This window comes from Macrotis lagotis, chromosome 5 (genome assembly GCF_037893015.1).
Source record: "Macrotis lagotis isolate mMagLag1 chromosome 5, bilby.v1.9.chrom.fasta, whole genome shotgun sequence".
Classification (NCBI taxonomy): domain Eukaryota; kingdom Metazoa; phylum Chordata; class Mammalia; order Peramelemorphia; family Peramelidae; genus Macrotis; species Macrotis lagotis.
This window is the reverse complement of record NC_133662.1, coordinates 246,633,358-246,776,300: the sequence shown is the minus strand read 5'-3', so window position 1 is coordinate 246,776,300 and position 142,943 is coordinate 246,633,358. Positions and strand designations below refer to the sequence as shown.

Here is a 142,943-nt window from a genome sequence, read left to right as displayed (position 1 = left end):
TGAAAATCAAATGAGGGAGTTGGAAGAAAAACTGGGAAAAGAAAGGAGAGAGATGCAGGAAAAACATGAAAATGAAGTCAGCAGCTTAGTCAAGGAAATCCAAAAAAATGCTAAAGAAAATAGCATGCTAAAAACCAGCTTAGGTCAAATAGATAAAACAGTTCAAAAAAGTTATTGAGTAGAAGAATGCCTTAAAAAGCAAAATTGGCCAGATGGAAAAAGAGATAATAAAACTCTCTGAGGAGAACAAATCCTTTAGACAAAGAATAGAATTCAGGGAGATCGATGAATTTACCAGAAATCAGGAATCAGTACTTCAAAACCAAAAAAATGAAAAATTAGAAGAAAATGTGAAATATCTCATTGAAAAAACAACTGATATGGAAAACAGACAGGAAAGATAATTTAAAAATTATTGGAATACCTGAAAGTCATGATCAGGAAAAGAGTCTTGACATCATTTTCAAAGAATTATTACAGGAAAATTGCTCTGATATTCTAGAAGCAGAGGGCAAAATAGAAATGGAGAGAATCCACAGATCCCCCCCCGAGAAAGAGATCCCAGAAAACCAACCCCTAGGAAAATTATAGCCAAGTTCCAGAACTTCCAAGTCAAAGAGAAAATATTACAAGCAGCCTGAAGGACAGTTCAAATATCATGGAGCTGCAGTCAGGATCATACAGGACTTAGCAGCAACTACATTGGAAGCTCATAGGGCTTGGAATATAATATACCAGAAGGCAAAAGAGCTTAGAATGAAGCCAAGAATGAACTACCCAGCAAGGCTGAATGTCCTCTTCCAGGGAAAAAGATGGACTTTCAATGAACCAGGGGAATTTCAAATGTTCCTGTTGGAATGATCAGAGCTGAACAGAAGGTTTGATCTTCAAATATAGGACTCAGGTGAAGCATAGAGATTGGAGGAGAGGGGGAAAATATGAGGGACTTAATGAGGATGAACTTCATGTATTCCTGCATAGAAAAATGACACTGATAATACTTATATGAACCTTCTCAGTTAATAGAGCAGGTAGAGGGAGCTTTTATAGTTGAAGCACAGGAGAAAGCTGAATTCGAAGATAAAATATGGTGTAAAAATGGAGTCAATAGAAAAAAAGGGAAATGGAATGGGAGAAAGATAAAGGAGAGAGGGGAATAGGCCAAGATATTTCATATAATAAGATTTTTTTATTACAATGAGCTATTGCAATGATATGAAAGGGGGGAGGCAAGGGGGAATGAGGGAACCTTTGCTCTCATCAGAGGTGGCTAGGAGAGGAAACAGCATACATACTCAATGGACTATAGACATCTGGAATAAGAAGGAGGGGGGAGCAGGGGGAAGGGTTGGGGATGTGAATAAAGGAGGAGAGGATGGACCATGGGGGGAGAGTGGTCAGATATAACACATTTTCTTTCTTACTTCTTGCAAGGGGCTGGGATTGGAAGGCCTATCCAGGACCATAGGGCCAGGTGGATTCTGGGCCTAAGGGGTGGTAGGGGGGCTCAGGGCTTCTTGGCCCCAGGACCAGGGATCTGTCTGCTGTGCCACTCAGGAACCCTACAGCAGAGTCAGAGTGAAAGGAGAGAGAAAATATAGTACATGGTAGTGGAGAAATAAGAAAGGAGGGAGTTGTGATCAGCAATGGCAACGTTGGAAAAATATGGAAGTAACTTTTGCAATGGACTTACCATAAAGAATGCGATCCACCCATGACAGAGTTGTTGGGGTTGGAACAAAGACTGAAGCACACTTTTTTATTATTATTATTTGGGGGAGGGTGCAGGGCAAGTGGGGCTGGGTGGCCTGCCTGGGGCCACATAGCAGGGTGATCTTTGGGTGTCTGAGGCCATATTTGGACCCGGGTGCTCCTGGCTCAAGGGCCAATGCTCTGTCTGCCACCCAGCCACCCCTACTATTATTACTATTTTATTTTATTTTGGGTCTTTTTTTTTCTCCTTTTGGGTTTTTGCAGGGCAGTGGGGATGGGGTGGCTTGCATGTCACACGACTGGGTGATTGTTGGGTCTACAGGGCTGGATGTGGGCTCAGATGCTCGTGGCTCCAGGGCTGGTGCTTCATCCATTGTGCCACCTGGCCATACCTACAATTATTACTATTATTTTTTTTAATTTTAATTTTTTTTCTCTTCCCTTTTCTTTATCGCCCAAGCAAGTCTATATTCATAGGGGAGGGGTATTTTGTTTACTCTTAAACAAGAATATTTTATTAATGTGAAAAAAATTTGTACAAAATGAGAATAAAAATAATCAAATAAAATTTGAACTCAAAAAAAAAAGACATAAAGTGCTTCCTTGGAGAGAGAATAGATCACATAATGATTCCTGCAGGAATGACTGTCTATCTCCAGACTCTTGATATTGCCATAAACAAGACTTTCAAGGACGATTTGTGCATGGAAATCAATGACTACACTGAAAATAGAATGGAGAGAAATCACTGTGAAAACTTTGTGAAGACGAACCTGCAAGTGGTGATGACTTAGGTGAAGAATTCATGGGATAAGATCCCTGATGGCTGTGTTGCCAATGCGCTGCAATCGAGTTACATGGACAAGAAGTGCCCATTGCAGGAGAGCTCTATTGCTGAGTCAATGGTTCTACAGAAAACAGAGCTGAAAGGAATTCTGGCCAGAATTCAGGGTTTGGAGAGTTATGGTGATGTTCCAGGAGAAGATAGCATGGCTGTGTTTTAATAAATGTGGGGTTTTGTATATGAAGAAAGATAGATTGCTGTACATGAAAAAGACATCCCCTGAAAATAAGCCCTAATGCATCTTTTGGAGCATGTAGAGAGCTGGCATTATTTTCAGTGACATATGGTATTATGAAATAGAACCAGGTGGGGCGACTAGGTGGCGCAGTGGACAGAGTACTGGCCTTGGAGTCAGAAGTACCTGAGTTCAAATCCAGCCTCAGACACTTTAATAATTACCTAGCCATGTGGCCTTGGGCAAGCCACTTAACCCCTTTGCCTTAGAAAATCTAAAAAAAAAAAAAAATGGAACCAGGGACATAACCAGGCCATTTGAAAAGATGGCCAGCTGGGCAGCACACATTGATTAAGCTCCTTCTATGTGGCAGCCCTTGTGTTAAGTACTAATAAAGAAAGGCAAAAGACAGTTTGTATTTTCAAGGAGCTTTGACATCTGAGAAGAGAGTTGAGCTATTATTGAGTGATGAGAAAAGGAACAGGGCAGCTAGGTGGCACAATGGATAGAGCACCTGCTCTGGAGTCAGGAGGACCTGAGTTCAAATCTGGCCTCATACACTTAATGATTACCTAGCTGTGTGGCCTTGGGCAAGTCACTTAACCCCATTGCCTAAAATTTAAAAAAAGAGAGAGAGAAAAGGAACAGATCTTGGGAACCCAAGTGGACAATCCTTTCAGCAGAGATACTGTTGTAGCCAAAGGGAGCTATGTGAGAACTTCTCAAAAAGCGAGGGGGTCTTCCAAGGTCTTCAGTGCCAGGAGCTGTGGGATTTAGCCTGTAGCAATGGTGTCAAACTCAAATAGAAATGGAGGTTACTGCTCTAGATCTGAAGAAATCCATACACTACATATTGACTTAGATTTAAAATGTTGTGTTATCTGTGTTTTATTATATTTTTATTTTTTGTAAAAATGGTTCAGGCTAGACGGGGGCCCCATGTTTGACATCTCTCTGTCACACGTAAGCTTAGTTACCATCATACTCTCCCCAAAGGCGCCATCTATTTTTGCAGAAAAGGGGGTGCCAAGTTCACAGGGAGGAGGTTTTGTAGCAACTCTTCTGACCAACTATACTTAAAAAACGATTTTGGAGGGAACAACAAAATAAAATAAATGAAAATACTTTAAACATCTTTTTAAAAAAAAGAGTAATGGGGTGGCTAGGTGGCGCAGTGGATAGAGCACCGGCCCTGGAGTCAGGAGGACCTGAGTTCAAATCCAATCTCAGACACTTAATAATTACCTGGCTGTATGACCTTGGACAAGTCGCTTAACCCCACTGCCATAAATAAACTTTAAAAAAGAATAAAAAGAATCCAGGAACAAGAGATCACAAAAGTTTGAGAAAAAGAACCATCAGGTGAATAGATTTGAATTTCTTCTGCTACTAATGCACAGTGAGTGGTTACCCAAACTGTGAGGGCAACAAAAGAGAGATTCAGGCTATAAATTGAGTCACTGAATGAAATCAGATAAGTTTTTAAAGAACAGGCACCAATCTGATTTTTTTTTTTAGTTTTTGCAAAGCAATGGGGTTAAGCGACTTGCCCAAGGCCACACAGCCAGGTAATTATTAAGTGTATGAGGCAGAACTTGAACTCAGGTCCTCCTGACTCCAGGGCCGTTGCTCTATCCAATGTGCCACCTAGCTGCCCCAGGTACCAATCTGATTTTGCTCAGTCAGTAATAAGGTCCAAAATTTCTATTCCAAAGATTGTCACACTCCAGCAAATGACGTTTCAAATCCCATCTAAAGAAACTTCTTACACTAAGAGAATTATTTTTTCTCTTCCTCATTATGTTATGAGTAGCCCACTATGATGAAACATTTGTTCTGGGTTTGTTGAATGAATGAATGAATGAATCAGACTTCTATATTGTCACTTTAGAGCAGCTAGATGATGAAGTGAAAAGAGTATAGTGCCTGAAGTCAGGAAAACTCACCTTCATGAATTCAAATCTAGTCTCAAGTACTTACTAGCTATATGACCCTGGACAAATCATTTTACCCTGTATCAGCCTCAGTGTCTTCATCTGTCAAATGAACTGGAGAAGGAAATGGCGAAAGAAGTTAATATCTTTGCCAAGAAAACCCGAATGAGGTCATGAAGAATCCGACATGATTGAAATGAATGAACAGCAAATTGTCACTTAAGGTGATTGAAGTGACAATCTGAGAGGAAGCTTGGTACAATGTAAAGTAAATATATGGATGAAAGAGTCCTGGGTTTGAGTCCTGACTGTCAGTAGAAGTCAGCCAAGCTTAGTTTCTCTCTCTCCCTCTCTCTCTTTTTTTTTTAGGTTTTAGGTTTTTTTGCAAGGCAAATGTGGTTAAGTGGCTTGCCCAAAGCCACACAGCTAGGTCATCTTTAAGTGTCTGAGATCAAATTTGAACCCAGGTCCTCCTGACTCCACTGTGCCACCTAGCCGCCCCCCAAGCTTAGTCTCTCTCTCTCTCTCAGGGTCTCAGTTTCCTCAACTGAGAGGGCTGGATGAGCTGGCCTCTGGGAGTCTTCCAGCTCTAAATCTCCAAACCCATGAAATTTTCCAACATGAGTGGGCATTTCTGAAGGAAAACAAGAGAAGCCATGTGTCATTCTAATGGAAATGTGGGTAGCAGAAGCAAATTGGAGCGCTGAATAGCAATTTGTAGTCAGCGTCAGCATTGACATTTCTTGTCTCTCTTCAATCAGAGAAAAATAAATGGTTTTGAATTTTTCTTTAGCCTCAGACAATTGAGGGTGAGCCATTTTCACTGGATTGACTCTCTCTTCCCTCCTCTGCTCCTGGGGAAAAGGCTTTATGAATTTGTCCATAAAGAGATCCTGGGGCTCCCTCTATGGGCAATCAAAGGAATAGTGGCGCAGCAACTCAAGAACCATTTTTGACCAGGATGGCTGAGTTATATTCAGGGCTTCTCCGGCTTTTTTTGCATGTTCTGGTCACTTTTGGAAGACTGGCAGGGGCAGCTAGGTGGTGCCATGGATAGAACACAGACCCTGGAATCAGGGGGACCTGAGTTCAAATACGGCCTTAGACACTTAAACATTGCCTAGCTATGTGACCTTAGGGAAGTCACTTAACCCCATGGCCTAAAATAAAAAAAAAATCTAGATTTATGGGGTAGCTAGGTGGCACAGTGGATAGAGTACAGGCCCCAGAGTCAGGAGGACCTGAGTTCAAATCCGGCCTCAGACACTTCATAATTACCTAGCTGTGTGGCCTTGGGCAAGCCACTTAACCCCATTGCCTTGCAAAAACCTAAAAAAAGAAAAAAAAAAAGACTGGCAGACCCTCTGGACCTGTTTGAAGGAGAAAGTTTTTAAAGGAATTAAATAAAATATTCAGAATTTCAATGCATTGAAATTATTTGTCTGTATGCCTATCTATCCATCCATCCATCCATCCATCCATCCATTCATCCATCCATGATCTATCATCCATCTATGTATCTATCTATCTATCTGTCATCTATCTAACTATCATCTATCTTTTAATAACAAGCTAAAAACTCCTGATCTCATTTTACATATAAGGAAATCAGATCCCAAGACTTGCCCAAGGCTACACAGGTTTATGCAAGACAAAGCCTATTTTTATAAGGTCTCATTGTTTAGTCCCTCTTGGTCAAACAAAACAAAACTCAAAAATGTTAACATTAAGGTTTAGTATTTTTGTTGTTTTTTTTATGAATGGCTGAAATTGGCACAAATTTAAGTCAGATCCAGAATCACATCCCTCAGTTAAAGATCTATAATGCTGGGCAGCTAAGTGGCAAAGAGGGGATAGAGTACCACACCTGGAGTCAGAGGGACCTGAGTTCAAATGTGACCTCAGATACTTAATTATTGCCTAGCTGTGTAACCTTGGGCAAGTCACTTAACCCCATTGCCTTGCAAAAACAACAAAAAAGATCTATAAACATTCTAGATGTAACTGGATGTAACCCTGCATCCTCCAAGATCCAACCTTCAGAATCCTTCATATTAGAAAGACTTTGAGTTCCTGAGTATGTTGCTGCTATGAGTCCAATACAGAAGACTAGTAGGTGCTGTTCTTACCAGAAACTTGAACACAGTTTGTGAAAGAGAATACTCTGAAATAAGGGGCCTGTCCAGACCGTGCAGTAACTGTTCAATGGAGCTGTAACGGTATGTGTTCATAGAACCAGCAAGTGAGAACCACCCCACCCCCCGACCAGGTGAGCCTGCCAGCAAGGACTAAAATATGTCCCTCCACTGGGTGTAACCATCTCCTTGATTCTCCTAAAACATTATTCTTTTGGGGTTGGTTCTGACTTGGGTCACTTCTCTGGTAGCTGAAGTCCAATATTAGAATGAAATCAGGAGATTTGCTTTGTCATATCAGAGGAAGGATATTCAATGAAGATATACATCAATGGGTGTCATATTCTCATTAGGAATAGAGGGAAATCAAAACTTTTTTTTTGCAAGGCAGTGGGGTTAAATGGCTTGCCCAAGGCCACACAGCTAGGCAATTATGAAGTGTCTGAGGTCGGATTTGAACTCAGGCACTCCTGATTCCAGGGCCGGTGCTCTATCCACTGGGCCACCTAGCCACCCAAAATCAAAACTTTTAAAAAGAATATTTAAAAATTAAAAATGAAATTTTAAGGATAAGAATTTGGATTAAAAAATATAAGGATCTATGGGGAGGCTAAGTGGTGCAGTGGATAGAGCACCGGTGCTGGAGTCAGGAGTACCTGAGTTCAAATCTGGTCTCAGACACTTAATAATGACCTAGCTGTGTGGCCTTGGGCAAGCCACTTAATCCCATTGCCTTGCAAAAACCTTAAAAAAAATAATATAAGGATCTATACTGAGGACACTAGACATTGACATAGCTAAGCAAAGCTCCCCTGAATCTGAATGACCAGTGGATGTCTGCCAGCCACACCTCAGATCACATCTAGAGCAGATCCTCATGTATATTTTGTATTCCAGCAGCTAAGAAGAGATCTATCTCCACAGCCCAAGTCTTTAGATCTCTGAATCAGTTAAGTCCCAGGGAATGTCTTAATATCTTTTAAGGGGGAAAAAAAGAAACCTAGCTTAATTTGCATGGGAAGAGGATTGGTCTCATGCTTCTGTCACAGGCCAGAAGTAAGAACTTAGAACTCTCCAAACAATCCAAGGCCATTCAAGTTATTACTACTTCTGTGGACCTGAGTGAGTTACATTCCCACTTGGGGCTTCAGTTTCCTCCTCTGAAAAGTGAGGACCCTGGACAAGATGGTGTCTGGGGTCCCTTCCAGATCTTATGATCACAATCAAGATGAGAGCTCTACCCAAAGGAGTCATAGCTGGGGTGAAAGTTTTCATAGAAAACATTAAAATTGACTGGAATTCCAACTTAGTGTCTGCTGGAAACTGTAGCTGGGATATCCAGAAAGCAGCTGGTGACCTCTTCAGAGGAAACCTTCATTGACTCTCTTCCTCATTATGATGATTCTGTTCATTCCCTGCCTGGAGAAAAGAGAATAATCATAATGAGGAAAAGAATCAAAGGAGACAGGATAAAAGGAACTCAGCAAACCTGAGAATATTGCCATGTCCAGTGTCAGCCCTTCTATTCCAGGAAGAGGGTGACTCTTAATTATACAGGAGTTCACAGATTACAAAGGATTGCGCATATCTATATCATCATGTCCTGTGGGTACAGTAGCCCCATGATAGAAATGAGCAGGTATTAACATCCCTATTTCACAGATAAGGAAACTGAGGTCCAGAGAGGTGAAGCAACTTGCCTAAGGGCACACGTGAGGGTCAGACTAAGACTTTAAGACTAAGATTACAAGTCTTCCAAACAAATATGCTAAATAACTTTGAGTTTATGAGAATACCAGAATGTATTCCTAGTGAAAATGCTTTTCCATGGTCAAAGAGGACATTGGGGAGAAAACTGTTTTTTAGTCTTTCCACTTTGAAAAAACTTAAGTCCTCCAAATTCCAACTCTGTCCTACAAGGGTCATGCATCATTTTATTTTATTTTATTTTATTTTGTTTTGTTTTATTTTGATACATATGTAATCATGAAAACGTTTACATATTAGTCATTGTTAAAATGATGAAACAAACAAACAGAAACAGGAAAAAAGAAACAAGGAAACAAGAAAGAAAAAGGTGAAAAAGAGCATGCTTCAGTCTGCATTCAGATACTATCAGTTGTTTTCCTCTGTTGGCAGATAGCGTGCATGATCATTAGTCCTCTGAGATTATTTTAGATCACTGTATTCCTGAGAATAGGTAAATCATTCATAGTCCTTCATCCTACAATATTGCTACATTGCAGCAAAGTTCATGAGTACAATGTTCTCCTTGTTCTGCTCTCTCCACTTTGCAGCAGTTCAGGTAAGTCTTTTCAGGTTTTTCTGAAAGCATCCCACTCCTCATTTCTTAGAGCACAATAGTTTTCCATTACAACCATATACCACGGCTTGTTCAGCCAGTCCCCAAATGATGGGCATCCTCTCAATTTCCAATTCTTTGTGACCAGAAGGAGTTTGCGCATTATTTTAAGAGAAAAAGAAGCAGTCATGTCCTCTTGGACAGATTTCTATGACCAAAGGACTTAGAGATCTTAAGCTAGAAGGGAAGCCATCTAGTCCTGACCTTTCATTTTACAGATAAAACTGATAGCTGTAAGTAAAATCTCAGTATTGGACTGGGGCAGTGGAAAACACTCTGAAATCAGCAGAATGAAGTTCAAATTCCCTTTCCATTATTTACAACCCGTTTGACCTTAGACTATTTAATTGCTATCAGCCTGGGTTTCCTCACCTGTAAGATAAGGTCAGTAATATTGACAATCAAACAAATAGAATTGCATTTTTTTAATCATAGACTTGCAAGAAGGCATAGATGACATGCCTGTCATATTTGTAGAAGATTCTAAGCTGAGAGAGAAAGGAAGTGTGCTGGAGGTCGGGGTCAGGATCCAAAAAAGGTCTCAACAGGCTAGAACATTGGGCCAAATTGAATAGGAAGAAATTTAATAGGGATAAATGTCAAGTCTTATACTTGGGTTCAAAAATCAACTTTAAAAAAACATGACAAGGGAAGCATATCTAGAGAGAGTTTAAATGAGGAAGATCTGGAGGGCTTAGTAGACTGCAAGTTTGACAAAGATCACCATTTTGAGATGGCGGTTCATGAAAGAATTAAGAATAATTATGAAAGTCATCATTTCCAGGAACAATAGGTCTGCCCCATTTTGTCCTTGGAAGGCAATATCTGGAATTTTGAATTCAGTTCCAGGGATCACATTTTAAGAAAGCTGTTGATAAGCTGGAGAGCATCCCAAAGAGGATGGTGAAGGGGATCAGTTCACTCTGTGTAAAGGTCCAGTGAAAGAATTGGGGGATGTTTAACATAGAAGAAAAATATTTTTACCCCATGTGCAGAGAGATGTTGTTGAATATTGGAAGAACTAACTCACATGTAAGAAGGATTAGACCTATTTTTCTTGGCTTTATAGGGCAACACCAAAACCAAAGAAGGAGATGCCAAGTGGTGCCAAGTTTTTCAACCAGCAGATTTAGGCTGGCTGTAAAGAAAAACTAATATTTAGAGTTCCCTAAGGAAGAATGGGAATGCATTGGGAGGTAGAAAGCCCTCCCTCACTGGAGGTCTTCAAGCAAAGGCACGATGACCAGTTGTGGAATATCTTGCCTGAGGATCGGTAAAGGATGAATTAGGCCATGGTTGAAGTCTCTACTAGTTCTGAAAGACTGTGATCCCTTGCAACAAAATCACATCTGAAAAGTGTGTTGTAACTTGTGGGGTGGTGTATAAGTGCTCACTATGGCTACAGGACTGACTCAGACCAACTGGGAAGTGTCAAAGTCTTTATTAAATGAGACCCTCAGGCAGAGAAGCCTGGAAAGATTTGCATGAGCTGATGCTGAGTGAGATGAGCAGAACCAGAACAACATTATACACCCTAACAGCAACATGGGGGTGATGATCAACCTTGATGGACTCGCTCACTCCATCAGTGCAACAATCAGGGACAATTTTAGCATATCTTCGATGGAGAATACCATCTGTGTCCAAAGAAAGAACTGTGGAGTTGGAACAAAGATCAGACTATTACTTTCAATTTAAAAAAAAGTCTTATGTTCTACATAATTTTGTTACCTCTTTTATTTTATTTTTTTCTCAAGGATATTCTTTTTTTTCTCAACATATTCAATTGTGACCAACGTATAGCATGGAAACAATGTAAAGATTATCTGACTGCCTTCTGTGGGGGGTGGGGGGAGGGAAGAGAGGTTGGGGGGAAAATTGTAAAATTCAAAACATTGCAAAAATGATAGGTAGAAACTATTATTGTATATAATTGGAAAACAAATATTTGTGTTAAAAAAAATTAGACCTTCAGGAACTTCCCATTTTGCTCTAGCTTGAGAGGCATGTATGTGACACCATTCTCCAGGCCCTGGACAGAGAGTCCAAATTCACTGTAGCACCTTTTGGCCTTCACAGCCCTGCTTCCCATGCCCTCCCCTCTTCTCCCACCATCTTTGCTAACTCACTTTTGGCCTAGTAGATAACCCTAGACTCAGGAAGAATCTGGGCTCAAATCTTTCATCCCACTCTGACTCTCTGTGTGGCCACCAATAAGTCACTTAACTGTTCTAACCCTCAGTTTCCTCATCTATAAAATGGGATTAATTATTCTGTCGTATCCCCTTCCCCCCCCACAATTCTATGGTGGGCATCAAATGTAGGAAATGATTCTATTTCATGGTCTGAAAGAATCAGAGAATGTTAGACTTTGGAAGAGATCTCAGATATTGCCCAATCCAGCCTTCTTCTCAGGAAAGGAGGCTAAGTTTCTGAGAAGGGTAGTGACTTCCCAGGATCATGCACTAATATGGGACATAACCAGGAGTCAAACTGCAGGTCCTTTGAGAAGCAGCCTGGTACAGGGGAAAGAATACTGGATTTGGAGTCAAAGAGCCTGATTGGCCTTGAGCAAGTCTCTGGGCCTCAGTTTCCATATCTGTAGAATAAGGGGAGGTTGAACTAGATGATTTCCTTCTAGATCTCAATCTATGATCTTGTCACTTTATCTCTATGGGCCTCAGCTTCTTACTTGTAAATTAATTGATCAATTAATAAATATATATTAAGCACAGAGCAAGTGTCGGACATCAGGGAGGATCTGAGGTGCTTAATGGACTGCAGGTTTGACAAAGGTCATTTTTAGATGGCAGCTCATGAAAGGATTAAGAATAATTAGGAAAGTCATCATATGAAGGCCTGCCCTGCTTTGTTCTTAGAAGATAGTATCTGGAATACTGGATTCAGTTCCAGGAATCACATACTGAGAGTGTTAGACATCGGGAATAGGGAAACAAAAACAAAACAAAGCAAAAGAAAATGAACTCCCTACCCTCAAGGAGCTTGCATTCTACTCCAGGAGAGGAGCATTAATTAAAAATGAATCATTGATTATGTTCCAAGCCCTATGGGAGGTTCTGGGGACAGAGAGGCAAAAACTAAACAGCCCTTGCCCTCAAGCAACTCACCTTCTATCAGAGGAAACAACATGTATCCCAAAATAACCATGTGCTAATGAGTAGAATGTAATTGGGTTTGGGAATGGGTGCTACTGTGAAATGAGTAGGGTCATCTAGATGCCCTCTCTCATCCTTTCCAGTTCTGTTCTGAGCCCAGGGCTCTTTCCCTCATGTCATGTTGCTTCCCACATCCAAAGCCCATTTGGCATCTTGGAAGGACCTGCTAGCACCCATACTCAGTCGTGCAGTCTTGGAGAGCCCAGGGTCAAGCACAGACAGACCTTGATGAGGCCTCTGAGCATCATGCCACAACTTGGGGCTTCCGGCATTCCCAGGCCCACCATATATGCCAACAAGGTTACGTGAAATCAGCCACATCCTTGCAGGATTTAGGGCAAGGACGGCTGGAAGCGGCTCAGATTTTCCTGCCGGAGGCCGGAGGTTTTCGCTTCCTTCACTTTTTCTGTGGCTTCATTGTTTCTCTCTGCTCTTCCTGATTCCCTTGACCTTGTATGAATTTGTTGCCATCTCCTAAAAAGGCAAGTCAGCATAACACTGGTGGCAGTGGCAGTGGATCCTGTTCAAGGACTCCAGTGCACAGAGGAGGAGAGGTGGGGGTGGGGGACTCTCTGTTCTGCCAGATTCTGGCCTGGAAAGTCCAGACTAAATATGTCTGACCTTGCATCTTCTCTCGTTCCAAGGTCTCCTTATTTTCTACCTTTTCTAAAGCCTGGAGCTAGTCTTCTCCTCCTCCCCCCTGCTCATTTAATAAATAGGCCTGTTGGCACATCTGGCCCAGGTAGGTCCCCAAGACCTTCTGCTGGGTTGTTTCAGACTGGCAGAGGGGGCCATTTGGAATTGTTGGGCTGGGGGCAAGAACCAGATTTTCCTCAGGGCAGTTAGCATGATGTTCCTTCTCTCTGGAGGACAAAGAGGGAATAATCCCACTATCCTTGATCTAGAATTGATAAGGATATCAGAGGCCATTAAGTCTCATTTTTACAAATGTGGAAACTGAGGCCTAAGTGACTCAAGGTCATAGCATCATAGATTGAGAGCTGGAAAGGACTTGAAGGCAGTCTATCCTAAAAGTCTCATTTTACAGAGAAGGTAACTGAGTCTGGAGGAAGGAAACTTCCATTTGATCATGGCTACTAGGGGAAACAGATGATAGTTTCCTCCCCGCCCCGACTTTAATTATTGTTTTTTGTTGTTAATTTGAACTTGACAAGTATCAAAAACTTTAATTTTTCCGTCTATGAAAAGAAGAAACAGTTTTGTGAAATCACAAATTTCTGTTACTTCTAGAGCCATAGTAGTTTTTTCAAGTTTATAGCAAGTTCAACACATCAGCTTCAAAGCTGTCCTGCCTCCCCCTGGATTCTCTTCCATTTTCTTCTAAGTATATTTTTTTTGGCAAGGCAATGGGGTTAAGTGACTTGCCCAAGGTCACCCAGCTAGGTCATTATTAAGTATCTGAGGCTGGATTAGAACTCAGGTCCTCCTGGCTCCAGGGCTGGTGCTCCATCCACTGTGCCACCTAGCTGCCCTCTAAACATTTTTAAAAATAGGTTTCATTAATGTTGTTTACTTTCTTCTTTTTTTGACACCACTATCACTAGCCTTTCTGTCCCTTCAGCTCTCTTCTCCTCCCATAATCCAAACCCTGTCCTGACAAAAGTACATGTTCAAGCAAAACAATTCACTCAGTAACCATATATAAAACTCTAATGTTTATCACCCCTCTATTAAGACTTGGGAGTGGGACAGCTAGGTGGCCCAGTGGATAGAGCACTGGCCCTGGAGTCAGGAGGACCTGAGTTCAAATCCTGCCTCAGACACTTAATAATGACCTAGCTGTGTGGCCTTGGGCAAGCCACTTAACCCCATGGCCTTGCAAAAAAACCAAAAAACCAAGAGTTGGGAGTAGCTTCCTGTTTTAATAAATTGTTCTTGATAACTAAATTCTAAGCTTTACTGTCTCCATGTTCCTGAAAGACAGCAGTCAGAAGGGTGCAAGGAAAGTATGCTGGCTTAAGAATCAGCAAAGATGAATTCAGATTCCGAAATCCACTCCTCCTATATGTGTTAATTCAGGAAAGTTACCTGGTCCCTAGGGCCTTGGTTTTCTCATCTATCACATGAGGATGTTGGACTAAATGACTTATCAGCTCCCTTACAGCTGACTGTGAAGACCTTCTAAATTTGGTATCCTGGGCCAAAATTCCATTTGCCCTTTCCTAGTTACAGTCTAGCCAAGGGCAGCCTTCCTCCATGCTCTTCAGCCTGGGGATCAGAACCCTGAGTTGAAAATTTTCTCCTTTAAAAAATTGACTTCCTTATATACTGTATTGCAGTCTTTGTAGGGCGACACATACCCTTCCCCTCCTCCTCCTCACCAGCTTGGAAGGCTGGAAGCAGCCAAGTGGGTCAGGGATAACTGCTTTCCCAGGAAGTTCCCTGGGGATCCCTGATCAGGGAAAGCATTTCAGAAATGATGGGGAAGGGACCCCTGGGAAACTTCCTTAGCCATGGGACCTCCTCCCAGAACCCGGGGAGGGGAGGGAAAGAGGATCAAGCTCACATGGAATCTCTTCTCCAGGATGGATGCTGGGATAGTTGATTTCAGGGACTGGTGGTGCTGATAAATAATGTTAGCAATCAATCAATTCACACTTATTCTGCACCAGGCCTGTGGGTCTGGGGGAGCCAGGGAAGACTAGTACTTCTGATGTGAGGGTTTGTGGAACTCTTTGCAAGGGTACTCGTCTTCCTTTAGTGCCCACCTGATTCACCCGATCTATGACTTTGAAGAAACCAGAAGTTACTCATTGGTAAACTGTCTTGGCAGATGGGTTAAACCAAGCTGAGAGTAACCAATGGGGTCTTAAACCCATTAGAGAGTTGGGGGATATCTATGCCAAGCTTGTGAAAACTTCTCTTAACAGAATGGGTGGAATGAAGGGAGTTAAAGCATCTGTGGAGGGCTTAGGGTTTGTTTAGACAGTGAAGATGCCAAGGTCATCCACTGCATCCTGGGCCATTGCCAGCTTTCCTGACTTTTGTCTTGCCACTGGACTTCGATGACTCTGATGGACTCTAAGAGAGAGAAAGAGAGAGACAGAGACAGAGACAGAGACAGAGACAGAGACAGAGAGACAAAGAGAGACAGAGAGAGACAGAGACAGGCAGACAGACACAGAGACAGAGAGAAAGAGAGAGAGAAAGAGAGAGAGACAGAGACAGAGAGAGAGACAGAGACAGGCAGACAGACACAGAGACAGAGAGAGAGACAGAGAGAAAGAGAGAGAGAGAGAGAGAGAGAGAGAGAGAGAGAGAGAGACTGATCAAGCAACTCTGCCTCATTTTAATCCAATCTATTTGTGAATCAAAAGACATCACCAAGTGCTGTAATGTTGGTCCTCTTAGAGAAGAAAAGACAACAGCCACCAGACACCAGCATACAAAGACAAAAGTCAAACAGTCCCTACTCACAGAGAAGGGCATTCACAAGGGGGACCACAATGTGGACATTGTTGCTGTTCAGCCATATCTGACGCTTCATGATCTCAATTTGGGATTTTATTGGCAAACTATTGGAGAAGTTTGCCATTTCCTTCTCCAGTTCATTTGACATAAGAGGAAAATGAGCTGAAAGTGACTTGACCCAGGGTCATGTCACTAGTGTCTGAGGCTGAATTTGAACTCATGAAAATGAGTCTTCCTAATTCCAAGTCTGGTGCCCTATCCACTATGCCACCTAGCTTCTCTCTATGATGCATTTCCAGAGAAGTAAAATCCAATGATCTATGACCAGGCTTTAAGAAGAAATGTGAAGAGAAATCTAAAACTCCAACTTATTTGCAGATGTGACAGTTTTGTGGTAGAACATTACAAAGAATATCAGACCTTTTTGATTATTTTGTTGTTGCTTAGAGTCACAAAGTTCTTTTGTAATGCTTTGTCCTAAGAGCTGGCTGTCTGGAAGGAGGAAAGGGAGGTACCCATTGGAATAACATCTTAGAAAGTTACTGGAGGCTCAGAGAGGACTTATCCATGATTACATAGCTAATAAACATGAGAGGCAGCTTTTGAATACAGGTCTTTTTTTCTTTAGGTTTTTGCAAGTCAATGGGGTTAAGTGACTTGCCCAAGGCCACACAGCTTGGTAATTATTAAATGTCTGAGGTCAGATTTGAACTCAGGTCCTCCTGACTCCAGGGCCGGTGTTCTATCCACTGTGCTACCTAGCTGCCCCAGAATACAGCTCTTTCTTACTTTAAGTTCAGTGCTCTATCTATTCTGGCACACTGTTTTACATCATACATTTGCTGCACACATTAAATAGAAAGCCTCCTCTTTGAATTAGGGCTCAGACTATCCTATGTATGTGTAATCTAAGTCCCCAAACCCATTATTATGGGACTTTCTTCAATGCCCACTGCTGGTGCGAGGGAAAGGGCAGAGTTTTTGAGCAGGGAGAAGGGAGGTCTCTTCAGTCACTTTAGGACTCTTCTGGCTCCCAGCTTCCAGAGAGAAGATAAACAATGCCAACCCTTTTCAAGTTGTTAAAGGAAGAGAAAAAACTGGGGAAAAAATCTGGTAGTCTTCATGTCCTCATCCCCAAATTGCAATCTTGGAGACTTCATGGAAATTTTCCCTTTGGATGAAATGTAAGATACTCTCTCCTCCTCCTCCTCCTTCTCCTCCTCCTCCTCCTTCTCCTCCTCCTCCTCCTTCTTCTTCTTCATCATATTTTTTCTCCTCCTTCTTCTCCTCCTCCCTCTCCCCCCCCCTTCTGTATTGTCTGGTATTGCTGATTTTGCTTGTCCTTCATTCTCAAAATGGATCATGACATCAGGAAAATGATGCTATGAATTGCAAGTGAATTGGATTTAAGTGAAAGAGGGCTATGCCAAGTCACTGGCCTTCCTTTCTCCTCCCAAAACCATCTGGGGATTGCCTGGTACATACTTATTAGGAAGGAAGGCAAACTTTGGCTTATAGTTCTTCCTTGATGGCTAGAGATCAAGAGTTTTGTTTGAAATTTAAATTTACATCCATTAGACTAATAATGTCTAAGGGAGCAGATGCAGGTAATTCCAACCTATTACTTCCCTCTTTGGACCCCAACCCCCTGCCCTTCTTCCTAGCAGGAATGAAAGTTGCCCCTAAAGAAGAGGAAAAGAAGGAGATACTAGAGAGGAATCTATTCTAGTCTCCTGGGAACCAAATTGAGATCCCTCATTACATTTATACAATACAGATTATATTCACATCTTTTTTTTTTTTTTAGTTTTTTTTTGCAAGGCAAATGGGGTTAAGTGGCTTGCCCAAGGCCACACAGCTAGGTAATGACTAAGTGTCTGAGACTGGATTTGAACCCCGGGTACTCCTGACTCCAGGGCCGGTGCTTTATCCACTACACCACCTAGCCGCCCCATATTCACATCTTACTTAATTCAACCCTTCGTTCAAAAAAAAAAAATAATTGTTAAACGTGTGTTGAGCAATTCCTATTTTCCTCTAAGGACATTCCTCGCCTCCATCCCATGGGAAACTTTACTTCCTCTCCCTTTATAATAGTTTCACATTTTGATTACACTTTAAATTTATAAAAAACCCTTTGCTCACCACAGGCCCATGAGATAGGTAGTATAGAAGGAACCTCAGACAGGCCTCTAGTAATGCCAACCGAAGGATACACCTGCAGCAGGACAGGAGGTGGAGCCGCTCACCATCCAAGAATCAAAAACTGTTTGTTTCCAAGGAACCCTAGTTAAAAGTGTATAGCTGGGGAACCTTGTGCTATGCCTAGTTCTGTTAAAATTCTGAAGAATAACCCTGAAAAAATCTATTGTCTTCTGTATCACTGTCAGGTTTTTAACCTAAAGTAACTCTCAGGAGTAACATTCAGTTTTTACAAACTTACTGGATTCTGTTCATCTCTCAGAGATATTTGAAAAAAAATTATTTAATTTCATTTAAAAATTCTGAATGTAACACTCACCAAAAAAATGAGCATTTCCAAACATAAGATAAAAGAGGGAAAAAATGGATTGTGCCTGAAACTATGAATCTCTCTTTTGTACAATTTGCTTTTTCTTTTAAGTATATAATAAATTCACCATGTAACTTTCAAAACTAACCTGCTTGTCTGTGTTTCCTTCTTTTCTCTTCTGTACATTCCTAATATTAGGAAGATCATATGTGGCAATTGATGTTAAATGTTAAAATTTTACTAAGAAATAGAAATGTTTACCCTACCGACTCTATTTTTTTTTATGGGTTTAAGAAAAAATGAGCTTGGTCCTTGGAGATATTCCTAAATTCTGGTCTGTCTAGTGTTAAAACAAAAGTACGGTGACTCTCTGTTCTTCTTCCTCTCTCCCTCCCTCCCTTCTTCCCTCCCTCCTTCTCTCTTTCCCTCCTTCCTTCCTTCCCTTCTTCCTTTTCTTCTCTCTCTCTCCCCTCTCTCACTCTCTCCCCTCTCTCACTCTCTCTCAGCAATTCCAAAGCTTCTCCCTCTCCCCACTGAGAAAGAATAATAAAATTTAGAATGCAAAAATTTTTAAATGAATTTTAAAATACTCTTTACATGCAACTGGGGAAAAATAAAATAAAATTTAATAAAAAAAAAGAATAACAAAGCCAAAACCCTTACTACCAGTATACATGGTCAAGCTAACAAGTTCCCACAGTGTCTGTATTAGAAAAGCTTTCTCTCATTCTCTCACTGAATCTACTGTTTTTCTCTCAAGAAGTGGGTAGTATATGGGGTGGCTAGGTGGTACAGTGGATAGAGCACCAGCTCTGGAGTCAGGAGGACCCGAGTTCAAATCTGGCCTCAGACACTTAATAATTATCTAGCTGTGTAGCCTTGGGCAAGTCACTTAACCCCATTGCCTTGCAAAAAAAAAAAAAGAAGAAGTGAGTAGTATGCAGGGGTATGCTAGTAAATGCTTAACAACTATCTCTGAAAAATATGCAAATGGAACACTTTTAAATAGGTTTTCATCACTTTCTTAAGTCTAGACAATCAACAAAACAATGTCAAACCTCGATCTGTACTATTTGCTGACTGATTTTCAAAGTCTAAATGATCAGGCTGAACATTTAACAGTGAGCCTGTAAGTGGATTTGAGATGTCATGCTTCAACATTGGTCCTCAAGAAATGTGGTTGGCAGGAGGGATGGGAATTCCGGGAAGCCTGGAGGGATTTGCATGAACTGATGCTGAGTGAGATGAGCAGAACCAGAAAAACACTGTACATCCTAACAGCAACATGGGGGTGATGATCAGCCTTGATGGACTTGCTCGTTCCATCAGTACAACAAACAGGGGCAATTTGGGGGTATTTGTGATGGAGAATACCATCTGTATGCAGAGAAAGAATTATGAGGTTTGACCGAGACCAAAGACTATTACCTTCAATTCTGGAGGAAAAAACCATTATCTTATTATGTAATTTTGCTATCTTTTATACTTTATGTTTCTTCCTTAAGGATATGATTTCTTTCTCATCACATTCAACTGAGACCTATATATATATACCATGGAAACAATGTAAAAACTAACACACTGCCCTCTGTGAGGGGTGGGGGGAGGGAAGCAAGAATAGGGGAAAAATTGTAAAACAAAATAAAATCTCTTTAAAAAGCAAAAAGAAAAAAAGAAATATGGTTGGTTATTAAATTTATCAATCCTTAAGAATGACAAGTTTAAGAACTCTCCTTTAAGATAGCTTATAAGTAAATTAATAATGTGATTTTGATAGATTTGATTCTAAATATGACTCAGAACTTGCTTCTTTGACTATTATCTAAGTATTATTCCTTTCTTTCTTTCTTGCAAGGCAATAGGGTTAAGTGGCTTGTCCAAGGCCACACAGCTAGGTCATTAGGAAGTGTCTGAGGTCAGGTTTGAACTCAGGTACTCCTGACTCCAGGGCCGGCGCTCTATCCACTGCGCCACCTAGCCACCCTCCCCTTCTTTATTTAAAGAGACTAAGTCTTGAAAAGGTTAGGCAATTAGTACAGCTCACTCTGAGTCAGTGTTGGAGGTGGGATTCAATTCATTTGTTTCAACTTCAGGATCCAAGATTTTCTTTTCTTCCCAGATGTCATATTAAATCTTCCCAAAGCCTTGGAGATCTTACTGTCCATCCGAAGATGTGCCTCAGTGGCCCATTGACACTATTTATACTGTCTCATCCCCTAACTACTTAGCTTCACTGCACATCTGTAAACAGAAAGAAGTGGGACTTTGCCCCAGGCCCCAAGGAATTTGGAGGACTTCAAATTAGTCTTGGCAGTAGGAAGGATGGCAAGAGTGCTATGACTGAAAAGGTCCCCAGGATGCAAATCTGAGTGACTGAAAAAGATGGTGGCATCCTCATCCATGATAGGAAAACTCAGAAAAGGAGTGGATTTGGAGAGAAAGATAATGTTATAAAGATACAAATAGCAACCAATTCGTGACTCCTATTTTATGACCTATCTTGTACTAGTCTAAATGAAAAGGGGGAAAGAAGGGATATTATTGACCAAGTATCAGAACTTGACCTTTTTGAAGCTTCTGGCCAGAGCCAAAGGTGATCTGAGGATTAGAGAATGAGGTTGGGGTGGGGGAGGAGATTTCCCTAGCTCCTGTAACTGCTGCTGAATTAGATTATGCCTGGTTTATAACTGCTCTGAGGGGCAACTACCTTTGCAAAAGAGGGGAGGTTAGCAGAGGGGAGGGAGGGAACAGAATAGGGAGTAAAGGTAGGTATACTGTATTAGAGATTAGGGACATTGAGATGGAGATGTGGATAGGGCCAAGGACTTCAAATTTGACCTCAGATATTCACTAACTATGTGACTTGGCAAGTCATTTCATCCCATTTGCCTCAGTTTCCTTATCTGTCAAATGAACTGGAGAAAGAAATGGCAAACCACTCCAATATCTTTGCCAAGAAAACCCCAACTGGGTCACAAAGAGTTGGATATAACTAAAATAACTAACAAATGACAACAGAAATTAAGAAATAAAAACATAGTTGTCTACCATAGGGAGAAATGCAACCCACTTGCCTACCCTCAGATTGATTGATCACGTATCCCTTCAGGTCAGACCACCACTTCTTTGGGTTCAATTCTAGCATCTTCTTTGGAGATCACTGACTTAAGCTTCATGAAGACATTTTGTTAGCCTACTTTTAGAAGTAGGACAGTTTAGATTTCTTGGTCAAATAGCCTTCAACCAGCCCACAACTACCCTGTGCTCTGGACATCATCCTATCTTCAGCCCCAGCCCCTGAAATCACAAGAGGTGATTTTTCTCTTCCCCCTTTAGTCCCCGGGGAAGGCCCCCTCCCAGATCCTTTTCCCCAAACTCTTCCTCCAAATCATTCAACAGCCTCTCATACCCTAGCTGGCAGACTCCAGATTTCTGGCCAACATATAAACAGAACCAAGTGGGAAATTCCATACCTAACGGAAATGAATGACATAAAAGAAAAGCTGGAAAAAGCAAAACCATGATTGGAAACATATTGTTGGTGACCTTGCTCCACCCTCTCCATATACCTCTGGAATTCTTTTCCCACAGTCTTGGACAGACTTTAGGGGTTGGAAGGTAGAGAGGAAGGCAACAGCTAGCTTCCTCTTCTGTCATCTTTATCTTTTTCCCAGATGGCCTCCCAAGATGACATGTGGCACCCATTTGGGGTATGTGGAACAGAGGAAAGACAGACTGGGCGAGACCTAGTTTGAAATCCTGGTTCTGGCCCTCATTAGCAGTGTGTGACTGGGAAAGTCAGTTTCTTCATCTGTGAAATGGTAATAATAACCATGGTACCATATCCCAAGGTAATCATGGGTTATTTCCTAGTAAAGAATTTTTAAGAATAGATACATAGTCCCACAAACTATTGATATATAGAATAAATGAATATATATTCATTTATTCATTTGTTTATATTTTATATAACAATTTATTGATGGTGTGACATTAAAAGAATGCTTTCTGGTCCTATGGAATGGAAGTACTACCTCCATTCTCTTTTCCTGAGACCCTCTCTGCTCTGTTAAGTACGTGATACTGACCACTTTTAGTTCTGGGGGATCATGGCCTCTAATAAGGGATAGAGTAGGCTTTCTTTTCTCACTTTTTACTTATTAAACCCCTACCCTGGCATCCCAGGACAAATTATTTAAAACTTATGTTTTAGGGGCAGCTAGGTGGCACAATGGAGAGAGTACCAGCCCTGGAGTCAGGAGTACCTGAGTTCAAATCTGATCTCAGACACTTAATAATTACTTAGCTGTGTGACCTTGGGCAAATCATTTAACTCCATTGCCTTGCAAAAAAAAAAATTTATATTTTTGTCTATACATAGATCTCTCTAAGGAGACTTCCTCTAAGATCCTTCTTGATGATAAAATTCTGAGGGGTTTACAGGTATCATCTTCCCATATAAGAAATTAAACAATTTAATCTTGCTTAGTTCTTTATAAGATTTTTCCCTTGTGTTTTCCTTTTTATGCTTCTCTTAAGTTCTGTGTTTAAATGTCAAATTTTCTATTCATTTCTGTCTTTTAGAAGAATCCTTGCAAGTCTACTATTTCATTAAATATCCATTTTCTCCTCATAGGATTATACTTAGATTTGCTGGGCAGATTATTTTTTGTTGTAATCTTAAATCCTTTGCCTTCTGAATATCATTTTCCAAGTCCTCCTTTATAGTGGTAGCTACTAAAATTCATGTGACTGATTGTGGTTTCACAGTACTGGAATTTTTTATTTCTTGCTGCCTTCAGTATTTTCTTTTTGACTTGAAAACTCTGGATTTAGGCTATAATGTTTCTGAAAATTTTCCTGGATTTCTTTCAGTAAATCAGTGGATTCTTTCAATTTTTCCTTCTTCTTCTGTTCCTAAGATACCTGGGCAGTTTTCCTTTATAATTTCCTTTTATAATTTCAAAAAAATATGATATCCAGGTTCTTTTCTTGTTCATGTGTTTCAGGAAGTTCAATGATTCTTAAATTATTTCTCAACCTATTTTCTACATCAATTATTTTTCTTCTGAGGTATTTTATATTTTTCTTCTTTTCAGTTTTTATATTTTGTTTTATTTCTTGATATCTCATGGAATCATTAGCTTCTGTTTGGTCAATTTTAATATTCAAGGAGTTTTTTTCTTTAGTAAAATTTTGTCTTTTCCAATTTTTTTGTATCTTTTGCTAATTTTTTCCTTTTTTTCCCATTCTTTTCTGTACAATTTTTAATTAGTTTTTTAAATCATTTTTTAGCTTCTTTTTAATTCTTTCTTGAACTTTTCTAAAAATTCTTGTGAACTTGGATTCAATTGGCATCTTTTTTCACCTTAAGATTCTGAATTTCCTTTTCCAGTTGATTGACTTTTTTATATAATCTTCTTGTTTTTCTTAAATTATTCTTATTTTTAATTTTTTTCTCAATCTCTTATTTGATTTTAACATCTTTTCTGAGTTCTTTGAATTTTGGGGGGACGAATGGTTATGATTCCATTTTTTTTCTTTGAGGCTTTGTTCATAGATTTTTAAAGTCATTTTCTTCTATTGTTTGCATCTTAAGCTTCACTGTCATGATAGTGGCTCTTAATGTTTGGCTTCTTCTTTTGTTTGCTCATTCTCCAGCCATCTTCTTGACTTCAGGCTCTATGGTGGTATTAGGTTCCTCTCACTTCTGAGAGGAGGTGGGATGTCTGACCTGAGCTTCTGTCTTTTATTGCTTTATACTACTGTTTTCACAGCTCTAGGGTTCTACAGGTTTTCAATACCTCCAAAGTGGTATGATCTAGGGAGAGGTCTGTTTACTGCCTTCCTGGTTTGATCTCTGCCTTGGGACTATTGGCTTGTGTAATGTCACATTTCAGGAGATTGCTTCTAAACCCAGTTACTGTTAGCTTACTGAAAGGTTCTGCAAGTTCAGAGTGACCAAAATGCAGGGTCCCTTTTAGTCTTAGTGACCTGCCATGCTTGTTTCATTCTAGGCTTTTATGTTGTGATAAAGTTTGAAACTGAGTCACCACTCTGCTCCTGGACTCAGAGCACACAGTTTAGTTTCTAGAATTTGTTCTGGTCTGTACTCAGCTAGCTTCCTAACTTATCCTCTCTGTCCTGGATTTATGACCCTGAAATAGTTGCCAAATGGTACCCTTTCTTACTCTCAGTGCTAGTTCAAGGAATCCCTATCTTCCTCAGTATTTCCTGCCCTGGTACATCTCAGCCCCTTTGTTGACCTTGGGTCCTGGAATACTCTGCTGTGGCCCCCATTCCAGTGTCTTCAGGCCTCTCTCTCTCTCTCTCTCTCTGTCTTCCTAAGATGCACCAGTTTAGAAAAATGACTCACCATGATTTTGTCTTGATTTTTCTATTCAGAAATCATTCATGCCCATTTTTAATTGTGAAAGGGTACAAAGAGCTAAGGCAAAAAAAAATGGGTTCTCTAACTTTACCATGTTGGTTGTAAAAGTATAAAAGAGTAAAAAAAGTGGAGCAGCTAAGTGCTACAGTGGATACTGCATGGTCTCAGACACTTAATACTTAGATGTGTGACCTTGGACAAGTCATTTAACCCATTGTCTTGCAAAAAATTTAAAAAGAGAGAGAGAAACAAGGTATTAAACACAGTATGAATCAACTGCAGCATTTTATTTCCAAACACAAAAGAAATGCCAGATACAAAAAGCACACAGCACGCATTGATAGAATGGTTTAAAAAGAGGATTTCGTAACCTAACATAACTATGTTACTATCTGCTCGGATGCTGATGGTTAAACCTTGTAAGAACATAAAGCAGTTTGCAGGAATACTGACTAGGTATTTTATATTTCATTTTAGCTCTATTTTCTCTCAGAAAATCCATATCTTCTGGCAAATTAGACCAGGGGATTGGTCTCTTCTTGTTGATGGCTATTTACAATGAAGAAACTCATTTTCCTGACAGTAAGCTTTATTCAACAGACCCAGAACCTCTGGCCCTCTTGCCCTTACAAAGGTGTCTCTGAATCTAAACTCATCTACCTCAAATCATCTACTCAATAAGAAAATAAAGCAGAAAAGGCAACCAGGAATTTGGGCTTAAACTCACCTGGTGGAATCCCCTTGTTCCTCTGTATTTTTTTCCTTTCTTGAAGAGGACCAATAATACGAGGAGAGTGATGTCTTAACTTGCAAGTGAATTGGACTTAAGGCAGAGTTGTGCAAAATTATCAGCCTCATGCTCTCTTCCAGATTCATCTGGATCCAGGCTTAAGATTGGTGATGGCCCTCAATATCCCCCTCTGTTCTAGCTTCTGGGTGAAAGTGTTTATTATAATGTTGGAATGAGGAAAGTACCAGTTCATCTCCGATCCCTCTCTAAAGTTTCATTTACATGATGCCTTCTAGATGGTCAAAGGAAGAGAGAACCTGTATTTTTATTGAGCAAATGCCAAACCACTGTTATGGAGTGAAAGACCACTTAAGATTGCCAAAGTGACAAGTCATTCTGGCACTGGGCCACAGAGACAGAAGCAGCCATCAGGGGGAGCAAAGGCTGCCAGACCATTCTAGGAACTTGGTTTGGGGCCTCAGTTTTAAAATGCTTTATTGGTGATCAGTATCTAGGAAAGTTTTGCCTCATTACACTCTTAATTTGTAGCACAAGAAATAAGAGAGGGACTCAGAAGGACTCTTACGGAAGAGTGGTTTCTTCTAGATATAGCCATTGGTTAGGCTGATATGAAAAAATAAAAAGGAAAATGGACTCCAACCTAAACAGGGGTTTTGCTTTGGAAAGAACCAGATCTGAGAAATGAAGACTATACAGTCTGTGTTACATACAGTCTGATCTTACTATATATTTCCTAATTAAATTGTGTAATCATCTTAAATTGGTTTAAATTCACCTTTAATGAATGAGTGAATGGGTGAAATAAACATACTGGGAAAGAAAAGAAAAAGGCAGCCATGAGTTAGAGATTGTGATATAAATTCTTAGATAAGAGCCTAGAATATAACAATAGGCAGAAATCATGGGTGATTGACATGTCTATAATGACCCCAGGGCCCCAATTATTTACAGAACCTTGACTGTTAAACTAATTACATTCAAACTGAGGAATCAATCTAGGCTGCTTCTACTTACATACCTCCTCCTGAGGGAAATGGGCCTAATCTGACCAAATCACAAGGGTAGAATGAGATAATGTATGTAAAACATTTTATAAACCTCAAAACGCCACATAAATATGATTTAGTACCTCCAAAAGAAGCAGTTTTAGAGACTGCTGCCATCTTCACTGTTGAAGGGCAACACTTAAGGGTTTTGCTTCCTGGAAAATGATGTGCCTAAGAGAATGGTGGAGTGGAAGGTGGTGACTTCCCTTGAATGCCTAGGATGCTAATCTCCATTATGTGTTTTATTTTAGGTAACTTGCTGTACATAGTTGGCCCTATCTTTAGAGTACTCACCAAGCAGTAGAGGAATTCTTGGTTATATAAAACATGGCTCCAATCTACTTTATGTGAACTAGGTTAGACTAGAGATTCCTTCTAGCTCATTCATACATTTATTCAAAAAACTTTTGTTAAATGCCTACTACGTGCCAGTGCTAAGCATTGAAGATACAAAAAATATTCTGTGACTTCTCACAGCCATCCCTACTAACAGCATCCCATTCCAGGTCCTCAGCTTGACATGGATAAACTACTGTAATGGCCTCCTAACTGATCTCTACACTTGCATTTTCTTCTCCTCCCATGTATTCTTCACCCAGTGGCTAACTTTGTTGTTGCTGAGTTGTTCCAGCTGTGTCCAATTCTCTATGACCCCATTTGGGTTTGTTTGGTTTTTTTTTTAGCAAAATTACTGGAGTGGTTTATTATTTCCTATTCTAGCTCATTTTATGTAGAGGTAAATTGTGGTAAGTGACTTGCCCAGGGTTGAACAGCTAGTGGCTGAGGTCATATTTGAATTCAGGTCCTTTTGATTCCAGTGCCAACACTCTTTCCACTACACTACCTAGCTGCCCTGACTACTAACCTAATTTTCCAAAAATTCAGCTCCAACTATGTCACTTTCTTGCTTAAAAGTCCTTATGTGGGGGTGGCTAGGTGGTACAATGGATAAAGCACCGGCCTTGGAGTCGGGAGTACCTGAGTTCAAATCCGGCCTCAGACACTTAAAAATTACCTAGCTGTGTGGCCTTGGGCAAGCCACTTAACCCCATTTGCCTTGCAAAAACCTAAAAAAAAAGGAAAAAAAAAGTCCTTATGTAGGCTCCCCATTACCCAGAAATAAAGGTCAAGTTTCTTAGCATGGCTTCAAGATTTTTTTTTGTTTTTAGGTTTTTGCAAGGCAAATGGGGTTAAGTGGCTTGCCCAAGGCCACACAGCTAGGTAATTTTTAAGTGTCTGAGGTTGGATTTGAACTCAGGTCCTCCCGACTCCAGGGCCGGTGCTCTATCCACTGCGCCACCTAGCCGCCCCTCACCACCTAGCCGCCCCAATGCCACCTAGCTGCACCCAAGATCTTCTACAATCTGTCCTCCATCCTACCTTTTAAGACTTATCTCTCGATGCCAAAACATGCTTTGCATTTTTCCATCCCTTTTTTGACAGCTTCATTTATGCTATTCTCCTTGACTCTGTGGAATAGGGAAAAGAACACTGGATGAAGTCCAAGGTCCTGGGTTCAGATCACAGTTCTACCCAAAAAACAACCCTACCTGAATGATCTTGGAAAAGTCATTTGCCCCTTTTTGACCTGGTCTTTACTTTTCTATTTATATTCTTAGCACTTAGCACAATGCTTTGCACATGGTGTTTAATAAATGCCTTTTAATTCATTGATTCATTGATTCATTCATCTTCCTCCTCTTTTTCCCCCTAATGTCTCCTCATCCTATGTGAAGAGAAATAACCTTCTATTGAGTTAGGAAGGTAGTGGGTCACTTCCTTTCCCTGAACTTTAGTGTCTTCATAAATGTAAAATAAGGAGGTTGGACTAGATGGTCTCTGAGTTCTATTCCAGCTCTAAATAGAAAAATGACAACAGCAATGATGATGATGATGAGGAGGAGGACAGCCAGCATTTTTATCATGCCAGCTGTATGTGAAGCATTGTGATCAGTGCTTTAAAATCATTATTTCATTTGATCCATGGGCCCATGTTCTAAGGAGTCTTGGGGTGGGTGGCTTCAAGACAGGAAGTGTGGTATAATCAAGATGGATCAATGGCCCCAGATTCAGAAGTATCAGGCTTAGATTCCTCCTGGATGACCTTGGGTCCATTAGTTATCTTTTTTGCTCTTCAGTTTTCTCATCTGCAAAATGAAAGTGTCGGGCTAGATCCATGTTTTCATTGTTTTTATTATTCTCTTGTCATTTATAGTATTATCATTATTATTAAGCATCTTCCTCGATGCTTCAAATGGGGATGATAACACTTGGCCTCCCAACATCATTATGGTGTTCAAATGAATGAACATGTGTAAAGTGCTTTGCAAATTTTGTTTTTATTGTGATCGGTGAGTCATTTTTCAGTGGTGTCCAACTCTCAGTGACTCCACTGGGGTTTTCTTGCTTTGCCATTTCCTTCTCTAATTCATTTTATGGATGAGGAAAACTGAAGTAAACAGGGTGGAGTGACTTGCTCAGGGTTACCTAATTACTAAGTGTCTGGGATTGAATTTGAACTCCGATCCTCCCGACTGGCAGTACATGCACTATGATGCCACCTAACTGCCAATATAAACCTTAGAGTGTTAGATAAATGATTGCCACTATTATTATATATTATATTCTATATTTTATTATTATATTATATTCTATACATAATTCTATATTATATATATTATATATATTATATATTCACACACACACACACACACACACATATATATATATATATATATATATATATATAATCATAGAACTGCAAGGGACCTTGGATATCACCTAGTGCAACTTCCTCCTTTTACAGAGAAGGGAACTGAAGCCTAGGGAAAGGATGCCCAGGATCCCCCAGGTGAGTTTTAAGCCCAAGTCCTCTGGCTCCAGAGCCACTTTTCTTTCCCCATTACATCACACTTCAAATGCTGTGACATCCAGCCCAGAATTCCTTAAAACCTAGGATTCTGGACCAGTTAAAATGCTGTTGTGTAGAGTTTCCCTGGGCCCTTGAAGGCTCTCAGAGCACAACATTTGACAGGTCCTAGACCAAATTGGAAAGTGCCTGTGTTTGCAGGGGTAAAGGAGGGTGGAAAGTGATAGTAATTGACTGGTTTGATTGTGTCCAAACCGAGTTAAATTCAAAGAGATTGGTTATTGAGGAGTTGGCCAAGATGATGAATTGATTCAGTTATAGTGATTCATGTTTGTCAAATTGGGATTATGGGGTGGCTAGGTGGCATAGTGGATAGAGCGCTGGTCCTGAAGTCAGGAGTCCCTGAGTTCAAATCCGGCCTCAGACATTTAATAATTACCTAGCTGGGTGGCCTTGGGCAAGCCACTTAACTACATTGCTCTGCAAGGAAAAAAACTGGGATTATGATTGGAATTTTTGCAAAGAGATCTACACTGATGAAATCAAGAGCCTTAGAAGTCTGGAAAGCATGCTACTCTCATCTTCCTAGAATTATAATGAGTTTGGGGATAACAATAATGATAACTATAATAATAATTATTATTATATTATAAACATTATATTGTAAATATAATAATAATAATAATAGTTATTATTGCTGTTATCCCCAGACTCATCTTAGAACAAGAGAGGCTCCCTTCCCCTTTCCCATCTGTCCAGCTGGTATGGTGGACAAGGTGCTGTCTCTGAAGATAAGAAGACCTGGGTTCAAATCCTCCCTCTAATACTTCCTAGCTGTGTGACCCTGTGTAAGACACTTAAATTCTCTGAATCTCAATTTTCTCAACTGTAAAATGAAAATGTTGGACCACATGCCCTGGGAGTTTCTTTCCAATAATATATTATGACCTAGGCAGTAGTATTCCACGCAAGGATTATTTATCTGTCTTTACGTGTGTTCAGCAATCTGCTTAGAAAATCAACTCCTCTAAGTTGCTTGTAACTCCTTAAGGGCAGGAGCAATCTGATCTTTGTCTTTGTTTCCCCAGAACTTAGCATGGTCCTACACAGCTGCTGCTTTTTGCTGGACTCTTGTTAAATACCAACTGGTTTTAATTGATTTGTTCTGTGTCGGTTTTCTTATTCCTGGGTCTATTTGCACTCTAAGCTTAGGGACATAAGCAAGAGGGAATTCTTCCCTAGGGGAAGGAAGGATGAATTCTTTTGTTCACATACAGTTGTTTGAGCCAAGGCTTCTTTTTTTTTTTTTTAGGTTGTTTTGCAAGGCAAATGGAGTTAAGTGATTTGCCCAAGGCCACCCAGCTAGGTAATTATTAAGTGTCTAAGATCGATTTGAACTCAGGTCCTCCTGACTCCAGGGCTGGTTCTCTATCCACTGTGTCACCTAGCTGCCCCTGAGCCAAGACTTCTTCACCTTTCTTTGTATCATGGGGCCCTTTGGTAGTCTGATGAAGGCTAAGGACTCCTTCTCAGAAGAATGTTTTTAAATGCACCCAGTTAAATACAGAATTACAGAGAGAACCAATTCTACTGAAATGTAGTTATCAAATTATATGTTAATATTGTGTATTAGTACATATTTACTAGATTTTATATTTTGTTTATTATATCATCTTATTGTGTATTATCTATTTATTTAATATCTTTTATATTCAATTTTAACTTTATATTTGATTACCTAAACACACACATATGCATACCCACATATAGCAGGCTCATAGATCCCAGATTAAGAATCCCTCTTGCATAGGATGAACCATGGTGGGACCCCCAGTTCCTGTAAGCAAAGAAGATCCATCCATTGTAACCTGTCCAAGCTCTAGGTTGACATTGAATCTGACCCACTCTGAGCTATCTTCCTGCCCCTAACCCCTCAGAGATCCACTCCCCCCACCACAAGGTATCAGGGAGCTGAGATTCTTGCCTCCAGTTTCCACTTCCTGGCTTCTATGTGACTTTGACTTTGCTCTTCGCCAGTCCCCTTTCCCTTCCTGGCAACCTCCCAAACTCCCCAGGACAGGGCAACTCTCCAATAGAAGCTGCCTAGTCATTTCTCATTATAGATTCATAGATACAGAGGGGGAAGACCTCAAGGGTCATTTGGTCTAACCACTTATTCTCCTCATTTTATAGATGAGGAAACGGATGCCCAAAGAGGTAGAAGTGACCTATCCAGGATAATCCTGGTAGTAGGCAGTAGAACCTGAGTTCAGGTTCAGATTCTGTGACCCCCAGTTCAGAGGCCTTTCCACTGCTCCCCCCATGACCCTAAGTGGGTTGGCGTAGGTACCCCAGTTGGGGTAGCCTTGCTGCTCCCCTTGTGATCTAGATAAGAAATAGAGGAAAACAGTGATAAATCCATCAGCCCTTCTCCCTCACACTTCATAGTCTTGGCCACTTGTTCTGTGACCTTCTGAGTCTTTGTTCTATGGGTCAGACAGATGACTTGTTCTTGACATTTTCAGGTCTTCAAATATGTATGGCATTGCCCTGTTTGAGACTGAGAGTCATCCTGGGAAGTGGCTGGGATTCTTGCAGATGAAGAAACTGAGATTCAGAAGTTAAAATGTCTTACGTGTGGTCCCACTGCAAATAGATGTCAGTAGAGGAATTGAATATAGATCACTCTTGTATCTCAATCTAGCTCTCTTTCCACCATATTAGAGGTTCTTAATCTGAGGTCTACAAAACTTTATTTTTTAATTTTTGATAACTGTATTGCTATATTACTGAATTCCTTTAAAATCTGAGTATTTTATTTTATGCACTTATAAATATTCTGTGAATGGGTCTGCAAAGGGGATCATGATATAAAAATATAATAAAACTCCTGTTCCTTTTCTTGCTTTTTTGAAAATAAATGTATGCCCTTCATCCTTGATCTCTTATACTCCTACCTTTTAGAAATGACTGAAATCTGACTTTCTTCTGGGGATGACAAATCCATCAATACCCATCCTAATGGTTAGACCTCTCTCTCATATTACCAGACTCATAGGGATCCTTTTCCCCATAGTTGAATTTAGACTCCAATCACTCAGCAACCTCTTTTTTTTGGTTGGTCCATCCCACTCAGTTATGCTGCTGTCTCCCAATTCTTGCCACTATCTATTAAGCTCCTGAATATACCCCTACCATCCTCAGTTTTTATTTTTTTAGGTTTTTGCAAGGCAATGGGGTTAAGTGGCTTGCTCAAGGCCACACAGCTAGGTCATTATTAAGTGTCTGAGGCTGGAATTGAACTCAGGTCCTCCTGACTACAGTGCTGGTACTCTATCCACTGTGCTACCTAAGCTGCCCCCATCCTCATTTTTGATAAAGCAATAAACTTGTCTTAGAATTTCCTTTCTGGGGCGGCTAGGTGGCGCAGCAGATAGAGCACCGGCCCTGAAGTCAGGAGGACCTGAGTTTAAATCCAACCTCAGACACTTAATAATGACCTAGCTGTGTGGCCTTGGGCAAGCCACTTAACCCCATTTCCCTTGCAAAAACCTTAAAAAAAAAAGAGAGAGAATTTCCTTTCCATTCTATCTCCTACATTATCCTTTGGGAAATCATTATGTTGATTGGTGACTCCACTAATAATTTGGACTCTGAATTTCACAACCTTCTTAAATACCAGTACTCATTCATCCCAATTGGAATTGTGTCTAAGTCCTGTAAATAAGTTTTTAGCTACTTTAAAAAATTGATATAATACTTACAAAAATCTTATATATACATATAAGTTGTCCCAAAATCCTTACTATAGTTTTGATCTTTAATAGATTAAAACTTTTGGGATACCTTGTGTATATCCATTTATGTATGTATGTGTGTTTATATATATGAATTGTGTGTGTGCATACATGCATTATATAGCTATACCTACATCTATATCATCTATCTTTATCTCTATCTCTATATCTATCTACATATCTATATCTAATGTGGAGAGCAGCCATTTTGGTTCTGTATAGGGCAAAAGTCACTTGATCCACCCTGCTCCAATAGTCTGCTGAATGAAGTTCTAAGATATTTGCATGGATCCAATGTTAGTTGGCTGAAAGAAATGAAAGGGCTGAAAGGAATTTTCTCACCTCAATTGAAATAGCAAGCATATTTGAGGCAGTAGCATCTAGAAGGAAATGATGTAGCTCAAAAGCTAGACTTTGGCCTAAGGGCATTTTACTGATTGACTGAGTGCTAGCTTTGGGTCTGACTCACCAAAGAACTGAAATATTTGTGATGCCGTGGGTCTGATGCACCAAAAGGGTGGACTACTCCCCTATGGAGAAGACACTGTGTAGTAGCTGTAATCCAACAGAGCCAGAAGATGGCAGCCCAGCAAAGAAAATTTACCCCTCAGGAAATTCCTTCTCCATCTCTTTTTAAAATCTTTCCTAAAAATAGAATTCATTGAATATTCATAGCAGCCTTGTTTGTGGTGGCAAAGAATTGGAAATCAAGTAAATGTCCTTCATTTGGGGAATGGCTTATCAAACTGTGGTATATATGTCATGGAACACTATTGTTCTACTAGAAACCAGGAGGGATGGGAATTCAGGGAAGCCTGGAGGGATTTGCAAGAACTGATGCTGAGTGAGATGAGCAGAACCAGAAAAACACTGTACACCCTAAAAGCAACATGGGGGTGATGATCAACCTTGATGGACTTGCCCACCATCAAGGCAACAATCAGGAACAATTTGAGGGTATTTGTGATGGAGAATACCATCTGTATCTAGAGAAAGAATTGTAGAGTTTGAACAAAGACCAAAGACTATTACCTTTAATTTAGGGGGGGAAAAACTGGTATCTTATGTCTGGTCTTGCTATCTCTTTCTTATACTTTATGTTTCTTCTTTAAGGATATGATTTCTCTCTCATCACGTTCAATTTGGATCAGTGTATACCATGGAAACAATGTAAAGACTGACAAATTGCCTTCTGTGGGGGGTGTGGGGAGGACAGTAAGATTGGGGGGAAAATCGTAAAACTCAAAATAAAATCTTTTAAAAAATAGAGTTCATTGGTAAGGACATGGGTGATGTTTTTAGAAATTAAGGTGTGAAGAAACAAAAGATAGCAATAAAAATAAAAATTTTAAAATAGTTCAGCAGATAACACTAGCAATTCAGAGGACAACAGAAAAAACAGCCCAGTAGATGACATCAGCAACACCGAGAAAGCAACAATCAGGTTCAGAAACAGAAAAAAACATTCCAGCTAGGATGCAGTTTGAAGAGCATTTGTTGTCCTAGCTATGAATGATCATTATGTTTGTTCTCTCTTCCATATGTGTTTCTGGCTACAAATTTCCTTATTATACATATTTCTAATCTCATCAGCATAAGAGTAGTAGAGTATGCTCCTTTATATTTGGGTCAAGCAATTTCCTTGCTTCTTAGTCATTTCCCCCTATTTTTATTGGATGCCTTTTGATTTAAACCAATGTGTCTTTTAACTTAGTGTGATAAAATAGAAATATCAGTGAGCCTCAAGATTTGTGGATTGAGATGCCCCATTACTCTTTAAATATTATGGGACTGAGGGCAGCTAGGTGGCACAGTGGATAGAGTACCAGCTCTGGAGTTAGGAGGACCTGAGTTCAAATGCAACCTCAGACACTTAATGCTTACTTAGCTCTGTGACCTTGGGCAAGTCACTTAACCCCACTGCTTTTCAAAAGCAAAAAAACCAAACAATTTACAACAGGGAAACAATGTAAAGACTGACAAATTGCTTTCTGTGTGTGTGTGTGTGGGGGGGAAGTAAGATTAGAGGAAAAATTGTAAAACTCAAAATAAATAAAATCTTTAATAAAAAAAAAGCAAAAAAAACCCCAAAATAAGTGTCTTGGGACATAAAGAACTCACAGCTGAAGGGGACCCTATAGAAGTGTATAGGATCTACAAAGACTTTCACCTTTCTCCCTCCAGTCCATAGATAGCCTTCATCTGCATTCTCTGTTCATAGGGACATTTTGTAAATACCTTACTTAAATCTCTAACATTCTGGAATACTGTAGTGATATAAAGAATGATGAAGAGGATAGTTTCTGAAAATAAAACACCATAAATGCCAATGTGTTTATAATAGCATTTTTTTCTCTTTATTTTTTCAGTTACATGCAAAAGTAGTTTCCAACATTTGTCCATTTGCAAGTTTATGGGTTCCACATTTTTCTTCCACTCTCCCTCCCCTCCCCAGGCCCCATGGCAGCAAAGGATCTGGGAAAAGTTGTCTATATACAATTGTTCAACATATTTCCATATTAGACATGTTGTGAAGGAGGAATTAGAGCTCGCGTAGGGAGAGGGAACCACGAGAAAAAAGACATAAAAGAATTTTTAAAAATTAATACATGTTTTGGTTAGGTAGTCAGACTCGTAGGCGGTTTTTCTTCTGGATGTGGATGCCATTTTCCATACCAGGTCCTCCGGGTGTCTTTGGTCACTGTAACGGCATTTTTAGGGTAATAAAGAACTAGAAATAAAGTAGGAGCCCGTGGGGAGGGGGTGATATAGCAAGGTCATGACATAATGGAAAGCAAAATCACTAGAAATGTTGCCGTGCTGTTAGAAGTCACCAATGTGCTCGCTTCGGAAAAGCCTGGGAAGGGTTAGAGGCGCGACTTAGCGGTGTGACCTTGGACAAGTCACTTCACCGCCCTGCCAGGAGGAGAAGAGGCGTGAGAAGGGGCGGCCCCGGCCGGAGCCGTGCGTGCGGGGCGCGGCGGCCCCTGGCCCGGCTCCTCTGGGGGGACGCGCCCCCGGGGCTCTTCCCCAGGCCCCGGGGGGCCCGGCCCGGCCCGGCCGAGGAGGAGCCGGGGAGGGGCGGGCACCGGGGCGCCGCGGCGCTGCAGGGGCGGAGCTGGGAGGGACCGTCGGGGCCCCGAGCGGGCGGATCCCAGCGGGGGTCAAGGCCAAGGCCCCGAGGCCGGAGGGGCTGCCGCCCCGGTGCCATGGTTACGGCAGGCCCCGCCTCCGCGCCCCCCGGCGCCGTGGAGCCCCGGACGTCCTCACGCGGAGGGGCGGGAGAAGGAGCCAATCGGAGCCCGGCGGGGAAGGCTGGCAGCCACTCGCGCCCCGCGGGGCTCTCCGCCAATCAGCGGGACGGCCTGCCGGGCGCTGGGCCAATGGGAAGGCCGGGCCGGGCCGGGCGGGCGGGAGCAGGCCCCGGGGCGCCGCCCCGCCCCGCCCCGCCCCCATCACGCCCGGCCGCTCCCGGCGCCAGCCGTCGGCCCTGCCCCGCGCCCCCCCCGGCCCCCCGCGCCCCCCCGGCCCCCCGCGCCCCCCCGGCCCCCCCGCGCCCCCCCGGCCCCCCGCGGCCCCCCGGCCCCCCGCGCCCCCCCGGCCCCCCGCGCCCCCCGCGCCCCCCCGGCCCCCCGGCCCCCCGCGCCCAGCCTGGCCGCCCGCGCCCCGCCGCCCCGAGCCAGAGGGATGGTGGCAGTGACGGGGCGGGAGCCAGCCAGCCGCCGCCCGGACGATGCCATGTCCTGCTCGGACGCCGACGACGACTCCCAGGAGCCGGCCACCCCCACGGCCACGCAGGCCGGCCACGCGCTGCCCCTGCTGCCCCAGGAGGTAACGGGGCGCCGGGTGCTCGGGGGCGGGCGGCGAGGCTCGGGCGCCGCCACTGACGGGCTTGTGCCCGTCGCCCAGGTGCCCGGGGGCCGGGCGGGGGCGCGGGCCCGGTGGGGGTGTGCCCGGGCCCCGGCGCCCACCCGCGCCCTCCACGCCGCCTCTGAGGGGATGAATGGGCGGCTCCCTCTTTTGACTCCTTCTTCCACACCAGAACCGGGGGCCGGGGGGCCGGGGGCCCGGGGCCGGGGGGCGCCCCTGCTCTGGCCGCGGCGCCTGCGCAAAGGGACGCGGCTCCCGGGTGGGGGCGGGGGCCGCGGGCCGGACCCCGGGGTCTCCGTGACCTTGGACAGACCCCGTCCGGCTCCCCGCGCTGTGGGACACGCCGGAGGGCCGCCCCCGGGGGGAGGGCTGGGGGCAGCCTCCGCCAGTGTCTGTTCTCCGTGAGACCCCAAGGAGAATGGGAAGACCCCTGCCCGCTGTCCCAGACGCCCGGTGTCCCACCCACCCGCTCTTCAAGCTCATCCTTAAATTCCGAGCCTCAGTTTCTTCCCCTGTAAGGTGAAGGGAAAGAGACAGGAGTCATTAATCTAGGGACTTTTCAAATGAAACTGCCCTCCCCAAGCCAGATGGCCTAGGCCTGGGAGCTGGCCGAGTGCAGGGATCGAACTCCAGTAGAAATGAGGGTCACCAGCTCCTACAGAAGGATTCCTCAAATACAGTTCTCCTGCGGACTCAGAAAACCTCATAGGAACCGCATTTATGTGTCTGTCCCCTAGTCATTGATGGGAACCCACATATTAGTCAGTTTATGTAAGTTTACAAAGTAACATGAATTTTGTGGTCCTCCTTCAGTCCTTTTTCAGCCCTGTCTAATTCTCTGTGACCCCATTTGGGGGTTTCTGGACAAGGAAACTGGAGCAATTTGCCATTTCCTTTTCCAACTCATTTTACAAAGTTAAGTGACTTGCCGGGGGTCCCACAGCTAGTAAGTGTCTGAGGCTGGATTTGAACTCAGGAAGAGGAGTCTTTCCTAACTCCATGCCTGGTGCTTTGGACACCACTTGGGTTAATATATTTTATAGACAGAAATATTTTAAATTTCATTTTGGTAAATATTTTTTCCAGTTATATCTTAATCTTATCTGGGCTACTGTGGAGAGTGTTATTGCAGTATACTGTCTGTCATTGGTTTGTTTGGTTTTTTTGAGCACTATAAAGTAGAATGACTTACCCAGGGTCACACAGGCAGTATGTCAGCAAGCATTTGTCCAAGACCTACTATGTGCCAGGCAATGGGGATACATAGAAAGACAAAAACAATCCCTACCTCCAAAAGCCCACCTCCAAACTCCTATATATAAACAAGGTAGAACCAGGAGGAGATGATGGAAGGGACTCACACCCAGGGGAATGCAGAAGGTGAGGTTTTTAACCTGGGCCTTGAAAGAAGGCAGGCTGGTTTTCTTTGGTTCTGAGACCCCTTCTCAATAGACCAGACCTCATTGCCTTTCTCTGGACATTAAAAAAGCAGAGGGAGGGGGCAGCTAGGTGGCACAGTGCGGGGTGGCTAGGTGGCACAGTGGATAAAGCACCCGCCCTGGAGTCAGGAGTACCTGGGTTCAAATCCGGTCTCAGACACTTCATAATAACCTAGCTGTGTGGCCTTGGGCAAGCCACTTAACCCCATTTGCCTTGCAAAAAAAAAAAAAACCTAAAAAAAAAGCAGAGGGGGATGATACCAAGCCCATCTGCATCACAGGTTTTAGGGGAGGCTCTGATGAGGTCATGTGTATGAAAGGGTCTGGCACATAACATTAACATACTGCCCACTATGTGCCAAGTATTTTACATGTATTATTTCATTCTCCCTCTTATTTATTGGGAGGGAAATACTATTATTATCATCCCCATTTTACAAATGAAGAAACTGAGGCAAGCAGAAGTTAAAGGAATTGCCCAAGGTCACTCAGATAGTGTCTGAAACTCAATTCAAACACAGGACTTCCTGATTTCAGTCCCAGTGAACTATCCAGATACTGCCTCATTTAATGTTTACTGAATGAAAGCAGAAAGATAGGATACAAGAAGATGGTATAGGACAGGCTCTGGAATCAGAGGACCTGGGTTAAAGTCTTGCCTCATGCCTCAGTTTCCTCCTCTGTTGAATATGGGGATTGGATGAGATGACCTCATAGGTTCCTTGTAACTATAGATCTAGGAATCTTTGAATCCAACACAGGCTGGACATTATTACATCATCTAAGGATCTAAGATGTTATTCATAGGATACTCCCCTCACCCTAACTCCCAGCTCCATCACAGATCTTGACCCCCCCCCTTCTCTGTGAATTAAAGGATGGTCTTCTAGAGTTCCCATAGGAGAAAAAGATATTGTAGCCAACCTAGTGATGTGCCCCTCTGAACTAAGCCAAGCCATTCCCAAGACAACAGACACATTCTCTGGTCCCTGGCCCAGTCTGGGAGCACCTGCTGTAGCTTATGTCTGCAGCTGGCCTGGCCTTAGAGAATCCAGAGTCATCTCCAAGTCCTACTGAAGCATCGAAAGATGAATGATTTTTAACTGAAGGAATTAAAGGGATGAGAGGGCATCATAGATAAGTCAGGAAGACCCATCCCGGACACTTAGAGACCTTGTGATCTTGGGTAAGAAAGTTAACCCCTCAACTCTTTCAAGTAACATCCTGACTATGACCAGAACTTGCAGAGTAGGGATGATCTGCCTCTTTTTTTTTTAATTTTGTTTTTGTGAAGCAGTGGGGCTAAGTGACTTGCCTAAGGTCACAGAGGTAAGCATTATCATCTGAGTCTGGATTTGAATTCAGGTCCCCCCGACTCTAGGGCTGGTACTCTATCCACTGTGTCATCTAGCTACTCCACAATCTGCTTCAATGGAGAAAATGCCTTCCCTGATGAATCATATCTGGCCCAAAATTTTTTTAAAAAAAGAAAGGATGTAGTTTAGAATAGGGCTATCAATTGGTAGACAATTATTAAGCACCTTCTAGTTATTAGGTATGGTGTTAGGGACTGAGGATACAATTACCCATGTGTGACAATCCCTACCCTCAGGGTGCTTACATTCTACTGATTGGCTCAGACAAGTTTCCTCTTCTGTCACACAGAAGGACCTCTAAGGTCTTTTTTTCTGCACTAGACCTCTGATCCTATGACTATTTGGCCACTAAGGCTCTTCAAAGGCCTTTAGGGCCTGTGAATCCATTCCTATCCTAGAGAACTAGCTCTTTTTTTTTAAAGAATTATTTTGGGAGCATGCTGATCCAGTGAAACACATTCGGAAAATTCAAGGGGTGATGACTTGTATGACACATTGGTGTTGTGTGGCATCATTTACCTGCCACCTCCTCATTTTGTTATTGTTTAGTCATTTTTAGTCATGTCTGATTCTTCATGACTCCATTTGGGATTTTCTTGGCAAAAATACTGGACTGGTTTGCCATTTCCTTCTCCAGCTCATTTTACAGATGAGGAAACTGAAGCAAACAGTGAGGTGACTTGCCCAAGGTCACATAGCTAGTAAGTGTCTGAGTCTGGATTTGAACTCAACTCTTTTCAACTCCAGGACTAGTGCTCTGTCTATTGTATCACCTAGCTGCCCCTCCTTATTTTACAAATAGTTATTGTTAAGTCATTTCAGCCATGTCTGACTCTACTACCCAGTTTTGGGTAGAGTATATTAAGTGGGGAAGGGAAGAGAAGAAAAAGTGTTTGCCATTTCCTTCTCCAACTCATTTTACAGATGAGGAAACTGAGGCACATAGTGAAGGGACTTGCCCAAGGTCACATAGCTAGTAAGTGTCCAAGTCAGATTTGAACTCATCTTCTTGACTTCAGGGCTAGTGCTCTAACCTCTGCACCACCTGGCTGCCCTTTCTCATTTTACAGATTGTTGTCATTAGAATGTCTCAGCCATGTCTGACTCTTCACTCCATTTGGCTAGGGTGTGGTAAGTGGGGAAGGGAAGGAAGAAAAGGGAAATGCGGGGAGGTCAGACACCTCAACCAAGGACACCCAGGTTCTCAGTCCTGACTTCCAGGCTGTTTCAGTGCCCCAATGATTGTTCTTCCAGTTCCCTGAGGTGGTCCCACTCAACATCGGAGGGATGTACTTCACCACACGCCTGTCAACATTGCGGCGCTATGAGGACACCATGCTGGCAGCCATGTTCAGCGGACGTCACTATATTCCCACTGATGCTGAAGGACGGTATTTCATCGACCGTGATGGGACTCACTTTGGGTAGGTGTCGTCTGTTGCTTCTCAGTGTGTATATGGTTAGACACAAGGAATCACTTCTTGATGCTCGGTGTAGTCAAATATATCTCCTTAGGAACACAGAACAGTGTGAGGTGTCTTGTGGGTATGCTAAACTGACTGAGTAGAAAATTGCCATGGAGTAGAGAGACTGGCTGGGAAGTTAGGAAGATGTAGCCTCAAGACCTGCCTGGGATATGTCCTAGCTTTGGGACTCTGAACAAGTCACTTTCCCTTTTTGGGCCTCAGTATCTTTACCTGTAAAATGAGAGGATTGGACTAGATCACCTCAGAGTTCCTTTCCAACAATCCTGGGCATGCCTCAAGCTGAAGCAAAACCAACTTTCAGAGGATCCATGTTAAAAAAAAATTCTGGACATCTTTTTAAAAATCTTATATTTGTTGATATTTTCATTTTTATATTACCTTCATTTTTAAATATTTTTCCTCTCCTCATGCCTACTCAATGATCCAGCCCTGTGACAAAGACTGAAAAGGAAAGGCGGGGCAGGGGGGAAGCAGTTCAGTAAATCAACAGACACATCATTCATACATGGCTGTATATCCAAGAGGTCACCCCCTAATTTGTCCACCTCTGCAGAGAGGAGAGAGGGAGGGGCCTTTGAAAATTGCACCCACCCCTGAGTGGTAGTGGTTTCATGGAGCTGATTTTCCTCCAGAGACTTTTAAAAAATAAGAGGAGCTTATCTTTGTGGAATTGATCAGATGTGATCTTACCTATGTCCTTCCTCCCTTCTTTTTTTATAGTTTTTGCAAGGTAATGAGGTTAAGTGACTTGCCCAAGGTCACACAGCTAAGTAAGTATTAAGTGACTGAGGCCAGATTTGAACTCAGGTCCTCCTGAGTTCAGGATCAGTGCTCTATCCACTGTGCCACCTAGCTGCTCCTCTTCCTCCCTTCTTTATTTTTTTTGCAAGGCAAATGGGGTTAAGTGACTTGCCCAAGGTTACACAGCTATTATTGTCTGAGGCTGGATTTGAGCTCAGGTCCTGAATCCAGGTCCAGTGCTCTATCCACTACACTACCTAGTCACCCCTCTTCCTCCCTTCTTAAGAAAGAAACCAAACTAACAAAATTTTCTAAGTTGATCTGAAAAACTCGTGAAGCCATTGGAGTTGATCCCATTTGCCCCTGGACTGACTTCTTTGTCCAGGACCATTTCAGGGTAAAGTATCTTCTATCCTGTTTCTGGAATGCCCTCTCACTCTCCTCAGGCCACTCTTGAATTCCTGTCCCTGAAAAGCCAGGAATTCATCAATTGCAAGTCCCCCACCCCGTCCACCTCCAAGCAGGATTTCCTCATTCCCAGGCCAGATGAGGGGCAGATTTCCACCTTCACAGAGGGGACATGTGGCCAATTCATTTGCTTTGTAGCATCTTAGTCTCCCCAGTGGGCTGTCAGCTGCCTCTGGCTCTGAGAAAACAACGTGTCACATCACTCGTTGGAGCTATAAAAAGATTTGTTTGTGGGCTCTTTGGGGGAGGAAAATGCCTCAGCTGGCATACCATGCAGACCTTGGATCCAGGACTGGGGTTGGGCTGACCAGAGGCGGTCCATGGTGCCAATGAGACTTTAAGATTTGTGGGTTTGGGTTTTTTTTTCCCCCTGAGAGGGCTGCTAGACTCTGACTTGTCCTGTCCTTGAGGATGTTGCCAAAGAATGATGGAAGCCCAGAGGCAGAAAAATAAACATGGTAGCCCTGGCTGGCTCTAACCTCCTGCTGGTCTCAATACCAAGCCACAGCTTGGCATAGGTCCGGGAAGAAGAAGAAGAAGAAGGGTCTGAGGTCTATGGTTTCATTCCAGCTTGGAACACATACCCAGGGGAGATAGATGGTTTCCTCCCATCCCCAGGTAGGACAGGGGACAATTGGACACAGGGACCCAAACAAGATGGAGGGTCAGGAATGGCAAAGGACCTTGAGATGCTGCATCTTCTGAAGATCAGCTGGAAGAGTGCGTACGTTGAGCCAGGAAAATCAACCAACATCTAACAACAAGCAAATGCCTTATTGTTGCCAAGGCTTCTAAGACAAAACTGAGAAAGTCACTTCTTTTCAAGGAGATTATATTAATGGGAAGGGTCAATATAAGCATATACTAAATAAAATACAAGGTGGGGTAGGAAGGCCCTGGCTCTTGGGTAGATAAGGAGAGAGGTTCATGTAGACTGGGGTACATTGTCTGTATCTTGAAGACCAAGAAGGATTCTGTGAGGCCAAAGCCAGGTGGTAGAGTTTTAGGAAAGGAGAGAGAAGAGAATTGGAGTGGAGACAAGGGACCTTCAGCTTAGAGCTGGAAGGAAACTTATAGGCCCTTATGTCCAACCCCCTCATTTTACAGGTGAAGAAACTGAGGCCCAGAGAGGTTATGAGACTTGCCCAGGGTCATACAGTCTTGTCTCCCATCTTGAAGCCCTCCTTCCATCCTCCATCCATTCCTCCCTGCTTCCCTTCCTTCTTCCCTGCCCTCCTACATCCTCACCTCCCCAGGTTAGCCATGCCACTAATTTCTCCTTTGCTTCCTTCTCTGTTAGAGATGTGCTTAACTTCCTTCGCTCTGGTGACCTGCCCCCAAGGGACCGCGTACGGGCTGTGTACAAGGAGGCCCAATATTATGCCATCGGGCCCCTGCTGGAGCAGCTGGAGGATGTGCAGCCACTGAAAGGAGAGAAGGTGCGCCAAGCGTTCCTGGGACTCATGCCCTATTACAAAGGTGAGGAGGGCAGAGCTAAGCCATGTTGTGGGACCATGGGCAAGTCATTGAAATGCCCTTAGTTTTCCCGTGTGTAAAATGGAGATCATAATCCTTGCTACCTCACAGGATTGTTTCAGGAATATGGCTTATGTGTTGTAGAAATGTCTGTTGTTATTTGAGTGTGCTCCAAGGTATTTCAGGCTAGATTTCAGGGGAATGGAGAGCAGCTCGATGGTACAGTGAGTAGGGAGGCCCTGAAATCAGGAGGACCCGAGTTCAACTTTGGCCTCAGAAACTTGACACCAGCTGTGTGAACCTGGGCAAATCACTTGTCACTTAACCCTGATTGCCTCATATCCAGAACCATCTTCAGTCATCCTGATCCATATCTATTCACTGAACCCAGGTGACTCTGAAGGAGAAAGTGAGGTTGATGTCTTGCACAGCCCTGCCTCATTTATGTACACTAAACACGAATGTCACCGGATCACCTCCCTGTTGTCTTCATCTTTAAGAATGAAGAACAAGGGAACAGCTAGGTTGGGCAGTGGTTAGAGTACCGGCCTGGAGTCAGGAGGACCTGAGTTCAGATCAGACATTAGACACTTAATAATTACCCAGCTGTGTGGCCTTGGGCAAGTCACTTAACCCCATTGCCTAGCAAAAAAGAAAAAAAAAAACAAAAAGAGAATGAAGGACAAAACAGCATGGGGCAGGGGGAGTTTTTAAATTTGAATGGGAAAAAATGACATCTTTATTTCGATATAGTTGTTTTCTTTTTTAGGCCTATGTATTTTATTTTCTGCATTTAAAAACTTGAATCTGAGAAGGCTCAGAGGATTCCCTAGACTGCCCCAGAGGTCCAGGACACAAAAAAATTAGGAAACCCGGCCACACTTCAACCCACTTATTTTACAGATAGTGGTTTTTCTTACTCAATGCTTCCCTTAATTTCTGTTATTTTCTTTTGCTTTTCTCTTAGAAGTTAGGTGACTTGCTCATAATCATCATGTGTCAGAGACAACTCTTGAACCCTGGTCACCTTGACGCTAAGGCCATGTTTATTTAACATTATGAGAAATGGACCAGGAAAGGCGTGGAGGATTGCCATCCCATTTCCCTGCCTGCTGTATCGTTTTAACTTTATTGTACCAGATAGATGAAAATTCTGGCCAATTTTTACCTAGACCTCCGAAGAAAGGGAATTCAGTACTTTGATTCATTTGGGAGTTCATCTTTTTTTTTTGTTGTTGTTGCCCTGTTTTTTTTTTTTTTTTTACTTTTTCCCTTTATTTTCCCCTTTTTAATTTCAAACTGATAAGATAAAAAGTGTTATTTTCCCCATCCTCTTATTTCAAACTGATAGTCATTTTTCAATTCAAACTGATAGAATAAAAAATGTTATTTTCCCCTTCCTTTTATTTCAAACTGAAATCCAAACAAGAGGCCTATTCCTTTTTAGAAACACTGGTATTACTGAGTTTTCTCCTGCTACAGGAAGCATCCTGCTGAGAGGAAGACCTAGGCTCAAATCCTGCCTCATATGTCTGCTAGTAGAGTGACCTTGGACAAGTCACTTAACACTCTCAGCCTCAGTTTCCTTTGCTATAAAATGAAGGGATTGGACTCAGCAGCCTCTAAGGTCCCTTTTGACTCTAGATTGATGATTCTGTAACTCAAAGATTGCCCCTGAATCAGTTCAGGCCTGTCCAGGGCAGTCTTTTCCCTCTTTGTCCTGCCTCCCCCTGACCAGACCCTGCCCCTCCTCCTTCTCTGTTTTCCCTCCCTGTGACAGTTGCTGTTTTCTGTTCTTCAAAGACCATTTGGAGCGGATTGTGGAGATCGCCCAGCTGCGGGCCGTCCAGCGCAAGGCTCGTTTTGCCAAGCTGAAGGTCTGTGTCTTCAAGGAGGAGATGCCCATCACGCCTTATGAGTGTCCCCTCTTCAACTCCTTGCGTTTTGAGCGCAGTGACAGCGACAGCCCCTTCTTTGAACACCACTGCGAAGTGGACGTGTCCTTTGGGCCATGGGAGGCCGTGGCTGACGTCTATGACCTGCTGCACTGCCTGGTCACAGACCTCTCTGCCCAGGGCCTCACGGTGGATCACCAATGCATCGGGGTCTGTGACAAGCATCTGGTCAACCATTATTACTGCAAGAGACCCATCTATGAGTTCAAGATCACATGGTGGTGAGTAGCCCTGGCAAGAAGCCCCAGTGGGAGGGCTCTGATTGACATCCCCTGGAAAAAAAAATGGGCCTCTGGAAGTGCTGCCAACCACCCGCCCCAGGGACATGCTGTGATGGGGACTGAGTCCTGAGCAGCCCAGCCCAGGGGCCCAGTGCCCTCATTGCCCACTCCAGGGATGCACCTTGGGGGCCGGGCTCAGGGCATTAGCCAGCTGGACCAGTGGCCCCATTGGGCCCTCTTTAGGAGCAGTACCTTCTTGCCTGAGGCTCAGGGGAATCTAACTGGGGCCCATCTGGGAGATCCAGAGTGATCTGACTGTCTCCCTGACCTCGAGGGAGAGCTGTGATCTTTCTTGGAGGTCAGGGCTGGGTCTTGAGCCATGTTTCATACTCTGGTGGGTGTTAGTCCCTTTCCTTTCCCCCAACCTCCCTAACCCTGCTCTGGTTTTGCTCCTTATGAGATCCTATGTTCCCAGGGCCCAGCTGGGAAAAAAGAGAATAGGATATGGGAGATGTCCCCGAATGAATTCCCTTAACTTCTCATGCTGGTGAAGAAAAGGGATCTGCTCTCCCAAGTATCCCTGATCAGTTCCTCTTCCTGGGACCCAGAGAGACCCTTTTTTTTCTCACCATGCACGTTTCTCAACTCCCTTGGGGTCTATGACCAGAGTTGCCAAAGGCCTGTACCCAATTCGCCTTAGAAAAACCAGTGTTTACAGCCCTGATTTGGGCCTTGATTCCTGCTGTCCCTCCCTTCCTTCTCCAACCCCTTCCCCTCCTTGTCCCTGGCTCCTGCCCAGGGCTAGTTCCTGAGAAGCAGAGGCTGATGGGAGGTAGGGATAGATGTGGCATCTCCATCCACACCAAACCATAGCATCCTTCTCTATGCTACTGGCTGCTCTGTTAAGTGTGTGGCTCCCGGCTATAGTACAAAGCTACCTTAGAGTGGAACAGCAAAAGTCCACCACCAGGAGCCTACTCAAATCTCTCCCTCAGGGAGGCCCTGAGTTCTGAAGGATAAAGGAGGGAATGAGTAGAGGTTCCTAGGTAAGCCAGCAATAATTCCCAAGGATACTTGGGTCCCTATATTTTAAAGATTTTAAAAGATCTCTGAGTTTCTCCCTTCTCCCTATGGAAGCTCCTCTTCCTGGAGGCTGAGTCAGCTGCATGGTAACCCTCAGTGATTTCCCAGTCGTCACCTCTGCCACTCCCCCATTCCTCAGTAAGACACATCAGGGCTACTTGGAGAGAGTCCACTCCTGTGGTCACATCTGTACTCAAACCAACATCCGTGCTCTGGAGAGGGTATCTTAAAAGGTCAGTGCTGACTGGTCCAACCCTTGGCCCCATATATGTAAGGATTGGTTGAGTTAGCCAACGGCATCTAAAGATACTACCAGAATCCCAATAGTGTAAGCCTAGGAAGCCTAGCCACCTCCACCAAACCTGCGTGTATCATCCTTAATGTGTCCCTGTATAAAGCTGTCTCCCCCATAAGAGAAGTGACCCAGAGGCAATGAATGACAGTGATCCCCAGTACCTAGCAGAGTAGCTGCCAGGAGAAATGCAATAAATGCTGAAAGAAGGAAAAAGGAAGGAAGGAAGGAAAAAGGAAGGAAGGAAGGAAAAAGGAAGAAGAAAAGAATCAGCCCTGGGTCAGAAAATCTGGGGGGCAGTGGAATGGAGGAGCTTATACATGGTAGAGATCACCTAAGAACAGGGAGGCTTTCGAGCTCAGTTGGCAGCCAATTGTTCTAGTCTTTCATTTGCCTTTTTCATCTAAAAGGTGACTAGAAATATTTGTTTTGGGGTTGATGTTCCTGTACAGTGCCGGGTGTTGCTAACCATGTGTCCAGTCACGTTGAGCTTAGCAGAAAAGTCTTTTGTTTACGTCTCCAAGTGGTGTTACTGCCTAATCCGTGTTCGTTTCTTGACAGACACTGAGCCAAGCTATTGAGGAGGATGTCAGTGTGAGTAGAGCGCTGGCAGTAACCCACATTGGCCTCTCTCCCCCTGTCCCCTCCTGCTCCCGCCACAGAGCATCGCAGTGTGTTTATTTAGAATCCACATGGGTGAGACTCAGAATGACTGGTTTTCGAAAATCCCTGCAACCCTGCTTGGGGGTTAACCTGGATACTGGGTGAGGACAGTGTCCCCCATCTTTCTGGAAGGTCACTCTGTTACTCTGTCGTGCTGTGCTTTCATTGACTGTGTTTCAATGTGTGTCCTTCTCAGGAGACTAAGGCTATCAGGAAGGGTCATCCCTGGCTACCTTTAAGGAACTTTTTGTAGAGCTAGTAACAGTCCCTTGTAGCAGATCATGCTTGGCCTGCCTTCTATTTAGGACTTGAAATTGAATTGGAAGGCAGGAAAAAAAATTCAGTTGTCTATAGCCGTCAGTCACATCCAAAGGGGAAGAGGGAAAGCAAGATGGTTGTTGGTAACCAGTTTCTGGTTCTGCCTTTGGACTAATGGGAATAAAACACCTTTTCTGGGGAATTTATTCTGGCCCCCAATGATTTCCTCTAATTTTTGGTGGGATTGGACCTTTTCTATTCCCCAGCTACCATGCAACTTCAGTCATCAAGGTCTAAACCAAGAGGGGGCAAGGTCCCAGAAGAGTCTTAGCAACACTCTTCCCCTGCCCCCTTTGCCCAGTGCTAACAGTTTGATTAATTTGATTTATTTGAATTCTTTTGACTTTATGGAATACACTACCCCCTGATTTTAACAATGAAACTAGATGTTTTCTCTTTAGGGACAGACCAAGAGAAAAGACTCACTAGACTGATTTATGGGTCATAAATTTTGAGTGGGCAGAGGCCTTATAGAGACCATCTAGTCAAGTCCCCACATTTTGCAAATGAGAAAACAGAGGCTTAGAGAAAGCTGAACGTATCCAAGTCATAACATGTGATTTGATTTGATTGCTTGATTGACCACAATCACAGATGTGATATGAACATAGGCTCCAAAACTATTGCTCTTTCCACTGTACTTTTGAAGAATATTGGCTATTGGAGAACAGGAGAATTCAAAGATAGGATCAATCCAGAGGAAAATGGTTGGTTAGAGGGCGTTTCCCCCATGGGTGGCTCCCCATGGGCCAGTAGCATGGCAGGCTTGGGGGCTGGGCTGTTGACTGGATCCCTCGCAGTTGAGCCGATTATCATTCGTTGACCTAGATAGAGAGAGGTGGGCATCCCCCTGCCCACACAATTCATCCAGATGCTGGTTGGCTCATTGACCAAACAAGCAGGTGGTAGCTAGTTCTAGTTCTGCCTTCCTGGCCGGTTTCACTTCTTTCTTCAGCCTCTGATCTGCTGGGGGCTTTCTAAGGAATGCTTCTCAGGTTGGGTCAGGTGATTCTTTTGTCTTCCTGAGTGGTTTGTTGTTCTTGAGCCCCTGGTGGTGCTATAGAAAATGTCGAGGTCACTGGACTTGAATCATTGCTTGGGCTCAGAGAACACAGGGGTGACCCCATCTTGAAAGAGTTTAAAAATCTTCCCATCCTGTAAGATTCCATTATACACACACACACACACCCCAAGCTTCTATCCAGACTTAGACTTGAATATACCTACTTTAATGGTCCCATTTGTCAGACTTCTCTGTACATTCATAGGGCCATACAGAATTCAAGAGCCAGAAGGGCCCTCAGAAGCCAGCTAGTTCGATCCTTTCATTTTAAAGATGAGAAAACTGAGACCCCAGGAGATGATGTGACTTGCCCAAAGTCACGTGGATTATGAGCATTTGAGGTAGGTTTTGAACTCAGATTCTCTGACTCCAGAGCCAGGACTCTCACCTGGCCCTTGGTGGAAGGAGGCTGAAGGGGGCCAGATATTTCTGAAATTCTGGAAAAATGTGCATGGATAAGAAAGTGGGAAAGAAGGAAGAAGAGCAGGAGACCCCAGGTGGAGTACAGGTGCTGACCTGGGTTTAAATGTCTTTCCCCCTCCCAACAAGATCTGGGGCTTTGTGTCACTGTGTAATAGGTCCTGTGTTGTTGGCTTTTTTTCATTCCAATGTTTGTGACAGTATGGTTGTACCAGCCTTCAAGTTGTACCATGGCATTAAAGTGAAATAGCAGGATGTAGGCAGTGTGTGGTTTGTCTTCTTTGGGGCTAATTGCCTTCTTTCCCCCACCCTAACTGAAAAGGCCTGAGTTTCATAGAATCATAAGATTCAAAACTAGAAAGGACCTCAGTGTCCTTTTTACAGACAAAGAATCCAAGGCCAAGAAAGGCCTGTTCTTTTCAGACACCACTGTCTGCCAACCCTTGGGTAAGGAAAAAGTGAATGTTGCCTTTACCAAGCAGAATTGGTCACCTTCCTGACTGGTCTGTGACTTCATCAGATTTCTGGATCTGGCTCATGGTTTATCCTAGAGCCCCAGGAAAAACACACATACCCCCAGGGCTCACCAATCACTTTCTTAAGAAGCCTTCTTTCTTGTTTTTGAACTAAGAACTCAAATGTCCATGCCAACTCCATTCACTGCCTTGGATTAATGTTCCTAATGGTCTTTGCTGCCAAAGCTAAGAGCCCCTACTCTGAATTATCCCAAAGGACTCTACAGACCTGGCTTCCTTCCATATCCTCAGACCAGTGGTTGGGCCCTGAATAAAAGTCTCCATTTTATTTTATAGAATTCAGGCTTGAAAACACCAGCTTTAACAAGTAAGATGAATCTTTATGAAGCAACCTCCTTATAGGTGAAAAACCATAGGGCCAGTGATTCCTGGTCTCTATTTGAATACTTCCCTATGGTGCAAGCAACCAAGATATTTTAGCCTTAGCTCCTGGGTTCAAAGGATTCCCAGAGTCTGATCACAGTTGGATGGCTTGTATGATAAGATTTATTGAAGGAGACATGGAAGATGGAGATGAGGTGTACCAGAACGGAACTTTTTGGCTTTTTTTGTGTGTTCTGGATCACTTCCTTATCAGAAAAATATTTTTTAAATGATTAAGATTGCAAGGAAACTGATCATATGAAAATGAAGGTATCAGAATTTTTTTAAAAATTCCAAATGAAGAAGTTCTGCCCCTAGATAGACTGATCAGGGTACAGTTTCAGTCATCACCTATATCTTCAAAGCGATGTACCCATGTAATAATATGACCAGCTTCTTAGGAATCTAGAAATGGGCTCTGTGGAGAAAATCAACCAGTCAACAAATGGACAGACTGTGTTTCAATAAGCATTGATTAAGGGCCTACTGTGAACCAGGTATCTGAGTGTACAAAGCAAGGCAAGAGTGGATAGAGCACCAGCCCTGGAGTCAGGAGGACCTGAGTTCAAATCCGACATGATACTTAATTGCCTTAGCTATGTGACCTTGGGCAAGTCACTTAACCTCATTGCCTTAAATAAAATTTTTGAAAAAGGCAAAAGATAGTCCTAGCTCTAGGGGATGTCCCAGTCTGATGTGCTGAGCATATAAATACAAAACCAAAACTATTCCCCTGTGCAGTGTTATGTACAATGAATACTTAGAGAAATGGGTATGCAGAATAAGTAAAAAAAACAACAAACACAAAGAAGCTGATTACAAGGTGATTTGCAAGAGAGAGAGGTCTAGCAAGGGGGCAAGGGGAGACAATCAGGAAAGGCTTTGTGAAGGTGATGTTTGGTCTTAGGAATCTATGAGACAGAGAGGAGAAGGAAATGGTTTGGGGGCCAGCCAGTGCTGAACCCAAGACTGAAAATGAAGGAACATGAGGAACAGAGAAGCCTAGTTTGTCTGAATCTCAAGTGTGAAACAGCTGAGAAAAGGAGACCAAAGTTATAACTCCTTACTTCCTCAGTTGCCCATTTGTAAAGGAAAGAAAATAATACTTTGCTCTTAAGAGAGTGGGCTAGATCAGATGACATGATCAAAACTACTTCTAAGATTCCTATATCTTTACTCTTAAGAAGTCATTCCGTGTATGACCAGATACATGGAAATAAAAATTAGATGATTATTTTGATCATCTCTGACATCTCCGTTTTAGCACTGGGCAAGTTAGTAACCTGTGTAGATAACCACACTTTCCTCCTAAGAATAATGAGCTGACATTTATAAGTGCTTTAAGATTTGTAAAATTCTTCCCATGTCTTCTTTCATTTTATCTCCACAATAGTATAAAGATAGTACTATTAATCTTATTTTGCAGAGGAGGAAATTAAAGTTTCAGAAAGGTTGTTTCTTGCATAAGATCACACAGTCTAGTAAGTCAGGCTAGGACTCCAAGTCCACTGCTCTGATTATGTTGCCCTGAAGAATTCTGCTAGCAAAAGGTTCACATATTATCAACATTATCTATCTCCATGGCCCCAAGCTTTGTCCTTATGAATGGATGCTTCTTCTAATCTTGATGTACAAATATTACTATAATTATCTCCATGACTCCAAGCTTTGGTCCTTATGAATAGATGCTTCTTCCACTCATACAAAGAGGTACAGATATTACTAACATTATCTTCATGATCCTGTTAACCTTAATTTCCTTAAACTAAAAAGGAAATGACAGTTTAATAAATGAAGTTTAATTCTCTAGGATCTTACCCAATACATGGGTGGATGGCATTCTTGTGAACAACAACCACCATATAAAATTTTGGGGACGATTTATACAGAATCCACAGAATCATAAAACTTTTGGCGGCCAACCAATCAGGTTACACATTTGTATGTCATTGATTACTTTGAAGATTATCTAACTCCTCCATAGGGTCTGTTCCTGTGTCAAAACTGACAAGATCCATTTTTCTCCAGGATTACTGTCTTCTCAGCTACCAAGGTGTTACATTTATATAATCAGAGCAGTTTTCCTGTCTCCTTAGGATGGCCAAAATTTCATTTGATTGTTACATAAACTTGGAAGCCAACCTTGAGATGCAAATCAAAGAAGAGCTGCATGTTCATAGAGTTTTTCCCTCAGATCCATCTCAAAAAACAGAGCCTGGATGGGTGGGTGGGGAACAACAGAGGTAAAATCCCCAAACCTACAGTCCTCAATTAGAGGCTGATAGAACAACTTAATTAGGCAATACAGAGATCAAGAAATGTTAATGAACTTTGAAAGAATATTAGATCAGATAATCCCAAACTTCTGTACTTAATGAAAAGATGCTTCTACTTTTAGAGAGGTACAAATATTACTAACATTATCTGTTTCCATGACCCCAAGCTTTGGTCCTTATGAGTGAATGCTTCTTCCACATACAGAGAGGTGGGCAGCTAGGTGGTGCAGTGGATAGTGCACTAACCTTGGAGTCAGGAGGACAGGAGTTTGAATACAGCCTTAAATGACACTTGACACTAGTTGTGTGATCTTGGGCAAGTCATTTAACCCTGATTGCCTTGCATCCAGACCTATCTCCAGTTGTCCTGAGTCAAAACTGGCCACTGGGCCTAGATGGCTCTGGAGGAGAAAGTGAGGCCCAAGTCCCCTCACTCAAACCAATTCATGTAGTTGCCATGGAATCACCTCCCCTGATGTCCTGGTCTTCTTTGAGAAGGAAAGACAAACATCATCACACAGAGATACAAATATTACTAACTTTATCTATCTCTGTGGAGCCAAGTGTTGGTCCTTATGAATGGATGGCATGCTTCCTCTTCCACTCTTAGAGGGCAGTCTGCCATTTTGTTTCCTTTGGGGCTTGTGCTCTTACTTCCATAAATCCTTATGGAGGTTTGGGCCAAAGGTGGAGTGAGGTTGACCTCAGAGACAGGAAGGCCTACGCCTACTTGCCATATAACCCGGGTGACTCACTAAAGCTAACTCCATTACCTTGCCAAGCATGCCACTGGCATTTGTGGAATTCGGCTGGGGAGTTCCCTAAATAGATAAAATCACAGGTCACACACACGTGCGCACACACACACACACACACACACAAAAACACACGAGATCAGTGGACCAGCCAGTTTTCCTTTTGTGAATGCAGGTCACTGTTGTCTTTGAGGACGTTTTCCCCCTCCTGCAGTCGCACGCAGCACCCCAATACTGAGCACAAACACGAGTCCCCAGTTTTTCAGATGAGGCAACAAACTCCCCAGGGTTCATGGTGGACCCAGGACTACAAGCCGCACAGTGGTCAGGCTTTCCGTTCCAGGGCACCTGGAGGCCGGCCGGGCCTTCCAGAGGAGCTGGTTGATCGCTTCGCGGGTGCCCAGGCTCCTCTGGGCCGGGGACGCCCTCCCCATCATCAGGCCCCCCGGCCCCCCCCGGCCCCCCCCCCGGCCCCCCCCGGCCTCCGGCCTCCCCGGCCCCCCCGGCGCCCCCGGCCTCCCCAGCCCCGGCCCCCCCGGCCTCCCCGGCGGCCCCGGCCCCCCCCCCGGCCTCCCCGGCGGCCCCGGCCCCCCCGGCCTCCCCGGCGGCCCCGGCCTCCCCGGCCCCCCCGGCCCCCCCGGCCTCCCCGGCGGCCCCGGCCTCCCCGGCCCCCCGGCCCCCCCGGCCTCCCCGGCGGCCCCCCCGGCCTCCCCGGCCCCCCAGGCCCCCCCGGCCTCCCCGGCGGCCCCGGCCTCCCCGGCCCCGGCCTCCCCGGCCCCCGGCCCCGGCCTGCCCAGGCGGCTGAGGCGGCCCCCGGGCCGGTCGGGAGGGGCTGCTGCCAAGGAAGGCTCGGGCCGTGCTCCAGGAGGGAGGAGGGGGCGCCGCAGGCCCCTGTCGGCCCCTCAGGGTCCGCCCCCGCCCCGGGGGTCTCCCGGGCGCGCCCCGCTTCCCGACTCCATCCCTCCAGAGAGCTCCCTCAGGTCCTTCCCCCGGAGGTGCCCAAGCCCCGCCCCTCCCAGGCGTGAGGCCCCGCCCCTTCCCGGCCCCGCCCTCTCCCCGTAAGCTTCCAGGCCCCGCCCCTCCACGTCAGCCTCCGGATTCTCCCGGTCCCCTCAGCGCCGCTCTCTGCAGCCCGTGTCCAATCAGAGGCAAGCGCCCGCCCTCTGGGGGGGGACAGAAGCCCAGGGGCGGCTGCCCTTGGCCGAGCCCGGCCCGAGGCCTCTGACGTCACGTCAGGTGACGCGTGACGCGAGCGCGCCGGCCGGGCGGGGGCGGGGTCTGCGCGCGCGCGCCCGGGGACGCTGAGGGCGCCGGCGCCGCGGTCGGCGCCGGGTCGGGGGGCGGGGCGGAGCGGGGCCGGGCCGGGCCGGGGCGTGGCCGGGGCCGGGCCGGGCGGGAGCGGAGCGCGGCGGAGGGGCGACGCGGGCCGGGCTTTGCGGCGCGGGCAGCTCCGGGCGGCGGGCGGCGGGCCGGAGCCGGGGCGCGGCGGGGCCGGGCCGGCGGGGACTCGGTAAGCACTCGGCGTGATTGACGGACGGGCCCCGCCCCCCCGGGCCGCCCGCCTGGCCCCCTCCCCTCCCCCTCCCGAGCCCCCCTGTCCGGCCCGAGAACTCGTCCTCCGCGGGCGCCCGGGCACCCCGCGCGGGAGAGTGGGGCGCCCGCCTGGCCGCGCCCTTCGCAGCCCCGCCTAGGCAGCCTCCTGCCCGGGCCAGCACCCCGGGGCTCCCCGAACCCCCAACCTCAAATGGAACCCCCCACCCCTTGGGGCCCCCCGGCCTTCAGACCGCACCGCCCCCCCCAGGGGCCCGGGGCCCAGGAGACAGGCCAAGCACCCCCGACCTCAACAGCCCCCTCCCTTTACGGGGAAGGAAACTGAGGCCGCGAGGGGACGCGGCTGCGCCCAAGGTCACCGGCGTGGCGATCGCGGAGCCGGGACCTGGCCCCGGGGCTCCCCCCGGAGCGCCGGGGGCTGCGCCTCGAGTTTGCCCGGGGAGGTCCGGAGTTCGGGGCCCCTTGGGTCCAGTCCCCACGGGCTGCTTATAGCGCCCGCCCAGCCCGGGGGTGCGAGTGAAGAAGAGCCGGGGGGCCCCTTCGCTTCTGCTCCCCGACTTCCCGCAGGATTCTAGACTTCTGCCAACAGGATCCAGGCCAGTGGATCCAGGGGCTGCGCTGGGCAAACGAGTTTGTGCGGTGCCAGGCTGGAGCAGAACTCCACCTTGGCTGCGGGTTGCAACTTGTCTAGTGGACTGAGACGAGAGCCCAGGTGATGCCCGAACACTAATCCCAGCTGTTGTGGGCTCAGAGGAAAGAGCCGCCGGCTGGTCCAGTCCCGGGCCCGGGCTCTGGGGTTGGGAAGTGGCCGAGGCGCCGGGGTGTGGAGGCCGCGCAGCTTCTCCTTGGGATTGGGTCGAGTTTTGCCTTGACCGGACCGGATGAGGTAGGTTTGCCCACGGGCTTCGGGACGGAGGAAATGTGAAGGGATTTGTCTCGTTCACCAAAACCCAACTTCACAAGGCTCCCGGCTGTGGATTAGCTGATTGGCAAGAAGACCAGCAAGGGCTGAATCCCTCTTCTGAGCTACCAGAATGCCATCTAACTTTTAGTATTGCTTCTTAACATAAATCCCATGCTCCCGTCAGATTGCTGAGAAAATACTTAGGCTTCTTTTCACTCCCTTGCCTTTGCTTCCTGCTCTCCCTCCCCCAGCCCCCTCCCACACCTTTTTTCTCTTTTGGGGGGGCAAAAGTAAAGTAGGGGAATAGAAGTAGGGGAGATGACTTCCTGGTCCCCCAATAGAGACCAACCCCCCTTCTTTAACTTCTAGCCTTAGAGTACTTCTGTATCCTTCACTAGCTAAGTGTCTCACCCCCAGCCACACAGAGGTCCTGGCTCCCTAGCCAATCTATCATGTAGCTTCTCAGCCAATCCAAACCCATTCGATCTTTAGTTGCACAACTAGGTCCTTTCTCCTTTAAGATTTCAATGACCTGATTATATTTGTAAACCTCTATCAGATTACTGGCTTTCATGGGGGGAGGGAAGGTAGTGAGGTAGAATAATGTAGAACTCCAAAGCTTACAAAAAAGGTGAATGCTGAAAACTATTTTTGCACCTAATTGAAAAGATGAAATAAAATAACATTCAAAAAAAAAAAGATTTCAGTGACCACCCAGACCCAGATTGTCTGTACCTTTTCAGAACTTCTGCAAACCTCATCTGTATTACAAAATCCAGTCATGCAATCGTCTAATTCTTTCATGTGCTTATCTTCCTAATTAGAGAAAGAGTAACTTAGAATAAATTCTGTGTGCTTCATTAGAAATGCAGCATGGCATAGTAAATGAGTGGATGACTGGATGAGAATATAGTTATTAAGTATCAGTGAAACTAAGGCTTAGAGGCAGAAACACCTGTGTTCAAATCCTTCCTTTGATATTTCCTAAGTAGGTGACCCTGGACAAGTCACTTGTCTTGTGTATACATACAACTCCCTAGATCTCCGCCTAGCCCATAGTTACCTGTTGCATCTAAGGAATTGTGGAGGAAGTTCCTGGAGCCAGTAATTATAGATAGTTCTTGTAGTGACTAGACATACATCAGAAGGGATTCAGTAAATATGTGTTCACTTGACAATAAAAGGTTCTGATCCTGGTTTTCAAATGAAGGTTTTTAAAATGTATGTTTGCTAGGGAAATGGAAGTATTTTCAAAACCTTGCTTAAATTCATTTTTCAGGAGACTTTATTAAAAACTTACTATGTTCTTTGAGATGACCTACAAAGATGGAAAATAATAGTCTCTGGCCCCAAGGAGCTTACAGTGTAGGAAGGGTATGAGATACCTACACAACTAAGGATATTAAAAGTTAGGAGATCATGGTTAAGTACATGAGAAGATAAAAATAAAATGAGATAGGCAAGGAGTGAAGATCATTTCTAAGTGTAAGGAGTCAGGGCAGGCTTCATGGGAGAACTGGACCCGGCAGAAGAGAATGATTTTTTTTTAAGTTTATTTAAGGCAATGGGGTTAAGTGACTTGCCCAAGGTCACACAGCTAGGTAATTATTAAATGTCTGAGGCTGGATTTGAATTCAGGTCCTAGCTGCCCCCTGAAGAGAATGATTTCAACAAATCAAAATATATTAAAACTTTAACTGCACTCAGACTTTTGGAACACCCTCACTGAGGGCAATCCTTTCAGGCTCAGGTGACTCATATACAGTGATAGGAGATGGCATGACTGTCTAGTTTTGTAGTCTAGGGTGTATAAAAAGAAGTATTAAGGTATAAGATTAGGAAGGTTGTATTGAGATTGTAGGGATCTTGAATGTCATCATAAAGGATTTGTAATTTCTTTGATGGGGAATGAGGAACCCCTGGAGGCTTGTGAGCAGAGGAAAGAAAACAATTGGATAGACTTTTGTAAGAGGACAGTAAAGGAAAGAGGATTAAAGCAGGAAGTCCAGGTGAGACTTGGTCAATGGTAGACAGTCTCCTAAGGGCTGCCCAACGTGTATTTGGATTTATTCTTAGGACCTTAAGAAATTAATTCACCCCCCCCCCATGTTTTACAGAGCAAATATATAATAACTAAGGAAGGAAGAAGTGATGCTAAAAATGATATTCTGTGTATTGAGCACAGAAGAAAGAGGAGGAAGTTAGTCTTTATGGTTGACCAATTTCAGTTTTTGTTCTTTTATTAAGCACCACAGGTGAATTTTCATCATTCTATCATGAAAACCCCACAAAATTCCAATTGATGGCCAGCCACTCAGCAATCACTTCTTGTACATAGCAATTAATTTTCAATCCTTGATCTTGGCTGACTATATATATTGCTGGTATTCTAGAATGTCAGCTAACTTTTCTGTACCTCCTCATACTGTTGTACCCAAGTTTCATCTGTACAAAGTCTTCTCACAAATCTCTTACAGTGTAGGCATATGATACAGCCAAACTGTCTTTATCTGGCCCCAGCTGCACACTGCTCTCCTACATCTACTCCTCTTCTTTTACTGTTCCCTAGGCCTTCAATGACCTGCCTCCTTTTATAATTGACATATTTCAACTTCTTTATGGTGCCTTTTCTTATTTCCCACTCTACCCTTTCCCCCATCAGAAATCATTTTCCTTGACTGACTTCACATAGTACTTTCCCCCCTACTTTAAGAGGTTTTAATTTTTTTATTTACATCACCATCAATTCCCAATGATACTATCCTGTTTTGTAACATACAGTCAAGCAAAACAAACTTGCTTATTGGTCATATCTAAAAATGTATGCTTCGTTCTGCTTCCATAGTCCACTGCCTCTCTACCCATAGGTGGGAGGCAGGTATTATTAGACCTTTGCATTTATTGTTAGCTGTGGCATTGACCAGATTTTTGAAGTCTTTTCCTTTTTATTTTTGTGGCCATTGTGTAAAGATTTTTTTTTCTTCACTTTACGTTAGATGGCAGCTATCATTGTTATCTGTATTAGAGTCTCTTCCCTGTTCAATGCTCTAAGCTACACAAGAGACTATGTGTTGGGACCCTTGTACCTCCTTCATTGTCTCACTTAGGACTTTGAGCATTATAGATATTTTCTGTTGACTGAATGAATAATTTTTAGCACATCTTCAGGGATAGAAAACTTTTCAATTCAGGAAGTTTTTATTCTCATTTATTTTATGTTTTTAAAGGATTAGGTTTTTCTTTTTTTTTTAAAGAAAGATTTTATTTATTCTGAGTTTTACAATTTTCCCCCATTCTTGCTTCCTTCCCCCACCCCCCACAGAAGGCATTCTGTTAGTGTTTACATTGGTTCCATGTTATACATTGATCTCTGTTGAATGTGATGACAGAGAAATCATATCCTTAAGGAAGAAAAATAAAAGTGTGAGATAGTAAAATTACATAATAATATAATGCTTTCCCCCCCTAATTTGGTGGTAATATTCTTTGGTCTTTGTTCCAAGTTAAAGGCTTAGGTTTTAATTCAAAGATTACTCAAATGGTTTACAAGCCACTACAAAGTTCATAGGTCCCTACCAAATCCACAAACTATTACACTAGTCACAGGTTACTACAAAAATTCACAGGTTAGGATCTTTGGAGAAGCAGCAAGATTCACTTCAATAGAAGTAAGAAAGGGGGGAGGGATGGCTAGGTGGCTAAGTGGATGCACCGGCCTTGGAGTCAGGAGTACCTGGGTTCAAATCCGGTCTCAGACACTTAATAATTACCTGTGTGGCCTTGGGCAAGCCACTTAACTCCGTTTGCCTTGCAAAAACCTAAAAAAAAAAGGTGGGGGGAGAATTTGGGGATTCACAGTCCCAAGTGGTCTTTCATCCAAAGGCAGAGGAGCCTCTTATTTATTTTTATTTTTTAAATTGTTTTTGTTCTTGCAAGGTAATGGGGCAAAGTGATTTGTCCAAGGTCACACACAGCTAATTAAGTATTAAAGTCTGAGGTCGAATTTGAACTCAGGTCCTCCTGACTCCAGGGCTGGTGCTTTACCAACTACACCACCTAGCTGCCCCCCCAATTTATTTTTTAACATTTATTTTAAAAAAATTTAGTTCCAAATTGTCTTCTCTCCAGCCCCTCCCCCACTCACTGAAAAGGCAAGCAATATGATTCAGGTGAGGTCATTTAAAATAAATTTCCACGTGAGCCATGTTGCCCTCTCCCCACAAAAAAAAGCAAGAGAAATAAAGTGAAAAACAATAGATTTGAGTTGGAAGTTCATCAGTCCTTTCTCTGGAGGTGGACAACGTTTTTCATTATGAATCCTTTGGAACTATCTTGATCAAAGTAGCCAAGTCTTTCACAGTTTTCATTGTTACCATATTATTGTTACTGTGTATAAATAGTTCCTTGGTTCTGCTCATTTCACTTTTATATCAGTTCATATAAGTCTCAGGGACAGGAAATTCTTGAAACAGTGATATAATTTAGGAAGTTGTTTCTTCCTTGAGTTAAAACCCTTTCACTTTGTAACTTCCAACCTAGTTTGCCCTTTAGGGCTAGGCAGTGAGGCTTATCCTCATCTATATCCTGGCCCCTTAAATATTTGAAGACTTCGATCATGTCTGCCCTAAGACATTGACTTTAGGCTAAGCAGCTTCTGTTACTTCAGCAGATTCTAACAGAACATGGTTTTAAGTTGCCCTTTTTGTCTCTTCTTTGGCTTGGCCGTTTCCCTTCTGAAATGTTGCTCCTTAGTGTGGACTTGATACTCTGGATGTCAACTGACCAGGGTAGAATTTAGCAGCACTATCACCTTCCTCATTCTGGAGAGGCTGTTTTAACTAGCTCTGGGCTAATAAGAATACAGTGAACTTTCAGGACACTAAAGTCACTTGTTTTTTTTTTCCATGAGCTCATTTATACATGTCTCTGTTTTTTTCTTGTATGACTGATTTTTTTTACTATTATGTTTATTATGCATATTCTTTTTTAATTTAATTTTTTTCCAATTACATGCAAAGGTACTTTACAACATTCATCCATTTGCAAGTTTATGAGTTCCACAATTTTTCTACCATTTTCTCTTTCATTCCCCTCCTTATGGAGGTGAGCAAGCTGGTAAAAGCTGAACAATTGTGTTTTACATATTTGTCTGGCTGATGTTTTAAAAAAAATTCAGTTGCAGTTATGTTATTAAATTAACCCCATTATTCTATTTTGAGATCTTTCCCCCTTGTTTCTGTTACTAGGCACCCCAATTTTGTGTCATCTGAAAGCTTAGTAACATACAAGACTTTATCTGTATCATTGATTTTTAAAAATGTTACCTAGAACAGGACCGATCATAGGGCACAGATAATTGTGATTGAGTATGGAGCAATGAGGGCTCTGATGAATGAACTTCAAACCAAGTGAGGTCAGAAGTTACGATCAGACTCTGTCTGTAACAGCCAATGGAATATTAACTGAGATTTATTGTATAGAGTAATGACAGCTGGAAGATTGGAAAAGGTTCTGTTGTGGGAACACTGAAGGTACTGATGTTTAAGAGGCACCAAGAGCATCTTTGAGAGTGAATTTGTTGTTATTGAACCTAAAGGGATATAATGGTTGTCAGCAGCAGGCAAGCAGATACTATTTGCTAAATTTATATGACAGTTCACAAGAGTCAGCTGCATTGAAGTGCTATTACACTACAGGAAAGCATTGAAACCCAGTCTTCTTAAAACCAACCTAGAATACTTATTCAGTGATAATGGCTTAGTTTGTTAAGAGTGTTTTAAAATTTTAACCAGCCATTTAGTTAATTTATAATACATATTGGAGGTCTGTATGCATATTTGGAAATTATGGGTGATCTGCACAAGTTGCAAAAAAGCAAATGAAAGTATTTTATTTTAGTATTTCCTGATGTATTAGAAGCTGCTAAGTACCTGTACATAATTCAGTGTGAAACTCAGCAATCTTTTTAGAGAGTGCATTGGAACTCAGGAAGGAGAATGTCATTAAAAATTCAATTCTTTGGCTAAACATATTTATAGATTGGGAAGAAAATTCTTATAATGCTTTTAAAATTGTCTTTTTAAAAAAATAAGCAGAACTTGTTATTTTAGGGGTTTTGTTTACATCTGCTGAAATGATTCTTAGTCCTTTACTTCTCTATTGATTTGCTTCTACTGGACTTCTTTTTCTTCTCCAGAAAGATGTCATGGCATTTGTAAAGGCTCTTTATGCTTGGAGAGCTTCCAGAAGAAGAAACTGTTTGGAGGTTATATATGACTTAAACTTGTGATTTTATTGTGCTAGCTTTGCAAGTCATGAGACAAGGGACCTCTGTGGTGGTGGTGTCTTTTTAGCATTTGGTTCATTTTGTTTGGGATGCTGAGATTTATAAGGACCTACTTGGAGTTGTTGCCTCTCCACAAAAGTGGGGTACAGAAAACATTCTAGTTCAGTGAACATCAGCTACAACTGCCGTTTGCTCAACAAAGTTATGTAATCCCCTGGTCACTTCATTGCAGTTACATCTTGTTTTAAAAGGGTTTCTGATGTGTATTTCTGAAAAAGAAGATAGGCCAAGGATTTGGAAAAGAAGAATGTAAAAAGTTGATTCTGAGGGGCAAATAATCAAATAGCACATCTAAGTTCCGAGGTAATGAATGTGTTCATAGGAAGCACGTTTGCTTGCCACATAGTAAATTGGATTAAATTTATGCTTCTACAGGTGCGTGGAAGCCACTCCCATTTTCCTGGCTGAGTAATTGATTAATGCAGATCTTGTTTGCCAAGACTCCCAAGCATTGAGTTAGTCCTAGGGTGGGAAGCCTAGCATTACTTCCCCTGAGACATTATTATATAGAGATGTCAACAGAAGACACCACAGTATAAACATGATGTCATGTGCCTCAAATGATAGAATAAATTTGGGACAGAGTCAGAGTAGACAATGAGCCCCATTTCCAATGAAAAGAGCAGTGTTAATGACTAAAGAAAAGTAGTAGTGAAATACTTGAAATCTCTTCTCTGTTGTGGGGGTTTTACTTTCTCCTCAAATATTGGTTTTCTTGTGAGCATTCTGTGGCTATTTGGTAAGAAATTTCCTTTTCCCTTTCAAAAGTCATATAGAGTTATGCTACTTCCCCAGGATAGTGAGTTCTTTTTTGTTGTCATTTTAGTGAGCTAATACCTAAGGAAGTAAAAACACTAGGAGAGTGTTCAGAAAGCAAATAAGGGCTCCCTTTGACATAAGGCTAAAATCCAGAATGGTGGATTCCAAGAGTGTCCACTTCTCCCCTTGGTGGAGAAGCTTAGCCATCATGGATGATGGAGGTGCATCCAAGTCCATGAATGTATTTTTCAGTGGGACACAAAAATGCCACTTTCATCCTGACCAGGCTCTACCTGTGGTGAGAAGAAAGATTTTTGTGAACTAAAAAGCACCTTGGAAGATTTCTTTCTTTTTCAAGATTCATTCTCAGGAAATGTAATTTTGATCTTCCTTATTTGTGCAGTTTCAGAATCCTCCTGAGTGCAGTACAGATTTTGCTAAGAGAATTAACTACTGTCAGTATTTTGAACTGACCTTCCAGACAGCTGAGTGAGCAGAGGCCTCCTTAGTTGTGTAAATGAAAGATAACCTGCAGGTCTCTGACCACACCTCCACTCACATATTTCCTTCTCAAGGTTGGCTAAGTCCTAAACCACCTGGTTCTTTCACAGTTTCAGCTTGGATGAAGGAAGAGCAAATTGAAAAAAAGGAAAATTGTGTTAGGATAAGATAGTTCCCTCTAGGAACTTTTCCTGATTTGAGTGTTATTTTTGAATGAAAGGAATTTTGATTAGGTGGGAAAGACTACTAAAATTTTTACCATTTTTCCTTCCCCATCCTAACTCCTCTTTTATTGAATTCTGGAGACAGAGGGCCACAAGGGATTGGATTTAGTCAAATTGGTTCATTTCTGTGGGTATGCTGGACTGTCAGGCTGTTCTTTAGCAGATAGCATCTCCTAGCAGGAGAAGGTAGGGGGTGGAGGGTCCAATAGAACAATGGCTGTTTGACCAGAAGTGATTGCTTAGGAATTGGACTCTTCCTTATGTTGTGAGTCTCATCTTGACTATAGTAAACCTTCCACTATATTCACTCCTTGGAATGTCAATTGGACATTGAGAAGACCAGGAGAGGAGCTTTGGCTGGGTGGGAGTAAAAGATTCATCTTGGTCACCACTGCTGACTGATGTGAAATAGGAAATATAGTATTCCTTCAAAAAATTGGAGCCAGAAGGGACTGTTGAATTCATCTGATCTAAGCCTCTTGTTTGAGCCATGAGGAATTTCTGACAAGTCAAATGAAGGCCCAGGCTCAGTCAGATTGTAAGTGACACTAAGTCTAACATCTACACTCACCATCCCACAAGTGTTCTTGCTGGAAGAGGTATGTTAGAGGAGTTCATCTAGGAGATGTATAAAAAACCAACTTTTAGGAACCCCAAGAGGCCAGTGCAAACCATACCCTCTACTCCATTGTCCTTCGGGTCAACAAATTGTGTAACCTTGGATCAATCATTTGCCTTCTCTGCTTTTCAGTTTTCTGATTTGTAAAATGGGAAAAATCTCTGCCTTATTTACCTCGTACAATTGTTTATCATTAGCTGTGAAGACACTTTAACAATGCCTTATATTTGTAGTTATGGAGCACTTCTACATTCATCATCTCCACTGATACTTAGCAGGTAATGAGCAATTATAATTGAGCAAATATCATTCCCATTTCTCATTTGGGGAGATTAGGGCTCAAAAGGGATAAGACATTTGCTCAAAACCATATTGTTCCAAAGTTGTAGTTTGTCCTTCAATCATTTTAGTTGTACCTGACTCTCTTTGGCCCCATTTGGGGTTTTCTTGGCAAAGATACTGCAGTAGTTTGCCATTTTCTTCTCTAGCTCATTTTACAGATGAGGAAACTGAGGCAAATAGGATTAAATGATTTGTAGATCATCAGAAGCTAATAAGCATCTGGATCCAGATTTGAATTTGAGAAGACAAGTCTTCCTGACTCCATGCCCTCACTCTATGCACTGTATCACCTAGTGAAGTTGTAGGATTCTTACACTTAAGTCAGATATCATTAAAGAAATTGTTGATATTGCCTTGATTATCCTTCTATTGATACAGTACAGTATGATGGATAGGGAACTGGCTTGAGTCAGAAATAACTCGGATCTTGCTAACTTTTTGCCTCTAGGCTAGTCTTTGAACTTCTCAGGATCCCAGGCAGCCCTTGGAGACTATGAGTTACTGATCTACATTGCTAGCATGTTGCTCCCTGAAAATTCTCCACGGCAGTAAAATCACAAATTGACCAAAATTTTGGAGGTGAAATTATCCAACTGCCTATACATTAAAGCCTCATTCATCCCTCATTACCGCCTGCATTGCTGCCCTAGCCTCCATTCTCTGTCTCCATCCTTTGGTAAGCCAACTTAATGCTAAACTATCCTGTGCTCTCTGATCTCTTGTCCCTAGGCCTTTTATCATTCACCCCTTGCCAATCCATTCCAGTTCTGGATTATGTAGCCTAGTTGTGGAAGAAATCACAAAACTGTTTCTATCACAGTTTATTTTCTCTATTCTATTCCTCAAACTTCCCTGTTATTGAGGACATCACCATCCTCCCAGTTACTGGGCCTCTGTCTTCCTTGACTCCTCACTTGAGCTCACCCCACACGTTCAGTCTATTGCCTAATACAGTCACTTCTGCCTTTATTCTATCTCTGGGATCCATAGTCTTCTTTTAGCTCCCATAGCCACCATCTTGATTTGGGTCTCCATCACCTTTCTGGAATGTTGAAATAGACTTCTGTTTGATCTCTCTGCCTCATGGCTGTCTCCTCTCTTCTCCATCCTCCACTCAACCACCAAAGTGATTTTTCCTGAAGTGTCTGTCTGATGGTCAATAAATATTTATTAAATGTTGGCTACACACCAGACATTTTGATAAGTGCTAGAAGTAGAAACACAGAAGACAATCTTTTCCCTCAAGGAGCTTACAATCTGATGAGGGAGTTAAACTCAGAGTCAGGGAGTATAGCCAAGTATGGGAAGATGAGATGGATGTCTGGAAGGAGAGGGAGACGGGGACCCTGGGGCAGGGGTTACTCAAGAAGCACAAGTTTCACAGGTGGTGGGACATTGCAGGATGATGGGATTCCAGAGGGCAAGGTGAGGAGGTCTGGGGAGTACAGCCAGGTGGTGATTATATCCCATGTACCCTCTCCCTCCCACAGTGAGCTTCAGTGGTTGCCAAGTAATTCCAAGATCAAATAAAGACTCCTCCATTTATCATTGAAAAGTCTTCCAAACCTGAGCCCTTCCTACTTTTTCATTGTTCTTATACTTTATTCCCCTCCTATGCATTCTGTAATCCAGTTACACTGGCTCACTTGCTGGCCCTCAATTATGGTGCTTCATCTCCCATCTTTATCACCTTGGTCTGGCCCTCTGCCATGCCAAGAATATGCTGCCCCTTTCACCTGCCTCTTGGTTTCCCAGATTCCCTTCAGAAATTTTAAAAAGAAATTAAACACAAAACTTAGAATCTGAAATCTCAACTTCTGGAAATCTTCACTAACCCCTCCAGCCACTCTAAAAATATTGACTGTGCCTCAGTATTTCCAAGTTGTTTCTTCCATTGGAATGGAAGGGCCTCAAGAGCAGGGCCAGTTTTTATCGTTCTCCAAATCCTCAGCACTTAACCTAGAGCCTAATCATTTAATAAATGAATGACCGATCTGACTGAGTAGTATTCGTTTAAGGGAATAGGTGTTTCAGTCAGTTTTCCAGGTCACTGAAGGTCATCTTTTAAAGTACCAACCATGTAACTGTATTAGACAGTGGCTTTCTAAAATAGGCTCCATTTTTGCATTCTGTGTGCTGATTATAGAGTAACTTTTTCTTGATCATCCAGGGTCTTTATTATAGATAATTCAGTGAAGCTTGCTCTAGCAGATAGATCACCACCTGTCCATGCATCTCATTCTGTGAGATTCTTGTCAGTGTCTTCCTAATGTCAATTAAAGTCTTCATGTTCACATTGTGCCATGAAACTGGGATGTTCTTGGGGCCTGTTGAGGAATGAAGGGGATTTTACTTCTACCATGTTCCCCAAGTTTTCCTGTCTACTTTTTATAGTTTTTTTGGTCTTCTCCCTGGCTTCTCAGTTCTCTGAAATCACTTCTTGCTGTTTTGGGATATCTGCTTTGGATAGTCTTTGTTGTTTCCTTCCACTCTTTCCAATGTCCAACCACTAAAGAAAACAGACCTTATTAGACTTATTAGCTTCTTGGACTTCTTACAACTTAAGAAGATATATTTAGTTAATGATAAATTATTATAGAATATCTAACAGGATTATAGTTGGTAAAAAGGGTAGAAGGAAAAACCTGTAAGCCATGGGTTAAAAATGGAAGGCCTAGAGATAAGCCCTGTGGATAAAGTACCTCTGGTATTCCCTGGTACTCCCCAGAACAGGGTCCCACATAGTGGTTTGCTCCCAAAACTTTAAAGGGCTATTTTCCCGAATGTTGGAGGTCTCAGTGAAAGAGGAGGCTGTCTCCAATTCCTTGCTATTTGTGTGGCACCAGTCTGGACTTCCAAGATAGAGTAATATCCCTCCTAAAGAGAGTAATGGCCTCAATAGCACTGGTCTCAGAAGTGGCAACTTGCTCAATGGTTGTCATTGGAAATCCAGCTGCCCTGAATGGTCTCTCTTCCAAGAAGACTGATCATGGGGCAGTTTAGAAGTTTTCTGGTGCCGTTCCCCCCTTGCCAGACATTTCACTCCTGGTACCAGATCTAGGCAGTTTTTCAGAAGCCTCGCCCCTTGGTGGTTACTGATCCAGTACTGATCACTGTTTGTTGACGGAAGCATCTTATGTTAGCCTTCCAACTATAGAACTGTGTCACACAGATGCCCCACTTTGATATGTGGACATTGCTACTACATGAAGCAGCCAGAACAAGAACAATAGGTAGCATTTATATAATGCTTTGAAGTTGGCAAAACACAACAGTCCTGGGAGGTCGGTGGCTATGATGAATCCCATTTTACAGGCCATGGGGGTTAAGTGACTCATATAGCATCACACAATTAGGAAGAGTCTGAAACTGGACTCAAAACTCAGGTCTTCCTGACTCCAGGTCCTGCACTTTATCCCCTCCCTTTGATGTAGTCTGATGTGGTGTGGTTGGGTCTAGCCTCTCAAGGCTTGTGTCAATATGGCACCATCTCCAGTGAGTACTTCTGGGAGCCCAGGCCTGATATTGGCTTCTCCAAGAATCCAGAAGAAGGTGAAAAGGGGGACAGTGAGTTGGGCTTGCTGGAGCTCCAAAGCTCCTTAGGACTCAGCCTGAGATTGTCTGCTGGTCTGAAGGACAGGTGTTCTCCATGCTTAGTCGGCAGTTACAGGCTCAAGCCCTTAGCTTGCGCCTGGAGACTGGTCAGCAGTTCCTGTTGCTGAGACCACTGAATGGGCATGAACAACTACAGAGGGGGTCCAAGATGCTCAGATGTCCAGGTGTTTTTCTTAGTGCTAAAATACATGGGGGGGGGGGAGAAAAACTTCTCTTCTTGCAAAAATAAAATAAAATGCCTTTATAGCTTAGTCTTTTTGGGGAAATACACAGAACTTTCTTTACCCTAATTCCTTTCTTCTGAAGTATAAAAATGGCAGCACTTTCAAGGAAATATATGGGACAAATCCCTGATCTTTTCTCCTTAATTTATGTACCTGCGATCCTTTTCTTCCTGGAATCTGTTTGTAAATTCCTTGAGATAGGATGCATTTAGTTATTTCTTGTATTTTTAGAAGATCATAGAATTTAAATTTTTTTATTGATATGTTTTTTACATAATGTCTATTTTGTAAGAGGTCTCATAACAAAGGAAAAATAGTTAAGTAAAACTAATAGTCCAAATTCAAAAGTACGTGCAAAATTCCACATCTGTACCACTGCTTTATTAAAAAAAAAATAACAAAATCTATTTTCTCTTTCTCCCACAACCTACAACATTGGAAAAAAGGAAAAGGAAATACAAATATTTTTTCTTTCTTTTTTATATTCAATAATATTTTATTTTTTTAAATTGCATTATAAAGATAATTTTCAATATTGAATTTATAAGATTTTGAATTCCAAATTTTTCTCCCTCCCTTCTCCTCAAGACAGCAAACAATCATAAGTTATATATGCATACCCATATTAATCATGAAATATAAATTTCTTGTAACAAATATGCATAGTCAAACATAAAAAATTCTTTCAATAGTCAAATATTTATACAAGTATGTACATCTCTCTGTAATAGATAATATGCTCTTTGAAATCCTGAATGGTCATTGATCAGAATTCTTAATGCTTATAAGTAGTTTATTTTTATAGTGTTATTATACAAATTTTTCTTCTGGTTCTGCTCATTTCAGTTTATAAAAGTCCTCAAAATTGTTCATTTTTTATAATATTGATGTTATGATATAAATCATTCTTATGGTTCTGTTCACTTGCATCCAATCATATAAGACTTTTCATGTCTTTGAAATAATTTATTTCCTTATTTCACATTCATATACTACAACTTATTTAGCTATTTCTGCATTGATGAACCCCTTGGTTTTCAGTTTTTTTGCTATAAAGAGCTGCTATATGCTCTTTTATATATATAGGCCTTGGAAGTGGTATGGTTGGGTCAAAGGACACATAGTTTGGTAACCTCTTGCTTACATTTCAAATTGCTTTCCAGAATGATTATACCCATTTTCAGCTCTACCATTGATGTATCAGTGTATCTGTTTTCCCACAGCTCCTCCAATATTTATCATTTTCCTTTTTTGTCATCTTTGTTGCTTTGACAGGTATAAGATGAAATCTCAGAGTTGTTTTAATTTGTGGTTTTTCTAATTAGTAGTGTTTGCAGCATTTTTCATGTGGCTAAATCTACCCTGGGTTTCTTCCCCTGAGAATTGTTTGCTCATATCATTAGACTATTTATCATTTGGGGAATGGCTCTTTTTCTTATAAGTTTGAATCAACTCCATATATATTTTGGAAATGAGAACGTTATCAGAAAAACTTGGTGCAAAGATTCTTTTTCTTTTAGTCAAAAATTGCTGGGAAACTTGGATAGCAGTATGGAAGAAATTACATTTGAACTACCATCTCATACCTTATATCTTGATAAACTCCACATTGGTATGTTCTCTAGGTATAAAAGATCCCATCATAAACAAATTAGAAAAGCACAGGAAAACATCCCCATCAGATTTATGGATAGGAGAACAGTTCATGGCCAGATAAGAAATAGAGAGGATCCCAGGATATAAACGGATTATTTTGATTATATAAAATTAAAAAGCTTTTGCACAAATAAATCAAATAATGCTAAAATTAAAAGGGAAACAATTAGATGGGATCATAGGGTTGAGAGTTAAGTGAAAACTTAGCTAAGTCTAGAGGAGCTAAATAAATGTTAATTGATCTTAAAGCTCTCAAAAGTGTGTCTGAAGAGACCATTCTCTTTAGAGCATAAAGCAAGTATTCATATACTAGATCTTTCCAATATGAAAGATAAAGGAATAATGAAATAAGAGTTTATAGTTGAAAGCATAAACAGACTTGGGGTGGGGGAATCTGAGACCTTGAAACACACATGATCCAGGAGTTGTTATGTGACTAAATTTTAAACCTGCTGATGGATAGTGAAACCAAGCTGCTGATGGGAATGGCCCTGGGATAAGCAAGGAGCTGTTGTTTCTAAGAGTACCTGAAAATTCTGACTTCATAATTCTAGGACCAAAAGATCTAGAAATCTTTCCTATGGAGAAAATTGAAAGGTGAACCAACTGACAAGGGTCTTTCTGCCTCCAGATCTTTTTAAACAATGGGACTGAACTTTTGACAGTTTTGGCTTGCCTAGAATAACCTGGCAATACGACACTTCATTTAAATAAATTTAAAATTTTATCTTATTTTAAAATTATGGAATAAAACCAGTATTTCCACAATATAACATAATAAAAAGATGATTGCCCATGAAACTGTAAATTTATTATGGACCACTTGCTCTTGCTTTCAGATAACATAAGAAAGTTATCATATAAATTTCCTTTTTTCCTTTTTTCCCCCTCTCCTCCCCTCTACCCTTGATATGCCTACCTTTAGACAAATCTATGTTGTATGTGTATATGTGTGTATATATAATGTTTATAAAAACATATATATGTATGTAAAGCCATTCTTTACATATTTCTTTTTATCATTTCTCTATCTTGATGCAGAGAGTGTCTTCCTTCCTAGTATCTTTGGAATTAATTTAAGTATTTATAATAGTCAAAATGACCTATTCACTTAAAGTTCGTTCGTTCTTTCTTTCTTTCTTTCTTTCTTTCTTTCTTTCTTTCTTAAAGATTTTTCAAGGCAATGGGGCTAAGTGGCTTGCCCAAGGCCACACAGCTAGGTAATTTTTAAGTGTCTGAGGTCGAATTTGAACCCAGGTACTCCTGACTCCAGGGCCAGTGCTCTATTCACTGTGTCACCTAGCTGCCCTCACTTAAAACAATATTGCTGTTATTATATACACTATTGTCTTTGTTGGGCTCATTTTGCTCTTCATTCAGTTGACTTTTTGATTCTAAACACTGCCAGTATTTTGAAATTTCTAACACCTAGAAAGAGGCCAGGGAGACAAGAATGGTGATACACTCTTCAAGTATTGGCAGGACCATCACATGGGAGAAAGGATTAGACTTGGCCTTAAAAAACTAGAAACAGCAGGTGAAGGCAGGGAGGAAGATCTAGCTAGGTGGACATCAGGAAAAACTCATTTCAAACCCAATCAGAGATGGAACAAGCTTCCTCTGGAGCAAAGGTCCAAAAATGGGAATCTATGAACTTTTTTTAAAAAGTATTTTGCTATCTCTTCAATATAATTGATTTCCTTTGTAATGCCTGTATTTTATTTTCTATATTTGAAAATATAAGTTGAAAGGGTCCATGGGGTTAACCCTGTCTATCCCAAAGTCAAGAACTCCTGCTTTAGAGGTAATGAGCATCCCATCATGAAAGTCTTCAGGCCAAGACTGGGTGATTGATCATTTTTCAGGGATATGTGGAAAGGAGGTTTTAATTCAAATCAAATTCCACCACTTTTGAGGCCCTTCCACTTTGTAAGATTCGATGACTGCAGAGCCCTGATCTAGAAGCTGTCCTTGTAGGAGAGCTTTGGTGTTTGTGTTTGACCTTGGAGGTCACTTTCATGATCAAGGGAAACTTTTGAAAAAACTTGTAGAGAAAAAGGTGTTTATTGTCTTCAGGAACGAGATCCTGCAGTTTGGAGAATGTGAAAATGGACAAATGTCAAGTTCTTAGAACTGGTAAATTTCCTGGGCTTTATAGATTTCAGTATTTTGTTGGCAGTTTTACTTTCAAGATTTTTGTTTGCTCAAGCATTAAGAAGTCCCTGTGGATTCTGGTTGAACAGAAAACTTGGGGGCTGTAGGGTCCAGATTCAAATCCTAGCTCTGCTTGTGGAACAGATGGACAGCCTGAGGCAAGTCTGGGCCTCAGTTTCTCCTCTGAAATGAAGGGGTTGGGCTTAGTAATCTCTGATTATTAGGACTAGGACTTTTCTGTGTAGGTGAAAGAATGCAAACTCTCCCAGACACTGTATGATTCTCAATCACTTCAGTTTCCTCATTTGGAAAGTGAGGGATTGAAGAACCAGGAATATGTTCCCCTCCCCCCACTCTCAGCCTTGGTCCTCTGACCTTCTCAGCCCCTTTACACTGGACACTCCCTTGTTCATGACAGTGCCCCTTGCCTCTTCCTCACCTGACCTGCTACCCAGGGTGCCCTGCTTCCCTCCTCCCTTTGGCCTCCTGCTGGCCTGAAGTCTCTTCAAGAGATCCAGATTTCAGACTCCCCACTTGAGGCAGATGACTTTCTGTTTGCACTGCTCATTTCTCTTGTCTGTGATTATCTGCATGACCTCTTCCCTATTAGATCAGGGGGTCCTTGAGAGCGAGGACTCTGATTTTTGTGTCTCTTGGGATTTGCACAATTCCTGAATGACTTTGCAAAGGTGTAGATTATTTGTGTGGAGTATTGTAGAAGTGTGTGTTAGTTTGACTGAAACCCTTTTCTCTTTTAAAAATTGTTTAGTTGCAATAGATAGTTTGCTGGGCCAGAGAAGGGAAAAGAAGGCAAAGTAAAAATGAATGATAGCATTAACAATGCTTTTAAAAAAGAAAGTGAGAAGTTTAGCTAATCTCCATGATCTAGGTCTGATGTTCTTTTTTTTTTTTTTAAAGGTTTTTGCAAGGCAAATGGGGTTAAGTGGTTTGCCTAAGGCCACACAGCTAGGTAATTATTAAGTGTCTGAGATCGGATTTGAACTCAGGTACCTCCTGACTCCGGGGCTGGTGTTCTATCCACTGTGCCACCTAGCCACCCCTAGGTCTTATATTCTTGAATCTTTCAGTCTTTGATTCATCGATTGAGAATTATAAAGGACCCTTGAGTTCATCCCAGTCAGTGACCCTTAATTTGTAGATGAAGAAATGATGCAACTCTCCTCTCCACAAATAGCTAACTATTCCGAAAAGTTCAGTCTTATGTTTCTGCTTTGAAGTGCAGAAAGCTTTAATAACTTAGTTGAATTTCAGAAGGAAGTTTGTAGGAGTTGTATTTCAAGGAGTAGCTAAAACCCAGAAGAAATGGGAGTGTATTTAGGTTAGGTTTGTTGCTGGGCCTCCGTTGGCACCATCTCTGATAGTGGCCTTGTTCCTGTCAAAAGAATGGGTTCTTATTACCAGCTAGGTTCTCCAGAGTTTCACTTAGAATATCTCATTGTGTTCTAAAGGAACTGTAAACTAAATGAAGGCACTTATTTGAGTGTGCTCTTTATTTTCTTCCCTCCAGTTGAAACTCTTGAAACTGCATACAGAATTTAATTTATCACTTCTTATGTAATGTGCTAGAGAGAGCCTTGTCCTGTTTTAATGGAGATGGCATTCAGAATTTCTTGCCGCCTTTAGGGGATTTGTACACCCGAGTTTAGAATTCTAAAAATTCTTTCTGAAAAATGAATGACCAGTTGGCTCTTTAAAGCTAATTGGTGAGTGGTAGAGTGGAAAGGGAATGGGATTTGGGTTTGAGGCCTAGCTCTTATACTCACTGACCCTGGCAAGTCACTTAACCTCTCTGGTTCTCATTGTCTTTATCTGTAAAAAATGACCTCTGTAGTCATCTCTCAATGAAGTTTGCTTAAGGAATCCAAAAGGTTCACTTGTTTCTTCTTAAACAGTATCAGATGTCTGTTGGATGTAATATAAATTGTATTAGGGCATGAGATGGAATCTGGAAGGGGGCAGCATCACACAGATTGGCCTGAAGGAAGAGGCCTCTCCTAGCCAATCTGCTTGGATTGACTCTTCTTTCCTCCAGTCCTGTCTCTTACAGAGGAGAAGGCTGAATGGTCTTTCCAAGATGATGCATCTTGTGAATGGTAGTGTTCTAGCAAATGATCTGATTGAAATTAAGTGTTAAAGAAATGTCAGTTATTCTGTATTATTAGTTGCAGAATGAGGATAAACATCAAAGGCTCCTCTTTGGGATTTCTCCAGAGTCCTGATGGATGTGCTGTCTTTGGAGAACTTCCTGGCCTTTCTCTTTCATTTCTGACTACCTAGACCCCAGATTGGCTACAAACACCTGGAGGGTATTTTACAGATGGGAAGGCACCAAGAAAGGGTGACTTGCCTTCACATTCTAACTTGGTTACTTTACAGGTCTCGTGTGACCTTGGACAAATCACATTACTCTCTTCCCCTTCTCTTCATCTGTAAAGTGAGGAAACTGGACTGGATTATCTTTGAGGCCCCAACCAGCTCTGCATAGTCAGGTAATCAGTGGAATAGGCAGGGAGCAGGTGGAGCAGTGAAAAGTGCTCCAAGTTTAGTTGTATAACCCTGTGTCACCTTTGTCTCCCTCATTTTCTTCATCTGTAAAATAATCCTACCACCTACATCCCAGAAGATTAAATGAGATCTTATTTGTAAAGTTCTAACACAGGCTGAGGTTCTTGGACTCCCATAAACCTGCCCCCCTAGTCTTTTGCCTTCTATTGCCCCGGGAAGTTCAGGTCAGCCTTCAGCCTCCTCACTAGAGCCTTCTAGGGTTCTCTCCCTCTCCCTTTTCCAGTAGCTTTTTATGTCATTTCCCTCCTCCTCCTGTCTTCCTTGCTTATATCTGTGTCATCAGTGGTGACCACAAGTGATTTGTTATTATTATTTTTTTTTAGTTTTTTGCAAGGCAATGGGGTTAAGTGGCTTGCCCAAGACCACACAGCTAGGTCATTATTGAGTGTCTGAGGCTGAATTTGAACTCAGGTCCTCCTGACTGCAGGGCTGGTGCTCTATTCACTATCTCTTTTGGAGCATTTATGTTTATCCCCTTTTTGACCTGCTCTACCCCACCCTGATTGACAGGTTTTAAATGGCAGGTACTTGGATTCTGAACCTTGTCTATAAAGTCTTCTGAGAAATCAAAGCAGAGTGTCTATAAGCCTGGCTATCTTTTGCAAGTTAGATCTGGGATAGAAGACTCCAGCTATTGGATCCTTTAGTGAAGGATCAGTGCTGCTTCTGCAGCTAAGGAATCTTTGGGGAGACTGGCAAAGATGGTAGAGTAGGGAGGTCTCCTGCAGCTGGGCCTGCAGCTTTGTCATTTTGACCCCAGAGTAGGATTAAAGATTTAATCCAGGGGAAGGCTCTCCAGATCAATCCACTGGCACAGGCCAGCTCTGATGTTTTGGTCTTGGAATTGGATCTCTGATTCAGCCCAAGGGTACAGAATTGAGATGGGCTAGGCCACAAATGAGTAACCAGTACAGGGATTGGAAAAGGGAGAACTTTTATTGAGATGAATGTGAGATAAGTGATTGAAATTGTTTTTTTTAATTGATATTTTATTTTTCCAGTTACATATTATGAAAAATTTTCAACATTCATCCACATGCATATGTATGTTTCTAGGTTATACAATTTCTTTCCATCTTCCCTTTCTACCCCCCCTCCCCTCAGCACCGAACAGCCAGGTGAATATGATACATACACATTTGTGTTTAACATGTTTACAGATCAGTATGAGAAATTAGGATTAAGGGAAAAGAAAGAAAACTATGATATGGGAAAGAAATACAGAAGAGAGATTTTTAAAAGGTGAGTGTAGTGTTTATTCAGATTCTGTAGGGTTTTGTTTTGTTTTGTTTTGCTTCATCTGGATGGGGATAACATTGTCCATAGCCAGGGTTGTCCTAGCTCTCCAAACTGCTGAGAGGAACTGCATCCAGATGATTGAAATTTTTAAGTGGGAAAAAAAAAGAGTATCTCCAAATCATTGCTATAAACTGAGTGCATAGAAAGTTTAGAAAGGGACACAGACATGTGGGGCAGTGTTGGAACTGCCTTGTTAAATTGGAAATATTTTTTTAAAAACAATATAGAGTGGAGATTTATGGTTTCACATGCAATTCTTTAAGTTGGTTTTCTGTTCCTTGTCTGGGAAAAGATTTATATTTGTTGATGCTTGTCAATTTCATAATGGTAAAAAAGAGTTTGGAAAAACGAAAGACTTCAGAACTCCGTTGTGAGCAATGAGCCTCTCAGAAAACTTCCAGTGAAGCTTACCTCTTGCTTCTCAGCAAATAAGGTGATGGGTTTGAGATGCCAATCGAAACCTATTTTCAGTCATGGCCAATGTGTGGGTATTTTTGCTTGACTATACTCCCTGAAGTAAAACATCCATTCCTTTCCTTCCAACTTGATTCACCATCTCTCTTTCCCCACCCTCCACTCTGCTGACATCTCCTCATCCCTCACTGAAACAATGGAATCTCTCTACAGAGTCCCATCTTTCCACTTCTTCCTTATCTCATTTTACTCATCATCTTCCACTGCTCTTCTGTCTCTTATAAAGAGGGGACCCTTCTTTCCACGATAAACCCATTTGTCCCCATCTTTGATCCCATTCATAACTTTCTTCTCTAAACCCTTCCTATTTTCTGTCTATTAGGCAGAGAGATAGCACAGTGGCTAGAGTGCTGGACCTGGAGTCAGGAAGACTCTTCTACTTAAGTTCAAATCTGGCCTCAGGCCAGATTTACCAGCTGTGTGACCCTGGGCAAGTCACTTCACCTTATTTGCCTCAGTTTCCTCATCTGTAAAATGAATTGGAGCAGGAAATGGCAAAACCCCAATATCTCTGCCAAGCAAACCCCAAATGGTGTCACAAAAAGTCGGATACGACTGAAAAGAACAACAGAAGAGGAAGTTCACAGTTTCATCTACAGTCCTCTTCTGTTCTTTGTGCTCTGTTAAGTTCCTAATAAAACACTCCATAAATGAGGACTTTGCCAATGGGGTGGGTCATAGAGGCTATGATACCATGTGCTTTCCTTTTTGAGGTCCTAGAATGACTCCTCTTCCTCTAGCCCCTGACTCAATATCTAGTGAATGTAAGGAAAAAGTAGATATTGGCAAATGAACCAGCCTAACCAGATTGTTAGAATCTGTCGTCACACAAAAGTTGGATTACAGAAAGCTGGACTGATTGTTGGCATTCTAGGCCCCTACGTCATCACCCTCTGCAAGAATCAACTTTTCCAAATTAGATTCTTTCTCCTTAGTACCTAAAAAAGGAAAAAAGAATATGCTGATAGACTTCCCTACTTTTGCAATCCTCCGAGATCTATCTTTCAGTGGTTTCCTTCTCCTGGGTCACCCAGCTGACAGACGTTGTTTCTTGAGTGAACGTGCAGGAAGTGTCACATCAAATCTCAAAGAGAAACTCCTCCATTGACTAATGGAGGCGTGGTTGTTGGGAACAAAACAGCCCTGTCACTTCCCAAAGTCACTGATGCCTTAACTACCCCCTCCTTCCTCTTAGGGTTAACATTGCTGTATAAAGGACGCATGTTATAAATATCTCTTCAGAGTCAGAACACCAGAGGAAATTCTGTAGTGTAAGAAAACACTGATGTATTGCTGAGTGGTGTTTTGGGGGTAAGAATTCTAGAGAGTCTGCTGGTATCTGAAAAGACTCCACTCTTCTCTTAAAGATGTCTCACGAACATAGGCTCTGACCTGCCAACTTTGCCATCTTTTCTTCCCTGCCTTTGGGATAGTTCCAGGCTATCTGTGAATTCCACTGGATTTTACTGTTCGTCCTTCCTTCCTGTACTATAGGACACCCAAGTTCTCAAAATTTCTTTCTAACTCCCTTCTTTCGTTCCTTGGTTAACAGAAGGAAAATGAGCCTTAAGTCTGAACGCAGAGGGATTCATGTGGACCAGTCGGAGCTCCTGTGCAAGAAAGGATGTGGTTATTATGGCAATTCAGCTTGGCAGGGCTTCTGCTCCAAGTGCTGGCGGGAAGAATATCACAAGGCCCGGCAGCGGCAGATTCAGGAGGACTGGGAGCTGGCTGAACGGTGAGGGCCTAGGAGTTGCTGAATGGGTTTCTTTTCTTGGGAATGGATCCATTTTTTCTCTCCTGTACATTGGACTGTGAAGGATGGCTTAACATCAGAGGAAGAGGACATTTCCTATCTCCCTTTTTGTTCCTTGTTAAGGCCAATGATGGCAGTAATTGATAACAATGGAGTGCTTGCTATATTCCAGAAATCAATTATTAAATGATTGATTGTTGTAAAGTATAGAATTCAGAAATAGTCTTTTTTCTAAAAATGATGTAGATACTCTAAGGTGATTTATGTTCCCCAGTATTGGGATTGTAATAAAATTTGAAAGATGGGAATAACTAGTAAACTGGGCAGATGCATAGATAGATAGATAGATAGATAGATAGATAGAGATATAGATAGAGCTTGTGTGACCAGCAGTCAGCTGAATGCTGGGAATGCATATAAAAACAAGTCAGTCAACACTTGCCTTCAAGGAACAAGGCCATCTCCACTTGTCCATATCTGGCCACTGGACCCAGATGGCTCTGGAGGAGAAGGTGAGGTTGTTGTCTTAGCACAACAGCCCCCTCACTCAAATCCAATTCATGGGTTTATCATGGCATCACCTCCCTGATGTCATGTTCTTCCTCAAGAATGAAGGACCAACATCATAAAGGAGCTGCTGCTATTCTCATAGGAGAATTGAAAAGAGTGCAGCGGTGGGGGGGGGGGGGATACTCAATGCTATGGCTAGAAATGACCAGGACATACCTTGGCATCCCAGACAGAGCTCAAGATGACTCAAGATGGCCAACAGAAGTTGGAGTAGTGGGGGGGGGTTGCTTCCAAGGACAGAGAGGAATTTTCTGATGGGGAGAAAGTGAAGGTAGTGCTGGAAATGACAGACTGGGAAACACAAGTGGTTTATAACCATAAATTCATGAAGAATGCTTTTATTTGGGACTAGCTCTTCCTTGAGACTGCCTCCTAAGTGTTTTGTGTCCATTGTCCCAGAAGACCAGATGACCCTTGAGACTATTTAGTGGCTTCTAGGAGTGAAGTACAGGGATTTACTACTTATTCTGTGATAGAGACCTAAACTGCAGTTCCTATCCTCAAATATTTTGTATTCTAATTAAAGAAACAAGACAAATTTAATTTCCCAAATGGTTCCCAAGCCTCTGCTACCTGAAATCCCCTCACTAGATGTTGGAGGTGCAAAGGTACCTACCATTCACTTTTTCTAGCTTCCTCTTGAGTAGGGAACCATCATATTACTAGGGGAAATGTTACTGAAGTAGAAAAACTGCTTTTTCCAGACCTTTTGGGTAGAGTTAGCATCTGTTCTAAAACTCTGGCTCCTCCCCAGATCATGGAGTCCAGAGGAAATCCTCTTAAACACAAGGGAAACCCCTTTCCTTAAAACATTTTAGTAAACATCAAGACTTATCCATGTCTCTCGTGTTGCAGGCTCCAGAGGGAGGAAGAAGAAGCCTTTGCTAGTAGTCAGAGCAGCCAAGGGGCCCAGTCCCTCACCTTTTCCAAATTTGAGGGAAAGAAGACCAATGAGAAGAGTCGCAAGGTGACAACAGTGAAGAAATTCTTCAGCGCCTCCTCCCGAGGTGGCCCCAAGAAGGGTAATTGTCCCCTCCTCATGGCTGGAGGGCTGGGTACAGGAGTCAGAGTCAGGAAGCCTTGGGGGAGAGCCTTGACTCTAGGTGGGCCAGAGTATGATATGAGCCAGTCACCTCCTTCAGCTGCTTTATTTAGAAGTTGGTATCTTTTTTTTTTTTTTTTTTTTTTTTTTTTAGGTTTTTGCAAGGTAAATGAGGTTAAGTGGCTTGCCCAAGGCCACACAGCCAGGTCATTATTAAGTGTCTTAGACCAGATTTGAACTCAGGTACTCCTGACTCCAGGGCCGGTACTCTATCCACTGTAAAACATAACCTGTTTTAAAACCCATATTCTCTGTCCTCTGTATAATATGAATGCCTGTCCCTCTCTGGTTTCATGACTTTTAGTCAAAGTGGTATTTTGGGTGATTTATAGAAGGGGCGTTTGAATCTGGTGTGTGAGTGAAGAATGTCTTCAGAATGTGATTTGTAAAAGATTGCTTTTCTGGTAGACTGCATCACTGTGATGAGGACAGCTCCTGCAGCTCTGGTGAAAACTCAGTATATTATTATAGCAGAGGGACTCGAGCTCTGTTATTTGCTCATCCCTTTCTCAGGACTTTTTGTCTACTCTGGGTGAAAACCTATCAGTCTTGAGAATTGGCCACGTCGGGCTAAGTTGTGTAAGTCAGGTAAGGAGAGATGGCCACAGGGTTTGAGGAAGAAGGGATCTTGGACTTTCAGGGCCAGGGGAGCCTTTGGGACCCTCTGGGAAATTCCATTTCACAGAGCAGAAGGCAGAGCCTCTGAGAACTCAATGTACTGGTCATTAGGAGCAGGCCGGAGGCCCTCAGGCCCTTGCTAAACTGCCAGTGACATGTGTTTGATGTAGAAGTCACCAGGCATGGAGTCCAATTTTTTTGCCGATGTGTATAATGGCCATGTGTCCAGTGTCTCCTCTGGGATTTAAAAATATTACATGGTGAAGGATTATTAAGGAAGCATGTGCAACATATTACGTAAAGAGCATTTCTAATGCAACACAGAATTTTTTTTTCTAAATAAAACTCCTGGCTATTGATTTTGAAGCTTTTGCATGAAAATAAGTGTCTTTTTATTTCTAAAGGAAATTCTTTCTCCTTTCATAACTTTATAGAAAGCTGGAAGGAGTGAAGAGGTTTTAGAAATCACATTTTTAAAAACAGCTTTTGTGTGCAGTTCACCATCAAAAAAGGTCCCTTTGGCAGGTGCTAACTGGGATGCTCCCAGAGCACCACACATAGCATCCTGACCCTGTCTGACTGCCAGGATTGGACTCTTATGCAGCCATTAAGCCTGGCACAGCCCCCCGTACCTTGCTTCTCATGTCCTGCATTCCTCCTTTTCATTCCCCCATCACTTGCTTTTCTAGCTTTGGGTGTTTTTTTTGCTCCTGCATTTATTTCAGTGGCTCAAGAGAAAACTTTTAAGCAAGTACAGCTTGGGAGGGAGCGAAATGCTGATAACCTGCTCAGAGACTTGAAGGAGATTTTCACTCCTGCCTGGGAGCTGGCCTCCCCTTCCGAAGGTAACCTTGCACAAGACCTCCTGGCATTGCCCTCTTAGATGGAGTGAGCTCACTTAGTTGACTCTGCAGTCTGCAAACTGAGGTTGTGCCAGCTCCCATTTCTGCACGTGGGGGAGAAGGTGTCCCAAACCATGCCTGAATACATTTTTCGAGTGACCTCCAAATGTGCCTCTTAAAGCCAATCATTTAAGATCTCAAAGAGCTATCATTACAAAGAACTTTATTCAGGCCCAGTATCTTTGACAGTTTAATGAGCTCACTGGATGTGCAGAAACAGTATTCCCAAACCCCTTTCTTCAGGACTAAAGTCTTCCATTCTTCATTGTGTTTTTCTACACATGCACTTGTGCGTGTGGATGTACTTTAAAGAACTCTTCATGGCTTGAAGATATGCACGTGGGCTTTCCTTATCTGTGGCTACACTTCCCTGAAGTTTATGTGCATGAGAGCATCAATATTACATCTTAGAAATGATCAAAATATGCCTTTGGGCGTGGATTAACTGAAGAAAATCATAAGGGAAAAATGCCTGAATGTGAGTAAGATGGGAATCAAAAAGTCCTATTGAAAAGCCTGAAAGCTCTCTCTTTGCACCCTTGTTGGAGAGCTGGAGTGAGGAGCTGCACAAGTGGTTGGGTGCAAATACCTCCTTTGTATCAGGAGCATGGATATCATGCAGCTGTGACTGCTAAGGACTTCTGGAACCCCACTCCCTGCAGTGGCACAACCCTAGTTGCAAACTCAAAGGCTTTCTCTGGCATCCTCTTCTTGCATAGAGGGATCTAGCTGAGAATTGTGGGATAGCAATGGGTTAGCCCTGACCTGTCTTGTCCTCATCAATGGGGCCTTTCCTCCTGTCCTCAATTTGGTGGCTTCTTCCTTAGCCTTCCTCAGTCCTTGGGGGCGGGGAGATGGGGAGGGGGCAGAAATGAGCTTTGGGGGGAGAGGAGGGAGCAGCAGGCAGACTGCTTTCTCAGATTTGCTTTGCTTAAGGGACCAGCTTCCACGTATAACATCTCACTAAATTAACAACAGTAGCCCAGTCAATATTTGTGGATTGATTTTTGAATTTGAAAAGACTACAAGTTTTATCTATTAGATTTTCTAATAGTGAGAGTAGGATACTTAAAACTTCAGACTTGCTGCTGTAGTGCAGGCACTGCTCCCTACTAGGACCTACAACATTACTTTCAGTGGCCACCTGACAGACAGTCTCCACTAGTACCCTAGGCAAAACTGCAAAATGAGTGTTTCTGGGTTTTTTCTTTCCCATTTTCTTACTGCTTTGTTCTTCCTTTCCACTACAAGGCCATCACTGGGCCAGTCTCCTCCCAAGTTCCCTCTATTCCATAATTTTGCTCAATGTCTTCCCTTCTCTATCCTCCAATCAAAATTCTTATTCCTTTAGGGAAAGATGACTGGTTAAGTAGTTGGAAGAAATAAAATCAAGAATTTTAGAGTAATTCACATGAAGGTGTCAATGACAAAATATCTTCAAATTGGGGAATTATTTGGGGAGATGAATGTCCACTAGTCCTGTGGCTTGTACTTGGTGGGTAGCTTAATGAATGTTAATTGAATTTGAACATTTTTTGCCATCTGGAGCCTGCCACCCCCTTTTACAGTGATCAAGAAAAAAACAGCAGTTGGCAACATGGCATCTCACTTCTGAAAAGCTGCCTACTTGTTTTGTATAGCCATCTCATTTAAGCCTCTCAAGAGCCCTGTGAGCCAAGTTATTGAAGTTTTATTCTTGTCATTTTATAAAAGGACCTGAAAGGAAATGACTTGGCCGAGGTCACTTAGCTAGTCAGTGTCAGATTTGCATCTTCCTAAGCCCACATCTGGTCCTTTATCCACCAAGTGTCTTTTGCCTCGCTACCAGTTACTTACCAGCCTCAATTTTTTCATCTTTTAAATGTGAAAGCTAGATTTCATGATCTTTAAGATCTCTTCCTGCTATGAACTGATGATCCTCAGATTCCTTCTGTAATATTTTGCATTGAAAGGAAGCATAAATTCTTAATATTCATAAGATTTAGGGATGCTAGCTGGTGCAGTAGTTAGAGCACTCACCCTGAAGTCAGGAGAACCTGAGTTCAAATTCAACCTCAGACACTTAATACTTACTTAGCTATGTGACCTTGAGCAGGTCACTTAACTCCATTGCCTTTGCAAAAAGACAAAAGCAAAAAAATGAAGAAGATTCATAAGAGTTTCAAATTTTTCACGGAGGTCAGAAAAATCATTTTTCAAAAGAGAATGAACCATTTACCTTTCTGGCTTCAGACACTTGATACTTACTAACCATGTGACCTTGAGCAATCACCAAACCTCATTACCTTGCATAACCCTCCCCAATTTTTTTAAAATTACATGAAAACTTTGTTCTAAATCAAATAAAAAAATATCCATAAAAGTGCATTCTCTTTCCACTGTATTTTCTAATACTAAACTTGACCTTGTTGCCTTAACATGAGAAAGATTCAGGATGACATGAACTAATGCTGTATTACCTTAATTGTCAGTTAATAGTCTATCAAGGAAGAGAGATTTCTCAATTTGATGGCTTCAGTTATTAGAGTATATCATCCACCAATTGGCTGACACATGATTCCTTCATTGAATAAATCACTGTAATTGAGTTTTATTATCTTAAACCTTTATTGAAGTTTAAGAACAAGTTTCATGTATAACATCCAAAGATGAGCTAGTGGGGGAGTGGATTGATTTTGCTTCTTTGGGAAAACATTGCCTTCATGAGTTTATTCTTTTTCTTCCTGGATAAGAGGGACTTCTATACTTGTCGGATGGGTGTCCCTAGTTACCCAAAATAGTTCCTCTGCATTTGGAATGGGGTGGAAGTTGCAGAATTTTGTTGGGAAGATCCAGCAAGTTGAGATTTTGTTGAAGGATGTGCTTTTTCTCTGGAAAAACTGTGACTTTCTCTTTTCCCTAGAAAATCAATCCTTTCCCTACGTGTGGAAATAGGTTTGTTTTTGGGGTGGGGAAAGGAGGTGAGAAGGGGTTAAAGTTTGGTTGAATGTTTTTGCTCTCTCCCCAGCCCCTCTCAGTCTCTCTTTATTTTTCATTACCTTCATGTACATCAATCATTTGGGCTTATTCTTTCTTATTGAATGGGGCTGACTGGCAGTCTCTGAGAGGTGAATGAGCTCATTAGAAACCTCTCTGGTTTAAATCCAGTTTCTTCAGTCAAGTAAGGGGGTGGAGTGGATAGTAGATATTGAGAGAGGCCAGGATGGTCCAGTTATTTCTCAAACTGCCCACAATTCTCTCAAGTACTTCCCCACATCCGCCCACTGTCACTTTGCCCATTGACTGGTTGTGAAGAGTTATTTTTTTGAACAAAATTAGCTTTTCAGAATCTCAGCATTTCTGAGTGAGTGATTAAAGGCAGAGAGTCCCAGTGATCTCGGCAGCAGCAAGCCTCACCCATAGTGAGACTGGAGCCCAAATGCCCTGCAGCAGCCTGGCCTTGGGTCCATTGTGCATTCATTCAGGAGTTGTGGCCACTATTGTTTGGGGAAGTCCAGCTTGGTGTGGGCAATTTGTCTGATGCGTAGACATCCAAAAGTCTCAATTCCATTTTAACCTGGGTTATAAATAACATCATTAGCTTTAAGTTAAAGACTTTAAACAATGACTTGCATGAATCATTTCACTTGATGTGCTGATGATGTTTGCTCTTCCCAGCAGAGATCCAAGAGGCAAAGGCTGCCAGCCCTTCCATAAACCGGCAGACCAGCCTAGAGACTGACAGGGTGTCCAAGGAGTTCATAGAATTTCTCAAGACCTTCCACAAATTAGGCCAAGAAATCTATAAGCAGACCAAGATCTTTTTGGAAACCATGCATCACAAACGGGTAGGTGCTTGCCACTCACATTTGGGTAGGTCAGATGTTGGAATTGCAAGGTACCTTGGGTCAGATTATGATGCCCATGGCCACACAGCAAGCCTGTGGCAGAGTGAGAGCCAGAGCCCCAATATTCTTTCTCACACCCTCTGCTGCCTGCATCTGAAGTTCATTGGGGTTCCATGTTAGCAGTGAGGTCACTGGACTGAGGCATGTCTGCAGCAAGTTCCTAACAGATCTCTGTGACCTGCATTTCCTTGTCCCCTCCATTGACTTTCTCAGAACTGACCTTGGGTCCTCAGTGCCAGCAATGGTCCACTTTGGTGGTGGGCCAGAGGAAGACCCGGACTCTCTTTTTAGACTTCTTTCCATTGTACAGATTGGGAAATCTGCTAGAACAGACAGGTCACACTCACAGGTGTGTCCAGTTCATGGACTGCTGAGGGCCCATTCCTGAGACCTGCCTGCATGGATTTGTTTTGCACTCCTTGGCAATGTGGGTTGTATTGTAGTCATGAATGGGTATTGAAAACTCCATGCCATCCTCGAGGGGATTTTGTTGGGTGAATGTTGCCTAGAAGAGCTAAAATGCTGAACATCCCTAGATCTTGAAAGTGTTTAATAGCTCATTTGACCCAGAGCCTCGTTTTTTTAGAAGATACTGAGGCCCTGAGAAATGACTTGTGTCCAAGGTCACTCTGAAATCATTGCAGAACCAAACTGAGCTTCTAGGGATATCAGCTACCAGGACCAGGGATGGGCAAATAGAAGAACAAGGGAGAAGCCCATGTGATCCCTCTGATGTTTAGTCTAGTTTAGGAAGCCCAGGAAGTCTGGGGGAGCTTCTGCTAGGCCCTCGAGTCCTTCCTCAGAACTTTGCCCAGATTGCCCTCAAGTCTAGACTTCTGTATCCCTTGGGGTCTCTGGTGAAATCTTAGGCTAAACTCTAGGGCTGTCTCCCTGCCTCCCTTGCTCTGAAGGCTGTTTCAGTCTCTATTCCTGCTCCCATCCCCCATTTGTCTGTGTATTCAGTTTGCTTGGAGCCTATATTTATTTATTTATTTGTGAACAGGGTGTTTTGTTATCCTCTTCCTATTATGGCTGTCTCTCCAGCACCTGGCTGGTATCTAGTCCTCAGGAAATACTGAATAAATAACTCTTCACTTTTTCCATCTAGCCCTTGGCATCTCTCTCTGCCCAATGAATGGCAGCAGTCTGGCTGCCTGCTTTGTGTTTGATCAGAAGGTGCCACCTCAGTTTACCTCCCCGTGAACTGGTGTCTGACTCCACTACAGCTGACAGTTACTCCCTCTACCTTTGTAATTATTGAGTTTAGGGGAGGTACCTCTGAGTACCTCTGGGAGAGGGCTAGGGAAGAGGAGGGTCTGGGCTGTCATGCCAGCCTGGGATGAGTCATGAAGAATGCCTGTCATGGAGTCTTCCTGTCTTCACGTTGAAGTCTCTCATTTCCCTCAGCATTGAGGAGGCCATGAGGCCGGGCCTTTGTTTACACTCACACACTGCCTGCTCCACAAGCTCTGCTCCTCACTCAGCCAAGTGACACAACACAGAGAAAACAACTTGGGTCCTTGTTGGCAGTGCTGGTGCCAGTGTCCTGGAGCTGTGCAGCCAGCCTTGTCTGATTGTGTCTCATCTGAACTCTCTTGTAGGAGCTGAGTATCGAGGAGCAGTCAGAATGTGCCCAGGATTTTTACCAGAATGTGGCTGAGAGGTTGCAGACTCGGGGGAAAGGTAACAGCCTGGCTTCTGTCTCTATTCTCCCCCCATTAGCTCATTCCAGAATGTTCGTTGGGTGACTGCTGAGCACTGTGGGGGAAGCCACAGGGTCTTCTTCCTAGTCTTTTAGAAGCCACTAATGTTTTCTGGGGTCAGCATCAGACCCTTTGTCTTAAAGTGTAACCGGATGAACTGACCAGGACAGCCGCATTTATCACTTGATCACAGTAAATCGGTGGAAGAGGAAGGAATTGATCTCAAAGCATTTGAGAGTTGTTGAGCTAGGGTATACATGTGTTGGTCTTTCAAGCAGATGCACACATTCAGGCAGACATGAGAGGAAGACCCAGACTCAGGCCAGTCTCCTCTGCCAACTGTAATGTTTCTCTTAAGTGGGAGGGTAGCTCCCCACAAGCCCACCACGTTCATCTGTTCCTAATCCCACAAATCAAAGCAGGTTAAACTAGGAGGAAAAATCCTTTAAAGCTCAGTCTGAAGAGCTCAGGTCATGTAAAGAAGGAGAGCACATATGTGTGTAGGATTGTGTATGTGTGGAGGGGGTGTCTATATGTTACTCATGTTCACCTGGGCAGGTTTAATCCCAGACTATGTCACCGCCAAACCTCTCCTTCATCTTTAACAGTACTCTTTGGTTACACCAGGTTGGGGATATCATGGCACTTTTAGCTCCTGAGGGAATACTAACAAAAAGGCCTCTGCTTGCCCTGGGATTTCTAATAGATGTGAACATGTACATTCCCCAGTGCCCCCAGAGAAAATGGAGAAGACAATGGATCAGATTGAGAAGTATGTCATGACGCGCCTGTACAAATGTGTTTTTTGTCCGGAAACGACTGATGATGAGAAGAAGGACCTGGCTGTTCAGAAGCGGATCAGGTGGGTGTCTTCTTAGTCTGAGGAGCTGGAGGGAACCGAGGCTCTTAGAATGAACATGGACCAGGTGGGAAAGTGCTAAGCAGCAGCTGAGGCTACGCTTCCCCTGCCCTGGGGAAACACTGAAGGACTTCTGAAGTCCAATCCCAGGAGTGATGGACATCTAAAGGGAGGGGTCAGGGTTCCCTGCTCATCCACCTGATCCTGGGGCTCACCTACGGCATGCAGAGTGTGACCTGTGCGCAACACTCTCCTGGGTCTCCCATTCCAATATCTTACCCCCGAACTTCCAGAAGTCTCCCTCCTAACAGCAGGCCCCAAGGTCAGTCCTGACAGCTTAGAATGGAACTTAGGAACTTGTTAGTGATCACATCTCAACCTAGCTCGTGTCCTCAGCAAGCATATGTCTTTTATTTTACCCATTGAAAGCCTGGGGTTCACAGGCTTCACCAGACTGACAGCTGTCAGGGGCTCCATGGCTTGGAGCACAAGAAGAACCTTCAATTTAGTCTGACCTCTTTCTTTAGAGGAGGAATCAAGGAATCAATTTTTGAATTTAGGGAAGGTACCTCTGGGAGAGGGCTAGGGAAGAGGAGGGTCTGGACTGTCATGCCAGCCTGGAATGAGTCACAAAGAATGCCTGTCATGGAGTCTTCCTGTCTTCACGCTGAAGTCTCTCATTTCCCTCAGCATCGAGGAGGCCATGAGGCTGGGGCTTTGTTTACACACACACTGCCTGCTCCACAAGCTCTGCTCCTCACTCAGCCAAGTCACTTAGTGACACAGCACAGAGAAAACAACTTGGGTCCTCGTCAGCAGTGACTTGCTGTGGGGAGGCAGAACTGGCATTAGAACCCAAGTTTTCTGCATGCTGGGCCTGTCTTTTAGTTAACTGTGAGAAGCCCAGTGTTATTACTTCTGTCATCATTGGCAGCCTTTGTCAAAACCTTCACAAATAATTCTCAGCCTACTCTGGGATAATGTCATTTTGCCTAGTAAATGTTCACATTTGTTATTGGCAAGCTTTTGGTATTTTAAGTACTCTGATCAGAATATGGGTTGGTCAGACAACAAATAATTTTAGAGCATTGACACTGGCCAAGACTCTGGCTTGACTCCTGGATTGCCCAATTAGATGGCATAACCTCTTACTTTTCCTTAACTGAAGAAACCAGAACGCTTATTTGCCCACCTAGACACTAAAGAAACTTCCAAGGCGTGGCACATTTCCGTTAATTTCTTTCTCTTTCTAGAGCCTTGCACTGGGTTACTCCACAGATGCTTTGTGTCCCTGTTAATGAAGAGATACCAGAAGTCTCCGACATGGTAGTAAAAGCCATCACAGGTCAGTGAAGGAGACACAAGGTTTGCCTTGCCAGAGAGGGTGGGCTGAAGTGACTCACAGTCTTCCTACTGGGGAGTGAGACTACCCCATTGGAGGGCTCCCCAACCCTTGGAAGGCACATCCTCACATCCAATCTTTGTTGCCGCAGCTGCTCGTTTCTTTCTCATCCATTGAACTGAGCAGCTGGTAAATAAATGCAAGTTCTCCAGACATGGTGCAGGGACCAGGGTGCTCTGGCTGCTCAGCTGCCCTGCCTAATGGGGGCTAACATTCCCAGGAAAAGTGCCTGATGCAGCAGGGGCATCTGCATGAGTGCAGGTGATGATGAACTCATGGCATCCTTTTTCTGGCAGCAGTTAGGAGTTATGATAAACCATCCCCAGTCATCCTCAGTCCTTTTGCTGGTGCCATTTGTGGCAGCAAAGCAAAAATTGCCTCCTAAGTGCAGCCAACAAGTCCATGATCCTGGCTTCCTTGATGGCTCTTTGCTGCACCACTGGGTTCACCAGTCTTCCAAAAGTCATCAAGGCAGCTTCTTTTTCTGTTGTTTGTCATATATGGAAATATTTGTGTAGGTTGAATTTATGTCCATAAGGGGCGGCTAGGTGACACAGTGGATAGAGCACCAACCCTGGAGTCAGGAGTACCTGAGTTCAAATCTGGCCTCAGATACTTAATAATTACCTAGCTGTGTGGCCTTGGGCAAGCCACTTAATCCCACTGCCTTGCAAAAAAAAAAAAAGAATTTAAGTGCATAGTGAAAAAAAAAGAAAAACCATTTTAAATCATATTTTACATGTTTAGAGACAGCATGGTGACAAACCTACTCCTTTAGGCTCTTCACCAGTTTAGATCTGAATGGACTGATTACTGAAAAAGGATTTTTATTTTGTGGTTATGTTATTAAAGGCAAACCACTTTGTTTTATGTAGTAGCTATATGTAAGGTATGTATATACACAATGAAGAGCTGTCCAATCTAATATGGCCTGGCACGGCTGGGGAAAGTGTAGATATGTGTGTTGGATTCTAAGCATCAGATGCATCAGAACTCTTTGATGAAAGGAATCCCCTTAACAACAATGAGCTTTAACCAATGATTAATTCTTTTAGAGCAAATGATTATCTACTAACTTGTCTAGGGTTTGGTTTAAAGTGGGGTGAGCTTGAGACAAGATGCAACTCATACAGGAATCTCTTAATTGGAGGCAACATCTTTTCTGCTCTGTAGACATCATTGAGATGGATTCCAAGCGTGTCCCCCGAGACAAACTGGCCTGTATTACCCGATGCAGCAAACATATCTTCAATGCTATCAAGATCACCAAGAATGAGCCAGCGTCTGCTGACGACTTCTTACCCACCCTCATCTACATCGTTCTAAAGGGCAACCCTCCACGCCTTCAGTCCAACATCCAGTATATCACCCGTTTCTGTAATCCAAGTCGACTAATGACTGGAGAGGATGGCTACTATTTTACCAATTTGGTAGGTGTTTGGGTGGGCACAGGCCTGGTAAGAGATCCACCAAAGGAACCCTGTGAACAGGGAGTAAACCGTCAACACTTTTCATGGGGAGGTGATAACCCAGCTCTCTCTTGATCAGTGTTTTGTCACTCACTTGGTAATAGAGATTTTCCCCTTCACCATCTATACTTCCTCATCCACTATTTAGCCAGAGCTCATGTGGTTATTGAAGCCTAATCCCCATGGGCTGGGGAAGGTTGCAGAATACATCCAGCCTCTCATCTGTTGCTACTGCATTTAAGCCATTTCATAGTTCTTCAGTGGAGGAGACCATGTTCCAGCAACAGGTAGGGCAAATCTTGGACATCTGCCCTCAGGGTGTGGTACCAAAATGCCAGTCTTGGCAGAATCATGGACTAAGCTGACCTTGGCAAAGTTGGTTCTCTTTCCTTCTCAGCACTTAGGTCTTGGGACTTGAGTTCTCAAAAGGAAGTTTGGCCTGGAATGGAATCAGATCTTTCCTCATCTTCTTTTTCACATATGGGAATAAAAATGTATACTTCATTTCACTATCAGTAGGCAAATGGCATGTCTGCATGGGACAATGGTCCTTGTTCCACAGGGTTTAATTTTGGAGGGAGAGGAGGAAGGGAAAAAAACCCAGGGAATTATGCAGGGCTTTGGAGATTATTAAGAAGTTAAGGATGGGGCCAGGAGCCTACTGGGATCAGAGGACTGAGATTCTTGAGGGAAGGCAGAGCTCAGTAGGACTTTTTAGACTCCACCAGTGATTATTGAACATTGACCCCTGTAAAGGGGTCTGTACCAAGCTGTGGGGGTACAATGACTACTTTTATATTAAGAGCCTTTTTCTGACTTTGAAGAGCTTGTACATTTTAGATGCAGAGAGCTATGGCCATTCACTGAGTAACTATGCAAAGCAATCAGTATTTGATGGGTAGAAGAGGAAACTTCTGAAGGGACTAGGAGGTTGGGGAGTGGAGACACATTGAAAGAAAGACAACTCTGTGGGCATGAATGGGAATGGGGAATTGTGAACCCCAGTTGGGAAGGAGGGCAGGGGATTTCTGGATAGATGCCCTCCCTGGTCTGGGTGCATCTAGCTCATTACATGACTGACCAGTGGAAAGCATTGCCACCTGTGCAATCTACAGTTAAGGAGCTAGCTGTGGGTTTTCAGAGAAGAAAAACCCTTCGGTCTCCCAGCATCATGGAGCCCCCTCCCTCCCTCGGGTCAAAGAGAAGCCTTCTTGTCAGACTGGGGTTCTGCCTTGCTGCTTGGGCTCACAGTCACCACCCCCCCTCTCTCTCCTTTTGCAGTGCTGTGCAGTGGCTTTCATTGAGAAACTGGATGCTCAGTCTTTGAATTTAAGTCAGGAGGACTTTGATCGCTACATGTCTGGCCAGACTTCTCCCAAGAAGCAAGAGTCTGAGCACTGGCCTCCTGATGCATGCCTAGGAGTGAAACAGATGTATAAGAACTTGGATCTTCTCTCTCAGCTGAATGAGAGACAAGAAAAGCTCATGAGTCAGGCCAAGAAGCTTGAAAAAGACCTCATTGACTGGACTGATGGAATTGCAAAGGAGGTTCAGGATATTGTGGAGAAATATCCCCTGGAAATCAAGCCCCCAAGCCAACCCTTAGCAGCCATTGACTCTGAAAATGTTGAAAATGACAAACTCCCCCCACCCCTGCAGCCGCAGGTCTATGCAGGATGATGCCCATTTACCTGGGAAGTGTTGGCTGGGAACTAGACCCCATTTAGGCTGTATTACTTCCTGCTGATTGGAAGCCAGCCTAGAAGGAAGGACAAACTTAGGAAGGTTAAAGAAGTACATTTTTCAAGGTACAGTTGGGGGGGCTGGGTAAATGTGTAATAAATACTATTTATTTTAGTTATTAAAATAGGTTCTTATGAGGCTTTTGTGTATTTTTTTAATGAAACCTGCCTTTTCTACACAAAGCCGTTGTCATTTTTAAGAAACACTAGCATCATTAACAGATTTTTTTCCTCAATGCTTCCTCCCAAGCATGCACTATGATTTGTTTTTGGTTAAATCATTACTTTAAACATAAGAAGACAAGTGCAAGGTCATGTATGTTTGAGAGCGAACTCAATGGTACTACTGTCCCACGTTTGAGGTTATTTTGTAATTATAAAGATGGAAAATATATTGATAAGTAAATGTGTAGAGTTGTAAATATGTAAAGGAAGTTGGTCCTTCTGTTGTGCATGGCAGTGTGTAAGTTTATGTTCTTAGTGTAAAATGATATGTGACTGTCTGCCTTCTTAAAAGCCCCCATTCATTTTTTGTTTAACCCTTTTAAATGAATCTGATGAATTTAGATATTCAGGTGTCCAAGACTAGTCCATTTTGTAGCACAGTTGCCATTCTGACTTTGTAATTCTGTCAGCCGAGAGGTCCAAATTCCAACTAGGACCTTATCAAAGTATTGATTATCTTCACCTCATGTCATATCACTGTTTATTATGTAGCCCATCAAAAACTTTGACTCACGGTGTTGCTCGAACCATTTACATGAGCCCATCTTTGTGTGAGTGTCCTTTTTTCAGGGCAGAAGATAAATGGAGGCAGCCGGCCCAGGGCTTGGGTTGTGGTGATTTAAGGGCAGTGGTGAATGATGTTGGGATAGGCATGACAGGAAGGGACAATAATGCCTCTGGCCCTGGGCTAAAGTGCTCATGATCTTGGCCTGCAGAGAACTCTTCCATTGTCACAATTACTTAGCCATGCTTGTCATTTGGGCCTGGACATTGTTTTTATCGACTGACCAAGACAGCCATCCTGCACCCCCTGCTCTATGAATAAGAAATCAGACCTCATCCTTTGTGTCATCAGCTAGCATTGACCACCAAATGGTACATTCCGGGCACTGTGTGTCTTAACCTGACAATTTGCTGTTTTGTGAAACTGTGAGGCCTCCACAGGATGGAAGCCTTTGTTTCAGTGGTGTATTTTCTGACTTCTTTTTGGGTCTTCTCAGCAGGACTTCTCTGTGTATCTGTAACATCCACCATGAGTGTTATGCCATCATTAAGAATGGCTCCCTCATTCCCCCAAGGCTTTTCTACTAGCACAGCTTCCAGGTTTGCCCCCCCCCCCCCCCCAGTGATTTCAGGCCCCGGGTGTGATGCATCTGTTTGCCCCCCTCACAACTTCATTCACTTGGTATAAGCTGTCACTGGCGCACAGCTTGTCTTCATGAGGACTGGTCCCCGTAAATGCTCCAATAGATGAAGCCATTAACTCAGTGACGTAGCAGCTGCTGCCACCGCTCTTAGATAATCTGTGACCCAGATGACTTTTTTGGAAGGAGGCTTCTTTTTCTTTGAGGGTTCATTTCCTCGATTTCTCTAGGTGCTAATTGAGGTACATGCACAGTCTCACTTTCCCACAAATGTACAAAACTTCTTATTGCTGTGCACTGCTTTTGTGGAATAAAAATATGAAGGCTGAATTCTTTCATTGTCTTGCCTGTCAATAAAGTGGGTTGTGCCACGGCCTCATTTCACACACACATCCTTGATCAGATATAGGAGCCCCAGCTCTCTGTTCAGGCCAACATTTTTGCTGACCTTACCCCTGTATTTAGATAATAACAGCATGCTACTGGGATTGCAGTGACTTCAGAATTGGATTCCTGGCTCCTAATTTCACCTCTTTCCAGTCCATCTTCCATAGCTCCAGCCTGACCACACCATTCCTCTGCTCGAGGATCCTCAATGGCTGCCTACTACTCCCAGTATAAAACAAATTCCTTCTGTTAGCCTTTAAAGCTCTGTGATCTGGCTCCAGGCTTACTTCTTAGCCTTACTTCATGTGAATCCCCTTCCCTCATTCCCCACACCAGGTTCACTGGGCTACTTGTTCTATTGAGCTCAGGTCTCTCTCTGGCCTTTGGCTAGGCCATCCTTTCTGATGGGGATGCTCTCTTTCCTTATCTTTGCCTCTTTGAATGAATCCTTTAAATCCATATCATGGGCCACCTCTAACAGGAAGGCCTTTTTAATCCCCAGAATTGGACTGGAGATAGCAGGAATATTTGCAGATTAGCACTTTGAATGAATTTCTGTTATTCAGTGATACTGTCCAGCCACTCAGTACAGTGACTGGCAAACAGTAGGTGCTTAATAAATGTTTATTGATTAATTATATAATCTATAACTAATACAAGTTCATTACCCATGTGACTCATTCCCTTTTCAAAATAGTCATTTTGGGACAAAAATTCAGCATGTAATAAGAGACACCCCCAAAGCAGCCACTCTGTATGGAGATTCACAAGAATTCCTTTAGTATAATTTTTGTAAAAGAAGAGTTTGTTTTTAAAAAAGAATACACTTGAGGTGGCTAGGTGGTACAGTGGATAAAGCACCAGCCCTGGAGTCAGGAGTACCTGGGTTCAAATCTGGCCTCAGACACTTAATAATTACCTAGCTATGTGGCCTTGGGCAAGCCACTTAACCCCATTGCCTTGCAAAAACTTTAAAAAAAAAAAAAAGAATATACTTGTGAAAGTGGTTGCCCAGTAATGCCAACAACATGAGCTGTTAAGTTAGAATCAACTCTCAAAAGAACTTTTTTTTTAATTCAAATTTTGTTTAATTTTTCCAATTACAGGCTATGGTACTTTTTCAACATTCATCCTTTTGCAAATTTTTGAGTTACACATTTTTCAACTACCCTCCCTTCCCTTTTCCCTTCCCATGGTGGCAAGCAGTTTTTTTTTAACATATTTACATATTAGTCATTTTATGTAAGAGGAATTACAAATAAGAGGAAAGAACTCATTTCTTAATCAAAGTCTTATGAAGTAAGAAGAAATCCATTTTCCTGTATTTGGAAGGCAGCCAGAAAATGGTAAGCATCTTTAGAAATAAATAAAGGGACCCAACCTTTAATTAGTATTTTAAAAATCCAAACCTACCCCTGTGATGGCACTGATTGGAACTATGAGGAGTGATATGTAGAAACTGGGTGTAGCCAACCATAAATTTAAGTTACTTAATCCTAACTGAGCTCTCAGGATAAGAAGGCAATCCTGTTATTCCTTCCTGATGGATTATTGCTCTCTCGCTAGAATTTCTTCCAGATCACTTTTTCTTTTGAAGCCTCTCATACCCACCCTCTGAATTAAGTCCTCATTTCAAACTTTGCTGAGAAAGTAGAGGGTATTCACTGTGGGTTCCTTCTTTTCCCCTTTTTCATACCTTAGAATCCCTTTACCTCAGCCTCCAACTTCTCCTTTACTCCATATTTTATGAAGTGACCTTCTCTTTGCCAGGATCTTCTACATGTACTCTTTGTCCCATCCCCTCTAATCTTTTCCAGCAAAATGCACCTCCCGCCCAGGAGTCTTCTCTGGTCTTCAATTTTTCCGTATTTACTGGGTCCTCTTCTTTTGCCTTCAAACATACCTAAGTCTCCCCCCATCTTGGAAAAACTCACTAGACTCTAAGATTCTTAATAGCTTACAGCTATTGGCCTATGGGTCTCCTCCCTTTCCTGGTCAAATTTGTAGAAAGAGCTGTCCCGAACCATTTTGCCTCTATTTCCTCATTCCTTATTTCCACATCTCTTTCCTTAATCCTTTGCAGTCTGTCTTCTGAATTCATCTTTCAAGTGGAAACTGCCCTGTCCACAATTACCAATGATTTCCTACTTGCCACAGCTGATGGCCTTTTTTCCCCCCAGTTTTCATTCATTTCTGCAGCATTTACTCTGCTTTCTTAGTTTTCATGGCACTTCCTTTAGTTCTCCTACAAGTCTCTCACCACTCTTCTTATTTGCTGGACCATCATGTTGTGTTAGACCCACCGATTATTAGTGCCCCTCAAGGCTCTGTTCTAGGCCCTCCTCTCTTTATCTTTCCTTTTTTTTTTTTGAAGGTAATGGGGATAAGTGGCTCGCCCAAGGCCACACAACTGGGTAATTATTAAGTGTCTGAGGCTGGATTTGAACTCACCTACTCCTGACTCCAGGGCTACTGCTCTATCCACTGTTCCACCTAGCCGCCCCTCAGGGCCTCCTCTCTATGTTCTTCTCATGGAGTAATCTCATCATTTCCCATGAATTAATTGTCATCTCTCCCCAGGTGACTTCTTGGGTCTATAGAGTCACCCTAACCTCTGTCTTGAACTCTAATCACACATTTCCAGCTACCTAATGGATGAGGAGCTCATAGGAATCTCAAAAGCAACACCTTCAAATCTGAATAGTCGTCTGTCCTCTACACTCATCCTTCTACCAGATTTCTCTATTTCTGTCAAGGGGACTGTTATTTCTCCAGCCATTCAGGTTCACATCATCATCATTCTCAACTCTTCACTCTCCTTTGCTCCCATGTATCTAATCAGTGACAAATTGTTGCACAATATTTCTCACATCTCTGCCCTTCTCTCCACTCACAACATCTCTTGTCTTAGTTCAGGCCTCATTGCCTTTCACCTGGGCTAATTCAGTAGCTTCTTAGGTGGTTTCCCTATTTCAAGTTTCAACCTCCTCTAATCCATCGGAGGACTGGAGATGCTCAAGTACAGATCTGATGCTGTCACCCCTTAAACTCAGTGACTCCCTATTGCCTTTGGAATCAAATAGAAATACTCTTGTTTTTTTAAAGCCTTTAACCTGGCCCAAATACATTTTCCCAACTTTTTTTTTTATCTATTACTCCTCTTCCTGCAGATAGGTGATCCAGTGGATAGAAAAACCCAACCCGGAATTAGGAAATCCTGCGTTCAAATCCTGCCTTAGACACTGGCTTTGTGACAATCGGGCACATCCTATCCTCTTTCTGGCCCAATTTCATCAACTGTAAAATGGGGACGATGATAATTGCACCTATTTCCCAGTGTTGGAGGGCCAAGCAAGATAATATTTGTCGAGTGCTTTGCACATGTCTGACCTATAGTAGGTGCTTAATAAATGCTTGTTATTTGATTCTTGTTTTGATTTCTGCAACTCACTGCAGTAAAAAAATGCTTTTAAAACAGTTTCTCCACCTGAGATAAGACCATTTATAAGGCATGATGGAATTAATAAAACCAGTCTCTAACTTAAGCTCAGTTGACCAAAAGGGTTGGACAGAGTGACTTCTAAAATTCCTTTCAAGTCTAGAATTCTAGAGCTGGGTGGGATATAGAGGGCTAGAAGACCATCTCTGGCCTCTGGAAGTTTATATACCAGTGAGAAAGGCAAATCATTCAAGAAATCCAAGCTTTCTTAAGTAAGAGATGTTCCGAGACAGAACTGGCTAATCACCAAATAAAAGGTTGACATGATACATACTGTGAGTTTGGGGAAGAGCTCAGACTGGACCCAAAATGAATGCCTGAGAAAGTGACCTGGGGGAGGCCAGATTTGAACTGAACCTTAAAGAGAGGTGGGATCTAGAAGGGGATAGGAGAACACTGCAGAAAGTTCTCCAATCACTGAATATGCAAATCCTCCACCTTTGAGGTCATCTAGTCCAATCCTCTCATTTACAGAGATCTTTGGTAGCTAGGCCAAGATTTGAACCTATGACTTCTGAAGCCAGTACTATATTCTTTTTTGTTGTACCTTAAAACACACCTTAGTTCTTAGTTATTGAAGTCATAAAATTAGGGTATTTTTGACCATGGCCTCTGAGTTCTCTGATTAACAGCCTGAGCTTCAGATTCAGGTCACAAGATCGTGACTATTCAGTGTCTGGGTCATCCATATGATCTGTTACATTTTTGTCCTGGGATAGTTATATCAGCTACTGATTTAATCATTATGTAAAATAATTTACTAAGCTTTCCCATTGGGGAAAAAAACCAACATATAATCTAAAAAATGGTTGTTTCCATTACAAAAATACTTTATTTTTGTGGCTACTTCCCCTGAGGTGCATTGCCTTGGGTTGGAGTATTAGAATAAAGTGACCACCAAAATAATCTGATTTTTTTTAAAAGTGTAGACGTTTTCCTGATGCCCCTTTAAATCTGAACTAGGCTAATGCATTTCAGATGGGAGTTTATCATTAACTACCTTCCTGGGCCAAAAAGACATGGAAGAACAAGGAAAAGTTAAAACTACTGTGATCAGGCAGCCTTGCCAATGGAAGATTGAGTGGAAATGAAGTTGAGGCATCTTTTTGAATGAATGGGTAGGTGGAGAGGACCGGATTTATAAAATTGACTTGATGGGACAAGGACATGACCTTGGGCAGATCGCCCTCTTCTCTCCAAAAGAAAACCAGGTGGTAGAATGGGATGTACAAGAATTCATTCAGACTTATTCAAAATGGCTAGGGCTCTGGAAAATCAGAATGGGAATAGGAAATAAGTCCTTGGTGGGGGGGAGAGAAGAGAGAAGGGAATGATGGAGGAAAAGGGAGAGGGAGAAAGAGAAGTGAGAAAGAGAAAAAGGAGAAACAAAAATGGAGAGCGAGAGATGAGAGACGAGAAGGAAAGAGAAGAGAATAGATGTAGAGAGAAGGCAGTGAAGGAGATGTAAATAGTGAGAACAGAAAAAGGAGAGGGAAAAAAGAAGGGAGGAGAGAGGAAGAGAAAGAAGATGAGAGAGAGAGAGAGAGAGAGAGAGAGAGAGAAGAAGAAGCTGCAAAGACCCCAAAATACATGTTTAAAGGGCCAGAGGAAAATGAAGGGGGTGGAAAGAGCTTATCTTTTTCAATTACTCAGGAGAACCTACTTCTCCATCAATCCAGTCAGTCACAAGCATCAATAGTCAATCAATTAACAAATATTTATTAAAGGTCTATCATGTGCTAGGTGCTAGAGATACAAAGACCAAAAAAAATGAAAAGCACCTACTATGTGCTAAACAAAACCTCTGTCTTCCAGGATCTTTATATTCTGTTGGGGAAAAGAGCCATGTACATGTATGAGGAAATACAAAAGGCATATAAGGTAACTGGGGGAAGGGTAGAAGATTCAGGAATTAAAGGGACGTTGGAGTTGGTTCCTAGTTGAACAAATCAGGACCTAGTTTTTGGAAGAATCAAAATGGCAGGCACCCCTAAAAGCTGTAATTGCAACACAACTAAAACATTTTTCTGGTGCTTTAAGGTTTGCAAAAGGCTTTCCATATAAATAATTTATCTCATTTCATCCTTACAACTCTAGAAGGTTGATATAATAATAGCTATTATTCCCATTGTCCAGATAAAGAAACTGAGCTCAACAAGGTTAAATGATTTGCCCAGGGTCACACGGCTAGTAATTGAACAATATAATCTAGAGTTTGACAAACTCAAAGATTCAAGCTTTTGGGGTAAGAACTCACCATTTGACAAAAATTGCTGAGAAAACTTGAAAGCAGTTTGGCAGAAACTAGACAAGGACCAACATCTCACACCATACACCATATCAAAAGATGTGAAATGAATTTTAAAATAATAATTTCATTTTTAGAAATCCTTTTCACAGGCAGGCTCTGGGCCTGGGAAAATGGTGAAAAAAAAAAGTAATAGAAGTCAACTATCAATCATGACAGTCCCTGCCCTGAATTGTGCTTGTCTGTGTTAAGTGAAGTGTATTATCCGTATAATTTGTACTGTACTATAACCCCCAAATTCCCGCAGGACTCCTGTTTGGATGGTCACAAGTGATATATTGGTTGTATTGTTCTGCAAGGTGGACTTGTCCTGGAGAGATCACTCAAGCCCCAAAAGTGATCCACCTGCCCACTTACGGCTCCAATATCTGCTCCATAACAGCAAGGTGGAGCTCCAAGGAATAGAGTTATCCCATGGTTTACAAATCGTTTCCTTATGAAGAAAGTAATTAATAAACCACTCAATGATTTACTGGCACTGTGTCTCTGACCCGTTTTGTCATGTCCAGGTTGCCAAGCTGTCTCTAAAATCATGGTATCACTCCATTCCTTGGAGTAATTTTTAGACTTGATCAAAGGTGGGAAGCTGGATCATAGAATAATCAGATTTGGGGCTTGAGGACAAACCTATGTTGAAGGACAATGCAGCCATTCCACTACTTGTAACCACCCAAGTAAGTGTCCTGTGAGGTTACAAATTAGACTGATACACTTCATTTAACACAGACAAACACAATTCAGGGCAGGACCTGTCATGATTGATGGATGACTTCTGTTACTTTGTTTTCACCGTTTTCCCATGCCCAGAACCAACCTGTGAAAAGGATTTCTAGAAACCAAATCATTATTATTATTAAATTTTTTCATGCTAATCAATATAAAATCATAACCTTTGACAACCAAGATAATGTCTAAATAGAGAAACGATTTAGGCATTATAGATGACATCATAAGTAAATTAGGGGAGCATGGAAAAATGTATCTGTCAGACCTGTGAATAAGGGAAGAGTTGGTGACCAAACAAGAGATAGGATTATGGGAAATAAAATGGATAATTTTGGTTTCACAAAATTAAAACATTTTGTTTATCCAAAGTGGAGGCAATCAAAATTAGAAGGAAAATAGTTCATTGGGGAAAATTTTAACATGAACTTTCTCTGATAAAGGTATCATTTCTCAAATACATAAGGAACTGACCCAAATTTATAAAAATATGAACCATTCCCCATTTGACAAATGGTCGAAGGATAGGAAGAGATAGTTTTCAGGAGAAGAAATCAAGGCTATCAATAGTTATATTAAAAAGTGATCTATAGATTGATTAATACTATTAATTAAAAAAATGCAAATTAAAACAACTCTGAGGACCTCACACCTATCAGATGGGCTAACATGACAGAAAAGCAAAAGAGTTTGAGATTCAGTAAGATTGCCTTAGTTCACATGGCTAAGAAATGGCTGAAATGAAATTCAAACCCAGAATTTTCATTCTGTAAAATGGAGATAATTATAGCTCCTACCTCCTGGAGCTGATGTAAGGATCAGATGAGATAATGGCTGGCACCTAGTTGATGCTATATAAATTATTATCTTCCTGACTCCAAGTTGGGCAATGACTTTAAATTTTTTTTTCTGGGCAATAGGATTAAGTGACTTGCCCAAGGTCATACAGCTAATAGGTATCAAGTGTCTGTGATCGTATTTGAACTCAGTTCCTTCTGACTCCAGGACTGGTGCTCTAGCCACTGTGCCACCTAACTGTCCCTGGCAATAACTTCTGATACATGCTTCTGAAATATTAAAATGTAATCTGGAAAATGTATGGAAAAGAGAAAAAAAGAAATCAAAGACAGGACATCCTGTAGTAAAAGAGAGCTTGAGGGGCAACTTAGTATAATCAGAAGAGAGCTGACCTCAGAAAGCAGGAAAAAGTCCTAGGTTCAAGTCCCATCTTGGTTATACAGTGGCTGGGCAAGTCGGGGTCCCAGGCAACTCTCTAAAATTGAGGAATCAGAGCTGAAGAAAAGGCATCTATTGAATGAAGGAAGGGGAGGCAGCTAGGTGTCTCAACTGGAGTTAGGAGGACTTGAGTTCAAATTCAGTCTCAGACACGTAATAATTACCTAGTTGTGTTACCTCTACGAAGTCACTTAACCTCATTGACTTGCCAAAAAAAAAAAAAGGTGGATCGATCCACTTTTCAAGGACTTGTCCATTATTTCAGGTGCTGCTTCCTTCAGTTGATCACTAAATATTTATTTATTTTTTTAGGTTTTTTAGGTTTTTGCAAGACAATGGGGTTAAGTGATTTGCCCAAGACCCCACAGCTAGGTAATTATTAAGTGTCTGAGGCTGCATTTGAACTTGGGTCCTTCTGACTCCAGGGCCGGTGCTCTATCCACTGTACCACCTAGCCACCCCAATAATTTTTTGTTTTTAGGTTTTTGCAAGGCAATGGGGTTCGGTGACTTGCCCAAGGCCACCCAGCTAGGTCATTATGAAGTGTCTGAGGCCGGATTTGAACTCAGGTCCTCCTGACTCCAGGGTCGGTGCTCTATCCACTGTACCACCTAGCCACCCCCCATAAATATTTATTAAAGGTATGTGCTAAGTACTTAGATATAAAGAGCCCCCCCGCCCTAAAAAAGATAGCTTCTGTGTTCAAGGAGCTTAGGATCCAGCGGAGAGGCCAGCAACAGTGCACAAGCAGGGGCAACCGGGACATCATGAACAGGGTGAAGAGGGTGAAGAGGGCTCGCGGGAAGGCTTCCTGTACAAAGTGGCATTTTAGTCGGGGCCCAAAGGAAGTCAGAGAAAGAAACTTGAGGGGGTGGCTAGGTGGCACCGCGGATGGAGCACCGGGCCTGGAGGCAGGAGGACCGGGGTTCCCATGTGACCTCTGACACTTCATAATGGCCTCGCTGGGTGGCCTTGGGCAAGCCACTTGGCCCCATTTGCCTTGCAAAAACCTAAAAAAAAAAAGAAACTCGAGAGGTGGGTCGGAGGGAGGAGTGGTGGCCAAGGGGCCCGACTCCTGCTCTGCTCAAACTGTGACGCGGTTGGTCCAAAAGAAACAAACACAACCCTAGTCCGGCCAAGAACCAGAGGAAGGCGGAGGGCGTGGATGGGGGCCCACCCTGTGGCGCTGGTACGCAGGAGGCGCTCAGTATATGCTTGTCCCCCCCCCTTGGCACTGGTGTCACCGGATGCCCAGGCGATGATGTCACACAGTTTGGATCCTGGCTCGTGCCCTCACCCTGCAGCGTGGGCCGCCCGGCAGTCCCCCGGCTCGGGTGGTCAGGACTCCCTCGGGGGCTCCGTGGGCTCCCCTGCGCCTCAGTGGGGCTTCTCGCGCTGCCGCTGCCAGCCCCGCGCAGGGCATCCTCCCTGGGGCGCCCGCTCCCTGCCCCTGCCCCAGGCGCGGCATGCAGGAGGCGTCTACTAAGTGCTTTCCCCAAGGCGGGGCGGGCGCGGAGACTCGGCTCCGGCTCTACCGCGCGGGGTTCGCCGGGTCGTCAGCCATTGGCCAGAGCGCCCTCGGGCCCCGCCCCTCGCCGCCCGGCCCCGCCCCGCGTTCCCGCGCCCCCGAGGAGTCTTGCTCCCGCCCGGCCGCCGTCGGGGCCGGCCGGGGTCGGGGGTCACGGCGGCGTGGTTACCCGGAAACTGCCGCGGCCCAGCGCCGGAGCCGGAGCCGGAGCCGCAGCCGGAGCCGCAGCCGGAGCCGGAGCCGGAGCCGCAGCCGGAGCCGCAGCCGGAGCCGGAGCCGCAGCCGGAGCCGGAGCCGCAGCCGGAGCCGCAGCCGGAGCCGCACCCGGAGCCGCACCCGGAGCCGCAGCCGGAGCGGCGGTCTGGGGCGGAGACGGCGGCCGCGGCCCGGCCCGTCGGCGGGATCCCGGAGCGGAGCGGGGAGCGACAGCCAGGAGCGGGCCGCGGGGAGAATGGTGCAGAGCGGCCCGGCGCCCGCGCCCGCCCCGCTGCCGCCGCCTGGGAGCGCGGCCCGCTAGCGGCCTCCGGCCCGGCCCGGCCCGCCGGCGCAGGGTGAGCGGCCCGGAGGGCGCCCCGGGGGCGGGTGGGAGCGGCCGGGCGGGCGCTCGCCGGGTCCCTCTGGGTGGTGTCGGGGCCGGGGCGCTCCCGGGGCGAGCCTCCTGCCGGGGGCCGCAGCCGCGGGGGTGCCCACCCGGCCGGGGCGCGGGCCCTTAGTGCCTATCGAGGGCGCCGAGCCCGCGGAGAGCCCCGTAACGGCAGAGGGCATCACCGGCCCGGGCGCACTCGGCCCCGGGCACCCCGGGCACCCCGCGCCGCCGCTGCTGAGAGCGCTGCCCAGCGCCGCCCGAAGTTCCCTTGCCGCAGGCCGCTCCCTTCACAACGTTGTGCTTGTGGTCCACTCTGGGCTCCAGCGAGGGTCCCCGACAGGCCCGGCCTCAGCTTTGCAGAGCCCGCTCTCCTGGTCGATTCTGGGTGCAGCATCTTTTACTTAGGCTCCGTGTAATGATTCCGATTGGCATTCTCTCAAATGCCTTTATTGAGCCAATCATTAAATAGCCGGCAGCATTCTTTCAGCATTTTCATCTTTATAAAAGTGGGATTTTGACCAGTTTGGGTACCCGAGGCCCTAGACCCTTGGATAGTCACCAGATCTGGCATTTCTTTCGGGTGACTTTTTAGGGCAGTTCTGTTCCCAAGCACCCCTCCTGTGGTTCCTTCGGATGCATGATGAAGCAATGGACTGCTAATCTTTAATACTCCACTGCAACCTTGACCACATCATGCACTATCTGAGCAGACTAATCACACTTTCAAAAACTACAATCCTTGAAATTCCGTAGCAGAAGTTCTTGCCACGTGTGCTGCCCTTTCTTCCCCCGCTGCCCTACTTAGAGGCAGCAGCTCCTCCGGCTAAGCTCCAGAATGTTCAGGACTTTCTCACTGCCTGTAGTTTAACTCCTTGGGACTTTACAACCCTGGCAGAACTCGGATGTAGTACTGGGCAGGCGCCAGAAGGAATGGTGGGGGATTTATGTGGTCATGGGATCACAAGAGAGATGGAAGAGAAACCCAAGGACATCTCCGTCCCCTCACCTTGTAGATGACTTCCTAGGTCAGACTTCTGAGCCAGCACTCGTGACTCACAGCACCGTGCCCTTTCTGCCTTCTTGGCAGAAGACACCAGCACAGATTCAGCAATGGAAAGGACCCCAGGTGTCCTTGAGGTCAAGGAAACCAGGGGTGAAGGGTTACCATGGGAAAAAGGTGGAGGGGTGGAGCTGCAGCCCCCAAATCCTTAGTTTTGTGTGTGTGCCTTTACACACCCACTACTGTGACCTGCTTCCTCCCAGGGTGGCCCAAGATCAGGCTCGTGCTGTTATCACTCCCTCATTTTTTATATATGAGGAAATTCAGGCCAGAGAAGGGAGGGGACTTCCTCAACAGGATGAATAAATAACTTGTTGAATGAATCCAAGGGTGGTAACTGGCCCTGTAGCTGCTAAAGTTGTTTTGGATACCTTGGGGGTGATAACATTTTATCCTGTGCCCTCTCTCTCACTATGGCCCAGCCAAAGTGGTCCAGTGAATCACACCCTATGACCACACCTGTCATGTAGTGGGGTTGAACTAGACCTTAGAGCCTGTCCTTAAGAAAGAAAGAAAACCTCTGGCTCTCATGATTGACCAGCAGTAGATCCCAGGCCTAACCCCACTAAGTCATTGTTTGGACCCAGACTGGCTCTATGGCAGTTGTTTCTGTTTTGCCAAAAACCCTGGGGTCTTCCCCGCCCAGACTGATTTTGTTTGTGTGGGTTTTTTTTTTTTTTACTAGGTAAAAGGGACTATTCTTTGCCTCATCTCTTACCTAGCCTTAATCACTGAATGGGCATCACCGCAGACAATCTGAGACCTAGTAAAGACTTGAACTTTAAAAAGTCCAAGGTTTCCCATTGTATCTCGGAGCCATCTCCAGTTATCCTGATCTCTATCTGGCCATTGACTGACCCCAGGTGCCTCTAGAGGAGAAAGCGAGGCTGGTGACTTTGCACAACCCTCCTCACTTAAATCAGTTCACTTGAAAATCATGGCATCACCTCCCTCTCTTATGGTCCTCTTCAAGAAGGAAAGACAAACAGCAATAATCAGTGATCCTTTATTTAGAGGAGTATTTCCCACATCTGATAATCTGCACAGATCCAAGAGTTTGAGCTTCACTAGTCCTTGCATTGGGAAGATAATGCCACTTCTCATGGTCTCCAGGACCCACTTGGGCCATTCCAGGCACTGATTTCATCTTTTTTTTGTTTCCTAGTACCTCCTGCAGCCTAGGGCTTTGCCCAGCAAGCACAGAGTAGACTTAGTAAGGCCTGTCAGATTGACAGGAAGATGTGCTTAGGACCACCACCAGCTACCCAGGGAGATCACAGCATCCATCATTGGAGTGAATTGGGTTCCAAATAAGCCTTGTGAGTGTGGTTATGATTTTTTTCCCCCCAACATTTTTGGTTGGCTTTTGGTTGAGATTATCTGGGAGCACTTGGCTTCCTATTCTCTTCTTGGGACAATATCAAAAGTAGCCATTTTCCATCCTTCAGTTGGACTGACACCACAGAGCAAGTGTGATTGTTTGAAGTACCAATTTTATTGGCACTAAGTCTCAGTTTCAGCACTTGCTGCCAAGTTGGGCAGGGAAGGCTGTTTCTTCTTCCTGTTGGCATTTCATTACCTGTACAGGAAAGTGACATCATGAAGTTTACAGCCATTTTTTTCCTTAGGTTTTTTTTTTTATCTCCTAGACATCTGAAGATTGAACCTTTGGCTAGAGCAGTGAATAATTTTTTAAGCTTCCTGTAAACGCCCTGAAATGTTGTTAGGTGACTGGGTAATCCAAGAAGTAAAGGTTGAGGGCTTTCAAGACAAGAAGTTTATTTACAATTTCATGAAATTCCCCCCCCAACTTTAAATCTATTAATGATGTCTGGTTTGGTGCCTCACCAGTGCAATTAAGAGCAGCTCCATTTTAATTTTTTAAAAAATGTTTGTTAAAGAGGTGCCTATGAAGGAACTTTGCAGAACTGATTTACCCTAAGAGTGGGGAAATCTTCTTTTGAGCTGAATGGCAGTTTTGAGACTGCAAAGGAACCTGAGAACATCCCACTGCAAGTGGAGAGGCAACCAAAAAAATACCCAGAGAGACCTGGATTCTGGCCTGGCATGATCTTGGTCAAGTCATTGGCCTCTTCCCTTCTACGTTCTCTTTTACATGAGGAAGCTGGACTAGGAGACCTTATATTGAAGTTGGGCTCCGAGTTGAAGGATAACAGAAATCCTAGCTAGTACTGTGGTTGGACTTAAGATCACTTTTTATATGTAATTTACTAATACTGGATCTGAGGTCTATAAGCTGTCTCTCCTGAGGAACCTTCTTTTTCCATTTATATCCTTCCAGTGGCATCTTTGAATTCTCTCAGCTCCCTTCTGTTTCTGAACATTCTTGAGTCAGCTCTTCATTGTTAGAGTGTCTCCAGTTACCCGTTTTAGCATCAGGATGTCTCTCCTCCCTTTTGTTGTTGCTTTCCTCAAAAAGGAATAGGTTCTCCTTTCTGCTTTCATTTCCTTTCCATACGTGCCAGACTTAACCTCCTTGCAGTCTGTCTGTTGCATTATTAGGATTGTGTGGTTGAAGATCCCAGGGGCAGCCTGCTAGCCATACTCAGGAACCACCTTCTCTGGGTATCTGTTTTAATCTCTTGGAAGCATCGGACACTGCCTCCTTGAAACTCCCTATCATGGGACTTTTTTTGCCTTTGACCTTTGTTTTGTCAGTCCTGGAATCTTAGATTAGGAAGGGACTCCATTGGCCATTTAGTTCAGTCCAGTCCCTATGGAGTGATGAATTCTGATCTTGGGTTTCATCTGGTATAGGAGGAGTTTCCTCAGCAGGGCAGCATCTGCTCTGTGGCCTGGGAGCCTTAGAGAATTGTCTTGGATTCAAGCTGGTCTTCAGATTTGAACCTTATTCCAAGGCCAGTGATCTGGGCCACCATATGTCACACTATCCAGAGGTAGCCCACTTCACCTTCAGATATTAGAGAATGGTTAAGAAATTTTTCCTTTATATTTAAGAGAAATCTTCCCTTATAACTTATACCCCTTTGCCCCTGGATAGGTCTCTGGAAACCAACAGAGGAGTAGGTACAGTGAGCCAGGAGGCCTGGTTTGAAGCTCATCTTGGAAAGTTAACCAAGTCATTGAAAGCACCCTGGACTGTCTGATGAAGTCAATGCCTCCCACCTGCCTTTCAGCGTCCACTCTTAGCTACCTCCTGGAGCCTCTGCCAAGAAGAGGGGCAGATTCTTTTTTGAGTATTTTTTCTTTTGTATTATTGAAGTCCTTGCATCCATTCTTTTCCATGTTGGGCTTTCTGTCTTGATGGTAGTGTTTACCATGTTCCTTGTGATTGTCCCCTTTCACGGAATGCTGCCGGTGTTCTATTTCACTCATCTGCTACCCTCCTAGCCGTATCCTAGTCAGTGGGCACCTGCTTTCCTCCAGTTCTTTACTCCAGGGAAGAGCCCTGCTATGGACTAGCTGTGTGACCTTGTGCAAGTCACTTCATGTTGGTCTCAGTTTCTTCATCTGCAAAATGAACTGAAGAAGGAAATGGCAAGCCACTTTAGTATCTCTACCAAGAAAACTCTACCAAGAAATAGGGTCAAAGAGTTGGACACAACTGAACAACAAATGTATCAGTCACTGTACTAAGTTCTGGGGATACAGAAAGAGGCAAAAGGTAGTGTCTCTAGCCTTAGACACTTGCCACTCACTAGTTGTGTGACCTTGGACAAGTCATTTAATCCCGATTACCTCGCATCCAGGACCATCTCCAGTCATCCTTGATTCATATCTGACCACTGGACCCAGGTGGAGAAAGTGAGGCTGGGGAATTAGCACAGCCCCCCCGACTCAAATCTAGTTCATGTGTTTGTTGTGACATCGTGGCCTTTTTCGAGAATGAAGGACAAACATCAGTCTAAGAGGAATGACCACAAGCAAATACATACAAATGAGTTCCATATAGTTTAAATAGGAAATAATGGAGAGAGGGCACAAGAATTAAGAAGGGTTGGGAAAAGTTTCCTGTAGAAGATGGGATTTTTGTTAGAACTTGAAACCAGAGGTAGAAATGAGGAGAAAGAATGGAAGACACCTCAGGAAAATACCAGGAGCCAAGGGTTGCTTTTCTTGGTTATGGATCAGCCAAGAGACTGGAGTCACTGGATCAGAGTACATGTCAGGAAATAGGTTGTAAGGGGGCTGGTTATGAATTGGAACATTTTATCTAAGATCCTGGAGGCAAGAGGCAGCCTTAGGGGTTAATTGAATAGGAAGTACCATGGTCAAACCTGAGCTTTAGGAAAATCACTAATGGCTGCATCGAGGAATGAATTAGAGTGGGAAGAGATTTGGGAGTCTCAGGCTAATTCAGTTCTCCAAGCATGAGGTGATGAGACACCAGGTCAGAGATCATGTTAGAGAAGAGATGCTGCAAAGATGAAATGGACAGACCTGGGCAAGAACGTGGGTACAGGGGTCACAACCCCTGGGATTGTGTACCTGAAGGTTTTGGGGGGGGGGTGAGTTCCTTTGACTAACACTTCCTTATCATCCTAAAGAAGGTCCTGAGCTTAGGTGATGTGCTTCTGAAGAATAGGGATCTGAACTGTGATTCTGGTGCTAAATTTGTGTTTGCTGATTGATTATTGGATTGACTCAGTAACTCCTATTGAGCTCAGCTGGGTGTTTCCCTTCTAATTTAGCTGTGGCAGCAGAGACTTGTGGTAGGGAAGAAGCCCTCACTGCCTTCAGATCCTGCCTCTGACCCTTTTCTACCTGTGTGACCTAACCTCCCAGAGCCTCCATTTCCTCATCTGTAATGTGAAAGGGGTTCAATGGCATAAAATCCATGGATCCTCCTAAATGTATGGTTTTACTGTAACTTGTACTAGTCAATTTTTATAATTGAAGTTCAGAATAGACACACAGTTTTCATTCTTTCTCCACATACACACACACACACACACACATATACAGTTATACGTTTCATCTTGTTACCTTCAGCTATATATAGTTCATTGTAGATATTCATTGTCTCATTTGGTATATTAGCAATTAATCCTTCATGCTTTATGTCATCTGCAGATTTGATAAGCAGGTCCTTGGTGCCTTAAATACACCTCTTTTAAAACCCATTGAACAGAACGGGGTCAGACAGACACAAGCCTGGGTTTTCAGTCAGTCTACACTTTAGGGAGCACTGTGGAGGAGATGGGGAGACCAAGGCTATTGAGGGGCAGGGCAATGCATGATTCCCTCCGAGGCCATAGCAGTCATGTCCACAGGTTGTTTTCATTCATTTGTTCAGCTCAAGTGACTTTATGCTTTAAAAAATAATTGTCCTTTCCCAATAATTCATGCCCACATTGACCCCTACTAGTAGCAGAGTAAAACAAAATAAACTCATTTCTGCTCTGTCTTGTCCGAGGGTTCAGACTTTGCTCAAGTGTATTCCCTGGCGGCTCTCCGGGGAGGAAGAGCATGGGCTGTTTTCAGTCCTGGGTCAGGATGACATTAATCTGAATTCTGATGTTGTGGAGGGCAGGTTTTCTCCAGGTCCCCATGCCCTTGGTTCAGCCTTTCTCAATCTGCTTTCAGTTCACATGAGGCTTCTCTGCTTTGGACAGTGCCCTCTTCTTTATGCTCATATGTTGCCTTTAGTCTAGCCATTCTCTGATCGATTGCTAGAGGGGTGGAGGTTTCCTTATCTCTGGTTTCAGTTGGCTCACAACCATTTTCTCTCCTTCCCAGTCAGAAGAGAATCCTCCTTGCTGAAGAAAACCGGAGCCAAACCAGGCCTTGAGTAAGTTTTCCATTCTCCTTATTGTGCATTCTCGCTTGGCCTTTCTATGCTCTTACCTCCTGCCTCCAGAAAAGCTCTTAACAAGGTCCTTTTCTTGGCAATTGCATTGATTATACAACTCATTATCTATTAGGCTTTCCAGGTGCCATCCCCACAGCTGGAACCTTCCCTGTGTCTGAGAAAGACAATTGAGCAAAATGTCTGATGCAGTCAATGCCTCCCACCTGCCTTTCAGTGTCCACTCTTAGCTACCTCCTGGAGCCTCTGCCAAGAAGAGGGGCATAGATTCCTTTTTGAGTATTTTTTCTTTTGTATTATTGAAGTCCTTGCATCCATTCTCTTCCATGTTGGCCTTTCTGTCTTGATGGTAGTGTTTACCATGTTCCTTGTGATTGTCCCCTTTCACGGAACGCTGCCGTGTTCTATTTCACTCATCTGTTACCCTCCTAGCCGTATCCTAGTCAGTGGGCACCTGCTTTCCTCCAGTTCTTTACTCCAGGGAAGAGCCCTGCTATGGATATTTTGATAAATGTTGGGCTTCTGTTTTTCAATTTTCTTGATATATTTGCTCAGTTGGGGATTGCTGGGGCCAAGCACAAGTAGCCAAATTAGTTTTTGTGCTTGTAAAATATCAAATTTGTTTTCAGAGTGATTGTATTAATCTATTGGACCATTCTGAACTAATATTCTCCATTTAAATGACATTTTATTAAATCTTTTTATTATGACATTATCTTCATTTCCCAGGATATCTCCAGCCCCACCCCTTCCTGGAAAGCCGTCCCCTATCAAAAAGGGGTTGGGGGTGTTCCAACAAAATAAATTAACATTGTGAAAAAATCTAATATGACTTGTAGTATTTGACATGTGTCTTTCTCTCCTTGGCAAAGGAGGAGGGGGGGCTCCCCTATCTCTTCTTTTTTTGATGGTTGTATTGGGGTTGTTCTTTCCATTTACATGAGTGTAGTCATTTTGTCTTGTTTTCCTGGTCCTCCTGGCTTCACTTCATATCAGTTTGTATAAGTCTGTACTTCTCAGTATTCGTCATATTCATTATTTTGTTCAGTCACTACAGTATGGCAGAGGCAGCTGGGTGCATAATAGACAGAATCATGAAGACCTGAGTTCAGATTTGGCCTCAGCTACTTAACTAGCTGAATGACCTTAGGCAAGTCACTCTCTTTGTCTCAGTTTCCTCATCTGTAAAATGAGGACCACAATAGCACTGCCCTCCCAGTTGAGATTCTATCTGTAAAGCACTTCACATAGGTGCCATATAGAATATTGTGATGGGGGAATGGACCTTTATTTTTCTTATTGATCTCCTTGGGAACATTTGAATGAATGAACTAATGAATGAAAAAACTTTTATTAATCACTGACTGTTTGCCAGATAGTGCACTAAGTGATACCAAAGCAAACAAACAAAACAAGCCAGGCAGTCTCTTTCCTCAGGGGTTCCGATTCTACTGGAGGAGGGAAAGGGGAGAGTAGTTTAGAGATGGGAAGGTCCAGTAGCCTTGTTCCAGGGAGGATGATTTGAGAACTCACCTGTCAAAGCCTGCAGTCCCATTGACCCAGCCCACAGTCCTTCAAGTGGAAGAGCATGTTCAGAGAGCAGGAAATCACCAGAATGGAGTGGAGTCTGTGGGTTGGTGAGTCATTGGTCCTGGCGGCCTTCTCCAGGATAAACCCATCTTTTAAAAATGAGAGCTCTGAGCTTCATGCTCAGTCATATCTCTGTGCATCTACCCTACAACGGGGAATCATTTTATTCCCAAGGACCACCTGAATGCCCCACTATCACCTCTCCCTATCACTGTCCTTCCTGACCTCTCGGCATCAGACTTCAATCTTTCTCTCAGACTCAGGGCTTGGGGTCTTCTGAGACCGCTCCCTCCTTTCCATATTGTCAAGATATCATCCATTCTTCCCTTGAAATGCCTCATGGGTCTCTCCCTTCTCTTCTCCCAGGCTAGGCCCTTCTCACTCTATATTTGGATTATTCCAGCCAGAGACACTGCCAGGCTGGGTGACCTGGGCTCGACACTCACTTCAAACCTCAGTTTCCTCATCTGTGAAATAAAGGGGTTATACTCACTTTCCTCCAAGAGCACTTCTTTCCAGTTTCAAATCTGCAATCTGAGGATCCTGTGAATTTTTGTGACATTAGACACTCTCTGACCCCTGCCCTGTCCCTGTCTCTTGGATCCTGCATTCTCAATCATGTCCTCTCCCTTCAGAATTCACTGCAAATCTCTCTTTGTCTTCTCAACCCAATCTTACTTCTCTGGGCCCCAGTGGGGGCCCTTCCCTCCTGTCTGCTGGGTGTTGGGTTCACCTTTGTTCTCACTGTTGCCTCTCATTCTTTCCCTCAATCTCCATGGCTTTTCTGGATCCAGCAACGTGTCTCTTTGACCCTGGTCATGTACAATCGATTACTGCTACTATCCTGTTTTCTTCTATTCATCCCTTTGTCACTTATACTTGCTGATCTTGGATTTGGAGTGTAAGCCCCTCTTGGGCAGGTGATGTTTTGTACCCGCAGTGCCTCTCAGAGTGCCAGTTGGAGGCCCAGTCCCTAGAATCACGGGCTTCCAGATTGAGAGCTGGACTGGATCTTTGGTTGTCTTGACCAATACCTCCCCCCCCCCCCACTTTTGTGGAGGAGAAAACAGTCCAGAGACTTGAAGGGCCTGGGATCTAGCTTTCTTTCCCAGGCGGTTATTGATTCCATTTTGAGCACTTGATTCTGTTCACGAGTCCTGCATTGGGGCTTCATTTTGCCCTCTGGAGCTTCTCTGACAGGAGCCAAGGGCCACTCACAGGAATGTTGAGAATGTGCCTCGGCCCAGCAGTCCCCAGGAACCTCCCTGAAAGTCCGTAGGGAGCCTCTGGCCTGTGTTTCAGTCTGGGTCAGGCTCCAGCCAGCTGGGTGATCACCACACTGGCCCCTCACTCTTTGGAGTCTGAGTTTGCTCATTGGTATGTCAGGGAAGATGCTGTTGGAGGAGTGGGGAAGCCCCAAGGGACCCAACCTCTGCTCCCAGCTGAGCTACTCTAGCCTTCCAAGGCATGATCTGGCAGGGGGGCTTCCTCTGATGGGGCAGAACCTTCCCTGGCATGTTTCAGAGGCACCTGGGCTGCTTACCAGCTGAAAGGGCTGGGACCCTCTGGGTGGTTTCCCCATTCATGATCATCAGCTGAGCTCCTGGAGAATAAATTCTGTGGACTATGTGAGTCAAACCAGCTGATTTTCCCCATGGGGGTGTGTGTGAAACAAGGCTTGGTTGCCTCCTCATGGGCTAGAGATGGCTGCTTCTGGTCTTAAAGGTAGAAAATGTGACATCCTTGGGGAGAGAGAAACATCACCCCCCACTGTGCAGAGGATGGCCTTTGCAGGCCACTGAGGCAGATGCAGAGTCCAGGCCTTCTGAACTCTGAGACTGCTTACTGCCTTTTGAGTTCATGCATGGTTAATTATCACAGAACAGAATAGTAACTCCTTGGATGGGATTGGATTTAATATGACTAGACTAACAGTAGACTTGCCATAATTCAGATTTTCCTTCTTTAAGTACCTTGAACACAGGATGCACTTTGTATTCTCAGTCGGTAAGTATTTATTGTGTGTTTTCTGTATACTGGGGATCAAAAGAGAAAAACCACACTGGTCCCTCCTCCTGGGGGGCTCCATGCTAGAGGAGGAGACATCCTGTGCAGGGGCAAGACACCAGGCAGACTGGGGAGGTGACCAGAGTATCTGAGGGAAGAAGGGTCCCAGGTACTGTGGGAGAGTTTAGAGTGTTTCTGGAGTTGGCTTCTGTTGGCTCTCTGCTGTACCAGATCCCTTCATCAGGCTCATGTTTAAAGTTTTATTAACACTGGTTGCTTCTACATCCCTTTTATTCCTGAATATGCTGCACTAGCCTCGATGACCATGGAGGTCCCTTCAGCTCTAGATAAGTGACTTGAGAACATAGAGGCTGTGTAATCAGTGCTGGCATTAGAGTCAGTTGTTCATCTTTCCATCGAGATAGGGATCATCTGTTGCCCCAAACGGCCTGGGAGATGGGGGATGGGGGATGCTTGCTGTCCACCATGAAGTTGATAAGCAGAATGTGGGGTTGTCCGGCAAAGCCTTCTGCAAGCAGACAATGCTTCAAGGTAATCAGGAAATCCTGAATCGTTATAGGGAGAGGTTTAGAACCCCCTCTCTCCTTTTTACAAACTCAGTAGGTCAAGAATTGTGACCCCTGCTTGTGTTTCCTTTCACTCCTTGTTAGTGAAGGAAATGAATTGAATTGATCCCTAAAGAAGTTTCCTGACTGTGGGAGGGCCGGAAGATCAGCTTGTTTACTACTCATATGCTTGTTGACCTGTTGGTTTCTTTGGAGAATCCCCCTTCGAGAAAGGACTGAGTGACCTGTAGCTTCACCCTTTAGTTACCTCATTTCCATTGGACTCTTGCTTTTTTTTTTTTCTATTTCACATATTCAGGCACCTTGTGAAACATAAACTTTTCAATCTCATAATTTCCCCACTTCCATTAGGAACCCCCTTTGTGGAAAGGAGCCCAGAATTCTAGGAAACCTCTCGGCCCGCACCATTTGAGAAGGCACAATCTTTCCAGAAGCCTTCTGGACTTAATTTCTTCTGGTTTTGCACCTTAATCCTTTAATATCTATCTCCAAATAGAACCTTTCAAGGAAGCTGAATTTGACTTGATCAAGTCAATGGACTAAGCATTTCCTTTGAATTTTTTTCTTTTTCTAAAATTGTATTTTCTTATGTGTTTTCTCTTCACCAGCACCCCTAAAAGAACACTCTGCCGAAACACAAGTCACCTTTGTTCCAGATAACACTTGTCAGGGCTAAAAGCAGAATAATTCCTGGGGTAGGATCTTGCAGCGGAGAAAAGTTTAGCAAGGAAACATTTTAATTTGATGTTTTCAGGATAAGTTTGCAAAGGATGGGTGATTAGCTTTGAGGCTCTGAAATGGCTGGCCTGGCTCTTATCTGATTTTGTGTAAAACTGGGTGTCACTTGTTTATGTATTTCCTAATAGCAGTATCTCTGAATTTAATCGCAGTTGTTTGTAGAGTATTGCCTCTGGATGAGGATTTAGAGATCATCTCATCCAGCCTCTCATTTTACAAAGGAAGAACCAGAGTCTCATGGTGGTGAGATGACTGGCCTAAGGTCACATAGTATGTTAGTACTACTAGACATAGCCGAGGAAAAAGAGAACAGAAGGGATGCCCCTTGTGTCCAGGAGCACCCAGAACGGCACTTCCTAGAGGAATAAAGAACTGGAAATGAGGCAAAAAATTATTTTGTTCAGTTTTTTGTTTTTGTTTTGGCACTAAGTTTTCATGAACACAGTTTCCAGGTGGTGAGCTTCCTGCCTCATCTTTACATAGAAATGAAAGAGAGAAGGCCCCTTTGTTAGGGGAGAAGCAGCTGTTTGGTGGCTTGGAAGCTTGGATCATCTCTGCTTCTTCTGCTCCCTGTTCTTAGTCTTGCTGACCAGGGAACTGGCCTACAATAAAGGCCAGGCCAGGGCCCTCTGGTTTCTCTTACAAACTTGTCTCCTCTGGCTCCCTCTCCTCGTACAGTGCCACAAATCCTAACTTTGAAAATAGTTTTTTGATTAGAGGCCAGAGAATGTTGTTGTTTATAAAACATTTCTATTTTTAAAAAATTTTGATGCCTTTTCTTTTGGATCATCATAATTTCTAAAGCCATCTCTTCTCCGCAATTAGATGGTCACCCCTTCCCCCTGACCTTGTTAAAATGATTAAAAGAAAAAGAAAACCGTTCAGAAAACCCAGTGTCCTGATGGCAAGATCTAACATGCATCATCCTCTGTTAGTGAAAGGAAGGGGGGGGGCATTTTCTCAGCCCTTCTCATAGAAGGCCCTTCAAGGCCACCTCACCCAACCCCCACATTTTACAGACAAAGGGCCACAAGAGACTTCCCAAGGGTCCCATAGCTGGGATTTGAACCCAGGTTTTCCTGCCTCCAGGCTCAGATCTCTCCACTGTATCATGATGTTCCTAAGTTCCATTACTTTTATAGACTCCCATTCAAGAAGATTTTAATATCTCTACCCTGTGCCATCAGTGGCCACCCAAGTCGTGGTGGAATTCTGTAAGCAGAGTATCAGATGATAGCCCTGCCACGGCATGCCAAAAAGATGAAAAGGAAAGGGAACAAAACTAACAATAAGTAAATGAGATTGCTATAATATGACAAAGCATGGCATGTTTCCATGGTACAGTGAAGTCTTGGTGTTTGGGATTGGTTCTGATCTATGAACAGAATGTTGTGGGCACTTTACTTAGTGATGGCTCTGAGAGATAACCTCCTCGAAGGCAGGAATAAACTTTGTGACCAGAATAAGCATTCAGGTAATTTGGATGAATGAATTCAATGCTTCCCTTAGCAATTGCCAACCGAACTAATTTGGGCAACTACTGCAATAAACTCCTCAAACGGACCTGTCTTTAAATCCAGCCTCAGATGGTTTCTAGCTGTGTGACCCTGGGCAAGTCATTTAACTCTGACTGCCTTGCATCCAAAGCCATCTCCAGTCATCCTGATTCCTATCTGGCCACTGGACCCAGAAGGCTGTGGAGGAGAAGGTGAGACTGGTGACTTAAGGCATAGCCTTAACCCCCCCACCCCCCCCACTCAATTCACTTGCCTGTCATGACATCACCTCCCTGATGTCATGCATGGTCTTCTTCAAGAACAGAGGACAAACACCATCACCAATTAAACTATCTTATTACTCCAGTAGGGTCCTGGGTACTCCAGCTTGCTCAAAGACCTCTGTCTCCTCTTCTCATTTTTTTAAATAATATTTTTATTCCCAGTTGCACATAGAAGCTAATTTCAACATTATTTTTTTTAAAGTTTTGAGTCCAGATTCTCTCCCTCTTCCAAATTTTGAGTGCATATTCTCTCCTGTCCATTCTCCTCCTGAGACAGTAAGCAATTTGATATAGGTTATACATGTGCAGTTTGCAACACATTTTCATACTAAGTCATGTGTTGTAAGAGAAAATATAAAAAAACCATGAAAAAAATAAAGTGAAAACAGTATGCTTCAATCTGCATTCAGATTCCATCAGCATTTTTCATCATGAGTCCTTTGGAATTGTCTTAGATGTATTACTAAGAATAGCCAAGTCTTCCCAGTGTTCTCCTGGTTTTACTCCCTTTAGTTTGTATCAGTTCGAGGAGTTCTTTCCAGCTTTTTCTGAAATTTTCCTGCTGGCTATTTCTTATATTCCATTACAGTATTCCATTACAATCATGTACCACAACTATGCCCTTCTTCGATGGGTTTTGTGCCCTAGCTCATGTTGGCAGTGGTGTGTTAGGTAGGTTGGAGCTCGAGGAAAGGGATTTAGACAGAGATTCCTCAAGGAGTTTATTGCAGTAGTCACAACAGGAGCTGAGGCTAAGGGAAAGGTGTGAAAAGAAAGAAGAAATCGATAGATGGAAGAGAGATTTCAGAGACTGGAAGTGGGTTTGGGGTGGGGAGGAGAGGAGAGGAAGGTACAAAGCCTTAGGTCATTACATCGTCCATGGGCCCTCATCACCTAAGACTCCATTCTGCAGGATGCTAGGAGGTAAGCCACCCGGCTTGAAGGCTCTCTCTCTCCTGCCTGAGAACTATCTGGGCTTTGTCTCCCTCCCTGTCCATCAGCACAGTTTGGCCCCTGACAGCAGGGGATTGAAATCTCAGCCCTCCGAGTAGAACAGTCATTTTCTGGTCTTTCATCTTCTCCTGTAGCAGCTGTGTGATTAAACCCTCTGAACCTAGGTCTGGAGGCCTTCTGGAAGAACTCACTTCTTGTGTAGAGGCAGAAAAACCCAAACTCCTGAACTTAGACTTGTGATTCCAGGACATGCCTTGATAGTGTGAGGAAGGACTTAGAATGACTTGAGAGAGAGAGTGTGAGTAAACATGAGTGTGTGTGTAGCTATATTTTCAGTCTTCTACCGTCAAGGGCACAACAGCCACAAAAACGGTTGTCAGACATTACATGTAGAGATGACAGAGTTTTTGATAATAAAATTATTGTGTCTTTTTCTCCCCTCTCCATCAACTTGATGTCTACCAGTTGGCTGACCTTCCATCTTTCTCCCCTTGGGGTTGTATCAGGCTCATAAGAATAGGCTATTTAGTTTCCTTTAATGGAAACTCACACGATCTGGGCCTTCTTGTCTACTTGAGATCAAATTATATTTTCTTTGGGGGCTCATGTTGCATCTTGAGATTGGGCTCTTTTTCTATGAAGCCTACACCATGGCTTACAACTTGACTCATTTATCTGAATATAGGCCACTTTCCTTCCCTCCGAAGAGAAATCTCTTGGAAAGAAAAGCAATCCATATGGCTAGCTGACTGTAGAGATGTTGATATCATAAACACTGAACAGTGGCACAGATTTAAAAACCAGTGGTCACAAGTAGAGCCACAAGGACTTTACAGGTCATTTAATATAACTTCTTTTAAAGTCAAGGAGACTGAGACCAGGGGAGGCCTTGCACCCCAGATCCTCGACATTTTACCCCTTGCAGATAGTTCAGGTTTTACACATAGCCCAGATTTTGCACAAAATTGCAATGTATATTTTCACTAACAGAATAACTATTTTTGTTGGTAGCAAGGGAAACCAAACACCTCTTCTTTTTAAAATGTTTAATTCATGTTGCCATGCATTTTGCATTATGCCAGTTGGCCAGCTCCTTTTCAAGTGAGTTGGTCACATTTCTCATTTTCAGGAATGAGCAACTTTTTCAAAAGGTGACCTTTTGAGGTTGTTTGATTTTTTGAAATGTCTTTTCTCTTCTCTGCTGTGCTCCCTTTAGGTGGAACTAATGAGAATAATGTTTAACATCAATCCCTTGGAGAACCTGAAGGCTCATATCAGTAGCCGCCCTCCACTTGTCGTGTTTATGGTCAGCGTGAGTGCCATGGCCATTGCTTTCTTGACCCTAGGCTATTTCTTTAAAATAAAGGAGATCAAGTCACCAGAAATGGCAGAGGTAAGGGAACACTCTAGATTCTTCTTCACTTGACATTGGGTGGGCTTTGTGGGAATGGGAAAAGCAACAACAGCCTCTTTGGGATGACATGTCTTAATTTGAATTTTTTTCCTAGAAAAGGCCTTATTAGAGTCAAACAGAACATGACTCCCTTTCGTTTTCCCCTTACCAAAAACCTCTTAGGTATTATATGCCCTTTTAGTCAAGATCTTGGTTTATTCTTCTAGTTAAAGAATAGTTAATGTGAACCTCTACGGTCTAATTTTTGTCTCAAGACTGTCAATGAAGTCAGAAGGCCTTTGCCTTTTGAAGCTACATCATAGCTCACCCAAGCGAACGACTTGATTCATTTATCTGAATGTAAGCCAGCTTTTCCTTCCTTCCAAAGGAGAAATCTCTTTGAAAGAAAAAAAAATTCATGGATAAGTAGCTATAGAGGTGTTGGTGTCACAGACATTCAACAAGAACCCCTTGCTTCCCCTTTCAAACTCTATGACATAACAGGTCTGCCTTGGTGGAGGGAGTTTTCCTGATGGAAGTTCCCTCCACTGATTAAATTGCAGCTCTGTTCTCCTCCTCCCAAGTCTATGTCCAGTGGTGCTTCCAGAGAGATGGTTTGGGGCATTCATCAAGTTTTCCTGGGTGTTTGTATCAGGAATGTCCAGAGGTTGGGACTCAGGGGACTCCAGGTTGGCATTCAGAATGGAGGAGAGCAGCTTCCCCTTTTATAGTTGTGGAACTACAGGCCCTATGAAATCATGTGTCTTGCCCCCAGTCATATAGATAATAATTGTCAGAAGCAGAATTTAAACCCAGGCCTCTGGCACCGGTGGTTTTAGAAAAGACTTATCCTCATTTCAAATGAACTTGTAAGTACTATACTCTGGAGATTTCTGAATTAAATGATTTAAAAAACAAAATCATCTTGAAATACATTTGCTTATTTCATACCTCCTAATTTATACTGGACACAACTTTCTGATGAATTAAGTTATCAGAAAAGTGCTTTTTAGGGTATGTAAAAGAGTTTCTGACTCACTTTCCTTTAAGAACTAGTCTTGGGAGAGCATCTTTTTTCCCTAAGCTCTGTGTTGTCTATGAAAAAATGAGATGTGGACTATAAAGATTCAAGTTGTCTTTGTGATGAAGGGGAGAGATAGTGACGGTGGTTCACTGTATTGTCAGGACCCTGACTCTTCCCTGTGCTTAATGAGATTCTACAATCTGTCTCATGATCACTTTCTAAGTGTTGATGGTCAGAGAGAACAGAAGGAGCCAAGTCAATGACCTCATAGGGCCTGCTGTTCCTCATTATAAGCTTTTAATCAAAACTCTTTCAGCTGTAGACCCATGAAACCTTTTCCTAGCATGCTTTTGAGAAGAAACATGAGTTTTCCCAGTCAGAGATGGTTTTGAATGGACTCAATGGGAGGAGAATTCCAAGGTTTTGCAGGTTTGAGATTGTCGTGGTGAATCCAGAGCCTTCATTTCTTCATCAAATCAATTCAGTTCCACCAGCATTTATTAAGTGGCTAGTGTGTTCAAGACACTGGGTTTAAAAGATGGCCCAGCAGGGTTATAGACCTAAATGGAGCTGCTTTCATCACATCCAAGATCCAGTCACTGACCTTGAATAGAGAACAGGAAGAAAGGCAAATGCACCTTCCTTTGGGCTCAATGGGAGGATAAGCAGCTTTTGATAAATGATAGCCACACAGGAGACAGAAAGCAAAGAGTATTTCAGTGAGAATTGTTGGAGGAAGTTACTTGTATGTCTCACTTTGGAAATCAGCATTGTGCTTCTGCTAAAATTAATATAGGCCTTGTCATTTCCAAAATTGCCTTGATGTGACCCATTGCATGCACATATATTTGGCATGCTCTCAAGATCTGTAATCATTAGATCTTTTAGATGTAAAAAAGATATCTTCAGCTAATATTTGAAAACTGACTTCTCTCTTCAGGATGAGGTCTAGAGTCTATTATAATATAGTATAATATAATAAATGTAATAAATATAATATAAACAATTGATATAATATAATAAGATTTGATATTCACTGAGGATTGTTGGGAGGAACAAGACTTTGTGGAAGAATGCTGTTCAGCATAAAGAGAGCTGAGATCATTTATAATAAGTTCAAGTCACAGCTTTGGGAGCTTTTGTGTCATCTTTGTCTGACTGGCCTCTTCATGTCTAAGGATGACATGCAGTTTTCATTACTAGAATTTCTCCTGTCTCAGGTGGACCCCATGTAGATATGGCTTAGTTCCATAGCTTATATAACAAGCAGTCAGTGAAAGGAAAGGATTGCTTGCCTCTGAGATCATAAATATGAAAATATTTTGAAAAAGTGACAACCACCTACAGATGAAAAGTGATAATGGTGTTCCTTAGAAAGAGCTGTGATCTCCTCAATGTGGCCCATTTTTTGTGGTCACTGTTGATCACAGCCCTTTTGTGACCAAGAGAAGTTCATCATCTGATCATTGGCCAAGATGGTTCTCTTTGACCTTAGCCAGACTGGTTCTCAGACCTGTCTTGTGATGTTTTTGTAGCATGGAAGGAGCTAGTGGACTGCAGCCTTGGTGGCCCCCCACTTTGGAACCCCTGAGACCCTAGCCTAGGCTTCAGGCTATCTCATGGCTTTGTTCTTTGTTTAAGGACTGGAACACCTTCCTTCTGAGGTTTAATGACCTGGACTTGTGTGTTTCGGAAAATGAAACTTTAAAGCATCTTCTGAATGACACCGCCACCTCAGAGACCGCAGTGACCAGTGGACAGGCCCGATCAGCCACCCAGGCCCCACAGGCCCTCGAGGACTCTGGCCCCACCAACATTTCTGTTGCCATCACTCTGACCTTGGACCCACTGAAACCCTTTGGAGGGTACTCCCGCAATGTCACACACCTATATTCCACCATTTTGGGCCACCAGATTGGGCTTTCGGGTACGTTGGTATCTTTTTCCTTAAGCTTTGTTCTTCTCAATTTTCCCCATAGTCAGCAGCTAGTATAGGGCCAATACAGCCCACCAGAACATAGAACATCTTAACTGCCAGACTCTGATTGGGATTCAGATTCTTGTCTCAGGTGTTCATTCAGTACTGACCCAAAATAGCCTTTTAAGTCTGCTGTGTGTTCTGAAGTAAACTCCAGTCTCATCTTATTATCCTTGGGGTCAAATATAAATTTCTATAATTGGCCTTGAAGGTCCTATCGTACTATACACCAGTCTACCTTTCTAACCTTCCCATAACTCTCTGGTCTGGCCAAACCGGCCTCTTTTGTGGGCTCCCCACCCCATGTCTAGAATTCTCTCTCTCTGTATCCTTTTTTCCTCCCTGAATCTCCATCTTCTTTGCTGTTGGTGCCCCGACTCCTCACTAAAATATTCTTGTGCTCATCATGTCCGTGCTTTGTTATCTACTTGTCAGTACACATGTCAAATATTCCCCTGAGAAGACTTTTTGATGATTCCTTTTTCTCTCCTTGTATTCCTGGGGCCTCATGCATGGTGTAGACTTGCATTTATTCAGAACCATGGAGGTCTTAGGAGATGCATAGACTTTGCTTCTAACCTCAAAAAACTTCTAAGATCAGACAAGACCCTAAACACAAGATGGGCTGTTAATGCTCTAGAACCCCAGAGGGGCCAGGGAAGTGCTGGGGCTTGCTCCCCTGAAGGTTTCCGGGAACTCCTGGTCCTTGGGTGTCCCCGATGACTGAGCTTTAGGGTATGACTGTTGCCTCCTGGAGAGCTCAGGGGTGGGCCTCTCCCTCTGGCAGGCTGCTTCTCCTTGCCCATGTTCTCAGATCCCAGTACGCTGGGACCCTGATCCCTTTACCCTCTTTTTGTGATTCCCAGTTGAGCAGATGCTTCCCATGTACATTTCCTTTGTAAGTTCCAATACATTCCTAAAACCTTGAAAACTTGCTGTGCAGGGATATGGTTGGGAGTGATTTGTCTGTCCTCTTACCCTTGGGCAGTGAGAAAAGTTTAGCTCCAGTTAGATCTTCCTCTCCTCGCTCAGACTGTTTCTTTTTCACAGGTAGAGAAGCCCACGAGGAGATCAATATTACGTTTACGTTGCCTGCGGCATGGAACTCTGATGACTGTGTGCTCCATGGCCACTGTGAGCAGGTAGTCTTCACCGCCTGTATGACTGTCACAGCTGCCACCAATGTGTTTCCTGTTACTGTGTAAGTGTACCCCAGACTTATTGGGGCTGCTCTCAATGTATACAGAAAACATTCATCAAGCTTGCCCAGAGTGACCAGGATCTCTTGGAAGATCCCTTTTAAGCAGAGGAGAATGAATTCTGAATTCTCCTATTGGAACCTCTAGCGATCCCTGGCAGAGACCTGATGACCTAATGTCAGAGACCTGCTGAGATGAAAGGTGTCAGTAATAAATACCGTATGAATTAGCAGTCATAGATATCTGGTGTGGTAGAAGACATGGGACATGGAAGCCAGACCTGGGGCCTAAGTCTCCCACCAGACCCAGCTTCTTCCCCTCCCCTCATCATGAAGGTGATGCTGCCATTTCAGAGACTCAGTTGACCCCCCCCCCCCCAGGGGCTCCTCCCAGGTTAACTAGGCTTTTCTGTGAACTTTTCTTTGTTCACTGTCAGAGGATCTGGAGCAGGAGGAGAGCAGGATGGGGAGGTAGAAAGAGCCTGTTTTGGCACTGGAGGACCTCCGTTCAAATCTCAGCTGTGTGACCCTAAGCCAGCCAATTCTTCCTGGGCCTTCTTTTTTCCTCCTGTAATATGAAGGGTCAGACTCAGCAGTCTCTGAGGTGCCTTCTGGCTCTAAATTAGGAACCTCAGACTGGGTCAGCTTGGATCCTCCAGATCTTAGAAATCTATGATTCTCTAGCATGTCCCCCCACCCCCACCCCCACTCCTTTGGAAGGGCCTGAGAAGTCTTACTCATCTTCCTCAAAGAATCCAGAAAAGCTAAAAGAATGTAGCCAGGGTCTGCCAGCTAGTGAGGGGAGATCTCGGGTCTTTGTGTGATAGCACATGTCAGGGAAGTGTATCTGCTTCCCTCTGGAGCCAGAGCCACTTCATATCCATTTTCCCAGAGTCTCTGACCCACGATGTTCCCATTGGGCGTTCGAATTAGGTACATGAGCCCGCCATTGGGATGAGAGCATTTAGCCTGAGTCCACAGTAGCCCCCTTGGGTTTTCTGCCCATACTTCCCCACCTGCTGGACCCCACTGAGTTGGGGCTATTTGTGTCCAAGCAGAAACCGCCATCCCATGTTCATGGACCCAGCAGGTCCTGTGTATAGATGGCAACTCTCCTTCCCACGGAGCCAGCAGCCAGGGAGTGAGTGGTGCAAATGATGGTTTTCTCCTTCTTTCTCCAGACAACCACCACATTGTATCCCTGAGACCTACAGCAACGCCACGCTTTGGTACAAAGTCTTCACCACCGTCAGGGACTCAAATACGAAATATGCGCAAGATTATAATCCTTTCTGGTGTTACAAAGGGGCCATCGGGAAGGTCTACCACACTTTAAACCCCAAGCTCACTGTCATCGTGCCAGATGTAAGTGACCTAAGCCTCCTGGAGTAGTAGGCACTGGGGTCAGAATGATCAGCCATTGCTTTCGTTCTGTTCTTTTCATTTCTGTCCAACTTCATAAGCACTTGCTACATGTGCCAACATTGTCAGGGACCCCGGAGATAGAGGGCCCTTTTCTGGGGAGTCTGAGGAGCCTGTGCAGAACTCTGGTCAGACAATCCCCGAAGACCTTGAGATAGATTGTGCTCTGAATGCAGCACATTCCAGAAGAACACAGAGAGCTGGACTGGAGGGTTCTGAGTAGGGCCTCCTGTGGATGTGCAGCACAAGCTTTCCTGTATCAGGAGCCTGAAGGGGTTTAGGAAGGGTGGAAGACAGGGAGCCATGGAACCTACTTGATAGGCTGCAGGCTGCTTTGGCCAACCTCCAGGTTATTCTTGCCATTGAAAGCTTAGAGTGGGATTATCTCAATCTCCCAAATTGGAAGGGACCCAAGGCAGGTTGGGTATCTCCTTGGACAGCATGAGGGTCAGATTTGGGGGTCATCCAACTTTCCTCTAAAGCCCTCCACTTCAAGGGTCCCCTCATCTCCTTGAGGACTTTTGTCTAGCTCTGATTCTTAGGAGGTCTCTCCTTATATTGGGTCAAAATCTGTTTGCTTTCATTTCTGCATTGAAGAAGTTGTGGTTCTCCCATGGCTCTCCCCTTGTCTTGTTGATAAACCCCTCCTTTACTAGAGAGAGCTAGTTGATGAGCGTAGGTGAAAGATTACTTTTTTTTTCAACTTATGTGTTGTTTAATCAGTAAACTCTGAAAAAAAAACCCATCAGAATTGTGTCACTTTAACAGTCTAGCCTTTGCAAACCCTTTGTTCCAAACAGTTAGGTGATAGAAAATTTAAAATATAATTAGAGAATTATCATATAGGTCATGTAAAAGGGGGAGAAGGAAACTAGTTGAGGCTTTAGTGTTTTGGTGGAAAACATCACAGCTCTTGCTGACCCATAAATACATCATTCGGCACCATCGTTTGGAAGTGAGCCAATTTCACACAAATCTTTCCCAGAAAGGTCACCACCAAGCCTCAAGACTAGTTAGTGTATTTTAACAAAAATGTTTTTAAGCTTGAACAAAATGTAGGTTCTGGCCATGGCCACAAAACCCTAACCTTTGAGGAGGCAGAGGCAGTTGGTTTTGTATCTGTGGCATCTTCACCATGGTTTGTCTTCCGTGACATGCAGAACTGACACAAAGAAGTAGATACAGAATCACGGGAGAAGGGATGGGCCGGGGTGCTAAAGGACAGTCTTGGCTATGGGGGTGGGGACCAAGGGTGAAGAGAGGGTGGGGAATGGAGCATCCAGCAGATGGGCCAGTTTGACTGGTTCTTCTTGGTAGCATTTAAGCCACGTGACTTTTAGTCTTTTGGAATTCAGAAAAAGAAACCTCTTCTCAGAAACCTATAGAATATGGGGCTTTGTAAGCTGGGGTCCCTGAACTTGTCTTTAAAACATATTTTGACAATGATTTTGATGTAATTGGTTTCTCTTGTTATCTGACATCATTTATCTTTAGGGGTCCGTGACCCACCCCCCCCCCCATGAAATGGCCAGCATTGCTCACCCACCTGTTCTCTGACTGACCACCACTGCTCAGCTGGGTTTTTTCTCTTTCTCTTTGGGCAGGATGATCGCTCCTTGATAAATCTGCATCTCATGCACACCAGCTATTTCCTCTTTGTGATGGTGATTACGATGTTCTGCTACGCAGTCATCAAGGGTAGACCAAGCAAACTGCGACAAAGCAATTCAGAATTCTGCCCAGAAAAGGTAAGCAGGAAGATGGGAGCTGCTGGGCAGCATGGGAAAAGTCACCTGCCTGGCATGCTGGGGCGGTGTAGTTCAGACAGGCGGATGAGTGTCTCCTCCCAGGCCAGCTTCTGCTGCAGCAGCTTCATTTTGCTGACCACCTGAAAAAGAAGAAACCAGACTTGAGGGGAGAGAGCCCTATTCCATAAGCAAAGTGTCTTGGAGCCTCCATCTCTGAATTCTTGTGTCCACCACTTTTCCTTTGAAGAACAGTGACAGATTTTTTTTCTTGTCCTTTCATCGTGGCCCTGCCTAGAATCTTCCCGGTGTGAGTTGGGTCTTGACTGAGTGACTTGTTCCCCCTCCTCAGCTTTCTCCTCACCTGCTCTGTTGGTCTGAGCAGATCCCAGGAGAAGAGAGGGGCACAGGCGCAAATATATATCTATTTAGAGGTGTGATACTAGGCAATGGGGAAAATAATCTTTACCCTTCCCTTATATTAGGGGGATTCAACCTATACAGAGAGAAGAAAATACGAAGTAATAGAGTTTTGGGTGGGGGCAGGGAATAGTTAACAATTCTGAAGCATTAAGATGGTCCTTTATTGTGGAAGACCACAATGACATCACTATGTTAGAGACAAGTTACGATGCATTCAACAGGGGCTGATCAGACCAAACAGTCCATTTGAGCATCTGGAGTGTTTACTCTAAACTTCCATATCTCATGTTTCCTTTGAGCTGCTTCCATTCTACTTTGCCCAGCTAGGTGGTACAGTGGATAGAGCACTGAGTCAGGAGGATGAGAGTTCAAATCCTGCCTCAGACATTTGCCACTTATTAGCTGTGTGACCTTAGGCAAGTCACTTAACACTGATTGCCTCACATCCAGGGCCATCTCCAGGCTTCCTGATCATATCTGGCCACTGGACCCAGACAGCTCTAGAGGAGAAAATGAGGCTGGTGACCTAGCATAGCCCCCCTCACTCAAATCCAATTAATGTGCTTGTCACGGCATAGGTCAAACAAACATCATTCTGCCTTGCCCATAGGACCCAGCCCCCTCTCTGATGAGGGCATGCCATGCTGGGTGGTCTTTTGCCAGTGTCTCCCCTATAGTACAGTCCAAGTTTCACAGGCATAGAGCTCTTATGAGAAGCAGCCCTTGAGATGAGCCTGAAGGAAGCTTGGGATTCTCAGAGAGGGAAGTGAATCAGGAGGTACAACCAGGGTAAAGTTGTAGCAATGGGAGATGAATCCTGTGAAACAGGAGGAAATAGGAGATGGGTCCATTTGCTGAGGGCAAAAAGGTGCAATAAATGAATGGAAAGGATCCCCTAGACTGGCTGGCGAGCAGAGCCCATAGATGCTGATGGGGATTGAAGCCTGGGGCTTTCCCCATGCTGATGGGTCCCTCTGCCTCTGCTCTGTTCCAGGTGGCTTTGGCTGAAGCCTAGTCCTGCGAGTTCCCTTTTCTGTGAGTGACTGAAAGAATCGCAGTCGTTGCCTGCTGAGCCCGGCCTGTATCTGGACACTCTGTGAATATATTATCTGGCAATGTTGGGTTATTCCAACCAAAGACATTTCAAGTGCCTGTTCATTGATTTGTACATATTTATAAAAGAAAAAAAATATATTCGGAAACTGGTCAGCTGATGCACTCGCTCTGCACCAGGGTGTGACTAGAACCTTTCAATCTTTTACCTGTGGACTTCGCCTGTGTTTGTGTAAATATGTTATCTATGTGGCTCCATCGGTCAGAGTGGATCCTGTGGCCTGGAGGCATTGGAGCCGGCTCAAGACCTCTGCCAGCGTCTCAAAGGAAACAGATTTCCTGTCAGAGGGTGTTGGATTTGGTCTTTGTTTCAGCCCAGCAGTAAGATGTGTATGGTGGCATTTGATCTGTATGCAGCTTAGGCAGGATAGCACGTTTCCAAAGCCACTGATCCAGGGCCCGAGTTCAGTGTGTTCCTTGTGGCTTAATGAGGATAGCGACAACAATAATAATCCCTGTTCTCCACTTTGCTCTTTGCTTGCAAGAAGAGATAATCCATCTTTCTTTTGGGGGATGAAGAAAAATTGAAACACATATTCAATTCAATCATTTTAATACTGCTGTAGTTAGGACAAACTTGTGCTTTTATCCCAAGTAAAGCAAATATTTAAAAGATGAATCCCTTTTGAAGCCATCACCATGTTAAATGCTAAGTTTCATTTTTGTGTGGACTGTGAAAAGACATGACCTCGGTGGGCTCTGCAGCAGGATGCTTCCCAGTCATTTTTTTCCTTCCTTTCTTGGCCTTTCTCTTCTTTAAAATGAAAAGGCAGTTTCCTTGGGCCAAGGAGCTGGCTGTGTCACCCTCCACTCTGAAGGGTAGGGAGGAAATCCAGGGGACTGAACAAAACCAGAAGATGCTAAGTTCATCCCTCCTCGTTTTTCTCCAAGGCTTCAGGAGCAGAGTTGCTAACCCTGGAACAACCGTGTTTGTGAAATCTGGCGCTGGAGGCCGGCTTCGGTTGATTCGTCTTCCTTCAGTGAAAGCCAGATGTGTCTTAGTCCTTTGGGACTCTGGTCGTCTCATTTCTTCCCTTGATTTTCCTTTTCTCGTGGTGGTTTGATCTGCCCCCCCCCTTTTTTTAAGAATTTGTATTACCTTTTCTAATACAGTCCTTTTATGATTTCTCCTCAGTCTGCAAGAAGAAAAAGCATTTTGTAAACGTCCCCACACATCTAAAATGGGGGTGTCTTGATAACCCTTTATCATTAAGGACCTTTTACGTCTTGCTTTTGGCTTATGTTGCAGAGGCCATCGAATTAAGGCTTTGGAAATAGCAGCCCTTTTATCAGGGGTCCTCAGACCTCGCTACTTTGGTCTGGAGACTCTGGATGCCAGACTCCCCTAGAAGGAAAACTGCTGTGGGCCTTTTCCCAGAAGACTCTGAGACAGGCCACTGCCAGGGACCTGGTGTTTCAGTGTTTCTCTTGAGTACATTTTCAAGCACAATAATCATATTTTTCTGATAGACAATGGTTTTTTTTTTTCCTGTATGGTCTTTGTTGCCGACATGAGGCATGGGTAACTTGTTGAATGTAGTTTTCTTTCTGGAGTTCCAGACAGGAGCAGATTTGGAAATCACTTGGGTTTGGTTTCCAGAAATGTCTTACATTAAAAGGCTTCCAGATTTTAGTTGAAGCTGCTACTGACTTAGAATCCTGATGAAGTGAAGCTATACGCTATACGATAGATTTATAGTGTGCGTGTGTGTGTGTGTGTGTGTGTGTGTGTGTGTGTGTGTGTTTGGGGGGTGGGGGATGCAGCTGAAAAAAAATTAATTTTTCCTGATCTGTCCTGCTCTCAGCTTGTCATATATGTGTGCATCTGTAAACACCCATATTGCTGATCTTTGATGTTTTAATTAAAGAGAGTGGGGTGGGGTGGGGAACTGATAGCCCGGGAAGAAATGAAGTCAAGAATGGTGCTAGGAAGTGCCAAAAAGTGCCCCAAAACATAGCTTAGCTTAAGGTAAGATGAAAAATAATATTCATTTTTTTTGTTGTTGTTGAGCAAGCAACTGTCAGAGGGCAGAAGCCCGAAGTGTAGCATATTGGAGATGTGCCACTGATGTATTTGAAGGGCAAGGAATAGATAGCCCCCAGGCCAGATTTGAGATCGGGGTTTCCTTGGCATCCCCCAAAGCCAAGGGTGCCCATGACTGACTTTCCTCCTTGAGACTTGCTCCTGGGTGTGTCTGTGGGTGTTGGGGTCAGCTGCGGCCCCCTGCTCGGGCCCCTCGGCCTGGCTCTGATGCAGCCAGACGGAAGGTCGACGACATACATGGTAGAGTGGTTGTTTCAGATCATATTGATCTCTCCTTTTCATTCCCTTTCACCGTATGACTTGAATCCGTCTCGATTCTCTTGGTAAGTGTTTTTTTTCTTGTTAGTGTGTCCTGTAGAGAGTCAGAGCCATGGCTGTTGGCCCTCCTTCTGGTCACGGCTAGGATGGCCCGGTGATCCTGTTCACTTCTCTCGTTGCATGATCTGGTAATGGCATTCTCTGCTAGGTTAATTTTCTGTGTTTGTAAGATGTGCATATATGCTTTACAGAATAAAAACATCTGAGTTAACTTGGGTTTCATTCTATTTGTTCTGCTTGGGTTGGTTGCTTTGGGGGGTACAGCAGGGGGGACCCATACAAAAGAAGATTCCAGAGAGCCAGGCTCTGCCCCTGAATTAGATTATTAAGGTGGGCATAATCTAGAAGGTGTCTTATGTTAAACAAGGGAGAGGGAAAGTACCCTTCAGTCGCCTTAGGGAAGTGGGCCTCAGTTTCCTCATTTGTCAGATCCTATGCTGTGAGCTGGAAGGGACTTTAAGAACTTCTAGTCCAACCAGAGGTGGAGTGACTCGCTGAAGGTCAATGCTAGGTGAGAAATGGTCAGAATTTGAACCCAAGGCCAATGCTCATTCCACTAAACTATTCAGCTGTTGCCCCCCAATCTAAAGGTTCTTCTCGTCTGTTAGAGGATGAAGTAACAGCCCCTTTTTAATGCAGTTCAGCATTTAATCTTCCCCAGAGACAAATCATTTGAGGTTCGGGAGAGGGGGGAGAGTCCTTCTCTTCCTCCCCAAGGCTAGATATCTGCCCAGCGGGTCTTCTCCCTGAGCCCTTGATGTGTTCTCTGAGCTTTGCCATTTATTGGAAGAACAAACAGTAGCAAACCTGATCCAAATCCTTCCCTGCAATGGTAAATAGAGGAGCCAAGGACATGTTTGCATAGGTGCAAGGAAAAGAGCATCTATCTCAGTTACATGAACCCTTTGGAGCCCTAAGCCTTGGGTTCCCAATGGGGCTGCTCACCTCCCTTGGCAAAGCCCCTCCAACATCACAGATTGCACTTCCTAGAGCCATGAAGAATTCTCTTTTCTCCCAAAGGGCAGAGATACTGGGCACCTCCTCCAGTGGAAGATGCCAGGGTTCACTGAGCCATTCTGATGATGAAACCAAGAACAATGCTGCTTTGTGAGAAGCCAGAAATTCAATATCTCAATAGCGCCTTCTGTTTCCTCTCTCTTGTCTGTCTTTGGGAAAATGGTAGAGTTCCATGTTCATAAGAGGGGGTCAATCGCAGGTTAGCAATTAAAAACCCAAGCCAATTGGGGGTGGGTGGGAAGTGTGTACTTTGGCAGAGAGCTGCCCAAAGGCAGGAAGACTGGGCAAACTGGTGTTGTATAGCTAGCTCTTCAGGATCATTAATTGTAGAGAAGGTAATGACCTGGACTGGGAGAGGGAGTTCCCTCCACCAGGCCCTGTTCACCCCTTTAAGCAGGTCAGCTGCCAGGTCAGCTCCCCCAAAGTACCAGCCTAGAGAAATGAGCAGGCTGACCCAGGCCTAGGGCTTCTGTGGGACCTGCGGGGCAAGTCATATCATCTCTGCCAGCCTCGGTTTTCTCATCTGTAGCAGGGCAAAGAATAGTAATACTTGAGTCACTCCCTACCTCATTTGTAAGTAAGCTTTGTAAGCTGAAAGGGCTACAGAAATATTGGGGGGAGGGGTTAAGTCAGATGAGAGCTCAGAGATGAATAAATGGTCTCTGCCCACTTTAGGACACACCATTCCTCACTGCTAGATGGGGGGGGGGGGGTATGTTTCCTTTGATTCCCCGTTCTGAGGTTACCTGAAAGTGGCCCTTAGAGCATCACACGCCCTCCCTCCAGGCCTACTTTCTATAACCTTTTTAATCATTCATATCTTTTGTTTCTACCTGTGCACAAGTATATGTTCAGGTGTGTGTGAGTGTATTTGGGTGCACAAGGGGTGGGCGGACACACCCCTATTGTGTCTCCCTGTTAGGATTTGGGCCCATTGTGGGCAGTATCCCTGATGTCTAGATCAGAGACTTAAAATAATTTTAATCAGTGCATTTATCGAGCCCCTCCTTGATCTAGGCCAGGCCTCCACTATGGGTTTGGAGAAGGAGGAAATAGGAGAGTGAGTCTGTGCCTCCTCCCCATTCCCAGTCGTGCCCACTGGGGTACTAGGAGACACCCAGGCCACAGGTCCTGACGAAGCAAGGCACTGTGGGCTGAGGGAGTGGGTTGTTTATCTCTTTGAGCTGACGGTGTCAGGAAATGTTTTATGGAGATGCTGGAATGTGAGATTTGGAGGTTGGATTTCAGGGATCCCTTCCAACTAAAATAATGAGACCTTCGACAGACATTCTGGCTAACCTCACTCCCTACATTGGATAGAGGTGGAAACTTTTGGGGCTGGGGGATTTGTCAAATGGTCAATAGGGGGCAGATCCTCAGGACTTGAACCCAAGTCTTCTCATCTAGTGTTCTTTCTTTTAGCCACTAAACCTCTTGAAATAGGGATGGCCTTTAAATAGGGGAAGGGCCAGATTCAACTCAGAAGCATCATATTGGAGTTGAACCAAAGCACGGAGGCTCAGGGACACCTAGTCAATATGTGGAAGCCCAACATTCAGGTCCAACACACCTCATTCTACCCCTGCTGCCTCCAGTCAGATGGAGAGGTCCCATGGAGTGTGATGTACAATGTGATGTACAGAAGGATGATTCACTAGCAGAGAATTTCTGGAAGAGGATGAGGAAGGGAGAGAGCAATGTTTTTAGCCAATCAGAATGATCAGATAAAATGGCTCCTCCAAATGGCCCAGGCACAAGGACAATGGCCTTTATCATCTTGATTCACTCAACATCAAGACACAAACATTTAAAGTTCTGTACCATCTGGCAGATGGGTTGTTGCTTCCTGAGTGACATCATTCTCTCCTTCTCCCCACTCCACCAAGGGGTATTTCCAGTCTTTGGAAAATAAGAGCACACAGGGGCGGCTAGGTGGCACAGTGGATAGAGCACCATCCCCGGAGTCAGGAGGACCCAAGTTCAAATCTGGCCTCAGATACTTCGTAATGACCTAGCTGTGTGGCCTTGGGCAAGCCACTTAACCCTACTGCCTTGCAAAAACTTAAAAAAAAAAAGAAAAGAAGAGTGCACAGATAAACAGCTGTATCTGCCTTTTCTCAGAGGGGATTTGGGGGAACCATCCTTCTCTTATCTCCTTCACATGCCAGTTCTTCCAAGCTTTTCTCTCCTGTCCCCAACACCACCATGACTGAACCCTACACTCCAGTTGTCCATCTGCTAAGAGTGCCAGGGGAGGCTTGGCCCTGGGCCCCTTTCTGGGCCTCAGTTTTCTTCCTTATAATTTTTTTTTTTTTGGTTTTTGCAAGGCAACGGGGTTAAGTGGTTTGCCCAAGGTCACACAGCTAGGGAATTATTAAGTGTCTGAGGTGGGATTTGAACTCAGGTCCTCCTGACTCCGGGGCTGGTGTTCTATCCACTGTGCCACCCAACTGCCTCTTCTTTATAAATTTTTGGATGGTCGAATTAAATTGTCTATTTCTCTTCTAGTTGTAATATTGTAAGGTTTCATTTTGGGGCCACAGGCTCCAGATTGGACCTAAATGGCTAGGTTTGAGTATCATCCTCATCTTCTCCTCCCTGGATCATTCTTGGCTGGGCCCTTAGGAGTTCAAGGACAAGCTGGAGGAATGCTACCCTCTTCTTTCCTGTTTCTCCCCTCTTCCCCTGCCGCCATCATTGTACATCACACTCCATGGGACCTCTCCATCTGACTGGAGGCAGCTGAAACCTCATCTCCACCAACTTCCTTCAGATCTCAATTAAAACCCCACCTTCTGCAAGAAGCCTGTTTTGATCCCCCTTAACGAGAGTACAAAGGAACCAACCATCCTGTGGGTAATCTCCAGTTTATCCCTTCCCTAGTCATTAACAATTATTAAGCACCTACAGCATACTAGACATGCTAAGCAAGTGTGATACAAAGAGAGGCAAAACCCAGACTGGCCAAGATGATGGCAGGACAATGATGGACAAACAACCAGACATGGTAGGAACTTAAATCAGTGGTTATTGATTAGTTGGTTGACTCAAGCTAGTTTGGCCAGTGCCAAACTTCATTCCTTTCTTAGCCAGAGCCAGACTGGAGAATCAGTTCCTGAGAGTCAATATTATATAAGAGGAGGAGGTTGTGTTGGGTAGGAGTGGCGCCCCAAGAGAAGAGTATGCCCCCTCGAGTGGGAGGGTCTTCTTCTCAAGCACAAGATGATGTCATTAGACGCTAAATCCCAGGGCCAAAGGGAAGAACCCCAGATGGGGACTCAGAGGACCTGGTAACTACTGCTCCGGTCGGTCACTTCACCAGGACCTCAGTTTCCTCATCAGTGAAAAGATGGGATCAGATTGGATACCAGCTCTAGATGTAGGATCCTAAGTTACTTCACCTGGACCTCGATTTCTTTCTCTGAAAATGAATGTGGACTAGATGGGGTTCTAGAAAATGCTTTTCTGGATATAAATGAGAAAATATGTTTCTGTCTCTCTGAATCCCAAAATTCTACATTGGGAAAGAGGAATGAAGAAGACAGAGTAGAATGTGGAGACCTCAGAGGCCATTCAGGCCAACTGCTTCATTTTCTAAGTGAGGAAACTGAGGCCCAGAAAGAGAAGTGATTTGTCCAAGGTCCCACAGCTGGTAAACATCAGAGCAGGGATTTGAATCCAGGCTTTCTTACTCTTTGTGGATGGGAGGGAAGAGGCTGGGTCAAAGGAGAAAGAATCTTTTCAGCTAGGAGAGGTTCGGGGTAGGTGCAGCTCCCAAGGCCCCCGGCTTTAGGACTAGTCAGAATTTTCCAGGCCAGGTTGTACTACTTGAGGGCACTGTATGGAATTTACCAGAAGATGGCGCCCCAAAACCTTTTTGGCTATCTCTGCCTAACCCACATGGAGGAAGAATGGTCTTTGGTGACATTTTGGGGTTCTCTTTTAGGAAGATGCTGGGTCCTGGGAGCTGGAGGCTGATCCTAACAGGTGTAGGAGAGGGAAGACAAAGGCCCCAACCCTGGGGAGCATCAGAGTTCGTATACAATTTGTACAGTAGGGAAGTTACTAGAGTAATAATCCTGACTGCCATTTACTTAACTGTATGACCTTGGGCAAGTCACTTCCTTCTATGGGTCTCAGAGTTCTGCACAACTGGGCTCCAGTTCTGTACGGTGAGGAGACTGGACTAAGGATATATCCAGCTCCTGCTAAGATCCCAGACTCTTAAGAATCAGAGTAGGGAGCAACAGATCCCTGAGGCTTGGGAGCTGCCTTCTGGGGTCTGTGGATCTCTTGAAGCATTTCTAGAGATGGAAAAGACTTCAAAGACCACGGGGTCCAGTGTTGTTTTAGAAAGGAGGAAGCCGAGGCCTATAAGTAGCGTTACTTGGGTTTGGATCCTGCCTCAAGTATTTAACTAATTTGTAATTTCATCTATTCCTGAGCCACCATTCTGGAGCAGCTGGATATTAGGTGGAAGGCTTTTTCTGATTCTAATTCATTGATTTTTGCTGTTGTTGTTCATCTTATCTTCTCCATCTCGGTCCTTGGTGATATTGATCTTATCGGCTGCACACTCTCCTCTCTCTAGATTTTTCAGTCAATCAATCCTGAACGTGGTAGGACTCAAAAAGTGGTGAGGCTCTCACCATCCAGAGGGGTAATCGCCATGCAAACAGATGTCTACGCACAGGCTCCACACATCCCTGGTAGGTTTTCTTGATACTTTTCTCTTTTCTGATCCTCAGCTGTGCTCAGCTTTGTTTGTGTTCTTCATCTACGTCCCACGCTGTGTCCTGGACCTCCTTTTCTTGCCTAGTCCCTCTCACTTGGGTGATCTCATTAGTTCCCAATTATCTTCATGAAGATGTCTTCCACATCAAAAAGGATTAGGGCTCATGCCCTAACTTCTCTGCTGAGCCAGTCATAAATCCCCAGGTGCCTCCTGAATATCTCTTCTATTAGACTGAAATTACTTCAATTAGATTGAGTTTGTTTGGTTTATATTGTTTCTTTGGGGGGGGGGTTATTCCACAAGGCCTAGCACATAATTATCTCTCTCTCTCTCTCTTTTGCGTTTGTTTTTTGCAAAGCAATGGGAGTAAGTGACTTCTCCAAGGTCTCACAGGTAATTATTAAAGGTCTAAATCTAGATTTGAACTCAGGTCCTCCTGACTCCAGGACTGGTGCTCTAACCACTGGGAAACTTAGTTGCCTCATAATTATAACTTAATAAATGCTTATTCACTATTGGCTTTGGACGAGTCATTCTCATCTGCAAAATGGGGGTAACAATGGTCACCCCATGTACCCTCCAGAAAGGGTGTGAGAAAAGCACCTTGTAAATCTTCAAGCCTTATATAAGTGAGTTACTATTTATTATTAGTATTATTATTATGAATGAAAACCCTTTAATAGGCACTTAGCAGAGGCTCAGCTAGGTTCCTATTATTATTATCATTATTACTACTACTATTGTTTGGAGTCATAACTACAAACTCTTAAAACTGTGATAAATTCAATTGTAGGGAATGAGGTAGAGGTAGGGATGGGGGAGTTGAGCTGAGAACTAGGAATGGGGAACAGAGTGGGGGACAGTCTGCTTCAATTGAACATATTCCCTCAAACTGCAGGGAGAGGTTGGGGTAGTCAGAAAAGGTCAGCCCTAGACGGGGAGCCTAGGTCAAAGTGAGAAGAGTGGATAAGGTTGAGGGGGATGTTGGTGGGACCCATCCAGGGGCAGTGTCCTGGAACAAAGCCCTGGTCATCTCCCTTAGGAAGAAACCCATCCATCTGGTAGAACAGCAGCTCGAAGACAGTGAGTTGACTCATGAATCAGGTGCCAGATGAATGGGACAGAGCTTGCCATGGGAAGGAGCAGTGATTGAAAGAGCGCCGTCTGGCTCCAGTCCAGTCTAGCTGGGAGGAGGGCCAGCAACAAGCCGCCTCCTTGGCAGAGTCCAAACCTCACCTGGTGAAAAGACTGTCATTCTGGGAGGGGGGAGGCAAAAGGAAGCTGAGACAGCAGGTGTGGCTTCAGGAAAGGAAATATTTGGGTTTAGACCATAAATAGGAAATGCACTGTCTGGCCCCAATCCTAACCCTTGCAGCTGTTGACAGTGAGCCAAATTGCAGGATTCAAGGGGCCCCAATTTACTCCTTGGATCCTGAGAAAGAACCTAGGAAAATAGGTTTTTAAATTTTGTAAATATCTTGGGTTTTTAAATCACCTCCATTTCCCAGTCTATTCCGATCCCTTCCCCTTCCAGAAAAGCTACTCCAAAAAACCAAGAAGAAAAAAAGAAACAAAAATGAGTTCAACAAAATTAACCAACGGGCCAAAAGCCTGACCTACATGATCTCCCACACTCAAGTCCTCTATCTCTACAGAGGCCGTAGGGAGCCGCCTTCACCTTCACCTTCTCCTCTCCCTTCTTTGGGACTGATCTTGATTATAATCATTTCCCAGCCTTCAGTTACAATTGTTTGATCACTGGGACTTGCAAATACTTAAAAAATAGATCTCTAAAATTGTTATCTTGTGATTTTAGATGAACATTTTCCAATGGATCCTTTCCCCCTTCTTTAGACTGAATTCTTTGAGGGCGGAGACTGGGTTTTGCCTTTCTTCACATCTTCAGTACTTAGCACATAGTAGGAACCTTAATAAAGGTTCCTAGAGAATAAAGATCTATAAAATGAAGGCATTCATCTCTATAGCCTCTAGTGTACCTTCCAGGCCTTTTAACAAAGTGGGGGGGGGCAGGAGAAGTAAAGAAAGAGCCCCATCGATATAGGACCTTATTCTCTGCCACTACAAAAAAAATGTGTGGGTATATATGGGGGAGAGGGGCTTTCTCCTATCTCTTCTTTGGGGCCATGCTGGGTCATTACAAATCCATAGCTTCCAACTTTCATTGTCAGAATTTATGTATAAAGGCTGAAATTTATATTCTTGTTCAGCCATTTCAGTCATTTCTTGGCAGAGCCACTACAGTGATTTGCCACTTCCTTCCCAACCCATTTTACAGATGAGGAAACTAAGGCAAACAGGGTTAAAGGACTTGTCTAGGGTCACACAGCAAGGAAGTATCTGAGGCTGGATTTGAACTCAGAAATAGGAGTCTAACTGGCTCCAGGTCCAACACTCTGTGCTCGATGGCATCCCCTAGCCACCCATGGCTGACATTTCTATTGAGCATTAAAGTTTCCTCACTGGAACCTCATCACAATCCTGCGAGATAAGGGTTGACAGTATTATTATCTCTATTTTACAGATGAGGAAACTGAGGTTCATAAAGATGAAATCACTTGCCCAGGGGCACACAACTCAGCCAGACCCTCTTTACTTCAATTCCAGCTGCCTATCTTGTAAATGCCCCCCCCATCTGACACCCTAAGCTAGGGGTTCCTACTCACTTTTAGTGACTGCACTCTTTGGTTTTCAGTAAACTTCCCCATACCCCAAGTCTATGTGAAAAGAAATTTATTCTAGAATGTATTTGCTTATGCTTCTAAGAGGTAATGTGATGATAATAATACAATTAATAATAATAATAACAATAACTGACATTTATATAGCTTTGTAAGGTTTACAAAGCACTTTATAAGCATCTCATTTTATCCTCACAACAATTCTGGGAGGTAGATTTTTTTTTAGTTTGGTTTTTTTTGCAAGGCAAACGGGGTCAAGTGACTTGCCCAAGGCCACACAGCTAGGTCATTATTAAGTGTCTGAGACCGGATTTGAACCCAGGTCCTCCTGACTCCAGGGCTGGTGCCTTATCCACTGCGCCACCTCGCCACTCCTGGGAGGTCGATATTATTGCTATTATTACTCATGTTATTATTCCCATTTTTGTGGATGAGGAAACTCAGCAGAGGTTAAATGCCTTATTCAGTGTCACAAAGTTAGGTGGTATCAGAGCCTGAACTTGAACTCAGATCTTCCTTACTCCAAGGTCCAAGGCTTTATCCATTGTATCCCCTCACTACCCTTACTAGATGATGGATTTATTTCAAAAAGATTATATAATTTACTGAATAATCTCCATACCTTCTTGGCAGGCTTTTGATAGTAATTACAATAATAACAATAAATGGGTAGACTGCATCTAGGGCTTTAGGGTTTGCAAAAACCTTATGCTTGATCTGAATAATGCTGTGAGATAAGGGCTATGATTATTCCCATTTCTCTTATGAGCAAACTGAAACTGAGTCTGTGAACCCATGCCCAATATGCCAGAGACATGAATAGATTCTGAGAGGAGTGAGAGACAACGGATGAACAGACATTTTAGAGGCAACTGAGATAGGAAAAGGAGAAAGGGTTGGCCATCTGGACACCTGGGCACAGGTCCTAGCTCTGCCAACTAACTCCCTAAATGATATTGGTTAAGTCACTTCCTGAGATTCAGCTTCACTTTTCTCATTAGTCTCATGGAGATAATAATAGCTTTCTGTCCTGCCAGTAGATTGTTATGAGGGGTGGAAGAAATGCCTTGAAAGGGTAGCCAATGCTTTTCATTCTGGGGGGGGGGGTATAGGGCAATAAGAGACTCCCTAGTGGCGGGGGGGAGCAAATGTTAAGAGAGAACAATTCATTTCAACTGAGCTAGATTCGGGGGGGGGGGGGGATACAAAATGACGGAACAAGACATCATTCCCTATTCTCAAGGAGTTTCTAATGTAATTAAAGAGATAGGCAGAATACAAATTATCGATGCAAAATAACTGCGTGAGATTTGCAAAGGGCCAGATTACAGTTTTGACATAAAAAAATCAGTTATGAGAGAATGAGAAGAGGCATTCAATTAGGAAAAATGTCTGATAAAAGTATAACAAAGCTAGATAGGAAATTTATACCAATATATATAAGATTAAGAGCCAATCCCCAATCAATGTGTTCAGAAAGGTTTCAAAACAAAACTGTCAACAATTATATGACAGAACACTCCAAATCACAAGTAATAAAAGAAATGAAAATTAAAACGATTGTGAGGTTTCTCCTCATACCCATCAGGCTGACAAAAAAGACAAAAGGTTGTGGGGGCTACAGGAAGACAAGATGCCTGAGAGAGCTGCAAATTGTTCCAATCATTTGGTAAAACAATTTGGAAATATATACCCCAAAAGTCATTCAAATCTCCAGACCATTTAACCCATTGATAGGAGTGTTCTCTGAGGAGGTCAAAGAAGAGGGAAGGGCCCCCAGAAATATTTCTAACAGAACTACTTTTGTAATAGCAAAGAGCAAGAAGGAAAATGGGGGCTCATAATTTGAGAAATCACCGAACAAATTGTGAACTCTGAATGTAGTGTTATAATATTGCGCTGTAAAAAATGATGAACTTGAAAAAATTTAGAAAAATTTGAGGACACATCTATGAACTGATGCATGTGAATTAGGAAGAACCAGGAGAACAATTTGTCAGTGTCAAGGAAACAACAAGAGACTTTGACATTCTGACTTGAGAAGGAAGATCAATCGAGGAAGTAGGATGGGTAGATCAATGCAGTGTCCAGTTCTGACTTCAGGAGACTGATGACAGATACTCTCTCAACAGAGGGTTCACAGCTCAGGAAACTGATTAGATGGGCATCAAGGTTCCTTTCAATTCTAAATCTATGATATTATGATCCCCAAATCAGAAATGCAAAATAAGGTGTTCATTTTCAGATATGGTCAATGTGTGATTTGTTTTGCCTAGTTATACGGAAGGCTCTTATTAGTGAGAAATGATGGTGATTTTTTTTTTAAAAAAGCATCCGTAAAACCTTAAGGAAATATAAAATAAGGATATATATAGAGGGAGAAAAGATAAATACAAAATCAATGGACAGTGATTTGAATAGAGGGAGAGAAATCAGGGAAATGTCCTTAGAGGAGGAGGTGGAATGTGAAGGAAGTTAGGGATTCCA

At 43.6% G+C, this 142,943-nt stretch overlaps 3 protein-coding genes across 16 annotated transcripts; all 3 read left to right on the top strand.

The window, feature by feature from the left end:
* The first annotated feature begins 36,776 nt into the window (after positions 1–36,776).
* On the top strand, positions 36,777–54,216 carry KCTD7 (potassium channel tetramerization domain containing 7). 7 transcript variants are annotated; one of them, XR_012468839.1, is made up of 6 exons: positions 36,777–36,968; positions 41,077–41,246; positions 43,819–43,997; positions 45,798–46,170; positions 47,308–47,486; positions 48,107–49,888. XR_012468839.1 is itself a non-coding variant. In XM_074189301.1 (6 exons), exons 3-6 carry the CDS (start codon positions 41,110–41,112, stop codon positions 49,919–49,921), a joined length of 816 nt encoding a protein of 271 aa, XP_074045402.1. In that variant the 5' UTR covers positions 36,896–36,968; positions 40,893–40,953; positions 41,077–41,109; the 3' UTR covers positions 49,922–54,216. The 7 variants fall into 7 exon arrangements, 6 of the variants coding, with proteins under 6 accessions (XP_074045398.1, XP_074045400.1, XP_074045399.1 ...); XM_074189301.1 differs by lacking the exon at positions 47,308–47,486 and adding an exon at positions 40,893–40,953 and having other exon boundaries at positions 36,896–36,968; positions 49,795–54,216; XM_074189297.1 differs by lacking the exon at positions 47,308–47,486 and having other exon boundaries at positions 49,795–54,216.
* Positions 54,217–55,374: 1,158 nt separating this feature from the next.
* Positions 55,375–99,179, top strand: RABGEF1 (RAB guanine nucleotide exchange factor 1). 6 transcript variants are annotated; one of them, XM_074189296.1, is made up of 10 exons: positions 56,221–56,376; positions 78,746–78,931; positions 80,375–80,541; positions 81,965–82,084; positions 85,802–85,968; positions 87,630–87,711; positions 88,461–88,593; positions 89,844–89,935; positions 91,166–91,422; positions 92,743–99,179. In XM_074189296.1, exons 1-10 carry the CDS (start codon positions 56,372–56,374, stop codon positions 93,139–93,141), a joined length of 1,608 nt encoding a protein of 535 aa, XP_074045397.1. In that variant the 5' UTR covers positions 56,221–56,371; the 3' UTR covers positions 93,142–99,179. The 6 variants fall into 6 exon arrangements, with proteins under 6 accessions (XP_074045393.1, XP_074045395.1, XP_074045397.1 ...); XM_074189292.1 differs by lacking the exons at positions 56,221–56,376; positions 81,965–82,084 and adding an exon at positions 55,375–55,449 and having other exon boundaries at positions 85,799–85,968; positions 92,743–99,178; XM_074189294.1 differs by lacking the exons at positions 56,221–56,376; positions 81,965–82,084 and adding an exon at positions 55,917–56,202 and having other exon boundaries at positions 85,799–85,968; positions 92,743–99,178.
* A 5,400-nt stretch (positions 99,180–104,579) lies between these two features.
* Positions 104,580–129,791, top strand: TMEM248 (transmembrane protein 248). Of its 3 annotated transcripts, none has more exons than XM_074189288.1 (8): positions 104,580–104,805; positions 111,622–111,673; positions 120,564–120,740; positions 123,406–123,691; positions 124,793–124,943; positions 126,122–126,305; positions 127,967–128,110; positions 129,525–129,791. In XM_074189288.1, the coding sequence occupies exons 3-8, from the start codon at positions 120,573–120,575 to the stop codon at positions 129,543–129,545; spliced, it is 954 nt and encodes a 317-aa protein (XP_074045389.1). In that variant the 5' UTR covers positions 104,580–104,805; positions 111,622–111,673; positions 120,564–120,572; the 3' UTR covers positions 129,546–129,791. The 3 variants fall into 3 exon arrangements, with proteins under 3 accessions (XP_074045389.1, XP_074045388.1, XP_074045390.1); XM_074189287.1 differs by having other exon boundaries at positions 107,066–111,673; XM_074189289.1 differs by lacking the exon at positions 104,580–104,805 and adding an exon at positions 105,166–107,219.
* The last annotated feature ends 13,152 nt before the right edge of the window (positions 129,792–142,943 follow it).

Coding starts and splice junctions, on each gene's coding strand:
- TMEM248 (XM_074189288.1), top strand. CDS start 120,573: ATGAGAATAATGTTTAACATCAATCCCTTGGAGAACCTGAAGGCTCAT. Junction 120,741..123,405: donor AGTCACCAGAAATGGCAGAG/GTAAGGGAACAC, acceptor TCTTTGTTTAAG/GACTGGAACACCTTCCTTCT. Junction 124,944..126,121: donor AATGTGTTTCCTGTTACTGT/GTAAGTGTACCC, acceptor TTCTTTCTCCAG/ACAACCACCACATTGTATCC.
- KCTD7 (XM_074189297.1), top strand. CDS start 36,825: ATGGTGGCAGTGACGGGGCGGGAGCCAGCCAGCCGCCGCCCGGACGAT. Junction 41,247..43,818: donor CGTGATGGGACTCACTTTGG/GTAGGTGTCGTC, acceptor CTTCTCTGTTAG/AGATGTGCTTAACTTCCTTC. Junction 43,998..45,797: donor ACTCATGCCCTATTACAAAG/GTGAGGAGGGCA, acceptor TGTTCTTCAAAG/ACCATTTGGAGCGGATTGTG.
- RABGEF1 (XM_074189296.1), top strand. Junction 85,969..87,629: donor AAACCATGCATCACAAACGG/GTAGGTGCTTGC, acceptor ACTCTCTTGTAG/GAGCTGAGTATCGAGGAGCA. Junction 88,594..89,843: donor GCTGTTCAGAAGCGGATCAG/GTGGGTGTCTTC, acceptor TTCTCTTTCTAG/AGCCTTGCACTGGGTTACTC.